At 38.7% G+C, this 144,179-nt stretch overlaps 1 protein-coding gene and 1 pseudogene across 4 annotated transcripts; one reads left to right on the top strand and one right to left on the bottom strand.

Moving 5' to 3' along the window:
* Positions 1 to 63,464: 63,464 nt before the first annotated feature.
* LOC139953899 (battenin-like) lies at positions 63,465 to 137,749 on the bottom strand. Of its 4 annotated transcripts, none has more exons than XM_071953501.1 (16): positions 137,476 to 137,749; positions 126,479 to 126,604; positions 125,013 to 125,092; positions 123,572 to 123,639; positions 120,760 to 120,834; positions 118,551 to 118,603; positions 110,186 to 110,220; positions 107,002 to 107,108; positions 99,851 to 99,902; positions 96,868 to 97,034; positions 93,119 to 93,252; positions 89,044 to 89,160; positions 88,104 to 88,220; positions 86,418 to 86,583; positions 84,965 to 85,068; positions 63,465 to 64,904 (listed from the first exon to the last, which is right to left on the bottom strand). In XM_071953501.1, exons 2-15 carry the CDS (start codon positions 126,569 to 126,571, stop codon positions 84,989 to 84,991), a joined length of 1,344 nt encoding a protein of 447 aa, XP_071809602.1. In that variant the 5' UTR covers positions 126,572 to 126,604; positions 137,476 to 137,749; the 3' UTR covers positions 63,465 to 64,904; positions 84,965 to 84,988. The 4 variants fall into 4 exon arrangements, with proteins under 4 accessions (XP_071809602.1, XP_071809600.1, XP_071809603.1 ...); XM_071953499.1 differs by having other exon boundaries at positions 137,499 to 137,749; XM_071953500.1 differs by lacking the exon at positions 63,465 to 64,904 and adding an exon at positions 78,794 to 79,152 and having other exon boundaries at positions 137,499 to 137,749.
* Positions 81,706 to 84,329, top strand: LOC139954064 (uncharacterized; annotated as a pseudogene).
* Positions 137,750 to 144,179: the final 6,430 nt, after the last annotated feature.

Raw genomic sequence — 144,179 nt, 5'->3', positions numbered from 1 at the left:
TTGGTACAAAACTAATCATAGCTCGATCTGAGCAAATTCAAAATATTTCTTCACAGATCACGCAGCAACTCAACTAGTGTCTTCAGCACACCCATATTTCTTGGTAGAAAACTAATCTAAGGTCGATCTGAGCACGTTTAAACATTTCTTCACAGATCACGCTGCGATTCAACCAGTCGCTTCAGCACACCCATGTTTCTTGGTAGAAAACTAATCTAAGCTTGATCTGAGCAAATTTTAAATATTTCTTCTTAGATCACGCTGAAACTCAACCAGTGTCTTCAGCACATCCATATTTCTGGTAGAAAACTAATCTAAGCACGAACTGAGCAAATTTAAAATATTTTTTCTCAGATTACGCTGTGATTCAACCAGTACCTTCAGGACACCCATATTTCTTGGTACAAAACTAATCATAGCTCGATCTGAGCAAATTAAAAAATTTTCTTCACAGATCACGCTGCAACTCAACAAGTGTCTTCAGCACACCCATATTACTTGGTAGAAAACTAATCTATGGTCGATCTGAGCACGTTTAAACATTTCTTCTCAGATCACGCTGCGATTCAACCAGTCGCTTCAGCACACCCATGTTTCTTGGTAGAAAACTAATCTAAGCTTGATTTTAAATAAACGAACTGAGCAAATTTAAAATATTTTTTCTCAGATTACGCTGTGATTCAACCAGTCCCTTCAGGACACCCATATTTCTTGGTACAAAACTAATCATAGCTCGATCTGAGCAAATTCAAAATATTTCTTCACAGATCACGCTGAAACTCAACTAGTGTCTTCAGCACACCCATATTTCTTGGTAGAAAACTAATCTAAGGTCGATTAGAGCACGTTTAAACATTTCTTCACAGATCACGCTGCGATTCAACCAGTCGCTTCAGCACACCCATATTTCTTGGTAGAAAACTAATCTAAGGTCGATCTAAAAAAGTTTAAAACATTTCTTCTCAGATCACGCTGCGATTCAACCAGTCGCTTCAGCACACCCATGTTTCTTGGTAGAAAACTAATCAAAACTCGATCTGAGCAATTTTAAAATATTTCTTCTCAGATCACGCTGCGATTGAACCATTCGCTTCAGCACACCCATGTTTCTTGGTAGAAAACTAATCAAAGCTTGATCTGAGCAAAATTAAATTATTTCTTCTCAAATCACGCTGCGATTCAACCAGTAGCTTCAGCACACCCATGTTTCTTGGTAGAAAACTAATCTAAGCTTGATCTGAGCAAATTTTAAATATTTCTTCTTAGATCACGCTGCGATTCAACCAGTGTCTTCAGCACATCCATATTTCTGGTAGAAAACTAATCTAAGCACGAACTGAGCAAATTTAAAATATTTTTTCTCAGATTACGCTGTGATTCAACCAGTCCCTTCAGGACACCCATAGTTCTTGGTACAAAACTAATCTAAGGTCGATCTGAGCACGTTTAAACATTTCTTCACAGATCACGCTGCGATTCAACCAGTCGCTTCAGCACACCCATATTTCTTGGTAGAAAACTAATCTAAGGTCGATCTAAAAAAGTTTAAAACATTTCTTCTCAGATCACGCTGCGATTCAACCAGTCGCTTCAGCACACCCATGTTTCTTGGTACAAAACTAATCATAGCTCGATCTGAGCTAATTTAAAATATATTTTCTCAAATCACGCTGCAACTCGACAGTTGTCTTCAGCACACCCATGTTTCTTGGTAAAAAACTAATCTAAGGTCGATCTGAGCACGTTTAAACATTTCTTCACAGATCACGCTGCAACTCAACTAGTGTCTTCAGCACACCCATATTTCTTGGTAGAAAACTAATCTAAGGTCGATCTAAAAAAGTTTAAAACATTTCTTCTCAGATCACGCTGCGATTCAACCATTCGCTTCAGCACACCCATGTTTCTTGGTAGAAAACTAATCAAAACTCGATCTGAGCAATTTTAAAATATTTCTTCTCAGATCACGCTGCGATTGAACCATTCGCTTCAGCACACCCATGTTTCTTGGTAGAAAACTAATCAAAGCTTGATCTGAGCAAAATTAAATTATTTCTTCTCAAATCACGCTGCGATTCAACCATTCGCTTCAGGTCACCCATATTTCTTGGTACAAAACTAATCATAGCTCGATCTGAGCAAATTCAAAATATTTCTTCACAGATCACGCAGCAACTCAACTAGTGTCTTCAGCACACCCATATTTCTTGGTAGAAAACTAATCTAAGGTCGATCTGAGCACGTTTAAACATTTCTTCACAGATCACGCTGCGATTCAACCAGTCGCTTCAGCACACCCATGTTTCTTGGTAGAAAACTAATCTAAGCTTGATCTGAGCAAATTTTAAATATTTCTTCTTAGATCACGCTGAAACTCAACCAGTGTCTTCAGCACATCCATATTTCTGGTAGAAAACTAATCTAAGCACGAACTGAGCAAATTTAAAATATTTTTTCTCAGATTACGCTGTGATTCAACCAGTACCTTCAGGACACCCATATTTCTTGGTACAAAACTAATCATAGCTCGATCTGAGCAAATTAAAAAATTTTCTTCACAGATCACGCTGCAACTCAACAAGTGTCTTCAGCACACCCATATTACTTGGTAGAAAACTAATCTATGGTCGATCTGAGCACGTTTAAACATTTCTTCTCAGATCACGCTGCGATTCAACCAGTCGCTTCAGCACACCCATGTTTCTTGGTAGAAAACTAATCTAAGCTTGATTTTAAATAAACGAACTGAGCAAATTTAAAATATTTTTTCTCAGATTACGCTGTGATTCAACCAGTCCCTTCAGGACACCCATATTTCTTGGTACAAAACTAATCATAGCTCGATCTGAGCAAATTCAAAATATTTCTTCACAGATCACGCTGAAACTCAACTAGTGTCTTCAGCACACCCATATTTCTTGGTAGAAAACTAATCTAAGGTCGATTAGATCACGTTTAAACATTTCTTCACAGATCACGCTGCGATTCAACCAGTCGCTTCAGCACACCCATATTTCTTGGTAGAAAACTAATCTAAGGTCGATCTAAAAAAGTTTAAAACATTTCTTCTCAGATCACGCTGCGATTCAACCAGTCGCTTCAGCACACCCATGTTTCTTGGTACAAAACTTATCTAAGCTCGATCTGAGCCAATTTAAAAAAAAATTTCTCAAATCACGCTGCAACTCAACAAGTGTCTTCAGCACACCCATATTTCTTGATAAAAAACTAATCTAAGGTCGATCTGAGCAAATTGAAAAATTTTCTTCACAGATCACGCTGCAACTCAACTAGTGTCTTCAGCACACCCATATTTCTTGGTAGAAAATAATCTAAGGTCGATCTAAAAAAGTTTAAAACATTTCTTCTCAGATCACGCTGCGATTGAACCAGTCGCTTCAGGACACCCATATTTCTTGGTACAAAACTAATCTAAGCTCGATCTGAGCAAGTTTAAAATTTTTCTTCACAGATCACGCTGCAACTCAACAGTTGTCTTCAGCACACCCATGTTTCTTAGTACGAAACTAATCTAAGCTCGATCTGAGCCAATTTAAAATATTTCTTCTCAAATCACGCTGCAACTCAACAAGTGTCTTCAGCACACCCATATTTCTTGGTAAAAAACTAATCTAAGGTTGATCTGAGCAAATTGAAAAATTTTCTTCACAGATCACGCTGCAACTCAACTAGTGTCTTCAGCACACCCATATTTCTTGGTAGAAAACTAATCTAAGGTCGATCTAAAAAAGTTTAAAACATTTCTTCTCAGATCACGCTGCGATTGAACCAGTCGCTTCAGGACACCCATATTACTTGGTAGAAAACTAATCTAAGGTCGATCTGAGCACGTTTAAACATTTCTTCTCAGATCACGCTGCGATTCAACCAGTCGCTTCAGCACACCCATGTTTCTTGGTAGAAAACTAATCTAAGCTTGATCTGAGCAAATTTTAAATATTTCTTCTTAGATCACGCTGAAACTCAACCAGTGTCTTCAGCACATCCATATTTCTGGTAGAAAACTAGTCTAAGCACGAACTGAGCAAATTTAAAATATTTTTTCTCAGATTACGCTGTGATTCAACCAGTACCTTCAGGACACCCATATTTCTTGGTACAAAACTAATCATAGCTCGATCTGAGCAAATTCAAAATATTTCTTCACAGATCACGCTGCAACTCAACTAGTGTCTTCAGCACACCCATATTTCTTGGTAGAAAACTAATCTAAGCTTGATCTGAGCAAATTTTAAATATTTCTTCTTAGATCACGCTGAAACTCAACCAGTGTCTTCAGCACATCCATATTTCTGGTAGAAAACTAATCTTAGCACGAACTGAGCAAATTTAAAATATTTTTTCGCAGATTACGCTGTGATTCAACCAGTCCCTTCAGGACACCCATATTTCTTGGTACAAAACTAATCATAGCTCGATCTGAGCAAATTCAAAATATTTCTTCACAGATCACGCTGAAACTCAACTAGTGTCTTCAGCACACCCATATTTCTTGGTAGAAAACTAATCTAAGGTCGATCTGAGCACGTTTAAACATTTCTTCACAGATCACGCTGCGATTCAACCAGTCGATTCAGCACACCCATATTTCTTGGTAGAAAACTAATCTAAGGTCGATCTAAAAAAGTTTAAAACATTTCTTCTCAGATCACGCTGCGATTCAACCAGTCGCTTCAGCACACCCATGTTTCTTGGTACAAAACTTATCTAAGCTCGATCTGAGCCAATTTAAAAAATATTTTCTCAAATCACGCTGCAACTCAACAAGTGTCTTAAGCACACCCATATTTCTTGGTAAAAAACTAATCTAAGGTCGATCTGAGCAAATTGAAAAATTTTCTTCACAGATCACGCTGCAACTCAACTAGTGTCTTCAGCACACCCATATTTCTTGGTAGAAAATTAATCTAAGGTCGATCTAAAAAAGTTTAAAACATTTCTTCTCAGATCACGCTGCGATTGAACCAGTCGCTTCAGGACACCCATATTTCTTGGTACAAAACTAATCTAAGCTCCATCTGAGTAAATTTAAAATTTTTCTTCACAGATCACGCTGCAACTCAACAAGTGTCTTCAGCACACCCATAATTACTTGGTAGAAAATTAATCTAAGGTCGATCTGAGCACGTTTAAACATTTCTTCTCAGATCACGCTGCGATTCAACCAGTCGCTTCAGCACACCCATATTTCTTGGTAGAAAACTAATCTAAGCTTGATCTGAGCAAATTTTAAATATTTCTTCTTAGATCACGCTGAAACTCAACCAGTGTCTTCAGCACATCCATATTTCTGGTAGAAAACTAATCTAAGCACGAACTGAGCAAATTTAAAATATTTTTTCTCAGATTACGCTGTGATTCAACCAGTCCCTTCAGGACACCCATATTTCTTGGTACAAAACAAATCATAGCTCGATCTGAGCAAATTTAAACTATTTTTTCACAGATCACGCTGCAACTCAACTAGTGTCTTCAGCACACCCATGTTTCTTGGTACAAAACTAATCATAGCTCGATCTGAGCTAATTTTAAATATATTTTGTCAAATCACGCTGCAACTCAACAGTTGTCTTCAGCACACCCATGTTTCTTAGTACGAAACTAATCTAAGGTCGATCTGAGCCAATTTAAAATATTTCTTCTCAAATCACGCTGCAACTCAACAAGTGTCTTCAGCACACCCATATTTCTTGGTAAAAAATTAATCTAAGGTCGATCTGAGCAAATTGAAAAATTTTCTTCACAGATCACGCTGCAACTCAACTAGTGTCTTCAGCACACCCATATTTCTTGGTAGAAAACTAATCTAAGGTCGATCTAAAAAAGTTTAAAACATTTCTTCTCAGATCACGCTGCGATTGAACCAGTCGCTTCAGGACACCCATGTTTCTTGGTAGAAAACTAATCTAAGGTCGATCTGAGCACGTTTAAACATTTCTTCACAGATCACGCTGCGATTGAACCATTCGCTTCAGCACACCCATGTTTCTTGGTAGAAAACTAATCAAAACTCGATCTGAGCAATTTTAAAATATTTCTTCTCAGATCACGCTGCGATTGAACCATTCGCTTCAGCACACCCATGTTTCTTGGTAGAAAACTAATCAAAGCTTGATCTGAGCAAAATTAAATTATTTCTTCTCAAATCACGCTGCGATTCAACCAGTAGCTTCAGCACACCCATGTTTCTTGGTAGAAAACTAATCTAAGCTTGATCTGAGCAAATTTTAAATATTTCTTCTTAGATCACGCTGCGATTCAACCAGTGTCTTCAGCACATCCATATTTCTGGTAGAAAACTAATCTAAGCACGAACTGAGCAAATTTAAAATATTTTTTCTCAGATTACGCTGTGATTCAACCAGTCCCTTCAGGACACCCATAGTTCTTGGTACAAAACTAATCTAAGGTCGATCTGAGCACGTTTAAACATTTCTTCACAGATCACGCTGCGATTCAACCAGTCGCTTCAGCACACCCATATTTCTTGGTAGAAAACTAATCTAAGGTCGATCTAAAAAAGTTTAAAACATTTCTTCTCAGATCACGCTGCGATTCAACCAGTCGCTTCAGCACACCCATGTTTCTTGGTACAAAACTAATCATAGCTCGATCTGAGCTAATTTAAAATATATTTTCTCAAATCACGCTGCAACTCGACAGTTGTCTTCAGCACACCCATGTTTCTTGGTAAAAAACTAATCTAAGGTCGATCTGAGCACGTTTAAACATTTCTTCACAGATCACGCTGCAACTCAACTAGTGTCTTCAGCACACCCATATTTCTTGGTAGAAAACTAATCTAAGGTCGATCTAAAAAAGTTTAAAACATTTCTTCTCAGATCACGCTGCGATTCAACCATTCGCTTCAGCACACCCATGTTTCTTGGTAGAAAACTAATCAAAACTCGATCTGAGCAATTTTAAAATATTTCTTCTCAGATCACGCTGCGATTGAACCATTCGCTTCAGGTCACCCATATTTCTTGGTACAAAACTAATCATAGCTCGATCTGAGCAAATTCAAAATATTTCTTCACAGATCACGCAGCAACTCAACTAGTGTCTTCAGCACACCCATATTTCTTGGTAGAAAACTAATCTAAGGTCGATCTGAGCACGTTTAAACATTTCTTCACAGATCACGCTGCGATTCAACCAGTCGCTTCAGCACACCCATGTTTCTTGGTAGAAAACTAATCTAAGCTTGATCTGAGCAAATTTTAAATATTTCTTCTTAGATCACGCTGAAACTCAACCAGTGTCTTCAGCACATCCATATTTCTGGTAGAAAACTAATCTAAGCACGAACTGAGCAAATTTAAAATATTTTTTCTCAGATTACGCTGTGATTCAACCAGTACCTTCAGGACACCCATATTTCTTGGTACAAAACTAATCATAGCTCGATCTGAGCAAATTAAAAAATTTTCTTCACAGATCACGCTGCAACTCAACAAGTGTCTTCAGCACACCCATATTACTTGGTAGAAAACTAATCTATGGTCGATCTGAGCACGTTTAAACATTTCTTCTCAGATCACGCTGCGATTCAACCAGTCGCTTCAGCACACCCATGTTTCTTGGTAGAAAACTAATCTAAGCTTGATTTTAAATAAACGAACTGAGCAAATTTAAAATATTTTTTCTCAGATTACGCTGTGATTCAACCAGTCCCTTCAGGACACCCATATTTCTTGGTACAAAACTAATCATAGCTCGATCTGAGCAAATTCAAATTATTTCTTCACAGATCACGCTGAAACTCAACTAGTGTCTTCAGCACACCCATATTTCTTGGTAGAAAACTAATCTAAGGTCGATTAGAGCACGTTTAAACATTTCTTCACAGATCACGCTGCGATTCAACCAGTCGCTTCAGCACACCCATATTTCTTGGTAGAAAACTAATCTAAGGTCGATCTAAAAAAGTTTAAAACATTTCTTCTCAGATCACGCTGCGATTCAACCAGTCGCTTCAGCACACCCATGTTTCTTGGTACAAAACTTATCTAAGCTCGATCTGAGCCAATTTAAAAAAAAATTTCTCAAATCACGCTGCAACTCAACAAGTGTCTTCAGCACACCCATATTTCTTGATAAAAAACTAATCTAAGGTCGATCTGAGCAAATTGTAAAATTTTCTTCACAGATCACGCTGCAACTCAACTAGTGTCTTCAGCACACCCATATTTCTTGGTAGAAAATAATCTAAGGTCGATCTAAAAAAGTTTAAAACATTTCTTCTCAGATCACGCTGCGATTGAACCAGTCGCTTCAGGACACCCATATTTCTTGGTACAAAACTAATCTAAGCTCGATCTGAGCAAGTTTAAAATTTTTCTTCACAGATCACGCTGCAACTCAACAGTTGTCTTCAGCACACCCATGTTTCTTAGTACGAAACTAATCTAAGCTCGATCTGAGCCAATTTAAAATATTTCTTCTCAAATCACGCTGCAACTCAACAAGTGTCTTCAGCACACCCATATTTCTTGGTAAAAAATTAATCTAAGGTCGATCTGAGCAAATTGAAAAATTTTCTTCACAGATCACGCTGCAACTCAACTAGTGTCTTCAGCACACCCATATTTCTTGGTAGAAAACTAATCTAAGGTCGATCTAAAAAAGTTTAAAACATTTCTTCTCAGATCACGCTGCGATTGAACCAGTCGCTTCAGGACACCCATGTTTCTTGGTAGAAAACTAATCTAAGGTCGATCTGAGCACGTTTAAACATTTCTTCACAGATCACGCTGCGATTCAACCAGTCGCTTCAGCACACCCATGTTTCTTGGTAGAAAACTAATCAAAACTCGATCTGAGCAATTTTAAAATATTTCTTCTCAGATCACGCTGCGATTGAACCATTCGCTTCAGCACACCCATGTTTCTTGGTAGAAAACTAATCAAAGCTTGATCTGAGCAAAATTAAATTATTTCTTCTCAAATCACGCTGCGATTCAACCAGTAGCTTCAGCACACCCATGTTTCTTGGTAGAAAACTAATCTAAGCTTGATCTGAGCAAATTTTAAATATTTCTTCTTAGATCACGCTGCGATTCAACCAGTGTCTTCAGCACATCCATATTTCTGGTAGAAAACTAATCTAAGCACGAACTGAGCAAATTTAAAATATTTTTTCTCAGATTACGCTGTGATTCAACCAGTCCCTTCAGGACACCCATAGTTCTTGGTACAAAACTAATCTAAGGTCGATCTGAGCACGTTTAAACATTTCTTCACAGATCACGCTGCGATTCAACCAGTCGCTTCAGCACACCCATATTTCTTGGTAGAAAACTAATCTAAGGTCGATGTAAAAAAGTTTAAAACATTTCTTCTCAGATCACGCTGCGATTCAACCAGTCGCTTCAGCACACCCATGTTTCTTGGTACAAAACTAATCATAGCTCGATCTGAGCTAATTTAAAATATATTTTCTCAAATCACGCTGCAACTCGACAGTTGTCTTCAGCACACCCATGTTTCTTGGTAAAAAACTAATCTAAGGTCGATCTGAGCACGTTTAAACATTTCTTCACAGATCACGCTGCAACTCAACTAGTGTCTTCAGCACACCCATATTTCTTGGTAGAAAACTAATCTAAGGTCGATCTAAAAAAGTTTAAAACATTTCTTCTCAGATCACGCTGCGATTCAACCATTCGCTTCAGCACACCCATGTTTCTTGGTAGAAAACTAATCAAAACTCGATCTGAGCAATTTTAAAATATTTCTTCTCAGATCACGCTGCGATTGAACCATTCGCTTCAGCACACCCATGTTTCTTGGTAGAAAACTAATCAAAGCTTGATCTGAGCAAAATTAAATTATTTCTTCTCAAATCACGCTGCGATTCAACCATTCGCTTCAGGTCACCCATATTTCTTGGTACAAAACTAATCATAGCTCGATCTGAGCAAATTCAAAATATTTCTTCACAGATCACGCAGCAACTCAACTAGTGTCTTCAGCACACCCATATTTCTTGGTAGAAAACTAATCTAAGGTCGATCTGAGCACGTTTAAACATTTCTTCACAGATCACGCTGCGATTCAACCAGTCGCTTCAGCACACCCATGTTTCTTGGTAGAAAACTAATCTAAGCTTGATCTGAGCAAATTTTAAATATTTCTTCTTAGATCACGCTGAAACTCAACCAGTGTCTTCAGCACATCCATATTTCTGGTAGAAAACTAATCTAAGCACGAACTGAGCAAATTTAAAATATTTTTTCTCAGATTACGCTGTGATTCAACCAGTACCTTCAGGACACCCATATTTCTTGGTACAAAACTAATCATAGCTCGATCTGAGCAAATTAAAAAATTTTCTTCACAGATCACGCTGCAACTCAACAAGTGTCTTCAGCACACCCATATTACTTGGTAGAAAACTAATCTATGGTCGATCTGAGCACGTTTAAACATTTCTTCTCAGATCACGCTGCGATTCAACCAGTCGCTTCAGCACACCCATGTTTCTTGGTAGAAAACTAATCTAAGCTTGATTTTAAATAAACGAACTGAGCAAATTTAAAATATTTTTTCTCAGATTACGCTGTGATTCAACCAGTCCCTTCAGGACACCCATATTTCTTGGTACAAAACTAATCATAGCTCGATCTGAGCAAATTCAAAATATTTCTTCACAGATCACGCTGAAACTCAACTAGTGTCTTCAGCACACCCATATTTCTTGGTAGAAAACTAATCTAAGGTCGATTAGATCACGTTTAAACATTTCTTCACAGATCACGCTGCGATTCAACCAGTCGCTTCAGCACACCCATATTTCTTGGTAGAAAACTAATCTAAGGTCGATCTAAAAAAGTTTAAAACATTTCTTCTCAGATCACGCTGCGATTCAACCAGTCGCTTCAGCACACCCATGTTTCTTGGTAGAAAACTAATCAAAACTCGATCTGAGCAATTTTAAAATATTTCTTCTCAGATCACGCTGCGATTGAACCATTCGCTTCAGCACACCCATGTTTCTTGGTAGAAAACTAATCAAAGCTTGATCTGAGCAAAATTAAATTATTTCTTCTCAAATCACGCTGCGATTCAACCAGTAGCTTCAGCACACCCATGTTTCTTGGTAGAAAACTAATCTAAGCTTGATCTGAGCAAATTTTAAATATTTCTTCTTAGATCACGCTGCGATTCAACCAGTGTCTTCAGCACATCCATATTTCTGGTAGAAAACTAATCTAAGCACGAACTGAGCAAATTTAAAATATTTTTTCTCAGATTACGCTGTGATTCAACCAGTCCCTTCAGGACACCCATAGTTCTTGGTACAAAACTAATCTAAGGTCGATCTGAGCACGTTTAAACATTTCTTCACAGATCACGCTGCGATTCAACCAGTCGCTTCAGCACACCCATATTTCTTGGTAGAAAACTAATCTAAGGTCGATCTAAAAAAGTTTAAAACATTTCTTCTCAGATCACGCTGCGATTCAACCAGTCGCTTCAGCACACCCATGTTTCTTGGTACAAAACTAATCATAGCTCGATCTGAGCTAATTTAAAATATATTTTCTCAAATCACGCTGCAACTCGACAGTTGTCTTCAGCACACCCATGTTTCTTGGTAAAAAACTAATCTAAGGTCGATCTGAGCACGTTTAAACATTTCTTCACAGATCACGCTGCAACTCAACTAGTGTCTTCAGCACACCCATATTTCTTGGTAGAAAACTAATCTAAGGTCGATCTAAAAAAGTTTAAAACATTTCTTCTCAGATCACGCTGCGATTCAACCATTCGCTTCAGCACACCCATGTTTCTTGGTAGAAAACTAATCAAAACTCGATCTGAGCAATTTTAAAATATTTCTTCTCAGATCACGCTGCGATTGAACCATTCGCTTCAGCACACCCATGTTTCTTGGTAGAAAACTAATCAAAGCTTGATCTGAGCAAAATTAAATTATTTCTTCTCAAATCACGCTGCGATTCAACCATTCGCTTCAGGTCACCCATATTTCTTGGTACAAAACTAATCATAGCTCGATCTGAGCAAATTCAAAATATTTCTTCACAGATCACGCAGCAACTCAACTAGTGTCTTCAGCACACCCATATTTCTTGGTAGAAAACTAATCTAAGGTCGATCTGAGCACGTTTAAACATTTCTTCACAGATCACGCTGCGATTCAACCAGTCGCTTCAGCACACCCATGTTTCTTGGTAGAAAACTAATCTAAGCTTGATCTGAGCAAATTTTAAATATTTCTTCTTAGATCACGCTGAAACTCAACCAGTGTCTTCAGCACATCCATATTTCTGGTAGAAAACTAATCTAAGCACGAACTGAGCAAATTTAAAATATTTTTTCTCAGATTACGCTGTGATTCAACCAGTACCTTCAGGACACCCATATTTCTTGGTACAAAACTAATCATAGCTCGATCTGAGCAAATTAAAAAATTTTCTTCACAGATCACGCTGCAACTCAACAAGTGTCTTCAGCACACCCATATTACTTGGTAGAAAACTAATCTATGGTCGATCTGAGCACGTTTAAACATTTCTTCTCAGATCACGCTGCGATTCAACCAGTCGCTTCAGCACACCCATGTTTCTTGGTAGAAAACTAATCTAAGCTTGATTTTAAATAAACGAACTGAGCAAATTTAAAATATTTTTTCTCAGATTACGCTGTGATTCAACCAGTCCCTTCAGGACACCCATATTTCTTGGTACAAAACTAATCATAGCTCGATCTGAGCAAATTCAAATTATTTCTTCACAGATCACGCTGAAACTCAACTAGTGTCTTCAGCACACCCATATTTCTTGGTAGAAAACTAATCTAAGGTCGATTAGAGCACGTTTAAACATTTCTTCACAGATCACGCTGCGATTCAACCAGTCGCTTCAGCACACCCATATTTCTTGGTAGAAAACTAATCTAAGGTCGATCTAAAAAAGTTTAAAACATTTCTTCTCAGATCACGCTGCGATTCAACCAGTCGCTTCAGCACACCCATGTTTCTTGGTACAAAACTTATCTAAGCTCGATCTGAGCCAATTTAAAAAAAAATTTCTCAAATCACGCTGCAACTCAACAAGTGTCTTCAGCACACCCATATTTCTTGATAAAAAACTAATCTAAGGTCGATCTGAGCAAATTGTAAAATTTTCTTCACAGATCACGCTGCAACTCAACTAGTGTCTTCAGCACACCCATATTTCTTGGTAGAAAATAATCTAAGGTCGATCTAAAAAAGTTTAAAACATTTCTTCTCAGATCACGCTGCGATTGAACCAGTCGCTTCAGGACACCCATATTTCTTGGTACAAAACTAATCTAAGCTCGATCTGAGCAAGTTTAAAATTTTTCTTCACAGATCACGCTGCAACTCAACAGTTGTCTTCAGCACACCCATGTTTCTTAGTACGAAACTAATCTAAGCTCGATCTGAGCCAATTTAAAATATTTCTTCTCAAATCACGCTGCAACTCAACAAGTGTCTTCAGCACACCCATATTTCTTGGTAAAAAATTAATCTAAGGTCGATCTGAGCAAATTGAAAAATTTTCTTCACAGATCACGCTGCAACTCAACTAGTGTCTTCAGCACACCCATATTTCTTGGTAGAAAACTAATCTAAGGTCGATCTAAAAAAGTTTAAAACATTTCTTCTCAGATCACGCTGCGATTGAACCAGTCGCTTCAGGACACCCATGTTTCTTGGTAGAAAACTAATCAAAACTCGATCTGAGCACGTTTAAACATTTCTTCACAGATCACGCTGCGATTCAACCAGTCGCTTCAGCACACCCATGTTTCTTGGTAGAAAACTAATCAAAACTCGATCTGAGCAATTTTAAAATATTTCTTCTCAGATCACGCTGCGATTGAACCATTCGCTTCAGCACACCCATGTTTCTTGGTAGAAAACTAATCAAAGCTTGATCTGAGCAAAATTAAATTATTTCTTCTCAAATCACGCTGCGATTCAACCAGTAGCTTCAGCACACCCATGTTTCTTGGTAGAAAACTAATCTAAGCTTGATCTGAGCAAATTTTAAATATTTCTTCTTAGATCACGCTGCGATTCAACCAGTGTCTTCAGCACATCCATATTTCTGGTAGAAAACTAATCTAAGCACGAACTGAGCAAATTTAAAATATTTTTTCTCAGATTACGCTGTGATTCAACCAGTCCCTTCAGGACACCCATAGTTCTTGGTACAAAACTAATCTAAGGTCGATCTGAGCACGTTTAAACATTTCTTCACAGATCACGCTGCGATTCAACCAGTCGCTTCAGCACACCCATATTTCTTGGTAGAAAACTAATCTAAGGTCGATGTAAAAAAGTTTAAAACATTTCTTCTCAGATCACGCTGCGATTCAACCAGTCGCTTCAGCACACCCATGTTTCTTGGTACAAAACTAATCATAGCTCGATCTGAGCTAATTTAAAATATATTTTCTCAAATCACGCTGCAACTCGACAGTTGTCTTCAGCACACCCATGTTTCTTGGTAAAAAACTAATCTAAGGTCGATCTGAGCACGTTTAAACATTTCTTCACAGATCACGCTGCAACTCAACTAGTGTCTTCAGCACACCCATATTTCTTGGTAGAAAACTAATCTAAGGTCGATCTAAAAAAGTTTAAAACATTTCTTCTCAGATCACGCTGCGATTCAACCATTCGCTTCAGCACACCCATGTTTCTTGGTAGAAAACTAATCAAAACTCGATCTGAGCAATTTTAAAATATTTCTTCTCAGATCACGCTGCGATTGAACCATTCGCTTCAGCACACCCATGTTTCTTGGTAGAAAACTAATCAAAGCTTGATCTGAGCAAAATTAAATTATTTCTTCTCAAATCACGCTGCGATTCAACCATTCGCTTCAGGTCACCCATATTTCTTGGTACAAAACTAATCATAGCTCGATCTGAGCAAATTCAAAATATTTCTTCACAGATCACGCAGCAACTCAACTAGTGTCTTCAGCACACCCATATTTCTTGGTAGAAAACTAATCTAAGGTCGATCTGAGCACGTTTAAACATTTCTTCACAGATCACGCTGCGATTCAACCAGTCGCTTCAGCACACCCATGTTTCTTGGTAGAAAACTAATCTAAGCTTGATCTGAGCAAATTTTAAATATTTCTTCTTAGATCACGCTGAAACTCAACCAGTGTCTTCAGCACATCCATATTTCTGGTAGAAAACTAATCTAAGCACGAACTGAGCAAATTTAAAATATTTTTTCTCAGATTACGCTGTGATTCAACCAGTACCTTCAGGACACCCATATTTCTTGGTACAAAACTAATCATAGCTCGATCTGAGCAAATTAAAAAATTTTCTTCACAGATCACGCTGCAACTCAACAAGTGTCTTCAGCACACCCATATTACTTGGTAGAAAACTAATCTATGGTCGATCTGAGCACGTTTAAACATTTCTTCTCAGATCACGCTGCGATTCAACCAGTCGCTTCAGCACACCCATGTTTCTTGGTAGAAAACTAATCTAAGCTTGATTTTAAATAAACGAACTGAGCAAATTTAAAATATTTTTTCTCAGATTACGCTGTGATTCAACCAGTCCCTTCAGGACACCCATATTTCTTGGTACAAAACTAATCATAGCTCGATCTGAGCAAATTCAAAATATTTCTTCACAGATCACGCTGAAACTCAACTAGTGTCTTCAGCACACCCATATTTCTTGGTAGAAAACTAATCTAAGGTCGATTAGATCACGTTTAAACATTTCTTCACAGATCACGCTGCGATTCAACCAGTCGCTTCAGCACACCCATATTTCTTGGTAGAAAACTAATCTAAGGTCGATCTAAAAAAGTTTAAAACATTTCTTCTCAGATCACGCTGCGATTCAACCAGTCGCTTCAGCACACCCATGTTTCTTGGTACAAAACTTATCTAAGCTCGATCTGAGCCAATTTAAAAAAAAATTTCTCAAATCACGCTGCAACTCAACAAGTGTCTTCAGCACACCCATATTTCTTGATAAAAAACTAATCTAAGGTCGATCTGAGCAAATTGAAAAATTTTCTTCACAGATCACGCTGCAACTCAACTAGTGTCTTCAGCACACCCATATTTCTTGGTAGAAAATAATCTAAGGTCGATCTAAAAAAGTTTAAAACATTTCTTCTCAGATCACGCTGCGATTGAACCAGTCGCTTCAGGACACCCATATTTCTTGGTACAAAACTAATCTAAGCTCGATCTGAGCAAGTTTAAAATTTTTCTTCACAGATCACGCTGCAACTCAACAGTTGTCTTCAGCACACCCATGTTTCTTAGTACGAAACTAATCTAAGCTCGATCTGAGCCAATTTAAAATATTTCTTCTCAAATCACGCTGCAACTCAACAAGTGTCTTCAGCACACCCATATTTCTTGGTAAAAAACTAATCTAAGGTTGATCTGAGCAAATTGAAAAATTTTCTTCACAGATCACGCTGCAACTCAACTAGTGTCTTCAGCACACCCATATTTCTTGGTAGAAAACTAATCTAAGGTCGATCTAAAAAAGTTTAAAACATTTCTTCTCAGATCACGCTGCGATTGAACCAGTCGCTTCAGGACACCCATATTACTTGGTAGAAAACTAATCTAAGGTCGATCTGAGCACGTTTAAACATTTCTTCTCAGATCACGCTGCGATTCAACCAGTCGCTTCAGCACACCCATGTTTCTTAGTAGAAAACTAATCTAAGCTTGATCTGAGCAAATTTTAAATATTTCTTCTTAGATCACGCTGAAACTCAACCAGTGTCTTCAGCACATCCATATTTCTGGTAGAAAACTAATCTAAGCACGAACTGAGCAAATTTAAAATATTTTTTCTCAGATTACGCTGTGATTCAACCAGTACCTTCAGGACACCCATATTTCTTGGTACAAAACTAATCATAGCTCGATCTGAGCAAATTCAAAATATTTCTTCACAGATCACGCTGCAACTCAACTAGTGTCTTCAGCACACCCATATTTCTTGGTAGAAAACTAATCTAAGCTTGATCTGAGCAAATTTTAAATATTTCTTCTTAGATCACGCTGAAACTCAACCAGTGTCTTCAGCACATCCATATTTCTGGTAGAAAACTAATCTTAGCACGAACTGAGCAAATTTAAAATATTTTTTCGCAGATTACGCTGTGATTCAACCAGTCCCTTCAGGACACCCATATTTCTTGGTACAAAACTAATCATAGCTCGATCTGAGCAAATTCAAAATATTTCTTCACAGATCACGCTGAAACTCAACTAGTGTCTTCAGCACACCCATATTTCTTGGTAGAAAACTAATCTAAGGTCGATCTGAGCACGTTTAAACATTTCTTCACAGATCACGCTGCGATTCAACCAGTCGATTCAGCACACCCATATTTCTTGGTAGAAAACTAATCTAAGGTCGATCTAAAAAAGTTTAAAACATTTCTTCTCAGATCACGCTGCGATTCAACCAGTCGCTTCAGCACACCCATGTTTCTTGGTACAAAACTTATCTAAGCTCGATCTGAGCCAATTTAAAAAATATTTTCTCAAATCACGCTGCAACTCAACAAGTGTCTTAAGCACACCCATATTTCTTGGTAAAAAACTAATCTAAGGTCGATCTGAGCAAATTGAAAAATTTTCTTCACAGATCACGCTGCAACTCAACTAGTGTCTTCAGCACACCCATATTTCTTGGTAGAAAATTAATCTAAGGTCGATCTAAAAAAGTTTAAAACATTTCTTCTCAGATCACGCTGCGATTGAACCAGTCGCTTCAGGACACCCATATTTCTTGGTACAAAACTAATCTAAGCTCGATCTGAGTAAATTTAAAATTTTTCTTCACAGATCACGCTGCAACTCAACAAGTGTCTTCAGCACACCCATAATTACTTGGTAGAAAATTAATCTAAGGTCGATCTGAGCACGTTTAAACATTTCTTCTCAGATCACGCTGCGATTCAACCAGTCGCTTCAGCACACCCATATTTCTTGGTAGAAAACTAATCTAAGCTTGATCTGAGCAAATTTTAAATATTTCTTCTTAGATCACGCTGAAACTCAACCAGTGTCTTCAGCACATCCATATTTCTGGTAGAAAACTAATCTAAGCACGAACTGAGCAAATTTAAAATATTTTTTCTCAGATTACGCTGTGATTCAACCAGTCCCTTCAGGACACCCATATTTCTTGGTACAAAACTAATCATAGCTCGATCTGAGCAAATTTAAACTATTTTTTCACAGATCACGCTGCAACTCAACTAGTGTCTTCAGCACACCCATGTTTCTTGGTACAAAACTAATCATAGCTCGATCTGAGCTAATTTTAAATATATTTTGTCAAATCACGCTGCAACTCAACAGTTGTCTTCAGCACACCCATGTTTCTTAGTACGAAACTAATCTAAGGTCGATCTGAGCCAATTTAAAATATTTCTTCTCAAATCACGCTGCAACTCAACAAGTGTCTTCAGCACACCCATATTTCTTGGTAAAAAATTAATCTAAGGTCGATCTGAGCAAATTGAAAAATTTTCTTCACAGATCACGCTGCAACTCAACTAGTGTCTTCAGCACACCCATATTTCTTGGTAGAAAACTAATCTAAGGTCGATCTAAAAAAGTTTAAAACATTTCTTCTCAGATCACGCTGCGATTGAACCAGTCGCTTCAGGACACCCATGTTTCTTGGTAGAAAACTAATCTAAGGTCGATCTGAGCACGTTTAAACATTTCTTCACAGATCACGCTGCGATTGAACCATTCGCTTCAGCACACCCATGTTTCTTGGTAGAAAACTAATCAAAACTCGATCTGAGCAATTTTAAAATATTTCTTCTCAGATCACGCTGCGATTGAACCATTCGCTTCAGCACACCCATGTTTCTTGGTAGAAAACTAATCAAAGCTTGATCTGAGCAAAATTAAATTATTTCTTCTCAAATCACGCTGCGATTCAACCAGTAGCTTCAGCACACCCATGTTTCTTGGTAGAAAACTAATCTAAGCTTGATCTGAGCAAATTTTAAATATTTCTTCTTAGATCACGCTGCGATTCAACCAGTGTCTTCAGCACATCCATATTTCTGGTAGAAAACTAATCTAAGCACGAACTGAGCAAATTTAAAATATTTTTTCTCAGATTACGCTGTGATTCAACCAGTCCCTTCAGGACACCCATAGTTCTTGGTACAAAACTAATCTAAGGTCGATCTGAGCACGTTTAAACATTTCTTCACAGATCACGCTGCGATTCAACCAGTCGCTTCAGCACACCCATATTTCTTGGTAGAAAACTAATCTAAGGTCGATCTAAAAAAGTTTAAAACATTTCTTCTCAGATCACGCTGCGATTCAACCAGTCGCTTCAGCACACCCATGTTTCTTGGTACAAAACTAATCATAGCTCGATCTGAGCTAATTTAAAATATATTTTCTCAAATCACGCTGCAACTCGACAGTTGTCTTCAGCACACCCATGTTTCTTGGTAAAAAACTAATCTAAGGTCGATCTGAGCACGTTTAAACATTTCTTCACAGATCACGCTGCAACTCAACTAGTGTCTTCAGCACACCCATATTTCTTGGTAGAAAACTAATCTAAGGTCGATCTAAAAAAGTTTAAAACATTTCTTCTCAGATCACGCTGCGATTCAACCATTCGCTTCAGCACACCCATGTTTCTTGGTAGAAAACTAATCAAAACTCGATCTGAGCAATTTTAAAATATTTCTTCTCAGATCACGCTGCGATTGAACCATTCGCTTCAGGTCACCCATATTTCTTGGTACAAAACTAATCATAGCTCGATCTGAGCAAATTCAAAATATTTCTTCACAGATCACGCAGCAACTCAACTAGTGTCTTCAGCACACCCATATTTCTTGGTAGAAAACTAATCTAAGGTCGATCTGAGCACGTTTAAACATTTCTTCACAGATCACGCTGCGATTCAACCAGTCGCTTCAGCACACCCATGTTTCTTGGTAGAAAACTAATCTAAGCTTGATCTGAGCAAATTTTAAATATTTCTTCTTAGATCACGCTGAAACTCAACCAGTGTCTTCAGCACATCCATATTTCTGGTAGAAAACTAATCTAAGCACGAACTGAGCAAATTTAAAATATTTTTTCTCAGATTACGCTGTGATTCAACCAGTACCTTCAGGACACCCATATTTCTTGGTACAAAACTAATCATAGCTCGATCTGAGCAAATTCAAAATATTTCTTCACAGATCACGCTGCAACTCAACAAGTGTCTTCAGCACACCCATATTACTTGGTAGAAAACTAATCTATGGTCGATCTGAGCACGTTTAAACATTTCTTCTCAGATCACGCTGCGATTCAACCAGTCGCTTCAGCACACCCATGTTTCTTGGTAGAAAACTAATCTAAGCTTGATTTTAAATAAACGAACTGAGCAAATTTAAAATATTTTTTCTCAGATTACGCTGTGAGTCAACCAGTCCCTTCAGGACACCCATATTTCTTGGTACAAAACTAATCATAGCTCGATCTGAGCAAATTCAAATTATTTCTTCACAGATCACGCTGAAACTCAACTAGTGTCTTCAGCACACCCATATTTCTTGGTAGAAAACTAATCTAAGGTCGATTAGAGCACGTTTAAACATTTCTTCACAGATCACGCTGCGATTCAACCAGTCGCTTCAGCACACCCATATTTCTTGGTAGAAAACTAATCTAAGGTCGATCTAAAAAAGTTTAAAACATTTCTTCTCAGATCACGCTGCGATTCAACCAGTCGCTTCAGCACACCCATGTTTCTTGGTACAAAACTTATCTAAGCTCGATCTGAGCCAATTTAAAAAAAAATTTCTCAAATCACGCTGCAACTCAACAAGTGTCTTCAGCACACCCATATTTCTTGATAAAAAACTAATCTAAGGTCGATCTGAGCAAATTGTAAAATTTTCTTCACAGATCACGCTGCAACTCAACTAGTGTCTTCAGCACACCCATATTTCTTGGTAGAAAATAATCTAAGGTCGATCTAAAAAAGTTTAAAACATTTCTTCTCAGATCACGCTGCGATTGAACCAGTCGCTTCAGGACACCCATATTTCTTGGTACAAAACTAATCATAGCTCGATCTGAGCAAATTCAAAATATTTCTTCACAGATCACGCTGCAACTCAACAAGTGTCTTCAGCACACCCATATTACTTGGTAGAAAACTAATCTAAGGTCGATCTAAAAAAGTTTAAAACATTTCTTCTCAGATCACGCTGCGATTCAACCAGTCGCTTCAGCACACCCATGTTTCTTGGTACAAAACTTATCTAAGCTCGATCTGAGCCAATTTAAAAAAAAATTTCTCAAATCACGCTGCAACTCAACAAGTGTCTTCAGCACACCCATATTTCTTGATAAAAAACTAATCTAAGGTCGATCTGAGCAAATTGTAAAATTTTCTTCACAGATCACGCTGCAACTCAACTAGTGTCTTCAGCACACCCATATTTCTTGGTAGAAAATAATCTAAGGTCGATCTAAAAAAGTTTAAAACATTTCTTCTCAGATCACGCTGCGATTGAACCAGTCGCTTCAGGACACCCATATTTCTTGGTACAAAACTAATCATAGCTCGATCTGAGCAAGTTTAAAATTTTTCTTCACAGATCACGCTGCAACTCAACAGTTGTCTTCAGCACACCCATGTTTCTTAGTACGAAACTAATCTAAGCTCGATCTGAGCCAATTTAAAATATTTCTTCTCAAATCACGCTGCAACTCAACAAGTGTCTTCAGCACACCCATATTTCTTGGTAAAAAATTAATCTAAGGTCGATCTGAGCAAATTGAAAAATTTTCTTCACAGATCACGCTGCAACTCAACTAGTGTCTTCAGCACACCCATATTTCTTGGTAGAAAACTAATCTAAGGTCGATCTAAAAAAGTTTAAAACATTTCTTCTCAGATCACGCTGCGATTGAACCAGTCGCTTCAGGACACCCATGTTTCTTGGTAGAAAACTAATCTAAGGTCGATCTGAGCACGTTTAAACATTTCTTCACAGATCACGCTGCGATTCAACCAGTCGCTTCAGCACACCCATGTTTCTTGGTAGAAAACTAATCAAAACTCGATCTGAGCAATTTTAAAATATTTCTTCTCAGATCACGCTGCGATTGAACCATTCGCTTCAGCACACCCATGTTTCTTGGTAGAAAACTAATCAAAGCTTGATCTGAGCAAAATTAAATTATTTCTTCTCAAATCACGCTGCGATTCAACCAGTAGCTTCAGCACACCCATGTTTCTTGGTAGAAAACTAATCTAAGCTTGATCTGAGCAAATTTTAAATATTTCTTCTTAGATCACGCTGCGATTCAACCAGTGTCTTCAGCACATCCATATTTCTGGTAGAAAACTAATCTAAGCACGAACTGAGCAAATTTAAAATATTTTTTCTCAGATTACGCTGTGATTCAACCAGTCCCTTCAGGACACCCATAGTTCTTGGTACAAAACTAATCTAAGGTCGATCTGAGCACGTTTAAACATTTCTTCACAGATCACGCTGCGATTCAACCAGTCGCTTCAGCACACCCATATTTCTTGGTAGAAAACTAATCTAAGGTCGATGTAAAAAAGTTTAAAACATTTCTTCTCAGATCACGCTGCGATTCAACCAGTCGCTTCAGCACACCCATGTTTCTTGGTACAAAACTAATCATAGCTCGATCTGAGCTAATTTAAAATATATTTTCTCAAATCACGCTGCAACTCGACAGTTGTCTTCAGCACACCCATGTTTCTTGGTAAAAAACTAATCTAAGGTCGATCTGAGCACGTTTAAACATTTCTTCACAGGTCACGCTGCAACTCAACTAGTGTCTTCAGCACACCCATATTTCTTGGTAGAAAACTAATCTAAGGTCGATCTAAAAAAGTTTAAAACATTTCTTCTCAGATCACGCTGCGATTCAACCATTCGCTTCAGCACACCCATGTTTCTTGGTAGAAAACTAATCAAAACTCGATCTGAGCAATTTTAAAATATTTCTTCTCAGATCACGCTGCGATTGAACCATTCGCTTCAGCACACCCATGTTTCTTGGTAGAAAACTAATCAAAGCTTGATCTGAGCAAAATTAAATTATTTCTTCTCAAATCACGCTGCGATTCAACCATTCGCTTCAGGTCACCCATATTTCTTGGTACAAAACTAATCATAGCTCGATCTGAGCAAATTCAAAATATTTCTTCACAGATCACGCAGCAACTCAACTAGTGTCTTCAGCACACCCATATTTCTTGGTAGAAAACTAATCTAAGGTCGATCTGAGCACGTTTAAACATTTCTTCACAGATCACGCTGCGATTCAACCAGTCGCTTCAGCACACCCATGTTTCTTGGTAGAAAACTAATCTAAGCTTGATCTGAGCAAATTTTAAATATTTCTTCTTAGATCACGCTGAAACTCAACCAGTGTCTTCAGCACATCCATATTTCTGGTAGAAAACTAATCTAAGCACGAACTGAGCAAATTTAAAATATTTTTTCTCAGATTACGCTGTGATTCAACCAGTACCTTCAGGACACCCATATTTCTTGGTACAAAACTAATCATAGCTCGATCTGAGCAAATTAAAAAATTTTCTTCACAGATCACGCTGCAACTCAACAAGTGTCTTCAGCACACCCATATTACTTGGTAGAAAACTAATCTATGGTCGATCTGAGCACGTTTAAACATTTCTTCTCAGATCACGCTGCGATTCAACCAGTCGCTTCAGCACACCCATGTTTCTTGGTAGAAAACTAATCTAAGCTTGATTTTAAATAAACGAACTGAGCAAATTTAAAATATTTTTTCTCAGATTACGCTGTGATTCAACCAGTCCCTTCAGGACACCCATATTTCTTGGTACAAAACTAATCATAGCTCGATCTGAGCAAATTCAAAATATTTCTTCACAGATCACGCTGAAACTCAACTAGTGTCTTCAGCACACCCATATTTCTTGGTAGAAAACTAATCTAAGGTCGATTAGATCACGTTTAAACATTTCTTCACAGATCACGCTGCGATTCAACCAGTCGCTTCAGCACACCCATATTTCTTGGTAGAAAACTAATCTAAGGTCGATCTAAAAAAGTTTAAAACATTTCTTCTCAGATCACGCTGCGATTCAACCAGTCGCTTCAGCACACCCATGTTTCTTGGTACAAAACTTATCTAAGCTCGATCTGAGCCAATTTAAAAAAAAATTTCTCAAATCACGCTGCAACTCAACAAGTGTCTTCAGCACACCCATATTTCTTGATAAAAAACTAATCTAAGGTCGATCTGAGCAAATTGAAAAATTTTCTTCACAGATCACGCTGCAACTCAACTAGTGTCTTCAGCACACCCATATTTCTTGGTAGAAAATAATCTAAGGTCGATCTAAAAAAGTTTAAAACATTTCTTCTCAGATCACGCTGCGATTGAACCAGTCGCTTCAGGACACCCATATTTCTTGGTACAAAACTAATCTAAGCTCGATCTGAGCAAGTTTAAAATTTTTCTTCACAGATCACGCTGCAACTCAACAGTTGTCTTCAGCACACCCATGTTTCTTAGTACGAAACTAATCTAAGCTCGATCTGAGCCAATTTAAAATATTTCTTCTCAAATCACGCTGCAACTCAACAAGTGTCTTCAGCACACCCATATTTCTTGGTAAAAAACTAATCTAAGGTTGATCTAAAAAAGTTTAAAACATTTCTTCTCAGATCACGCTGCGATTCAACCATTCGCTTCAGCACACCCATGTTTCTTGGTAGAAAACTAATCAAAACTCGATCTGAGCAATTTTAAAATATTTCTTCTCAGATCACGCTGCGATTGAACCATTCGCTTCAGGTCACCCATATTTCTTGGTACAAAACTAATCATAGCTCGATCTGAGCAAATTCAAAATATTTCTTCACAGATCACGCAGCAACTCAACTAGTGTCTTCAGCACACCCATATTTCTTGGTAGAAAACTAATCTAAGGTCGATCTGAGCACGTTTAAACATTTCTTCACAGATCACGCTGCGATTCAACCAGTCGCTTCAGCACACCCATGTTTCTTGGTAGAAAACTAATCTAAGCTTGATCTGAGCAAATTTTAAATATTTCTTCTTAGATCACGCTGAAACTCAACCAGTGTCTTCAGCACATCCATATTTCTGGTAGAAAACTAATCTAAGCACGAACTGAGCAAATTTAAAATATTTTTTCTCAGATTACGCTGTGATTCAACCAGTACCTTCAGGACACCCATATTTCTTGGTACAAAACTAATCATAGCTCGATCTGAGCAAATTCAAAATATTTCTTCACAGATCACGCTGCAACTCAACAAGTGTCTTCAGCACACCCATATTACTTGGTAGAAAACTAATCTATGGTCGATCTGAGCACGTTTAAACATTTCTTCTCAGATCACGCTGCGATTCAACCAGTCGCTTCAGCACACCCATGTTTCTTGGTAGAAAACTAATCTAAGCTTGATCTGAGCAAATTTTAAATATTTCTTCTTAGATCACGCTGAAACTCAACCAGTGTCTTCAGCACATCCATATTTCTGGTAGAAAACTAATCTAAGCACGAACTGAGCAAATTTAAAATATTTTTTCTCAGATTACGCTGTGATTCAACCAGTACCTTCAGGACACCCATATTTCTTGGTACAAAACTAATCATAGCTCGATCTGAGCAAATTAAAAAATTTTCTTCACAGATCACGCTGCAACTCAACAAGTGTCTTCAGCACACCCATATTACTTGGTAGAAAACTAATCTATGGTCGATCTGAGCACGTTTAAACATTTCTTCTCAGATCACGCTGCGATTCAACCAGTCGCTTCAGCACACCCATGTTTCTTGGTAGAAAACTAATCTAAGCTTGATTTTAAATAAACGAACTGAGCAAATTTAAAATATTTTTTCTCAGATTACGCTGTGATTCAACCAGTCCCTTCAGGACACCCATATTTCTTGGTACAAAACTAATCATAGCTCGATCTGAGCAAATTCAAAATATTTCTTCACAGATCACGCTGAAACTCAACTAGTGTCTTCAGCACACCCATATTTCTTGGTAGAAAACTAATCTAAGGTCGATTAGATCACGTTTAAACATTTCTTCACAGATCACGCTGCGATTCAACCAGTCGCTTCAGCACACCCATATTTCTTGGTAGAAAACTAATCTAAGGTCGATCTAAAAAAGTTTAAAACATTTCTTCTCAGATCACGCTGCGATTCAACCAGTCGCTTCAGCACACCCATGTTTCTTGGTACAAAACTTATCTAAGCTCGATCTGAGCCAATTTAAAAAAAAATTTCTCAAATCACGCTGCAACTCAACAAGTGTCTTCAGCACACCCATATTTCTTGATAAAAAACTAATCTAAGGTCGATCTGAGCAAATTGAAAAATTTTCTTCACAGATCACGCTGCAACTCAACTAGTGTCTTCAGCACACCCATATTTCTTGGTAGAAAATAATCTAAGGTCGATCTAAAAAAGTTTAAAACATTTCTTCTCAGATCACGCTGCGATTGAACCAGTCGCTTCAGGACACCCATATTTCTTGGTACAAAACTAATCTAAGCTCGATCTGAGCAAGTTTAAAATTTTTCTTCACAGATCACGCTGCAACTCAACAGTTGTCTTCAGCACACCCATGTTTCTTAGTACGAAACTAATCTAAGCTCGATCTGAGCCAATTTAAAATATTTCTTCTCAAATCACGCTGCAACTCAACAAGTGTCTTCAGCACACCCATATTTCTTGGTAAAAAACTAATCTAAGGTTGATCTGAGCAAATTGAAAAATTTTCTTCACAGATCACGCTGCAACTCAACTAGTGTCTTCAGCACACCCATATTTCTTGGTAGAAAACTAATCTAAGGTCGATCTAAAAAAGTTTAAAACATTTCTTCTCAGATCACGCTGCGATTGAACCAGTCGCTTCAGGACACCCATATTACTTGGTAGAAAACTAATCTAAGGTCGATCTGAGCACGTTTAAACATTTCTTCTCAGATCACGCTGCGATTCAACCAGTCGCTTCAGCACACCCATGTTTCTTGGTAGAAAACTAATCTAAGCTTGATCTGAGCAAATTTTAAATATTTCTTCTTAGATCACGCTGAAACTCAACCAGTGTCTTCAGCACATCCATATTTCTGGTAGAAAACTAATCTAAGCACGAACTGAGCAAATTTAAAATATTTTTTCTCAGATTACGCTGTGATTCAACCAGTACCTTCAGGACACCCATATTTCTTGGTACAAAACTAATCATAGCTCGATCTGAGCAAATTCAAAATATTTCTTCACAGATCACGCTGCAACTCAACTAGTGTCTTCAGCACACCCATATTTCTTGGTAGAAAACTAATCTAAGCTTGATCTGAGCAAATTTTAAATATTTCTTCTTAGATCACGCTGAAACTCAACCAGTGTCTTCAGCACATCCATATTTCTGGTAGAAAACTAATCTTAGCACGAACTGAGCAAATTTAAAATATTTTTTCGCAGATTACGCTGTGATTCAACCAGTCCCTTCAGGACACCCATATTTCTTGGTACAAAACTAATCATAGCTCGATCTGAGCAAATTCAAAATATTTCTTCACAGATCACGCTGAAACTCAACTAGTGTCTTCAGCACACCCATATTTCTTGGTAGAAAACTAATCTAAGGTCGATCTGAGCACGTTTAAACATTTCTTCACAGATCACGCTGCGATTCAACCAGTCGATTCAGCACACCCATATTTCTTGGTAGAAAACTAATCTAAGGTCGATCTAAAAAAGTTTAAAACATTTCTTCTCAGATCACGCTGCGATTCAACCAGTCGCTTCAGCACACCCATGTTTCTTGGTACAAAACTTATCTAAGCTCGATCTGAGCCAATTTAAAAAATATTTTCTCAAATCACGCTGCAACTCAACAAGTGTCTTAAGCACACCCATATTTCTTGGTAAAAAACTAATCTAAGGTCGATCTGAGCAAATTGAAAAATTTTCTTCACAGATCACGCTGCAACTCAACTAGTGTCTTCAGCACACCCATATTTCTTGGTAGAAAATTAATCTAAGGTCGATCTAAAAAAGTTTAAAACATTTCTTCTCAGATCACGCTGCGATTGAACCAGTCGCTTCAGGACACCCATATTTCTTGGTACAAAACTAATCTAAGCTCGATCTGAGTAAATTTAAAATTTTTCTTCACAGATCACGCTGCAACTCAACAAGTGTCTTCAGCACACCCATAATTACTTGGTAGAAAATTAATCTAAGGTCGATCTGAGCACGTTTAAACATTTCTTCTCAGATCACGCTGCGATTCAACCAGTCGCTTCAGCACACCCATATTTCTTGGTAGAAAACTAATCTAAGCTTGATCTGAGCAAATTTTAAATATTTCTTCTTAGATCACGCTGAAACTCAACCAGTGTCTTCAGCACATCCATATTTCTGGTAGAAAACTAATCTAAGCACGAACTGAGCAAATTTAAAATATTTTTTCTCAGATTACGCTGTGATTCAACCAGTCCCTTCAGGACACCCATATTTCTTGGTACAAAACTAATCATAGCTCGATCTGAGCAAATTTAAACTATTTTTTCACAGATCACGCTGCAACTCAACTAGTGTCTTCAGCACACCCATGTTTCTTGGTACAAAACTAATCATAGCTCGATCTGAGCTAATTTTAAATATATTTTGTCAAATCACGCTGCAACTCAACAGTTGTCTTCAGCACACCCATGTTTCTTAGTACGAAACTAATCTAAGGTCGATCTGAGCCAATTTAAAATATTTCTTCTCAAATCACGCTGCAACTCAACAAGTGTCTTCAGCACACCCATATTTCTTGGTAAAAAATTAATCTAAGGTCGATCTGAGCAAATTGAAAAATTTTCTTCACAGATCACGCTGCAACTCAACTAGTGTCTTCAGCACACCCATATTTCTTGGTAGAAAACTAATCTAAGGTCGATCTAAAAAAGTTTAAAACATTTCTTCTCAGATCACGCTGCGATTGAACCAGTCGCTTCAGGACACCCATGTTTCTTGGTAGAAAACTAATCTAAGGTCGATCTGAGCACGTTTAAACATTTCTTCACAGATCACGCTGCGATTGAACCATTCGCTTCAGCACACCCATGTTTCTTGGTAGAAAACTAATCAAAACTCGATCTGAGCAATTTTAAAATATTTCTTCTCAGATCACGCTGCGATTGAACCATTCGCTTCAGCACACCCATGTTTCTTGGTAGAAAACTAATCAAAGCTTGATCTGAGCAAAATTAAATTATTTCTTCTCAAATCACGCTGCGATTCAACCAGTAGCTTCAGCACACCCATGTTTCTTGGTAGAAAACTAATCTAAGCTTGATCTGAGCAAATTTTAAATATTTCTTCTTAGATCACGCTGCGATTCAACCAGTGTCTTCAGCACATCCATATTTCTGGTAGAAAACTAATCTAAGCACGAACTGAGCAAATTTAAAATATTTTTTCTCAGATTACGCTGTGATTCAACCAGTCCCTTCAGGACACCCATAGTTCTTGGTACAAAACTAATCTAAGGTCGATCTGAGCACGTTTAAACATTTCTTCACAGATCACGCTGCGATTCAACCAGTCGCTTCAGCACACCCATATTTCTTGGTAGAAAACTAATCTAAGGTCGATGTAAAAAAGTTTAAAACATTTCTTCTCAGATCACGCTGCGATTCAACCAGTCGCTTCAGCACACCCATGTTTCTTGGTACAAAACTAATCATAGCTCGATCTGAGCTAATTTAAAATATATTTTCTCAAATCACGCTGCAACTCGACAGTTGTCTTCAGCACACCCATGTTTCTTGGTAAAAAACTAATCTAAGGTCGATCTGAGCACGTTTAAACATTTCTTCACAGATCACGCTGCAACTCAACTAGTGTCTTCAGCACACCCATATTTCTTGGTAGAAAACTAATCTAAGGTCGATCTAAAAAAGTTTAAAACATTTCTTCTCAGATCACGCTGCGATTCAACCATTCGCTTCAGCACACCCATGTTTCTTGGTAGAAAACTAATCAAAACTCGATCTGAGCAATTTTAAAATATTTCTTCTCAGATCACGCTGCGATTGAACCATTCGCTTCAGCACACCCATGTTTCTTGGTAGAAAACTAATCAAAGCTTGATCTGAGCAAAATTAAATTATTTCTTCTCAAATCACGCTGCGATTCAACCATTCGCTTCAGGTCACCCATATTTCTTGGTACAAAACTAATCATAGCTCGATCTGAGCAAATTCAAAATATTTCTTCACAGATCACGCAGCAACTCAACTAGTGTCTTCAGCACACCCATATTTCTTGGTAGAAAACTAATCTAAGGTCGATCTGAGCACGTTTAAACATTTCTTCACAGATCACGCTGCGATTCAACCAGTCGCTTCAGCACACCCATGTTTCTTGGTAGAAAACTAATCTAAGCTTGATCTGAGCAAATTTTAAATATTTCTTCTTAGATCACGCTGAAACTCAACCAGTGTCTTCAGCACATCCATATTTCTGGTAGAAAACTAATCTAAGCACGAACTGAGCAAATTTAAAATATTTTTTCTCAGATTACGCTGTGATTCAACCAGTACCTTCAGGACACCCATATTTCTTGGTACAAAACTAATCATAGCTCGATCTGAGCAAATTAAAAAATTTTCTTCACAGATCACGCTGCAACTCAACAAGTGTCTTCAGCACACCCATATTACTTGGTAGAAAACTAATCTATGGTCGATCTGAGCACGTTTAAACATTTCTTCTCAGATCACGCTGCGATTCAACCAGTCGCTTCAGCACACCCATGTTTCTTGGTAGAAAACTAATCTAAGCTTGATTTTAAATAAACGAACTGAGCAAATTTAAAATATTTTTTCTCAGATTACGCTGTGATTCAACCAGTCCCTTCAGGACACCCATATTTCTTGGTACAAAACTAATCATAGCTCGATCTGAGCAAATTCAAAATATTTCTTCACAGATCACGCTGAAACTCAACTAGTGTCTTCAGCACACCCATATTTCTTGGTAGAAAACTAATCTAAGGTCGATTAGATCACGTTTAAACATTTCTTCACAGATCACGCTGCGATTCAACCAGTCGCTTCAGCACACCCATATTTCTTGGTAGAAAACTAATCTAAGGTCGATCTAAAAAAGTTTAAAACATTTCTTCTCAGATCACGCTGCGATTCAACCAGTCGCTTCAGCACACCCATGTTTCTTGGTAGAAAACTAATCAAAACTCGATCTGAGCAATTTTAAAATATTTCTTCTCAGATCACGCTGCGATTGAACCATTCGCTTCAGCACACCCATGTTTCTTGGTAGAAAACTAATCAAAGCTTGATCTGAGCAAAATTAAATTATTTCTTCTCAAATCACGCTGCGATTCAACCAGTAGCTTCAGCACACCCATGTTTCTTGGTAGAAAACTAATCTAAGCTTGATCTGAGCAAATTTTAAATATTTCTTCTTAGATCACGCTGCGATTCAACCAGTGTCTTCAGCACATCCATATTTCTGGTAGAAAACTAATCTAAGCACGAACTGAGCAAATTTAAAATATTTTTTCTCAGATTACGCTGTGATTCAACCAGTCCCTTCAGGACACCCATAGTTCTTGGTACAAAACTAATCTAAGGTCGATCTGAGCACGTTTAAACATTTCTTCACAGATCACGCTGCGATTCAACCAGTCGCTTCAGCACACCCATATTTCTTGGTAGAAAACTAATCTAAGGTCGATCTAAAAAAGTTTAAAACATTTCTTCTCAGATCACGCTGCGATTCAACCAGTCGCTTCAGCACACCCATGTTTCTTGGTACAAAACTAATCATAGCTCGATCTGAGCTAATTTAAAATATATTTTCTCAAATCACGCTGCAACTCGACAGTTGTCTTCAGCACACCCATGTTTCTTGGTAAAAAACTAATCTAAGGTCGATCTGAGCACGTTTAAACATTTCTTCACAGATCACGCTGCAACTCAACTAGTGTCTTCAGCACACCCATATTTCTTGGTAGAAAACTAATCTAAGGTCGATCTAAAAAAGTTTAAAACATTTCTTCTCAGATCACGCTGCGATTCAACCATTCGCTTCAGCACACCCATGTTTCTTGGTAGAAAACTAATCAAAACTCGATCTGAGCAATTTTAAAATATTTCTTCTCAGATCACGCTGCGATTGAACCATTCGCTTCAGCACACCCATGTTTCTTGGTAGAAAACTAATCAAAGCTTGATCTGAGCAAAATTAAATTATTTCTTCTCAAATCACGCTGCGATTCAACCATTCGCTTCAGGTCACCCATATTTCTTGGTACAAAACTAATCATAGCTCGATCTGAGCAAATTCAAAATATTTCTTCACAGATCACGCAGCAACTCAACTAGTGTCTTCAGCACACCCATATTTCTTGGTAGAAAACTAATCTAAGGTCGATCTGAGCACGTTTAAACATTTCTTCACAGATCACGCTGCGATTCAACCAGTCGCTTCAGCACACCCATGTTTCTTGGTAGAAAACTAATCTAAGCTTGATCTGAGCAAATTTTAAATATTTCTTCTTAGATCACGCTGAAACTCAACCAGTGTCTTCAGCACATCCATATTTCTGGTAGAAAACTAATCTAAGCACGAACTGAGCAAATTTAAAATATTTTTTCTCAGATTACGCTGTGATTCAACCAGTACCTTCAGGACACCCATATTTCTTGGTACAAAACTAATCATAGCTCGATCTGAGCAAATTAAAAAATTTTCTTCACAGATCACGCTGCAACTCAACAAGTGTCTTCAGCACACCCATATTACTTGGTAGAAAACTAATCTATGGTCGATCTGAGCACGTTTAAACATTTCTTCTCAGATCACGCTGCGATTCAACCAGTCGCTTCAGCACACCCATGTTTCTTGGTAGAAAACTAATCTAAGCTTGATTTTAAATAAACGAACTGAGCAAATTTAAAATATTTTTTCTCAGATTACGCTGTGATTCAACCAGTCCCTTCAGGACACCCATATTTCTTGGTACAAAACTAATCATAGCTCGATCTGAGCAAATTCAAATTATTTCTTCACAGATCACGCTGAAACTCAACTAGTGTCTTCAGCACACCCATATTTCTTGGTAGAAAACTAATCTAAGGTCGATTAGAGCACGTTTAAACATTTCTTCACAGATCACGCTGCGATTCAACCAGTCGCTTCAGCACACCCATATTTCTTGGTAGAAAACTAATCTAAGGTCGATCTAAAAAAGTTTAAAACATTTCTTCTCAGATCACGCTGCGATTCAACCAGTCGCTTCAGCACACCCATGTTTCTTGGTACAAAACTTATCTAAGCTCGATCTGAGCCAATTTAAAAAAAAATTTCTCAAATCACGCTGCAACTCAACAAGTGTCTTCAGCACACCCATATTTCTTGATAAAAAACTAATCTAAGGTCGATCTGAGCAAATTGTAAAATTTTCTTCACAGATCACGCTGCAACTCAACTAGTGTCTTCAGCACACCCATATTTCTTGGTAGAAAATAATCTAAGGTCGATCTAAAAAAGTTTAAAACATTTCTTCTCAGATCACGCTGCGATTGAACCAGTCGCTTCAGGACACCCATATTTCTTGGTACAAAACTAATCTAAGCTCGATCTGAGCAAGTTTAAAATTTTTCTTCACAGATCACGCTGCAACTCAACAGTTGTCTTCAGCACACCCATGTTTCTTAGTACGAAACTAATCTAAGCTCGATCTGAGCCAATTTAAAATATTTCTTCTCAAATCACGCTGCAACTCAACAAGTGTCTTCAGCACACCCATATTTCTTGGTAAAAAATTAATCTAAGGTCGATCTGAGCAAATTGAAAAATTTTCTTCACAGATCACGCTGCAACTCAACTAGTGTCTTCAGCACACCCATATTTCTTGGTAGAAAACTAATCTAAGGTCGATCTAAAAAAGTTTAAAACATTTCTTCTCAGATCACGCTGCGATTGAACCAGTCGCTTCAGGACACCCATGTTTCTTGGTAGAAAACTAATCAAAACTCGATCTGAGCACGTTTAAACATTTCTTCACAGATCACGCTGCGATTCAACCAGTCGCTTCAGCACACCCATGTTTCTTGGTAGAAAACTAATCAAAACTCGATCTGAGCAATTTTAAAATATTTCTTCTCAGATCACGCTGCGATTGAACCATTCGCTTCAGCACACCCATGTTTCTTGGTAGAAAACTAATCAAAGCTTGATCTGAGCAAAATTAAATTATTTCTTCTCAAATCACGCTGCGATTCAACCAGTAGCTTCAGCACACCCATGTTTCTTGGTAGAAAACTAATCTAAGCTTGATCTGAGCAAATTTTAAATATTTCTTCTTAGATCACGCTGCGATTCAACCAGTGTCTTCAGCACATCCATATTTCTGGTAGAAAACTAATCTAAGCACGAACTGAGCAAATTTAAAATATTTTTTCTCAGATTACGCTGTGATTCAACCAGTCCCTTCAGGACACCCATAGTTCTTGGTACAAAACTAATCTAAGGTCGATCTGAGCACGTTTAAACATTTCTTCACAGATCACGCTGCGATTCAACCAGTCGCTTCAGCACACCCATATTTCTTGGTAGAAAACTAATCTAAGGTCGATGTAAAAAAGTTTAAAACATTTCTTCTCAGATCACGCTGCGATTCAACCAGTCGCTTCAGCACACCCATGTTTCTTGGTAGAAAACTAATCAAAACTCGATCTGAGCAATTTTAAAATATTTCTTCTCAGATCACGCTGCGATTGAACCATTCGCTTCAGCACACCCATGTTTCTTGGTAGAAAACTAATCAAAGCTTGATCTGAGCAAAATTAAATTATTTCTTCTCAAATCACGCTGCGATTCAACCAGTAGCTTCAGCACACCCATGTTTCTTGGTAGAAAACTAATCTAAGCTTGATCTGAGCAAATTTTAAATATTTCTTCTTAGATCACGCTGCGATTCAACCAGTGTCTTCAGCACATCCATATTTCTGGTAGAAAACTAATCTAAGCACGAACTGAGCAAATTTAAAATATTTTTTCTCAGATTACGCTGTGATTCAACCAGTCCCTTCAGGACACCCATAGTTCTTGGTACAAAACTAATCTAAGGTCGATCTGAGCACGTTTAAACATTTCTTCACAGATCACGCTGCGATTCAACCAGTCGCTTCAGCACACCCATATTTCTTGGTAGAAAACTAATCTAAGGTCGATCTAAAAAAGTTTAAAACATTTCTTCTCAGATCACGCTGCGATTCAACCAGTCGCTTCAGCACACCCATGTTTCTTGGTACAAAACTAATCATAGCTCGATCTGAGCTAATTTAAAATATATTTTCTCAAATCACGCTGCAACTCGACAGTTGTCTTCAGCACACCCATGTTTCTTGGTAAAAAACTAATCTAAGGTCGATCTGAGCACGTTTAAACATTTCTTCACAGATCACGCTGCAACTCAACTAGTGTCTTCAGCACACCCATATTTCTTGGTAGAAAACTAATCTAAGGTCGATCTAAAAAAGTTTAAAACATTTCTTCTCAGATCACGCTGCGATTCAACCATTCGCTTCAGCACACCCATGTTTCTTGGTAGAAAACTAATCAAAACTCGATCTGAGCAATTTTAAAATATTTCTTCTCAGATCACGCTGCGATTGAACCATTCGCTTCAGCACACCCATGTTTCTTGGTAGAAAACTAATCAAAGCTTGATCTGAGCAAAATTAAATTATTTCTTCTCAAATCACGCTGCGATTCAACCATTCGCTTCAGGTCACCCATATTTCTTGGTACAAAACTAATCATAGCTCGATCTGAGCAAATTCAAAATATTTCTTCACAGATCACGCAGCAACTCAACTAGTGTCTTCAGCACACCCATATTTCTTGGTAGAAAACTAATCTAAGGTCGATCTGAGCACGTTTAAACATTTCTTCACAGATCACGCTGCGATTCAACCAGTCGCTTCAGCACACCCATGTTTCTTGGTAGAAAACTAATCTAAGCTTGATCTGAGCAAATTTTAAATATTTCTTCTTAGATCACGCTGAAACTCAACCAGTGTCTTCAGCACATCCATATTTCTGGTAGAAAACTAATCTAAGCACGAACTGAGCAAATTTAAAATATTTTTTCTCAGATTACGCTGTGATTCAACCAGTACCTTCAGGACACCCATATTTCTTGGTACAAAACTAATCATAGCTCGATCTGAGCAAATTAAAAAATTTTCTTCACAGATCACGCTGCAACTCAACAAGTGTCTTCAGCACACCCATATTACTTGGTAGAAAACTAATCTATGGTCGATCTGAGCACGTTTAAACATTTCTTCTCAGATCACGCTGCGATTCAACCAGTCGCTTCAGCACACCCATGTTTCTTGGTAGAAAACTAATCTAAGCTTGATTTTAAATAAACGAACTGAGCAAATTTAAAATATTTTTTCTCAGATTACGCTGTGATTCAACCAGTCCCTTCAGGACACCCATATTTCTTGGTACAAAACTAATCATAGCTCGATCTGAGCAAATTCAAATTATTTCTTCACAGATCACGCTGAAACTCAACTAGTGTCTTCAGCACACCCATATTTCTTGGTAGAAAACTAATCTAAGGTCGATTAGAGCACGTTTAAACATTTCTTCACAGATCACGCTGCGATTCAACCAGTCGCTTCAGCACACCCATATTTCTTGGTAGAAAACTAATCTAAGGTCGATCTGAGCCAATTTAAAAAAAAATTTCTCAAATCACGCTGCAACTCAACAAGTGTCTTCAGCACACCCATATTTCTTGATAAAAAACTAATCTAAGGTCGATCTGAGCAAATTGTAAAATTTTCTTCACAGATCACGCTGCAACTCAACTAGTGTCTTCAGCACACCCATATTTCTTGGTAGAAAATAATCTAAGGTCGATCTAAAAAAGTTTAAAACATTTCTTCTCAGATCACGCTGCGATTGAACCAGTCGCTTCAGGACACCCATATTTCTTGGTACAAAACTAATCTAAGCTCGATCTGAGCAAGTTTAAAATTTTTCTTCACAGATCACGCTGCAACTCAACAGTTGTCTTCAGCACACCCATGTTTCTTAGTACGAAACTAATCTAAGCTCGATCTGAGCCAATTTAAAATATTTCTTCTCAAATCACGCTGCAACTCAACAAGTGTCTTCAGCACACCCATATTTCTTGGTAAAAAATTAATCTAAGGTCGATCTGAGCAAATTGAAAAATTTTCTTCACAGATCACGCTGCAACTCAACTAGTGTCTTCAGCACACCCATATTTCTTGGTAGAAAACTAATCTAAGGTCGATCTAAAAAAGTTTAAAACATTTCTTCTCAGATCACGCTGCGATTGAACCAGTCGCTTCAGGACACCCATGTTTCTTGGTAGAAAACTAATCAAAACTCGATCTGAGCACGTTTAAACATTTCTTCACAGATCACGCTGCGATTCAACCAGTCGCTTCAGCACACCCATGTTTCTTGGTAGAAAACTAATCAAAACTCGATCTGAGCAATTTTAAAATATTTCTTCTCAGATCACGCTGCGATTGAACCATTCGCTTCAGCACACCCATGTTTCTTGGTAGAAAACTAATCAAAGCTTGATCTGAGCAAAATTAAATTATTTCTTCTCAAATCACGCTGCGATTCAACCAGTAGCTTCAGCACACCCATGTTTCTTGGTAGAAAACTAATCTAAGCTTGATCTGAGCAAATTTTAAATATTTCTTCTTAGATCACGCTGCGATTCAACCAGTGTCTTCAGCACATCCATATTTCTGGTAGAAAACTAATCTAAGCACGAACTGAGCAAATTTAAAATATTTTTTCTCAGATTACGCTGTGATTCAACCAGTCCCTTCAGGACACCCATAGTTCTTGGTACAAAACTAATCTAAGGTCGATCTGAGCACGTTTAAACATTTCTTCACAGATCACGCTGCGATTCAACCAGTCGCTTCAGCACACCCATATTTCTTGGTAGAAAACTAATCTAAGGTCGATGTAAAAAAGTTTAAAACATTTCTTCTCAGATCACGCTGCGATTCAACCAGTCGCTTCAGCACACCCATGTTTCTTGGTACAAAACTAATCATAGCTCGATCTGAGCTAATTTAAAATATATTTTCTCAAATCACGCTGCAACTCGACAGTTGTCTTCAGCACACCCATGTTTCTTGGTAAAAAACTAATCTAAGGTCGATCTGAGCACGTTTAAACATTTCTTCACAGATCACGCTGCAACTCAACTAGTGTCTTCAGCACACCCATATTTCTTGGTAGAAAACTAATCTAAGGTCGATCTAAAAAAGTTTAAAACATTTCTTCTCAGATCACGCTGCGATTCAACCATTCGCTTCAGCACACCCATGTTTCTTGGTAGAAAACTAATCAAAACTCGATCTGAGCAATTTTAAAATATTTCTTCTCAGATCACGCTGCGATTGAACCATTCGCTTCAGCACACCCATGTTTCTTGGTAGAAAACTAATCAAAGCTTGATCTGAGCAAAATTAAATTATTTCTTCTCAAATCACGCTGCGATTCAACCATTCGCTTCAGGTCACCCATATTTCTTGGTACAAAACTAATCATAGCTCGATCTGAGCAAATTCAAAATATTTCTTCACAGATCACGCAGCAACTCAACTAGTGTCTTCAGCACACCCATATTTCTTGGTAGAAAACTAATCTAAGGTCGATCTGAGCACGTTTAAACATTTCTTCACAGATCACGCTGCGATTCAACCAGTCGCTTCAGCACACCCATGTTTCTTGGTAGAAAACTAATCTAAGCTTGATCTGAGCAAATTTTAAATATTTCTTCTTAGATCACGCTGAAACTCAACCAGTGTCTTCAGCACATCCATATTTCTGGTAGAAAACTAATCTAAGCACGAACTGAGCAAATTTAAAATATTTTTTCTCAGATTACGCTGTGATTCAACCAGTACCTTCAGGACACCCATATTTCTTGGTACAAAACTAATCATAGCTCGATCTGAGCAAATTAAAAAATTTTCTTCACAGATCACGCTGCAACTCAACAAGTGTCTTCAGCACACCCATATTACTTGGTAGAAAACTAATCTATGGTCGATCTGAGCACGTTTAAACATTTCTTCTCAGATCACGCTGCGATTCAACCAGTCGCTTCAGCACACCCATGTTTCTTGGTAGAAAACTAATCTAAGCTTGATTTTAAATAAACGAACTGAGCAAATTTAAAATATTTTTTCTCAGATTACGCTGTGATTCAACCAGTCCCTTCAGGACACCCATATTTCTTGGTACAAAACTAATCATAGCTCGATCTGAGCAAATTCAAAATATTTCTTCACAGATCACGCTGAAACTCAACTAGTGTCTTCAGCACACCCATATTTCTTGGTAGAAAACTAATCTAAGGTCGATTAGATCACGTTTAAACATTTCTTCACAGATCACGCTGCGATTCAACCAGTCGCTTCAGCACACCCATATTTCTTGGTAGAAAACTAATCTAAGGTCGATCTAAAAAAGTTTAAAACATTTCTTCTCAGATCACGCTGCGATTCAACCAGTCGCTTCAGCACACCCATGTTTCTTGGTACAAAACTTATCTAAGCTCGATCTGAGCCAATTTAAAAAAAAATTTCTCAAATCACGCTGCAACTCAACAAGTGTCTTCAGCACACCCATATTTCTTGATAAAAAACTAATCTAAGGTCGATCTGAGCAAATTGAAAAATTTTCTTCACAGATCACGCTGCAACTCAACTAGTGTCTTCAGCACACCCATATTTCTTGGTAGAAAATAATCTAAGGTCGATCTAAAAAAGTTTAAAACATTTCTTCTCAGATCACGCTGCGATTGAACCAGTCGCTTCAGGACACCCATATTTCTTGGTACAAAACTAATCTAAGCTCGATCTGAGCAAGTTTAAAATTTTTCTTCACAGATCACGCTGCAACTCAACAGTTGTCTTCAGCACACCCATGTTTCTTAGTACGAAACTAATCTAAGCTCGATCTGAGCCAATTTAAAATATTTCTTCTCAAATCACGCTGCAACTCAACAAGTGTCTTCAGCACACCCATATTTCTTGGTAAAAAACTAATCTAAGGTTGATCTGAGCAAATTGAAAAATTTTCTTCACAGATCACGCTGCAACTCAACTAGTGTCTTCAGCACACCCATATTTCTTGGTAGAAAACTAATCTAAGGTCGATCTAAAAAAGTTTAAAACATTTCTTCTCAGATCACGCTGCGATTGAACCAGTCGCTTCAGGACACCCATATTACTTGGTAGAAAACTAATCTAAGGTCGATCTGAGCACGTTTAAACATTTCTTCTCAGATCACGCTGCGATTCAACCAGTCGCTTCAGCACACCCATGTTTCTTGGTAGAAAACTAATCTAAGCTTGATCTGAGCAAATTTTAAATATTTCTTCTTAGATCACGCTGAAACTCAACCAGTGTCTTCAGCACATCCATATTTCTGGTAGAAAACTAATCTAAGCACGAACTGAGCAAATTTAAAATTTTTTTTCTCAGATTACGCTGTGATTCAACCAGTACCTTCAGGACACCCATATTTCTTGGTACAAAACTAATCATAGCTCGATCTGAGCAAATTCAAAATATTTCTTCACAGATCACGCTGCAACTCAACTAGTGTCTTCAGCACACCCATATTTCTTGGTAGAAAACTAATCTAAGCTTGATCTGAGCAAATTTTAAATATTTCTTCTTAGATCACGCTGAAACTCAACCAGTGTCTTCAGCACATCCATATTTCTGGTAGAAAACTAATCTTAGCACGAACTGAGCAAATTTAAAATATTTTTTCGCAGATTACGCTGTGATTCAACCAGTCCCTTCAGGACACCCATATTTCTTGGTACAAAACTAATCATAGCTCGATCTGAGCAAATTCAAAATATTTCTTCACAGATCACGCTGAAACTCAACTAGTGTCTTCAGCACACCCATATTTCTTGGTAGAAAACTAATCTAAGGTCGATCTGAGCACGTTTAAACATTTCTTCACAGATCACGCTGCGATTCAACCAGTCGATTCAGCACACCCATATTTCTTGGTAGAAAACTAATCTAAGGTCGATCTAAAAAAGTTTAAAACATTTCTTCTCAGATCACGCTGCGATTCAACCAGTCGCTTCAGCACACCCATGTTTCTTGGTACAAAACTTATCTAAGCTCGATCTGAGCCAATTTAAAAAATATTTTCTCAAATCACGCTGCAACTCAACAAGTGTCTTAAGCACACCCATATTTCTTGGTAAAAAACTAATCTAAGGTCGATCTGAGCAAATTGAAAAATTTTCTTCACAGATCACGCTGCAACTCAACTAGTGTCTTCAGCACACCCATATTTCTTGGTAGAAAATTAATCTAAGGTCGATCTAAAAAAGTTTAAAACATTTCTTCTCAGATCACGCTGCGATTGAACCAGTCGCTTCAGGACACCCATATTTCTTGGTACAAAACTAATCTAAGCTCGATCTGAGTAAATTTAAAATTTTTCTTCACAGATCACGCTGCAACTCAACAAGTGTCTTCAGCACACCCATAATTACTTGGTAGAAAATTAATCTAAGGTCGATCTGAGCACGTTTAAACATTTCTTCTCAGATCACGCTGCGATTCAACCAGTCGCTTCAGCACACCCATATTTCTTGGTAGAAAACTAATCTAAGCTTGATCTGAGCAAATTTTAAATATTTCTTCTTAGATCACGCTGAAACTCAACCAGTGTCTTCAGCACATCCATATTTCTGGTAGAAAACTAATCTAAGCACGAACTGAGCAAATTTAAAATATTTTTTCTCAGATTACGCTGTGATTCAACCAGTCCCTTCAGGACACCCATATTTCTTGGTACAAAACTAATCATAGCTCGATCTGAGCAAATTTAAACTATTTTTTCACAGATCACGCTGCAACTCAACTAGTGTCTTCAGCACACCCATGTTTCTTGGTACAAAACTAATCATAGCTCGATCTGAGCTAATTTTAAATATATTTTGTCAAATCACGCTGCAACTCAACAGTTGTCTTCAGCACACCCATGTTTCTTAGTACGAAACTAATCTAAGGTCGATCTGAGCCAATTTAAAATATTTCTTCTCAAATCACGCTGCAACTCAACAAGTGTCTTCAGCACACCCATATTTCTTGGTAAAAAATTAATCTAAGGTCGATCTGAGCAAATTGAAAAATTTTCTTCACAGATCACGCTGCAACTCAACTAGTGTCTTCAGCACACCCATATTTCTTGGTAGAAAACTAATCTAAGGTCGATCTAAAAAAGTTTAAAACATTTCTTCTCAGATCACGCTGCGATTCAACCATTCGCTTCAGCACACCCATGTTTCTTGGTAGAAAACTAATCAAAACTCGATCTGAGCAATTTTAAAATATTTCTTCTCAGATCACGCTGCGATTGAACCATTCGCTTCAGCACACCCATGTTTCTTGGTAGAAAACTAATCAAAGCTTGATCTGAGCAAAATTAAATTATTTCTTCTCAAATCACGCTGCGATTCAACCATTCGCTTCAGGTCACCCATATTTCTTGGTACAAAACTAATCATAGCTCGATCTGAGCAAATTCAAAATATTTCTTCACAGATCACGCAGCAACTCAACTAGTGTCTTCAGCACACCCATATTTCTTGGTAGAAAACTAATCTAAGGTCGATCTGAGCACGTTTAAACATTTCTTCACAGATCACGCTGCGATTCAACCAGTCGCTTCAGCACACCCATGTTTCTTGGTAGAAAACTAATCTAAGCTTGATCTGAGCAAATTTTAAATATTTCTTCTTAGATCACGCTGAAACTCAACCAGTGTCTTCAGCACATCCATATTTCTGGTAGAAAACTAATCTAAGCACGAACTGAGCAAATTTAAAATATTTTTTCTCAGATTACGCTGTGATTCAACCAGTACCTTCAGGACACCCATATTTCTTGGTACAAAACTAATCATAGCTCGATCTGAGCAAATTAAAAAATTTTCTTCACAGATCACGCTGCAACTCAACAAGTGTCTTCAGCACACCCATATTACTTGGTAGAAAACTAATCTATGGTCGATCTGAGCACGTTTAAACATTTCTTCTCAGATCACGCTGCGATTCAACCAGTCGCTTCAGCACACCCATGTTTCTTGGTAGAAAACTAATCTAAGCTTGATTTTAAATAAACGAACTGAGCAAATTTAAAATATTTTTTCTCAGATTACGCTGTGATTCAACCAGTCCCTTCAGGACACCCATATTTCTTGGTACAAAACTAATCATAGCTCGATCTGAGCAAATTCAAATTATTTCTTCACAGATCACGCTGAAACTCAACTAGTGTCTTCAGCACACCCATATTTCTTGGTAGAAAACTAATCTAAGGTCGATTAGAGCACGTTTAAACATTTCTTCACAGATCACGCTGCGATTCAACCAGTCGCTTCAGCACACCCATATTTCTTGGTAGAAAACTAATCTAAGGTCGATCTGAGCCAATTTAAAAAAAAATTTCTCAAATCACGCTGCAACTCAACAAGTGTCTTCAGCACACCCATATTTCTTGATAAAAAACTAATCTAAGGTCGATCTGAGCAAATTGTAAAATTTTCTTCACAGATCACGCTGCAACTCAACTAGTGTCTTCAGCACACCCATATTTCTTGGTAGAAAATAATCTAAGGTCGATCTAAAAAAGTTTAAAACATTTCTTCTCAGATCACGCTGCGATTGAACCAGTCGCTTCAGGACACCCATATTTCTTGGTACAAAACTAATCTAAGCTCGATCTGAGCAAGTTTAAAATTTTTCTTCACAGATCACGCTGCAACTCAACAGTTGTCTTCAGCACACCCATGTTTCTTAGTACGAAACTAATCTAAGCTCGATCTGAGCCAATTTAAAATATTTCTTCTCAAATCACGCTGCAACTCAACAAGTGTCTTCAGCACACCCATATTTCTTGGTAAAAAATTAATCTAAGGTCGATCTGAGCAAATTGAAAAATTTTCTTCACAGATCACGCTGCAACTCAACTAGTGTCTTCAGCACACCCATATTTCTTGGTAGAAAACTAATCTAAGGTCGATCTAAAAAAGTTTAAAACATTTCTTCTCAGATCACGCTGCGATTGAACCAGTCGCTTCAGGACACCCATGTTTCTTGGTAGAAAACTAATCAAAACTCGATCTGAGCACGTTTAAACATTTCTTCACAGATCACGCTGCGATTCAACCAGTCGCTTCAGCACACCCATGTTTCTTGGTAGAAAACTAATCAAAACTCGATCTGAGCAATTTTAAAATATTTCTTCTCAGATCACGCTGCGATTGAACCATTCGCTTCAGCACACCCATGTTTCTTGGTAGAAAACTAATCAAAGCTTGATCTGAGCAAAATTAAATTATTTCTTCTCAAATCACGCTGCGATTCAACCAGTAGCTTCAGCACACCCATGTTTCTTGGTAGAAAACTAATCTAAGCTTGATCTGAGCAAATTTTAAATATTTCTTCTTAGATCACGCTGCGATTCAACCAGTGTCTTCAGCACATCCATATTTCTGGTAGAAAACTAATCTAAGCACGAACTGAGCAAATTTAAAATATTTTTTCTCAGATTACGCTGTGATTCAACCAGTCCCTTCAGGACACCCATAGTTCTTGGTACAAAACTAATCTAAGGTCGATCTGAGCACGTTTAAACATTTCTTCACAGATCACGCTGCGATTCAACCAGTCGCTTCAGCACACCCATATTTCTTGGTAGAAAACTAATCTAAGGTCGATGTAAAAAAGTTTAAAACATTTCTTCTCAGATCACGCTGCGATTCAACCAGTCGCTTCAGCACACCCATGTTTCTTGGTACAAAACTAATCATAGCTCGATCTGAGCTAATTTAAAATATATTTTCTCAAATCACGCTGCAACTCGACAGTTGTCTTCAGCACACCCATGTTTCTTGGTAAAAAACTAATCTAAGGTCGATCTGAGCACGTTTAAACATTTCTTCACAGATCACGCTGCAACTCAACTAGTGTCTTCAGCACACCCATATTTCTTGGTAGAAAACTAATCTAAGGTCGATCTAAAAAAGTTTAAAACATTTCTTCTCAGATCACGCTGCGATTCAACCATTCGCTTCAGCACACCCATGTTTCTTGGTAGAAAACTAATCAAAACTCGATCTGAGCAATTTTAAAATATTTCTTCTCAGATCACGCTGCGATTGAACCATTCGCTTCAGCACACCCATGTTTCTTGGTAGAAAACTAATCAAAGCTTGATCTGAGCAAAATTAAATTATTTCTTCTCAAATCACGCTGCGATTCAACCATTCGCTTCAGGTCACCCATATTTCTTGGTACAAAACTAATCATAGCTCGATCTGAGCAAATTCAAAATATTTCTTCACAGATCACGCAGCAACTCAACTAGTGTCTTCAGCACACCCATATTTCTTGGTAGAAAACTAATCTAAGGTCGATCTGAGCACGTTTAAACATTTCTTCACAGATCACGCTGCGATTCAACCAGTCGCTTCAGCACACCCATGTTTCTTGGTAGAAAACTAATCTAAGCTTGATCTGAGCAAATTTTAAATATTTCTTCTTAGATCACGCTGAAACTCAACCAGTGTCTTCAGCACATCCATATTTCTGGTAGAAAACTAATCTAAGCACGAACTGAGCAAATTTAAAATATTTTTTCTCAGATTACGCTGTGATTCAACCAGTACCTTCAGGACACCCATATTTCTTGGTACAAAACTAATCATAGCTCGATCTGAGCAAATTAAAAAATTTTCTTCACAGATCACGCTGCAACTCAACAAGTGTCTTCAGCACACCCATATTACTTGGTAGAAAACTAATCTATGGTCGATCTGAGCACGTTTAAACATTTCTTCTCAGATCACGCTGCGATTCAACCAGTCGCTTCAGCACACCCATGTTTCTTGGTAGAAAACTAATCTAAGCTTGATTTTAAATAAACGAACTGAGCAAATTTAAAATATTTTTTCTCAGATTACGCTGTGATTCAACCAGTCCCTTCAGGACACCCATATTTCTTGGTACAAAACTAATCATAGCTCGATCTGAGCAAATTCAAAATATTTCTTCACAGATCACGCTGAAACTCAACTAGTGTCTTCAGCACACCCATATTTCTTGGTAGAAAACTAATCTAAGGTCGATTAGATCACGTTTAAACATTTCTTCACAGATCACGCTGCGATTCAACCAGTCGCTTCAGCACACCCATATTTCTTGGTAGAAAACTAATCTAAGGTCGATCTAAAAAAGTTTAAAACATTTCTTCTCAGATCACGCTGCGATTCAACCAGTCGCTTCAGCACACCCATGTTTCTTGGTACAAAACTTATCTAAGCTCGATCTGAGCCAATTTAAAAAAAAATTTCTCAAATCACGCTGCAACTCAACAAGTGTCTTCAGCACACCCATATTTCTTGATAAAAAACTAATCTAAGGTCGATCTGAGCAAATTGAAAAATTTTCTTCACAGATCACGCTGCAACTCAACTAGTGTCTTCAGCACACCCATATTTCTTGGTAGAAAATAATCTAAGGTCGATCTAAAAAAGTTTAAAACATTTCTTCTCAGATCACGCTGCGATTGAACCAGTCGCTTCAGGACACCCATATTTCTTGGTACAAAACTAATCTAAGCTCGATCTGAGCAAGTTTAAAATTTTTCTTCACAGATCACGCTGCAACTCAACAGTTGTCTTCAGCACACCCATGTTTCTTAGTACGAAACTAATCTAAGCTCGATCTGAGCCAATTTAAAATATTTCTTCTCAAATCACGCTGCAACTCAACAAGTGTCTTCAGCACACCCATATTTCTTGGTAAAAAACTAATCTAAGGTTGATCTGAGCAAATTGAAAAATTTTCTTCACAGATCACGCTGCAACTCAACTAGTGTCTTCAGCACACCCATATTTCTTGGTAGAAAACTAATCTAAGGTCGATCTAAAAAAGTTTAAAACATTTCTTCTCAGATCACGCTGCGATTGAACCAGTCGCTTCAGGACACCCATATTACTTGGTAGAAAACTAATCTAAGGTCGATCTGAGCACGTTTAAACATTTCTTCTCAGATCACGCTGCGATTCAACCAGTCGCTTCAGCACACCCATGTTTCTTGGTAGAAAACTAATCTAAGCTTGATCTGAGCAAATTTTAAATATTTCTTCTTAGATCACGCTGAAACTCAACCAGTGTCTTCAGCACATCCATATTTCTGGTAGAAAACTAATCTAAGCACGAACTGAGCAAATTTAAAATTTTTTTTCTCAGATTACGCTGTGATTCAACCAGTACCTTCAGGACACCCATATTTCTTGGTACAAAACTAATCATAGCTCGATCTGAGCAAATTCAAAATATTTCTTCACAGATCACGCTGCAACTCAACTAGTGTCTTCAGCACACCCATATTTCTTGGTAGAAAACTAATCTAAGCTTGATCTGAGCAAATTTTAAATATTTCTTCTTAGATCACGCTGAAACTCAACCAGTGTCTTCAGCACATCCATATTTCTGGTAGAAAACTAATCTTAGCACGAACTGAGCAAATTTAAAATATTTTTTCGCAGATTACGCTGTGATTCAACCAGTCCCTTCAGGACACCCATATTTCTTGGTACAAAACTAATCATAGCTCGATCTGAGCAAATTCAAAATATTTCTTCACAGATCACGCTGAAACTCAACTAGTGTCTTCAGCACACCCATATTTCTTGGTAGAAAACTAATCTAAGGTCGATCTGAGCACGTTTAAACATTTCTTCACAGATCACGCTGCGATTCAACCAGTCGATTCAGCACACCCATATTTCTTGGTAGAAAACTAATCTAAGGTCGATCTAAAAAAGTTTAAAACATTTCTTCTCAGATCACGCTGCGATTCAACCAGTCGCTTCAGCACACCCATGTTTCTTGGTACAAAACTTATCTAAGCTCGATCTGAGCCAATTTAAAAAATATTTTCTCAAATCACGCTGCAACTCAACAAGTGTCTTAAGCACACCCATATTTCTTGGTAAAAAACTAATCTAAGGTCGATCTGAGCAAATTGAAAAATTTTCTTCACAGATCACGCTGCAACTCAACTAGTGTCTTCAGCACACCCATATTTCTTGGTAGAAAATTAATCTAAGGTCGATCTAAAAAAGTTTAAAACATTTCTTCTCAGATCACGCTGCGATTGAACCAGTCGCTTCAGGACACCCATATTTCTTGGTACAAAACTAATCTAAGCTCGATCTGAGTAAATTTAAAATTTTTCTTCACAGATCACGCTGCAACTCAACAAGTGTCTTCAGCACACCCATAATTACTTGGTAGAAAATTAATCTAAGGTCGATCTGAGCACGTTTAAACATTTCTTCTCAGATCACGCTGCGATTCAACCAGTCGCTTCAGCACACCCATATTTCTTGGTAGAAAACTAATCTAAGCTTGATCTGAGCAAATTTTAAATATTTCTTCTTAGATCACGCTGAAACTCAACCAGTGTCTTCAGCACATCCATATTTCTGGTAGAAAACTAATCTAAGCACGAACTGAGCAAATTTAAAATATTTTTTCTCAGATTACGCTGTGATTCAACCAGTCCCTTCAGGACACCCATATTTCTTGGTACAAAACTAATCATAGCTCGATCTGAGCAAATTTAAACTATTTTTTCACAGATCACGCTGCAACTCAACTAGTGTCTTCAGCACACCCATGTTTCTTGGTACAAAACTAATCATAGCTCGATCTGAGCTAATTTTAAATATATTTTGTCAAATCACGCTGCAACTCAACAGTTGTCTTCAGCACACCCATGTTTCTTAGTACGAAACTAATCTAAGGTCGATCTGAGCCAATTTAAAATATTTCTTCTCAAATCACGCTGCAACTCAACAAGTGTCTTCAGCACACCCATATTTCTTGGTAAAAAATTAATCTAAGGTCGATCTGAGCAAATTGAAAAATTTTCTTCACAGATCACGCTGCAACTCAACTAGTGTCTTCAGCACACCCATATTTCTTGGTAGAAAACTAATCTAAGGTCGATCTAAAAAAGTTTAAAACATTTCTTCTCAGATCACGCTGCGATTGAACCAGTCGCTTCAGGACACCCATGTTTCTTGGTAGAAAACTAATCTAAGGTCGATCTGAGCACGTTTAAACATTTCTTCACAGATCACGCTGCGATTGAACCATTCGCTTCAGCACACCCATGTTTCTTGGTAGAAAACTAATCAAAACTCGATCTGAGCAATTTTAAAATATTTCTTCTCAGATCACGCTGCGATTGAACCATTCGCTTCAGCACACCCATGTTTCTTGGTAGAAAACTAATCAAAGCTTGATCTGAGCAAAATTAAATTATTTCTTCTCAAATCACGCTGCGATTCAACCAGTAGCTTCAGCACACCCATGTTTCTTGGTAGAAAACTAATCTAAGCTTGATCTGAGCAAATTTTAAATATTTCTTCTTAGATCACGCTGCGATTCAACCAGTGTCTTCAGCACATCCATATTTCTGGTAGAAAACTAATCTAAGCACGAACTGAGCAAATTTAAAATATTTTTTCTCAGATTACGCTGTGATTCAACCAGTCCCTTCAGGACACCCATAGTTCTTGGTACAAAACTAATCTAAGGTCGATCTGAGCACGTTTAAACATTTCTTCACAGATCACGCTGCGATTCAACCAGTCGCTTCAGCACACCCATATTTCTTGGTAGAAAACTAATCTAAGGTCGATCTAAAAAAGTTTAAAACATTTCTTCTCAGATCACGCTGCGATTCAACCAGTCGCTTCAGCACACCCATGTTTCTTGGTACAAAACTAATCATAGCTCGATCTGAGCTAATTTAAAATATATTTTCTCAAATCACGCTGCAACTCGACAGTTGTCTTCAGCACACCCATGTTTCTTGGTAAAAAACTAATCTAAGGTCGATCTGAGCACGTTTAAACATTTCTTCACAGATCACGCTGCAACTCAACTAGTGTCTTCAGCACACCCATATTTCTTGGTAGAAAACTAATCTAAGGTCGATCTAAAAAAGTTTAAAACATTTCTTCTCAGATCACGCTGCGATTCAACCATTCGCTTCAGCACACCCATGTTTCTTGGTAGAAAACTAATCAAAACTCGATCTGAGCAATTTTAAAATATTTCTTCTCAGATCACGCTGCGATTGAACCATTCGCTTCAGGTCACCCATATTTCTTGGTACAAAACTAATCATAGCTCGATCTGAGCAAATTCAAAATATTTCTTCACAGATCACGCAGCAACTCAACTAGTGTCTTCAGCACACCCATATTTCTTGGTAGAAAACTAATCTAAGGTCGATCTGAGCACGTTTAAACATTTCTTCACAGATCACGCTGCGATTCAACCAGTCGCTTCAGCACACCCATGTTTCTTGGTAGAAAACTAATCTAAGCTTGATCTGAGCAAATTTTAAATATTTCTTCTTAGATCACGCTGAAACTCAACCAGTGTCTTCAGCACATCCATATTTCTGGTAGAAAACTAATCTAAGCACGAACTGAGCAAATTTAAAATATTTTTTCTCAGATTACGCTGTGATTCAACCAGTACCTTCAGGACACCCATATTTCTTGGTACAAAACTAATCATAGCTCGATCTGAGCAAATTAAAAAATTTTCTTCACAGATCACGCTGCAACTCAACAAGTGTCTTCAGCACACCCATATTACTTGGTAGAAAACTAATCTATGGTCGATCTGAGCACGTTTAAACATTTCTTCTCAGATCACGCTGCGATTCAACCAGTCGCTTCAGCACACCCATGTTTCTTGGTAGAAAACTAATCTAAGCTTGATTTTAAATAAACGAACTGAGCAAATTTAAAATATTTTTTCTCAGATTACGCTGTGATTCAACCAGTCCCTTCAGGACACCCATATTTCTTGGTACAAAACTAATCATAGCTCGATCTGAGCAAATTCAAATTATTTCTTCACAGATCACGCTGAAACTCAACTAGTGTCTTCAGCACACCCATATTTCTTGGTAGAAAACTAATCTAAGGTCGATTAGAGCACGTTTAAACATTTCTTCACAGATCACGCTGCGATTCAACCAGTCGCTTCAGCACACCCATGTTTCTTGGTACAAAACTAATCATAGCTCGATCTGAGCTAATTTAAAATATATTTTCTCAAATCACGCTGCAACTCGACAGTTGTCTTCAGCACACCCATGTTTCTTGGTAAAAAACTAATCTAAGGTCGATCTGAGCACGTTTAAACATTTCTTCACAGATCACGCTGCAACTCAACTAGTGTCTTCAGCACACCCATATTTCTTGGTAGAAAACTAATCTAAGGTCGATCTAAAAAAGTTTAAAACATTTCTTCTCAGATCACGCTGCGATTCAACCATTCGCTTCAGCACACCCATGTTTCTTGGTAGAAAACTAATCAAAACTCGATCTGAGCAATTTTAAAATATTTCTTCTCAGATCACGCTGCGATTGAACCATTCGCTTCAGCACACCCATGTTTCTTGGTAGAAAACTAATCAAAGCTTGATCTGAGCAAAATTAAATTATTTCTTCTCAAATCACGCTGCGATTCAACCATTCGCTTCAGGTCACCCATATTTCTTGGTACAAAACTAATCATAGCTCGATCTGAGCAAATTCAAAATATTTCTTCACAGATCACGCAGCAACTCAACTAGTGTCTTCAGCACACCCATATTTCTTGGTAGAAAACTAATCTAAGGTCGATCTGAGCACGTTTAAACATTTCTTCACAGATCACGCTGCAACTCAACTAGTGTCTTCAGCACACCCATATTTCTTGGTAGAAAACTAATCTAAGGTCGATTTAAAAAAGTTTAAAACATTTCTTCTCAGATCACGCTGCAATTGAACCAGTCGCTTCAGGACACCCATATTTCTTGGTACGAAACTAATCTTAGCTCGATCTGAGCAAATTTAAAATTTTTCTTTACAGATCACGCTGCAACTCAACAAGTGTCTTCAGCACACCCATATTTCTTGGTAGAAAACTAATCTAAGGTCGATCTGAGCACGTTTAAACATTTCTTCTCAGATCACGCTGCGATTCAACCAGTCGCTTCAGCACACCCATATTTCTTGGTAGAAAACTAATCATAGCTCGATCTGAGCTAATTTAAAATATATTTTCTCAAATCACGCTGCAACTCAACAGTTGTCTTCAGCACACCCATGTTTCTTAGTACGAAACTAATCTAAGCTCGATCTGAGCCAATTTAAAATATTTCTTCTCAAATCACGCTGCAACTCAACAAGTGTCTTCAGCACACCCATATTTCTTGGTACAAAACTAATCTTAGCTCGATCTGAGCAAATTTAAAATATTTCTCCTCAGATCACGCTGCGATTCAACCAGTCGCTTCAGCACACCTATATTTCTTGGTAGAAACCTAATCTAAGGGCGATCTGAGCAAGTTTAAAACAATTCTTCTCAGATCACGTTGCGATTCAACCAGTCGCTTCAGCGCACCCATGTTTCTTGGTAGAAAACTAATCAAAACTCGATCTGAGCAATTTTAAAATATTTCTTCTCAGATCACGCTGCGATTCAACCAGTCGCTTCAGCACACCCATATTTCTTGGTAGAAAACTAATCTAAGCTTGATCTGAGCAAGTTTAAAACATTTCTTCTCAGATCACGCTGCGATTCAACCAGTCGCTTCAGCACACCCATGTTTCTTGGTAGAAAACTAATCAAAACTCGATCTGAGCAATTTTAAAATATTTCTTCTCAGATTACGCTGTGATTCAACCAGTCGCTTCAGGACACCCATATTTCTTGGTACTAAACTAATCATAGCTCGATCTGAGCAAATTTAAAATATTTTTTCACAGATCACGCTGCAACTCAACTAGTGTCTTCAGCACACCCATATTTCTTGGTAGAAAACTAATCTAAGGTCGATCTAAAAAAGTTTAAAACATTTCTTCTCAGATCACGCTGCGATTCAACCAGTCGCTTCAGCACACCCATGTTTCTTGGTAGAAAACTAATCAAAACTCGATCTGAGAAAGTTTAAAACATTTCTTGTCAGATCACGCTGCGATTCAACCAGTCGCTTCAGCACACCCATGTTTCTTGGTAGAAAACTAATCTAATCTTGATCTGAGCAAATTTAAAATATTTCTTCTCAGATCACGCTGCGATTCAACCAGTCGCTTCAGGACACCCATGTTTCTGGTAGAAAACTAATCAAATCTCGATCTGAGCTAATTTAAAATATATTTACTCAAATCACGCTGCAACTCAACAAGTGTCTTCAGCACACCCATGTTTCTTGGTACGAAGCTAATCTAAGCTTGATATGAGCAAATTTAAAATATTTCTTCTCAGATCACGCTGCGATTCAACCAGTCGCTTCAGGACACCCATGTTTCTTGGTACAAAACTAATCTTAGCTCGATCTGAGCAAATTTAAAATATTTCTTCTCAGATCACGCTGCGATTCAACCAGTCGCTTCAGGACACCCATGTTTCTGGTAGAAAACTAATCAAATCTCGATCTGAGCTAATTTAAAATATATTTACTCAAATCACGCTGCAACTCAACAAGTGTCTTCAGCACACCTATATTTCTTGGTAGAAAACTAATCTAAGGGCGATCTGAGCAAGTTTAAAACATTTCTTCTCAGATCACGCTGCGATTCAACCAGTCGCTTCAGCACACCCATGTTTCTTGGTAGAAAACTAATCAAAACTCGATCTGAGCAATTTTAAAATATTTCTTCTCAGATCACGCTGCGATTCAACCAGTCGCTTCAGCACACCCATGTTTCTTGGTAGAAAACTAATCAAAGCTTGATCTGAGCAAATTTAAAATATTTCTTCTCAGATAACGCTGCGAGTCAACCAGTCGCTTCAGGACACCATGTTTCTTGGTAGAAAACTATTCAAAGCTCGATCTGAGCAAATTTAAAATATTTCTTCTCAGATCACGCTGCGAGTCAACCAGTCGCTTCAGGACACCAAGTCTCTTGGTACAACACTAATCTAAGCTCGATCTGAGCAATTTTAAAACATTTCTTCTCAAACCACGCTGCAACTCAACCATGTGTCTTCAGCACACCCATGTTTCTTTAGGGTTGGCCTTAGGGTTGACACAGAACGCTAGTCATACTATGATATATCATAGTTGCGTTATTTTCAGAGCGGGACTATGCCCTGAGCATAGGTACTATGACGTCATCTTGATAGAAAAAGGGGCATAACTATTTCCATGACCCCATTTTTAAATAATAATAATAATGATAAAAATAATAAAGAATATTTATAGGGCGCCAAAATCCACCAAAATGGGGTGCTCAAGGCGCACAATCAGATTAAGAATTCTATACATGTGGAAATATTGACTGCTACACGGGCACAGTTAAAATTATAGGCCCAAGGTGATCAAAACCATGACGTTGCCCGAAGCGAAGCCGAGGGCATAGCCATGGTTTTGACATCATCTTCAAATTTCTGTTGTCATCTTCAAACATTAATTGCGACGAGTATGCATAGTTTAATAAGGCAGACGAACAGATAAACCAGTCTTTACTGTTCCCTCGAACCCGCAGCCGTTTCGCACTAGCGCTGGAAATCGACCAACAATGGGAACGATCAAGGTGATGTACACCGGTTAAGATCGCTCATGTTACATACCGCCGCGCCATGGTACATGGGTTTTTTTTGTTGCACGTCATGTGATGGTTCTCGACCAATTGAACTTCATAATTAGTTACCGAGGTATACATGTAACAAAGTTAATTGACTTTGCCCCCAGCATATAGTCACTATGGCGTCATCTTGATAGAAAAAGGGGGCATATATAGCTATTTCCTTGACTCCATTTTTAACCACCCAGATTAGAGGATTCTATACATGAGGTATCACGCGCGTTCGTGGGAAAAGTTCAACTGAGGTGAAACTTGGTGTGTTGTTAGTCAAGGACATTAACTTCTTGAACTTGAAATGACGTCATAATGACATCATCATGTTGTTTTGACATATTTGCACTTTTAATCATTTGTTACAAATCAAGGTGTCTTTTTACACCAGGCTTTTACTCCCGGAAACCAAACACAATGTCTAGTTATTATCATTATTATATGTGGATCGTGTGCATTTATGTGTGAAAACGAAATTGTGTGATATTATGGTTGCAAGACTAAACGATTCGGAACCTTATAGAAACACGTTGCCTTGGATCGTAAGTTGGTCTTTGAAAAGCGTTTGTAACCGTTTCTTATAAAATGCATATGGGTAGAAAGATGTTGTACAAGTAGAATACAATGATCCACACAACCATGCCTCGAAATTGCGCGGTTTTCCTTTTACCTCGTCGACTAACATGGTCGGCCATTTATGACAGTCAAATTTTTTGCAAGTTTGTGTGGATTATTGTATTGTAACATTCGTGCCAATTAGCCAGTAGAGGGCGCCAGCACGGCTCCGCGGTGGAGCTAGTTGCTGGTTGCCCCCCCCCCCCCCGCCCCCCTGCGGGAAGATTGGGAAACCCGCTCGCCTGGGGAGATGTTTTTCCTATGTCTAGATCTGTGAATTTATAAAGATTGGACGTCTGGAATAAAACGGTCAGGAATTCAAGCAGAAATACTGTTTTTTAAGTGTGTTTCATTGCTCCGTATTGTTGTGGTTATTGACACAGGATTTTTGTGTTACAGTATTCAACTTTTAAAACATCTTTCCAACCATATGCATTTTATAACAAACGGTTACAAACAAATTTTATAGACCAACTCGTCCGATTAGAGGCAACGTGTTCCTTTAATAACAAGTCACTGAGGGACCAGACTCGCCGCGCCATTTTTTCCAAGCATGCCTTGCTCGATCATAACCCCAGGAGTGGGTTTTGGCGACCCCAACCAAAAACTGTTTCGGTTGTTAGTCGTTGGTTCTGCTGTTCAGACTGAACGATAACTGAGTTGTGAGCTCGGTTACTGTTTTGGTTATGACGTCAGAAACAGTTTTTGGTTGGGGTCACCAAAACGCACTCTTGGAAGTGTAACTCAAAAATATCAAAATATAAGGGATATTACAATTAGTCCTGTGTTTGATCCGTTCTGTGTTGGGCGTTAGTCGCGCACACGCTGGATGCGCTGTGTGTAATAAAAGTCATAAACTTGCCTTGGCGTTCAAGCGTTGCGTGACAAAAAAAAAGTTATTTTTGTAATCTTTCAGCGTATAGAGCTTGTTGCGTGACAAAAAAAAGTTATTTTGTTATCTTTCAGCGTATAGAGCTTTTTGGAGACGCCAGGCGTTTCAAATTTTGCGCGTATATGATAGCCAATGAAAGACAAGGATTGGAGTTTCCCTCCCAGGGGGTTAGAGGCGTACGCAGAGCAAGCAGGTGATACGGTGCGCTGCCCATGGTTGCGAGGTTGCCGGAGCGGTAAACACCACAAACGAAGAACTTATTTTTTATGAAATCAAATCTCTGCTTTAAATTATTCTTTATTCCAAACCATCTGAACAACAACAATTAGTTTTATAGCTTTTTAAACAAATGTACAATTAAAAGGGTTTCAGTTTATGTACAGACAAAAGTAAAACTCTGGCACTAGGACTTTTATTTGATCTTAATTTATGTTAAACCCACGTTGTATATTTGTGCCCGAATATGAAACTACTAAAAGCTGGTTTATACGCGGACACACGATAGGACGTCCTATACTTCCACGAATGAAGACGCAGAAATCTAGCCGTAGCCGTAGTCGTCAATTGGGACATAGAACACCAGACCCCCTTTCGCCTGATGTGTTTTACTCCTGGTTATATGCAAATTGTGATCCCTCCTTTCCCCAAGACGATGTCCGGTCACTGGCGATGTCCATTAGTCTCAGGTTCCAGGCTACAGATAGCCGATTAGTTTGCAGTGAAGTTCCTTGTTTCGTCTGCTTAGGCCTACATGTATGTGTGACATAAGGCTTATGTGATTCAGAACCACAATGCGTTGTGGGTAGACACAGGGGCATTCGACGATCGTGGTGTGTTGTCATGCATGACGTTCGCACGCATGGCCTATATCTCTGAGCGGGGTCAACAGCGTCCTCTCATTATATTTTGCTATTTGCAATAAACCTTATGGTTGATTTCTTTTACTTTTTAATTTCTCCTGTTTAATTTTAAATAGCCTACCTGCCAGGTCATGGGTCCTTCAGTTCCCAAATACTTGTTTCCTAGACCTGGCTGCCATTTGCATGACTGCAACCCCTTTCTCCCCGATTATATGCTCCTTGGTATGGGTGGATTTCACAGAGAGTTAGGACTAGTCTTATCTCGAGTTAGGACCAGTTACTCGTCCTAACTTAGGACTATCCATGCAATTTGTATATCTCCTAGGACTAGTCCCAAGTTAGGACTAGTCCTAACAGTAGGCCAGCCAAAGTGTAAAATTACACTTTGGACGGCATAGTTTGTTAATTGCTGGCATCCATGCTAGATGTATGGATCATGGGCTCAGGAAGACGATTAGGGTGGATGCCCAGCTTGATTTTGAATTTTAAGGTCATTTTGGGGTAAAAAGGTAAAAAAAGGTCAAAAATCAATATTTTCAAAATTTGTGTCAAATTTATTCACATTTGATAGATCTATCCATAAAATGTATTTTTAACTTTATGTTGATACTACAAACCTATGTGATTAACGTATAAACTTTGACCTTGTGCACAAATGTATAGAAAAACGAAGTGTAAAAGTGTGATTATCTTGAAAAGGGTGCATTTTGAGTACACCAATTGTTTTTGCACTCCCCATCCTCATTGGTGCATATATTGGTTTCAAACAACTTTTTTTGAAAGGTAATTATACCCAGGCAGTTTTTGAGGAAAAAAATAATTCAAATACCACCTTCATGTGGGGTCTTAACGACTCATTTTAAGGTCAAAATTTCAAATAAGGCAAAAAGTTAGCATTTTTGAAATTTTCACAAAATTTGACCCCAAGTGATAGATCTATCCATAAAATGTATTTTTAAGTTAATGTTGATATGCCAAACTTACGTAATTAACAAATAAACTTTGACCCTGTACACAAACGTATAGCAAAGCAAAACGTAAAAGTGTGATCATCTTGAAAAGTGTACATTTTTAGTATACCAGCTGTTTTTGCACCCAAGGGTGCATTTATATGTTTCAAACATTTTTTTTTTAAAGATTAATGTACCCAGGCAGTCTTTCGAGAATTTTTTTTTCTCAAATACCACCTTCGTGTAAGGTCATATTGAGGTCAAAAAGTGCCAAAAATGTCAAAATTTAATGTATTTTTATTTTTTCGCCAAATTTTACCCCAGGCGGCAGATCTATCCATAAAAAGTAGTTTCATCATCAAAATGACATGCCAAGTCTGTGAAATTATGAGTTAATCCTTTGACTTGTACACAAACTCATAGGAAAATTAAATCTTAAATTGCAATTTTCTCAAAAAGTGCGTATCTTGAGCATATTACAGTGTTTTTGCACTTTCTATCCCAGCAATGCATATAAACGTTTGAAAACAACTTTTTGGTGAAAGGTCAATATACCAAGGCAATTTTTAGTTTAAAATAAATTCATATTACACCTTCCTCATTGGTAAATTGAAACAAGAAATGCGTATGCTGATTCGTGCAATTAGTTTGATATAGTAGTTGTACAGTTTGACGTGTCCAAAAAATGCATGTTTGTATCAAAGTTATTTGAACACTCCCAATCTTTCCAAGATTTGCGCCATAATAAAACTACCTCAAATGAAGCATCTGAGGTAGGGGTAGTTTTGCAGGTAACCCCACTCTTTCTTTTAAGCTCATGTGTGTCTGTGTCAGTGTGAGAGATGAGACGTCAATGTATTCCTTGTTTATACTGTGTGAAGTTTCAGTGCATCTCTTGTTGGCGGTAACATCTCCAGACACTTCTTCGCCTTATTTACCAAAGAGTTGGAGCCTGACAAGGTTGATAATTTTATACCAAGGTGCACAAGTGTTACCAAACTGCTCAATGAAAACAAGTTCTCCATTACGGCCGATTCCCTTGACACATATTAACTTTGCTTTTCGGAGACTTTCTTTTCCCAATGGTCACGTAGGAGAGGCTGTGTCGCATCATGTGAGAGCATGTAAGCTGCCTTACAGGTTGGCAAGTCTCTCAGTTACTGCAAGTAGTGGGTAATTAATGTGCATTTCTTTCCAAGTTTCTGACGCTTTTGAACACACAAAAGTGACATTTCTCCACCTGAAAAACGTCATCTCTCCTAAAGGACCATGGCTTCCGTAACATAAAGAAACCCCCGCCTGTACTATTCCTCATCTTTCCAGTAGACCCTTGCCCTTTCTACAAAAACGTCTGACAAGAACTTGAGGTGAGGTTTGTTCAATAGCCCATACATGACGTGTAGGAGTGGAACCCCGGTCTATCGATGAACTTTCGCATTGGCTTTTTCTTTCCCAGTCTCTTTGACTGTGTCACTGCCTTGGTGGAGCCCTCTCCAATCTAGCGACCAAGACCAGGTTGTAGGTTCCAGTGGCAGCATTGAGCAATTGTTGCAGTAACTTTCTGTCCGTTTTGATAGGCTTTTGTACCGTACATAATTCGTTTGGTTGAAACATTTGCATTGTACAGATCAGAGAAAGTTTTTGCGTAATGTTTTCTTCAGGGCGTCACTAAAACCATCAGTTTCTTGAAGCAGACGGTGCTTCCAGATGGTTATTATATACTGCGTTCCATGATCTGGAGTTGTTAGAAGATCACTGTACCACATCAACTGGTGCAATGTCTTTTTGTTGTCAAAGATACCAGTGGTATCTCTCTCACAATATCAGAGTCTGTGTCATCGTCTTCGCAAAGGTTTGGTTTAGTCGGAATACATCAAATCTTACGGTTTGTTATGAAAGCTTCTAAATATCATCAACATCTCTGTCTTCATGAGGAGTTTCATATCTGCCAGATGAACACATCCCTATCGATCAAAGTTACTGTGGTCATAGATGATGGGGACGGCAGCATTGCGGAAAAAGCTCCCAGATTGGTGATCAATTATCTGTCTTTCCGAGTCCTGGATCTCAATCTCCACCATCACAATGTAATGACACCACAGTTGGGAGTTTGGATTTCTAGAGTGCTTGTTGAATTTGTTTAAGCAGACGTAGTCCTCCCTTGAAAAAGATTTAAATCTCAAACTTTGGACTTGCCCGTTTAAGTTCGTTTCTTCCTGAAGTGTATAGTGGCCGGGCAACTGTGATGGTGGTATGTTTCTGACCTGTGTTATGTCCACAAACTGATTGATCAAAGTGATGAGATTGTCATTGCTGTCTGCTAGTGCCTGAAGAGTAGTGATAATTCTTTCTTCAAAGAAACTTGGCATAAAAGTATGTCAAGCTGTAGTGGTTTCGGTGTGCCTGGTTACATGTAGCTCTGGAGTTTGCTTTGAATAATGGCACTCCATATAAGAAAGTATACAATGAATCACTGCACGATACCCCCTACCCCCATCGTAGCTACAATGTATAGGCCTACCTAGGAAAAAACCACAATTAACTGCAAAAAGAATGTTCAACTTTGTTAATTTACTAATAAAAGTTGGGTATTTAACTGCGTACATGTACATGTACTTGGAAAGATTGGGAGTGTTAAAATAACTTTGATACAAACACGCATTTTTTGAGCACGTCAAACTATACAACTACAATATCAAACTAATTGCATGAATCAGCATACGCATTTCTTGTTTCAATTTACCAATGAGGAAGGTTTAATATGAATTTAGTTTAAACTAAAAATTGCCTTGGTATATTGACCTTTCACCAAAAAGTTGTTTTCAAACATTTATATTCATTGCTGGGATAGAAAGTGCAAAAACACTGTAATATGCTCAAGATCACTTTTTTGAGAAAATTGCAATTTAAGATTTAATTTTCCTATGAGTTTGTGTACAAGTCAAAGGATTAACTCATAATTTCACAGACTTGGCATGTCATTTTGATGATGAAACTACTTTTTATGGATAGATCTGCCGCCTGGGGTAAAATTTGGCGAAAAAATAAAAATACATTAAATTTTGACATTTTTGGCACTTTTTGACCTCAATATGACCTTACACGAGGGTGGTATTTGAGAATGTTTTTTCTCGAAAGACTGCCTGGGTACATTAACCTTTAAAAAAAATTGTTTGAAACATATAAATGCACCCTTGGGTGCAAAAACAGCTGGTATACTAAAAGTGTACACTTTTCAAGATAATCACACTTTTACGTTTTGCTTTGCTATACGTTTGTGTACAAGGTCAAAGTTTATTTGTTAATTACATACGTTTGGCATATCAACATTAACTTAAAAATACATTTTATGGATAGAACTATCAGTTGGGTTCAAATTTTGTGAAAATTTAAAAAATGCAAATTTTTTGCCTAATTTGAAATTTTGACCTTAAAATGAGTCGTTAAGACCCCACATGAAGGTGGTATTTGAATTATTTTTTTTTCTCAAAAACTGCCCGGGTATATTTACCTTTCAAAAAAAGTTGTTTGAAACCAATATATGCACCAATGGGGATGGGGAGTGCAAAAACAATTGGTGCACTCAAAATGTACCCTTTTCAAGATACACACTTTTACACTTCGTTTTGCTATACATTTGTGCACAAGGTCAAAGTTTATACGTTAATTACATAGATTTGTAGTATAAACATAAAGTTAAAAATACATTTTATGGATAGATCTTTTAAACGTGAACACATTTGACGTAAATTTTGAAAATATTGATTTTTGACCTTTTTTGACCTTTTTACCCCAAAATGACCTTAAAATTCAAAATCAAGCTGGGCATCCACCCTAATCGTCTTCCCGAGCCCATGATCCATACATCTAGCATGGATGCCAGCCATTAACATACTATGCCGTGGTTTTTTTTTCTAGAGCACTTTTTAAAGTTTGGCTGGTCTACTATAACTCTTTGTGAAATCGACCCCTGGTCCTATAGACAGTACTTTTCCAGCTAAGACAATTCAATTACACCAGCAGTATGGAAGTTGGGCCACGTCACACTTTCTTGTTTCTACATCTTTGACATGTTGATCCCTAGACTTGGTCTGTTGTGGATTTGGTATTACAAATAACAAATAGCCTTTGTTCCCCACTCTCAGCTTTCTGTAAGTACCCATGTGTACTTGACTTTTATATGAAAATAGCTTTGATATTGAAAAACATAGTTGAATATTTTTCAAGCAAAACTTTTTATAGCGATTGATGAATTTTGCATATATTAAATTTCTAAATGTTTTGGACAAATTCAGGGGCATAATGAGAGTACAATTTTGCTCCATTTATAATTTGAGTTTAGTTCTGTGTTTTTCTTTTGTTTATCTTAAACATTTGTTCTGATTCAAATACTTTTTCAAAATGTCCACAGATTTACATTAAACTTAATGGTTTGAAGGTAATGATAGTAGAAAGCTTCCCTTCAAATATTACTACTGGGTGAGGTGCTGTAGCTTTTGAGAAATGAGTAAAACAAGTCGCAAAATAATTTTTGTCTCAGTGAGGTGAAAACTATTTTAGCATGTAAACATGTATTAACCAGTTATGATGTTATAAGTTATCACACAAGCGCGAGTGGAATACGGAAAAATATAGCGCTTCTAGTGCTTCTGCGTCCCATATCCAACGAGGCCGAACGCAGACGCGCTATATTTTCCGTATTTCCACGAGCGCGCGTGTGATAACGTATTTATCTTCAAGCAAACTTGACGCCGGTAGTGATATTAGCCGTGCAATATAGGTTTTTATAACCACTCCATTCTGTGAATCTGATTGGAGGATTAGCGTGTACTTGAAGACTGGTTTATACATTTTTACATGCTAAAACTGAGACGAAAATATTTGTCTTGACATTGTTTTAGGTTTGATGTAAATCTGTGGACCTTGTATTTTGTGTTAGAAAAAAAGACATAGACCCTTGAAACAACATTAGTGTTTACATGGATCTGATATGGTTTCAAAATCAAACAGGAATCAGGGGGATCCAGGGGGTAGTGGGGGTGTACACCGCCCTTCCATTCAGAAAAATAAGGAGAGATGGAGGGGGGGGGGGGGAGTGAGGTAGAGATAAAATAAATTACATACCTGTTTTTTAAATTTGTTTTTAAAGGTAATACCCCCATTTCTAGTTTGTGGACCACCATTATTTCACTGACAGCAATGGGCCGTATAAATAAAAACTAGCAATTGCTTTTACTATCCTCTTACAGGTCAGGTTCACATTTAACTGCATTTTTTTTTTTACATTTGGTTATCTTTCAAATTTACAGCTTTAAACTAGAAAAAGAAAAAACCTTGTGGCACAATTGTTTGTGCTTTCAGATGCATGAAAAAGGCTTCAGGCCGGAAGTATTTTTCAGATTCAATTATTTTAGAGAGAAATGACCCCTTTCTCAAAAACCCCATTTCTCCATAGGGAGTGGGTTATCCCAATGTATTTTACGATCAGCAGCTCCCCTTTGCTTGTTACCAAGTACATGTAAGTTTTTTGCTTATATATATTTTGAGTAAGAACCAATACTGTCCAGTGCTCTTAGGCTCTTTTGGCACACCCTTCCCGATAAAGTTTCTAAATTGTCTAGGAATCCTGTGCAATAAAAATGTTACTGCATAATCCTTGGTAGTGTGGTTAGTCACCAAGTGTAGTTTACACAGACAACAGCCCAGCAGCCACTGGGAACATCATTTATGTGTTCTCCCATCACATCCTTTCGTGTTACATGTATACTCCTGAACTTGATGTTCTAACTTTTAGCTGTGTCAACACAGCTAGTGGCCTGCTTTTGAGCCATTTTAATTTTTGAAAAGAGCACAACATTTGTCTCCACCTTGTGCAACTACCAAGTAGTACACAGCAGTGTCAAACTAAAATCAAAAGTTTTTCTTATTATTAGCGCAGGCCTTATATAGAGTAATGTAATTTTTCTTAAGTGAGTTCCCCCAAAGCGTCTAGTTTTATTTAGTTTATTCAAGTTGTCAGGATATTCAAATACACCGCTTCTAATCAGGTGTATTTGTGAATAAACTCCAGCAACTAAATTAAAGGAGCACTCTTTTTAGCTTTAAAACTTCTGATTCTCTACATCAAAATAAGTCTCATAACATTTAAAAAAGAAAGAAAAAGTTTTTACCCATTGCATTAATGTTACGTGGCTACTGTTGCTTTAAGCGCTTAGTATAAAAGTGTTTTATAAATAAGTTTGTTATACTATTATTATTATGGTTTGCCACATTCACTGTTTGGAAGTAAAATTGCATCAGAATTTTATAGTCAGCATGTAAAATGTTCACTACATTGCACAATCATGGAGGAATCCATGGTTTCACATTGACTCCCAAAATGGCACAATGGTGAATGATGATGGATGAATTGGATCAGTATTCATCATGTTTTGTACTGGGTAGAACAAAGAAAATTGACTTTATTTAACCCCAAATTCTTTATTTTACTTAATGCAGGAATAGTTGAGAATATGACATGCTGTGATGTGGGGGAAGATGTGCAGGAAGGCGGCCTAGCAGGGCCTCATGCAATGGCTGCTGAAGAGACTCAAGCCCATAAAGTGCCATTTGATGCCAAGAAGCTTTACTGTAGTTATATCTTTGCTATCATCCTGCAAGACACACAAGACAAGTTGCTGTCAAGTTTGTTGTTATTCTATCTTCAAAATTAGCTTAATACACACTGTTACTATTGGTAATTACTAAGGGAATCAATGTGTGGTGAAGAGGTTTTCAACTAGTGGTTTAATCCCAATGAGGCCTGGTTCTTGATAATTTTACCGAGATGAAGTCAAGGTAAATTATCAAGAACCAGGCCTCGGCGGGTTTAAACCACTAGTTGAAAACCGATTCAACACACTTTGATTCCCATTCATAAATACCTTTTCGGTCAAAAACATCAAAAATAAAATAAATGCAAAAATTATAACTGTTAAATGATTTCTTTCAACACAACACCCCTCCAGCTATGAAATGGTAAAGCCCTCTGCCGCCCTCGGGTAAACAACTCCTTATAAGGGAATGCTGTGCGCATCGCGCGTGATGTGGCACAACTTTTTCAGCCGTTTCTCTCGACCAATAGCAATGAAGAAACTGTCTTATAATTTATATTTTTGTTTATATTTTTATTTGTTTTTAAATTTATTTCCTTTGTCTTTTATTGTTTTTTCTATTTTATAATTTATTGTAGGCTGTTGGTTTTAAAATATATTTTTAATATTTCACAGTCGTTCATGGCGGTCTTTTTCTGTTCCCTATTTTATTTTATTTAATCTTCATGCCAGCATGACTAAGGAACAAACTGCATCTCCCTAGCATTTTTTGTTCCAGAGTTATTCCAGAGCGTAGCTGAAAGTTTTTAATTGTCCGGCCTATTTTTTGAATGACCCTTTTGTTGTTGGTTAAAACCCTGACTGCGCCGTGTCTTTGTATACGCTGTATACACGCACAGTGTAGGTCAATTTCTAATGGGTGCCTGCTCGCGCCGTCGCATCTGGCCCAGCCTTAAAAATCGTCAGAGCATTAAGTTTTGTACGAGAGGAAAGCCCTTGAACATGGCAATCCTGTGGTGGTAAAATTTTGAAGATTGAGCAGGATACTGGCATCGAAATTACCCGTTGTTCATTTTGTTTTTCTCTCCGACAGCTCTGTGCACAAAACTCCCATAGAGGAGGCTGTTGAAAACGTTTCTGAGCAACCCCGCCTACTTGAGCTTTTTTCTATCAAGAAGTGTGCAAGTCGCCCTAAACCTTGAAAAAATGGACGCAGAAATATGCCAGCATGACTAAGGTACAAACTGCATCTCCCTGGCATTTTTTGTTCCAGAGTTATTCCAGAGCGTAGCTGAAAGTTTTGAATTGTCCGGCCTATTTTTTGAATGACCCCCTTATTGTTGGTTGGAACCCTGACTGCACCGTTTCTTTGTATATGCTGTATACACGCACTGTGTACGTCAATTTCTAATGGGTGCCTGCTCGCGCCGTCGCATCTGGCCCAGCCTTAAAAATCGTCAGAGCATTAAGTTTTGTACGAGAGGAAAGCCCTTGAACATGGCAATCCTGTGGTGGTAAAATTTTGAAGATTAAGCATGATACTGGGATCGAAATTACCCGTTGTACAAATGTACATTTTGTTTTTCTCTCCGACAGCTCTGTGCACAAAACTCCCATAGTGGAGGTTGTTGAAATCGTTTCTGAGCAACCCCGCCTACTTGAGCTTGTTTCTATCAAGAAGTGTGCAAGTCGCCCTAAATCTTTAATAAATGGACGCAGGATCATGCCAGCATGACTAAGGTACAAACTGCATCTCCCTAGCATTTTTTGTTCCAGAGTTATTCCAGAGCGTAGCTGAAAGTTTTTAATTGTCCGGCCTATTTTTTGAATGACCCCCTTATTGTTGGTTGGAACCCTGACTGCGCCGTGTCTTTGTATACGCTGTATACACGCACAGTGTACGTCAATTTCTAGTGGGTGCCTGCTCGCGCCGTCGCATCTGGCCCCGCCTTAAATATGCTTTAATTTTCTTTCCCAAAATGATTCTATTTTAATTGTTAACTTTGTCCATATCAGATTGTTTTTATATAGACTATATGAATATTTCTAATTGTTTTTTATCCTTTCCTGTAATTGGCGGCTCGTCTGCTGTTGGCTTGGTCAATAAATATATATACATATATAATAAGAACAGGTGCAAGGTAGCGTGTCAATCCCATGAATTAACATTTTTTACCGGTCATAAACAAAGGTTTATACACACCCACGTGACGAGTTCTCCACCAATAGGAATAGGGAAACTGTCTGAGGTATTTATGAATAAAAAATAATTGTTGGCATAAAAACTTACTTGGTAGTGAGCAATGGGAACTTGTTGATAGTATAACACATTGTGAAACGGCTCACTGTGAAGTTTAGTTGTAACCAAGTTTGTGAGAAAGGGGTAAGTTTACTCTCAAATAATAAAAGTCTTTGGCCCTGAAGCCTTTTATTGGGAATCGGAAAACACATCAATGGCGAGTCCAGATTTTTAATTTTGTTTATATATTATGTTAGGATACATACACAAAGTAAGAATTGACATTTACCAAACATGTTCAGACCAGGGCAACATTTAAAAAAAAAAAAAATTTATGACCTTTACTTCTGGTTTTAATGACAGGTGAAAGTTTACCTTTTGTTTATTGTCATTAAAAAAATCCAACCTTTTGTACTTCAGATTTAAATTTACAACATCATTTTATAAGAACTTTTCAAAATGGGACTTAATTCATATTTCAGCTACATAAACCAATCTTGATTCTTCTATAGTCACCTTGCCAGTTAGTTTGGAATTTTAGCATAGATGGGGTTAGAGGCGTCTGTCTCCTGAAGAAAAAAACATTACCGATGCCAGCAGAGATAGGCCTATGTAAAAAGTAGTTCTCTGTTGGCGGGACAGATGTATCCCCATACTTCTGTTTGGGCACTGGCCTGGTGACCAGTCTTTTTTCTTTGTCTTTTTCTTCCACTCTGTACTTTTTAGTGTTCTGCGCCTTTGATCATTTTGCATGTAAGGGGCGCAATATAAATTTTAAATATTATTATTATTATTATTTATTATCATGTAATCAAGTGTCACTTTGTCACCTTGAAGGTGCACTTTCAAGAAAGAATATGTGAACTAACAAAATTTGTATTTAGTCAAGCCAGTAAGTGTAACATCTAAAATGTTAGGCTGTCTTCCAAAAACATTATCAAGTGTCCCCTGACATCACCTTAAAGGTGCAGTATTTATTTATTTATTTTCCTCAAAACCTCCAAAAATGGATAAGATAAAAAGATGTATACTACATCAAATATACAGTATAAGGTATATTAACAAAAATATTAACAAGGAAAATTACATCATGGGGGATTGCATCAAATGCCACCTCTCCATTGAGAGAGCAACAGAATACAGTAATTCATGGCGTTATTGACTGTGGCTGCGGCCATGGCTGTCCCCCTCCCATTAACAAAACCAAATTGCAGAGGGTCAAACTTCACATTTGAACATGATTCTAAAAGAAAACATCTAATGGGATTTTACATGCTAAAATAATTTTCGTCTTCCTGAGACGAAAATTATTCTGTGTTTTGTTTTACTCATTTCTCAAAACTACACAACCAGTGATATTTGAAGGGAGGCTTTCCACTATCTTCAAACCCTGTAAGTTTAATGTCAATCTGTGGACATTTTGAAAAGGTACCCGAATCCTTTAAAGGTACATGTACACTTTTCAAAGATTGATAGTTTCAGGGAAAAATGCATGATCAGGTTGAAACTGTTCATGTAGTCAAGCCGGAAACCAGAATTTGAGGTCTAATGTTCTAATGACATCATCAAGTGTCACAATGCTACACCTTAATTGTGCAGTATTACAGAGACCAATTCAAGAACTGACTCTGCAATAGTGCAGTTAATTATGATCCTATAAGCTAAAGTAGTAGGCCCAGCCAATTTTCTATACCTTAGTACCCCAGTAGTATTTAAGAAGCAGGACAGTTCTTTTCAGAACTGAGAAGTCTCCCGAACATCCGATAAATCTACTCCGCGGTAGTAGAATATAAAGAAAGACAGTTCTCTAAGAACAAACTCTACCTGGCAAGTAGATACACACATGGGGTTACCACAAATTAAATTCTATTATTACAAGGTTTGTATATAAAAAATAAAGAAAATCTTTCTTTTTCTATTTGCCACAAGTTCCTTAGCTTCTTAGATGTACATGTAGCCTATTGATTGTTAAACATCACATTTTTGTAAAGGTGACACTTTGATCTTGGCATGTGTAGTGATGCTCTCGCTGGATCTTTTAAGAAATAACCGATGTCTCCAATATTTTTTTGCTAAATTGCTGAACTTCTTAAACCTGACTTCTGAAGAGTACCAAGGTCATTAGGGTACCGTCAGATTTGCAAAGTTTGACTTGAATGATGTACTAAAAAGCCTGTATACGCGCCTTTTAAACATGACGCACATGACGCTCGCAGTTTGTTCGCTCATCAGCAGATGGTGCGTTCACATTTGCTGTACTTTTTGGTTCGATGACACATATAAAAGAACAAACGCACTATCATGCAAATAGCCGTACAATTGCCGTACAAAAATTTCAAGCTTTTGTATTGGTTTGTACATAAACATGGATGCGCCCACACGACTTCAAAACCATAGCGCGTGTATAACAGGGTGTTAGCGCTCTAGTCAATATATATAGCTCTACGGAACCAACGCACCAGTTGATACCAACGCATCAGTGGACCACTATCAACACTATTCATCATGGTAAGACGGTGATTACATGTACATGTAGCTACTCTAAAGTTAACTTGTTTAACCTAAACTCAAAGGATGACAATGCTGATGATTGTCCTTTCAATGTATTTACATGTGACAGACTGGCAAATCTTAACCTGCTAAGCAACTCCTGTTCAAAGCACAATTACAACCTAGCTAGCACTCTGGCTAAGAACAGAACAAGATACCAACGTTAACGCATTAGAAAACGTAGTACAGTACCAATTGAAAATAACTAGACGCCGTGCGATAAATTTAGCGCGCAAACGAGCGTGGAGGTCGGCGCGATAACATGTCTTGAAAAAAAGTCAAATAGCCGTCGGTATATTAACGCGTGACTCACGCGTGGAGTGGCACGCGCTAAACTTGCAAAACCCACGCGACATTTTGCGTGATTACTAGAGAATGAATAGTGCTTTGATGTCGCTCAATTCCCATGATTATCCCCATAATGAAGGTTGCTTTGATGTTGTGTAATTCACCGTTATTACTGAGATTGAAGGATGCTTTGATGTTGTGTAATTCACCGGCGCTATACATGTGTAGTTGATTATTTTGGGTGTTTAAATAATGGTCTTTTAAAATGAATTTGGCGGTCTGATTGTGAAAAAAAAATAGACTCAATGTGTATTTTCATTGTTGTGAAATTAAACGCCAGGCGCTGTCGGCATCTTGTGTCTGTAGTTAGTGTCGGCATCTTGTGTCTGTGATTAGGTGTCGACATCTTGTGTCTGTGATTAGGTTTCGGCAACTTGTGTCTGTGATTGGAAGTTTGCATTATTTTGCTTGAGTTGTGATTGGTTAAAGTCCAGGTTCTTAAACCTTTTAGAAGTCTGGGTCCCCATTTTCTTTGGTCCAAGACCACCAACGGCGTGGCCCACGCGTGGAGCGCCACGCGACATTTTTCGTGATTACCCGAGAATGTATGGTGCTTTGATGATGTGTGATTCACCGGTGCTTTGATGATTCACCGGCGTCAATTTTTTTTATTTTGTGTGCTTATATATTATTCTTTTGAAATGGATTGGGATTGTCCTTATATAAAAAAAAACATATACTCCGTAGTATTATTTGTTGTAAATTAAATGCCAGTCGGTGTCGGCAACTAGTTGTGTATGTGATCGGAATTCATTCGATTGAGGTGTGATTACGCCTGGGCAATTTCAGCCACGGTTCAACCGTTAAGAAGTTTGCGTCCGTGTTTTCTGTGAGTATGATTGACACTCTTATCGAGATCCAATCATGTCTTATCTTAACCCCCCCCCCCCCCAGTTTGTTATACATTTTGTTTCCCTCAAAAGACAAGCCGCTGGGTTGCGCGGTGTCTCTGTGGTTTTCTTTGGGTTCGGTGGTTCCCTGGCCAAATGCCAGTTGAAATGACATTGGGAATTTAACAGCCAATTGGAAAATACGACCAGTCTTGATTTGTGTATAGGTATCGCCTCCAGTAATGACTTAGACTACGTTTGTTGATGATAAAACTACTTTAGTGATGGTACCCAACCCTTCCCCTTCGGTACGGTAGATTAGTACGGTAGACTAATACAATATTAATACAATAATTATTATCAATGTTATCAATATTATCAATATTATCAATATTAACAATTTGTTTAAGAGACGGTTTTAAAAGTACCTGTTTTTAATTATCAATCGATGTTTATTTTGAGCATAACAAAGTGTACTTTTCACAAAGGAAATTATTTGACGCTTGAAATGTTGTTTGTCTTTTGTTACTGAAATCATAGACTAAAACTATCCAAAGATCGTTGCCAATTTGCTTCTGAAATTACTCTGGCGATCATACTAACTCTCCCTCTTTGGTACCATAGATAAACACATTAACACTTGACAAATTCATTTTGTTTTCTTCAAAGTAACGCCTATAAAAAGTTACTTGTGTTCTAATAATCACGGGCAGTTATATATTTATAACAGATTTATTCGACATAATTGATTTTTTCTCCCAAAAATCTGATTTGTGTCCAACTTGTTATTTTTGAGTAATAATATTAATGCCAAAAAAAGCGGAACGCCATCACAAGTTATTACCCAACTATTAAACTGTTAAAATATTAACATTTAGTTCGGCACAGGCAAGCGTATACATATTTAAATGGGCAACTGTAAGTGACTTTGCGGTGACGTTTTTCAAGCATCAGGACATTTTTATTAGTTGGTTAATTTTATTGCGGATCGCGTGTTTTTTTTCTTGGAAAAAAACAAAACAAAAAAACAATCGAAATCCACACAAATTGTAGTTGTGTTCGCCCGGTGGCGAACATACAACATTTTTAGTTTACAATAATCCATAATTTAATTCAATTTTGTTTCATCACACGCCCGCCCCCCCCCCCCCCCCCCCCCCCCCCCCGGCAACGTAAACAATTTTAAGGTATGGATATACGTTGACCTCATTTTTATTTAGGTGAAGGCAAACGGATTACTGGTCGTACCCAACCCTTCCTGTTCGGTACGGCAGATTAATACACGTGACAATCATATTAACAATTTGTTTTTGAGTCGGTTTTAAAGATGTTTTTTAATAACCATCGCCGTTTATTGATAAAAATGTACGTATCACAAAGGAATTATTTTGCGCTTATGTCTTTGGTTAATGAAGGACTAGAACACTATCCAAAGATCGTTGTCAATTTATACTCTAGCGACCGTATGTCGAGCGCTTCCTAGCAACAGTGTTGTCATAGAGCACCAAACTGAGTTTCAACATTGTGCCCGGATTAAAATTAATAATCGACATTCAAGTATTTCATGCCCAAAAATACAAATGTACTGGCTTTTAAGAAAAGTTTCTTTAAAGGTGATACAAATTATACAGCAACATTTTTTTTTTTTTGGGGGGGGGGAATTTACTTGGGTGTTTTTTACTGTTTCCTTATTTGGTTTTGGGTGATTTTTTATACATATTTTTGTTTAAAGGGATTAAGGGGTTACCCCACCCCACTGCACCCAACCCCAACACAAGGCTTAGCGGGGGGGGGGGGGGGGGGGGGGGGGGGGGGGGAGACTAGCTTCCATTATTGGATTATAGTTGCACATTTAAAACATTTAAAAACCAAACCATACCGAGCCATTAGCCACACATCGCTGAAATTGAATGCACGTCATGAAAGCGCGAGGGATTGGCAACAGAAACATAAAATACCTATAAGTTTTGAACGTGAAATGGTAATACAAACATCCTATTATGTATATAAAATGTTGAACATGATTAAGGACGATTTTATTTTCTTACTCGGATGGGACGTAAAGTGAGGGTCCCTCACCTATACGTCTCAAACAAACCCCTTACCACATACTTTTGACGAGTTTGCTTCCTTTTCCAGAGTGTATTAACAAGTTGAAATTTTTGACAATTCATGCAAACCGTTGCTGTTCAATGTTAATAATTTATATGAAAATAGTTACTTCAAATTTCAATAAAATATTTGAAAATGTATAGAATGGAAGTGGTTGTCCATTGATGTCCGTCCCTCACGCATAAGAATGACCCAGCTCTCAAAGTCTGATTTCCACTCATACGAGATTGTGTTTTGAGAATCTACATGTACGTCTAGATTGTACAACAGTGTGCACGTACAACCACACGTACGTAGCGCCTATGTACAATGTATGCTGTAGTGAAAACTGATCTAACGTAACAAAATGGATGTTTTCCTACACACAATGTATAGGGTTATTTTCATCTAAAAAAATCGATAACGAAATCTAGTTGTGTGTGGATAATACGTGTGCACATTGTATGTATGCAGTCTGTGCAGTAAAGGTCTGTGCAGTAAATAATGACGGCGTATTTGAATCTGCCAGCTAGTGTTGAATCAAAACGCCAGCGAGTACATTTTTCATCAAGAAACTAATGCTTGACACATTCTTTGCTGAGCAAGAATTTAGTGGGCACCAGTCACAACAATTTAAACTTTATGATGTAAAAGTTTGGCTGGTTACCTGTTTATGTAATACCTTTCTGTGCTTATAGCAGGCGACATGATAGACGTGCTAACATGCTTAAATTATGGCAGGGCCCAATTCCATAATGTTGTTAAACAGAAAAATATTGCTTAGCAAATGTCTATACTAAGCTTAGTAGGCAACCAGTTGCAAAAATACAACCTTTACGGAACTTTGGCTGATTATAAGTTTCTTTTAAGCCAGATTTGTCTGTGCATGCTTGGCGGTCAGTTTTTATACTTACAGGCCTGATGAGTTCATTTCATAGCAGATTCAAGTTCAGCTTTATGAAAATCAGAATTTCGGATTTCCCCCCAGTTTTTCAGGAAGGGTTGTCCATTTTAACGCGGATTACACAACACGCAAAACATAGACGTAAGCACCGTAAGCGCAGTTTTTTTTGCCTAAGGTAACAGAGACATGAAACTATGAAACTGGACCGGGTCATGTATCATCAGCATGCACTGTGTGTCGTTGCGTTTATTACAAGTCAAACTCAAAGGCCTGATTTTTCCCATGAATGGACAGAATACATTACACATCCAAAGTTGCTATAATTGTGCAGCTGATACAATTAATATTAGGCTGTGCTTAAAAAAATAATAATAATAGAATGGTTTTATAGTGTCGGACCTTCCATAAAATATTATGTAATCCGACTGGAGACACGTGCATCGGTAATGGAAAGATCCTCGCGCTTCCTAGCAACAGTGTTGCTATGGAGCGTTGCCGCTAACATTGTGATAATGTGATGCCTGTGGTTGTATTACTACATTGTTGTTGATTAACTAACTTGATTTTTTACAAGAATAGTGCAGACTTCAAAATGTGACGAAATTTGTTTCGTCTTAGCAGCTTTAAACTTAACTTTCTAACTGAAACAAACCCATAAAACTTATTTCGTAAAGAATAAATTATTCCGACAATCAGTTTTTGAGAATTACCCCAAATTATCCATGCCAAAAAGTAAAAGCTGACTTTGTGGTGTATTTTTTTTGTTGTTCCTCCGAGCTTTTGTATCCTTAACTAGGAGAAATGACAGCTTCACGTGATGTTTGTTTAGTCCGAGTGTCTGTGCTAAGCAAAGTCCAACCAGCTTTACATGAGAAAAATTTGTATTCATTTGCCGCCAAACAGTGGATGTTCCTCATGAAACATTGGTTGTGTATATAGTATATAGGCCTACATGTAGTTGATAAACTAACCTTAAATGATACTCTATCTAAAGAATATTAACTTTATAAGTTAAAATATAGTCTCCAAGTAGGGCCAGTGAAAAATAGAAACAATAATTTACAGTCCACAAATAATAAGAAACGTTGAGAGATAAATAGTCTGGACGTTTCGAACAACATAATAACCATTTTTCTTTTAAATGCTGCCTGAGATTATTGTTAATATTTGATAGGGCCTTTAAGGAAACCATTCTCGGTTACCTTGTCTGTTTTCCCCCAAATTAACCCCACAAGTATATTTGAACCTCTTAAAAATGTCCCCGCCAATAAAAGTCCCCGCTAAATTTCCCTACCATGATTGACACTTGTGATGTTAACCGCGTTCAAACGGCAGGGGGGGGGGGTACGATTCCTCTGTGGTGCCGCTGTGGTTTGGAGTTTTTTTACTTTATAAGCCTTCACATAAAACAGCAGATTCCTTCAACATAAATACGTGTTTCTTTTGATTATTTTGATGTTATAAAAGTTTTGTATTGGTTCGACTACCTTGACTAGATTATATGAGTCCAATCTTACTAAACATGAATTTAATTTGAACAGCATCTGGAAAATGACATTCTACTTCAAGGAGTTTTTTATCCCGACATAATTGATCTCATGATGTTGTCATCTTACGTATACGTTTTGCAGCATCAGAGCAAGAAAATAAAACGTATCAAGGAGGCGATATCCTTCTCTCAGGCTGTCGACTTTGTAATCATAAATTATTTCTGTAAGACGACATCCTATTTTTGAAGAACTATGTTAAAGCAAGTTTATGTTTCCTTTTTATAGCACATAATTGAAAAAACTCACAGGGCCGAACCCCCCACTAAAAATTTATCCCGACCAAAAAAATGCACACCCTTCAGTAAGATGAGTGACAGCTCCATTGTTCAACGGTTCCTTTGAGATGCCGCTGGTAAAACATTTAAGAAGCTTTGCTTAAAAAGTGTGGTTTTTGGGGGATCCGACTTTCCCATTGATGGGAATTTAATCCACTGGGGACAGTGGCAAAAGAGGACACCAACACTTCCTATGTGATGCCGCTAGCTTTTTATACTTGTTTCTGAAACTAGCTCGTCCAATAAAACGGGCTGTCTCCTTCCAAATAAAGACGTAGTCGTTGCCTATTGGGTTAGTTTTAGGCGGTAGGTTTATACAAAAGTGACTGTATAGAACTTTCGTGCATTGGTTCATTTGGAATGGGTTGTCTATACGCAACAATTCCTTTGTGATGCCGCAGGAGTTTCAAACTTCTTTTCAGTAAATAGTTCTTTAAATCAAACCGGCTTTTTCCTTCCAAATAAAGCTGTAATAGGCTGTAAACTGTGGTTGCTTTCAGCTGGTAACAACAATGAATCACATCTCAAGCATTCACGCAACCATACAAGGAGAATGGTCCAGCATTTTTCGCGTGGAGATTGTCGCGTGGAGATTGTCGCGAAAGAGTACCGCCTACGCGCGACTAATTGCCGACGGCTGTTTACGCATTTTGTTGTCTGGCGCGATAAGACCCACGCGTTAGGCGGCGCAACAGTCTATCGCGCCAAGGCATTTCTATCGCGCTAAATTTATCGCACAGCGTCTAGTTATTTTCAATCGGTACTGTACTAGTGGTTTCAAAGGATCTGCAAGACCCATTGAAGTACATGTATGTGTTGCCAATTGGACTACATGTACATCACAAGTTTCACAACCTTGCTTGTTTAACTTGTCTGCTCTACGCCAAATTCAACCTCACACGACCCAAACAAGTTAAACATTCACATTTGGAACGCCAGGTCTATATGCAACAAGACAACAAACGGTAGCATATGATTACACCCTTGAGAAGACGTCAATATTCTTGTCTTAACCGAAACTTGGTTAAAAAGTGATGATCATATGATAATAGGTGAGATCCTGCTGGATATGATTTCATGTCCTGAGAGGTACTGGAAGAAGAGGTGGAGGTATTGGTGTTCTATACAAGTCTTCCCTTTAGTTGAGTGTCTTGCCATCTGATACAACCCCAACATGTTCACTAGTTGGGAAACTAAAGGATATTGTTGACTGCTATAAAACAGTGACCTCCTTAAAGGAACACGTTGCCTTGGATCGGACGAGTTGGTCAAAACAAAAGCGTTTGTAACCGTTTTTTATAAAATGCATATGGTTGGAAAGATGTTTTAAAAGTAGAATACAATGATCCACACAAGTTTGCCGCGAAATTGCGTGGTTTTCCTTCTACTGTGCGAACTAACATGGTCGGCCATTTATGGGAGTCAAAATTTTGACCCCCATAAATGGCCGACGTGTTAGTCGACAAGGTAAAAGGAAAACCACGCAATTTCGAGGCATGTTTGTGTGGATCATTGTATTCTACTTTTACAACATCTTTCTACCCATATGCATTTTATAAAAAACGGTTACAAACGCTTTTCAAAAACCAACTCGACCGATCCAAGGCAACGTGTTCCTTTAAAGGGACACACCAGCTGAATTGGGCTACAAAATGGACTAAGATGTGACTTCAAAGGTCTTCCAGGAATGGAGAAGAGCAGTCCCTAAAAAAATCATAACATTTAGCAGTTTTTAAGCATTATTAAAAAAAAACATAGTTGCGTGATAGATAGAGCCACAAAGTGGTTTTAATAGTCACGTGATCTTCCCAGTTAGTTTTACTTCCAGCCGTAGAAAAGCTAATTCGCTGAACCAAATTTAAATATTTTTGTTTACAATTATTCATAAGTATATGAAAAAAAACCCTACAATTCAGATTATGGATACAAATCTTATATACACGTAATGGTCATAAATTGAACTAAGATTAGTATTCAGAGTCTGTGTATACGGAAGCTTGTTCTATGGCCCACGGCATGGAGAAGTCGGAATGTAAGCCTCGGTGCATATCACCTACCGCCCATGCCGTGTCTCATGGGGGATGGAGGTGTAATCCCGAGCGCTATGACATCCCAGCTTGCGGGTCTCGCAGTGAGCTTAGGAGGGGTTGGGAGCCAGACATCAAAGTACATGTTTGTCATCGTGGGTTTGTCAGTCGGTACACCTCGCTTGTCGAGTCCAGTATTTTTATATGATCGCAACGTTCTAATGCTCTGTTTTGTTTCCTTCCCCGCATTTATTTTGTTAGGAGTTTTCAGGTAATTAAAAAAAGATTGATGTTGTCGAGTCAAGTATTTTTATATGATCGCAACATTCTAATGCTCTGTTTTGTTTCCTTCCCCTCATTTATTTTGTTAGGAGTTTTCAGGTAATTGAAAAAAGATTGATGTTGTCAAAACATATGAATACAGCATTATGTTATTGACGGTGCTTTTGTGTGAATATTTTATGAAGAAGAAAAAAGTAAAAAGTACAGGTAAATAAGAATTTTTTACAAATGGTAAAACAATGATAAAAGAAAATTCCCTCAAGTATAATTTTGTCAAACAAAATATTATTTTTGAATTCGGTAAATGAAATGTTATTTTGAGATTTTGGGGTTTATGATTTGGGCAACTAGTATACACATATTGACTGGCAATGAGGTGACTAGTGTACGTCTATTCCCCTGAGGGACTTTGAGTGACCAGAAGAGGGACCTATTTCCCGACGCCACTATAGGAGTAGTAGTTGGATGTCTAAACATACACGATCAAAATAGAACTCGTTTTCATAAGAAACTACGGCTTTTAATTCTGCCAACAGGTCAGGAATAATCGGTAACTAATACAGACAAGTCATAACATGAAGTGAACTAAGAGTGACCTCAAGAGGGCGCTAGACTGAACTGGCGTGACTCCTTCTATTTACCATTTGTCCATTGTTCAAAAGAGGAGAGCCATCTATCGAACGAAATGTACGAGTAAGTAAAGACCGCGTAGCAGTTAAACAGTCAAATCGGGAGATCTCATTAGTGAGCAATCACAAAATGGCACTTGTGCCTTTCTGCTCAGACCAATAACAGACATAAAACCCATACAAAAGAATGGAACACAGTAACACCAGATTAGAAATAATAAAGAAACTACAATTTAATAGAAGTACCCCACAATAATTTAGCTTTTACGATCTTCCAGTTTTGCACCTTTACATTCTCCACAGCTTAGAGCAATCCGTACAATATGAATTTCATGCATAAGTAAATAAGTTTACACTCAGACTTTTACACAATGAAAGTTCCCTAAATGAATAAACAAACAGCAGAAAGGTGACATAGACTTTGTAGTATGGCTGCTTGAGTCTTGAGAATAGGTTCAGTTCAGAGGAGTGGACCCCGTCCCCTATGTCACCATCGGTAGCCCCGCGTGAGTCGTCCCGCTGAAGGTTGATCACGCCCCAGAGGACCGTTTAGACCAAGTTTGGTTTAGCATCACGGGAACTCCTGTAAATGTTACATTAGGAAGCCCTTTACTACAAACAATTCTATTTAAACTCGGTAAAGTTACGCCTTCACAAATTTCACAATGGCCCATACCCAAAAATCAAGTAAACAACAACATGCTTTTACAACAAAAGTTTATCGATGAATCTTTTAGGCAAACAATAATCAACTCTTTAGGCAAACAATAGTCAATGGCTGCATGCATTTTAGAACAAGGGACATTTAGTGAATAACCCATGGCTTGACTAAATCCCAGTAAAATTAGTTTAAAGTTACTCACAATGCCTTTGGCTTCAACACCGCTTATCCTTGGGTCCGAGATTCCCGGGAGGATTTGCGTTGCTGATGGGCCTTAAAACACCCGCCGGACCCCTACCCGTGCTAGACGGGTTGACACGACACAACCTCAACGCTGGCCTAGCTGTCCGCTGGTGTTCACACCCAAACAGTACCCAAACAGTACCCTTCTCAGCACCCGCAACGCAAATCTCAACCACAATATAAAATTCCTTTGGTTTTAAAGTTCCCTCTAACGGAACCCAAAACAAAAGCTTAAATAGCCCAAATGCCTGATGGGACATTCAAACAATTATTGCCCCTCCCATGTTATGCCTATAACAATGCACATTAACTATCAGCCATTTAAAGAAGTAATTTTCCCACATACATTGTACTGTTACAGTTGGGGCGTGTTGAGTAGAGATGCGCAAAGGTGACAGCTGGAACTAACTTCGTTAACAGACTTGTCTAAATCGAGAGCAAAGAAGTAGCGACGAGTCACAGAATTGAGTTGGTGGCGTGTTGGGTGGTCGAGTTGGATGTGGAGCGAAGAAAGGAGGCCATGGAGTACTTGGCGGGGAACGATGATGCATTATCGTGTAGGGAACAGTGGCACTTCTCTGCGAACTACGTGTATCAGTAGGCCGTCCTTAGCAACCGATGCGACTTGTATGTATCGTTCGACATCCTTGATGGTTGTGGCTTTTTTGGGAGGACGGGTGCCCTGCACCAAGTGAGCATGAGTGCGGCGCAAATCTGGACATTTCGACTGAACCGCTAACCATGCTGCTCTGCTTGTGAATGGGAGCTTAGCATCAACGGAGAGATCTCCTGGGCAGACACTCGCATGACCGTGGACTCTTCAATGTGTCTGACAAAGGTGCATACTTGGCAAGTGGGGTCATAACAATCCGGGCATTGCGGCTAGCAAAATCAGAGGGGACGTTAGCAGAACCAGCAAGATGACAAATAGAGGCTTGGTAGAAAGGTCGTAATCCACGGGCTGGCTGAAAATTCCCCACGGCACAACTTTTCTCAGGCCTGGACACACGGTTTACTGTCGGTCAGGGTGCGTGCGTGATTCTTAGATTGGACGATGAATGGTCCAAAATGCTTGGTGGAGGCTGCGATGGAGAGAGCTTCTACTTCACAGGGTGTCCAGGTCAGCTGTCGCCCACATAATTTGGCGCTGAAAAAGCCTGCGAGACGGGTAACATAAAGGGTTGCGTCAATGCTGTGCTTCTTGACGGAACCATCGGTCACGATCCACAACTGGTCATTGGGACGAGGGAGCGTGATGGTTCGGGTCGATGAGAGGGCAGCTTGTGCCGTCTGGAATGTGCTGTGAACATCTTCGGACCAATTCAACTTTTTATGAGACTGACGACCGGCTATTGCTTCCTCTAAGGGGGACAGTAGGGATGAGCAGTTGGGGATAACACGAGCAAGGACTTCGAAGGCTTCGATGAAGAATCGCAGACCTCGAACCTTTGCTGGTGTACCACAAGTGGAGAGTGTCGCTAAACGATGGCTGGAGCCATTGGACCAAATCCACCCTAAAATAGTGGTGCTCTTCGGACAGATGATGGTCTCGCGGAATGAAAGGCGGAGGGCATTGGTGTACAGGGCATGTAACATGTTCAATCCTGTATCAAGCTACGCACATTTTCCAAGATACGCAGCTTCGCTTACGTTTCAAGTACGCTTTAATTTCATCAAAAAGTGCGCTTTCAATCCTGAGTCAAGCTGCTCTTATGTTTCAAGATACGCAGCTATGCTTACGTTTTATGTTGGCTGTCCCCCTATTTTGTTAAAGTCACCTGGAAATGTAGTATTTTTTTCTTCAAACATTAAAGTATATGTATATGAACAACAAAATCATTTTTTGAGATATTGTTGTGTTACTATTTATTTGTTTAAAAAATAGATAAAGTAGTTTTTGGGGGTGACTCCGCCTTCCCCTTTTGTGACGTCATTTGCGGCAGACTTTGCCTCGATCGAACATCAAACACACGTACGTGCAAGTACATGCAGGTCCTAGTCATGAGTTTGTATGTTTCGAGAAAAGGTTTATTTCCTGCATTTTTCCGGCAATGTCGCCTACGTGTATTGCTGCTGGATGCAGCAAAACAACTAAAGATGGGGTCAGTTTGCAAAGTGGTCCTGTCCAACTTCTTTTCCAGCACTGTGCAGCAAACACTTCGAGCTGTCGTGCTTCGAGAATCCGGAATACAGCATTAATTTGACATGAAGAGAAAAGTTCTTTCCTAAAACATGACACTATTCCAACAAGTTTTCCAGCTAGTAGGAAGTCGAAGAAGGTACCTGAAGGACGTGACGAACCTAAAGGAGCATTTGCCTGACGTGAACACATCTGGGTACTGCTTCTCGTGTTGGCACTGCATGCGATTCACCAAGCTGGGTAATCCGAGTGGACCATCCGCACAGCAGATATACAGTGCGTGCAGTCTGCTCATGACCGTAGTTCTGAAAGTCAGCATCACACTGATCAGGTACCCAGACATAGTGTACAGGGCTAGACTACAGATTTTCTCTTCAAATATCGCGCCTCGATTGACGTCACAAACAGCGCCTTCTTGGGTCGGGCCTACTTTTAAATTTGTAAATAAAATGGAAACTAATTTTTTAGAACCTTAGTGAACTGTTTATTCATATTCCAATCATCAAAACACATATTTTAGTGACAAAAGATTTATTTTGACAAAATACCAGTTCCAGGTGACTTTAATATCTTCAAAGGGGTGCTTGTAAAAAGCCACACAACAGTTAACTGATGTGTGGCCAGGGGTAAAACAAGTTAACGATACAACCTTGGAAGCTGCAGCAGAGGGGTCAACGAGAACAAGCCCAATTTACAACTAGACGTGATTGCATTTGTGCACAAATGCGTCCCAAACACAGCCATTATCGGTACTTTGGATGTGTCTCTATAAACCAACATTCCTCAAGATGAAGGGATTGCTGCCTGCTCTTCAGCTCTGGCTAAGAGTGGTCACACATCACCACCCATTTCAGACATTGTATCCCTCATGCAACATGTTCTAACCAAAAACAACTTTTCTTTCATGGGTAAGAATTTTCTACAGGTACAGGGCACTGCAATGGGCACACGTATGGCACCATCAATGGCGTGCATTTTCATGAGCCATCTTGAACAGCGCATGTTGGCGTCAGCCCCTTGCCGTCCCTGGGTCTGGTGGCGCTATATTGATGACATCTTTTTCATCTGGACAAGTGATGAAGCAGCCTCACAGCTTTCGTTAATCACATAAATTCCTTCAAAGGACCATCAAACTCACGAGCCAATACTCAACCAATGATACACACTTTCTGGATGTCAAGGTTCTCAAGACGGATGATGGCTTAATCATATATCTCTTTGTGAAACCCACAGATAAACACCAATACCTACATTCCACTAGCTGTCACCCCTGACACTGCAACCCCAGCATAGCCTACAGTCAGGCCCTCGGACTTCGTTGAATCTGTTCTAATGATTCTGATTTTATCCACCACTCACAGGAACTTAAGAAACACCTTGTTTCCAGGGGTCATAGCTCTTTAGCAGTCCATCGAGCTATCCAGAAAGTCAAGGCTCGTTTTCAAATGTTGCCCAAGGCTTTATCTATCCGATGCCCAGGTATGAACATCACAGCATTAATATTTGTTGAGATACAGCAACAAGCAAATGGTCATTATTTAACATTAAAAAACTTGTCATGACGTCATCAATGACGTCATCATTCCAAAAAAGTGATGGTTTTATCTGATCACTATTGCCTATGTAAAAGCTCAAAAGCTGTTTTTGGATGAAAAAACACAAATGCGAACTTTGACCCATGGTAATGACCCGGAAGTTAAGGTCGTACGATTTCGGCGGTAACTTTTCAAATGTTGCCCAAGGCTTTATCTATCCGATGCCCAGGTATGAACGTAATAGCTTTTACATTCGTTGAGATAATGTACAGCAACAAGCAAATGGTCATTTTTAAATTTTAAAAACCATGTCATGACATCATTGTGACCTCATCATTCCAAAAAAGTGGCGGTTTCATCTACTCACTATTGCCTATATGTACATAGTAAGTTTTAAGTTTGTACAAGCTTTACATGTACCTTAGTTTTAAAGCTCAAAAGTTGTTTTTTGATGAAAAAAACACAAAGGCGAACTTTGACCCAGGGTAACGACCCGGAAGTTCAGGTCATACGATTTTGGCGTTAACTTTTCAAATGTTGCCCAAGTCTGTAGCTTTCATATTTCTTGAGATACAGCAACAAGCAAATGGTAATTTTTCAACATTAAAAAACTTGTCATGACGTCATCAATGGCGTCATCATTCCAAAAAAGTGGCGGCTTCATCCACTCACTTTTGCCTATGTTCATAGTAAGTTTGTACAAGCTTTACTTTTGTTTAAAAGCTCAAAAGTTGTTTTTGATTGAAAACAAATGCGAACTTTGACCCAGGGTAATGACCCGGAAGTTAAGGTCGTACGATTTTGGAATTAACTTTTCAAATATTGCCCAAGGCTTTATCTATCCGATGCCCAAGTATGAACATCATGTAGCTTTTATATTCGTTGAGATACAGCAACAAGCAAATTGTCATTTTTCAACATTAAAAACCTTATGATGATGTCATCAATGATGTCATCATTCCAAAAAAGTGGCGGTTTCATCTACTCACTAATGCCTATGGACATAGTAAGTTTCAAGATTGTACAAGCTTTACTTTTGTTTTAAAGCTCAAAAGTTGTTTTTTGATGAAAAAATGCAAAGGCGAACTTTGACCCATGGTAACGACCGGAAAGTAAGGTCATACGATTTTGGCGTTAACTTTTCAAATGTTGTCAATGTTTTAATCTATCCGATGCTGAAGTATGAACATCATAGCATTAATATTCGTTGAGATACAGCGAAAAAGCAAATGTCGTTTTTCAACTTTAAAAACCTTGCCATGACGTCATCAATGTTGTCATCATTCCCAAAAGTGGCGGTTTATCTACTCACTGATCCCTATGTACATGGTAAGTTTTAAGTTTGTACAAGCTTTACTTTTGTTTAAAATTGCTAGAGAAGGTTTGCAGGGAAAAAACATAAAAATAACAATAGTTGTTCGGCTAATTGGTGTTTGAAGCTTTGCATGGTGTGGAGAATAAGATCAACTATAAATATAAATATTAATAGTAAACTTGCAGGTACAACCATGGGTAAAAACTCTTTTGAAGGAGTGGTGGCTCTGAAAAGAGCCGGTTTGGTCTCGACGTTTCGAACAGAATACTCTGCTCGTCTTCAGGAGAATCTCCTGAAGACGAGCAGAGTATACTGTTCGAAACGTCGAGACCAAACCGGCTCTTTTCAGAGCCACCACTCCTTCAAAAGAGTTTTTACCCATAGTTGTTCGGCTGTTAGCCGAACACCTAATAATAGTTGTTCGGCTGTTAGCCGAACACCTAGTTAAAATAGTACATAATGTATGCCTCACTATTTTAGATCTCTAGCTTTTGTACTTACTGTTAACATGTTGCGTAAGTTTGCTCAATGTGGTGGTTTTTCATATTGGAGTAGTGGAACAGTATTGAAGAGAACTGTTTGCAGAATGCAACTCAAGGATAAGCCTGCAAAGTATAGAACAGTAAAGGACTGATTAATTTTCAAGTACAACAAAGAACACTGATTTGTTACGTTGCAAGCTACATGTATACTACTTCAGTTCCAAAGAATCATGAGCAGGCCATGCTTGAAAACAGCGTCTGGATTATCGTGAATAAGGGAATCAATGTGTGGTGAAGAGGTTTTCAACTAGTGGTTTAATCAACTAGTGGTTCTTGATAATTTACCGATATGAAGTCTAGGTAAATTATCAAGAACCAGGCCTCGGCGGGTTTAAACCACTAGTTGAAACCGATTCAACACACTTTGATTCCCATTCATAAATACCTTTTCGGTCAAAGAACATCAACACTTTTGGTCAAAAAGTAAAATAAATGCAAAAATACTAATTGTTCAATGATTTCTTTTAACACAACACCCCTCCAGCTATGAAATGGTACTTGGCCCTCTGCCGCCCTCGGGTAAACAACTCCTTATAAGGGAATGCTGTGCGCGTCTCGCGTATCGCGTGATGTGGCACAACTGTTTCAGCCGTTGCTCTCGACCAATAGGAATGAAGAAATTGTCTTGTAAGCACAGGTGCAAGCTCGCCTGCCACACCCATGTTTCAACACTTTTTACTGGTCATAAACAAAGGTTTATACACACCCACGTGACGCGCTCTCCACCAATAGGAATAGCGAAACTGTCCGAGGTATTTATGAATGCATTATTAAGTGATTTTAGGACAAGGTAGTCCATGGCATTTGAAGTCACTTACTATTGGGAACCTTTGTCATAGTACTATGAATCATAATAACCAGTTTTTAGCTTCCAACATTAGTACCCCTGGTCACTGGGCCTTAATTAATTCCTTAAACCTTCTCAGCTCCCTCGTGGAGAGTATGCAGCCTGTGCAACATTAATATGCGCTACTCGGCTAAATCAATCACAAGAACCATCTCTGCCCTCACAAGTACCCATTTACCCCTGGGTGGAGAGAAGCAATTATAGGTACATGTAAGTGTCTTGCTCAGGGACTCGAGTGTCACGACCGGGACTCAAACTCACACTCTGCTGAACAGAAGCACCAGAGCTCGAGTTCGGTGCTCTTATCCGCTCGGCCACGATGTCATGAGCCTAATAACCTTGGTTTTCAGGGGGAATTGTAGGAGCAGTCTGAAAGAATGAGCTGCTTTCATATCACATAATTCTCTGCAGAGTGTGGTTTTAGTTCTTCTTTTTCTGAGCAAAACACAAATAAACACACCCCTTTGACTTTTTATTGCTCTCTTTAAATCTTGTGACAACGTGAATGTTATATGTGTTTATATGCGTGTACCAATTAAAAGTTCAATGTCAAATGCTGACTCACCAACGGTAAGAAATATAGAGGCCACATTTGCACACATCTCTCTGTCTCCTTCAGGATATTTACTGTCCGTCCTTATCATGTAAAATATGTTGACATATACAGCACCTCTCAATATACCAGCAATGATCATCAATAGTGGAAGAATTGCAACTGGCAAAAACCGGAACTAGAAATGAAAATACAACAAATAAATAAGAAGAGGAGGGAGTCTAGTGTAATGGCACTATGGGTGTGTTGAGTCTCTTAGGACCATCTTGCTGCTGTAAAACACCATGCAAATTTCGCAGACTAAAAGTCCAGGTGTGAATCACGATAGAATTACACCAAAGCCAGTCACGGTAACTCTCCACCTGGCTGCAGAAGAAACAGTCTATTGGGAAGCTGGCTTTAGTGTTGGGATAAGCATCCATACAAGAGACAAAGTAGGTAATAAAACACAACAGCATAGTACAAATGAGGTTGTGGATGGTGCATTTGATACTAAGGCAAGTTCTCCTTTTTGGCCACCACCAGTCCTGCTTACCACCATGCTGCTTGCAGTCTGTATGATTCCAGTGGGCTAGTTTGGTAAAGGGTCAATCAACAAATCCAAAGAGCATAAACTATAATACATGAAAGAGTGTGACCTTATGGACCTCTTCAATAAATAAACTGACATAGCATACAGTGCAAAATGCTAGATATCAAAAAATACATGTCGCACAGATTGTATACAGTGAAGGGGAAATTATCCATTGAGTCTTGAACTTTTATCCCATGCTCAATTTGATATGGGGAGTCTCAGGGCCCGGCCATTTATTAAAAACACCCCTACACCGGTGTATTTTTCCCAACATCCCCCCCCCCCGGCACATTTTTTTTATTGGGTTCTCAAATCTGTTTAATTACAAATATTTTGAGGGTCTACAAAATGTTAATGACACCAATTGCTGTTTTTTGTCCCTATATAGTTGGGTGCACCAATAACAATGAATCTGGTTCACCTTGGTCTTGTAATACGTAACAGGTGCAAACTGTGTCAACTCAAACTGATTAAAGGTGACCGACAGATAATTAAGAACTTAAAGGGACAAACTAATACATTTTTTTAAAACAAAGTATGTAATGATTTACACTGTACAATTTCAATCAATGAACCAATCAGACACTTCAAACATGTTACAATGTATAGCAGCCCTTTGCTCATGTGTGTGCTTGAAATTGTAAACACACATCACTCTTTACAAAGGGTCTGTACATGTTTGGTACATGTAATTTCTCTGAAAATTACTGGTAATAATAACTTACGTGGTACGAAAAACAGCAGCTTTGGAAAGTAGAATGCATTAAGAGAAACATTTCACTTCAAAGTACTGTATGATATGGGAAAAGATTTCAACTTTATCTGCCAAAATTTGATTAAAAGAAGCATTAACCATGGTAACGCTTCTCAGATTGTCTATTCTTCCTGCATGTACAAAGTCGCTCCAAAGTTTCAGCGATATCTCACGATATCTCACAATATATCTCACGATAGCTAACACAAAAACTCAAAATGAAATTTAAATGAAACTTTTATATTTTAATTTGACTTTAAAACAATCAAACGGTTCTCAGAACCAATAGTTTATACTGTCTTTACAGTCAGGGTTAATACAAGATGAACTAAGGAAATATTTAATGGAAAGAATATGATAAACTACATACTGTTTTGTTTTCATTGAAGATCCATACTAGCATATTTATGGTCTGAAATAAAGTCAGTAGACCAACTTGTCTGATCTTGCCGATTGGTAACGATGACTGCGAGACAAAGACACCCACCTAAAAAATACAAAAAAGCATGATCATTGTCACTCAATAAACCTTGATGTTTTAAAATCACAGAGAAATAACATCAGCTTAGAGCCCGCATTCTATTCATTTCAATGTATAGTTTGACATAAACTTTATGTTGTAACTTTTCTATCAAAAAAATAGTAGGGTTGAATTGACCTGATTGGGATTTGAAGCAGCAAAGTATGATTAAACATACCGACACTCTACCAACTGACCTATTATTAGCACTAGTTGGCGCTCTCCCTAAACTGTCAATATCTTTGTTTTGGGCGTCAGTCAGAAGCCATGCAACTGTTAACTGATGTCAGCAGATAACCGGCTGAACATGAATGTCGAAACCCAAACTGGCAGTCAGTTAGAAGGTCATTGTCCTCCAGGTGACCAAGGAGCTTACTTATTATGGGATAAATTGCTTCTAATCAAAAGTGTATGTTTTTTATTGGTCTCAATAAAAATGAGGTCTGAGACCAAGACAGAAAGGTTCAAGATCAAGATCAGGAAGCCCGAGACCATGTGTGCTCGAGACCAAGTCAAAGACCACCAAAAATTGGTTTCCAGACTGGTCTCGAGACCAAGGCCATTCACATCGGCTACAACACTGTTATTCCTTTAATAATAACTGTAGGGAGAGGAGAAACATTCTTTAGTAATTGTTCTATTGTAATTGTAATACATTGAATTTGGGACAAGAGATGACTTCTGTGGCCTAAATAATAGGAAATTTGAATGCAAAAAATGCTTTTGTGACACCCCCCTGCATAACTGATCACATAATGCCCTTTTTCATGAAATGAAAGGTTAATTGTACCTGATAGCAAAGTTGTAATGATGCATAAAACTCAGGACATTTTGTGACATCAGGTTGGTCTTTTGCCTTGGCTGCAGCAACTCTTATTGTGTAACTTGTGAATTGTATCACTGCCAACTGTCAATACACAAAATAATCATAGGTTACATGGATAACACATCAAGTGGCTTTAGAAAAGTATACAGTCAAGCCCTGTTATTACGAGGTTGCGGTTAATAGGAGAGTGTTGCTGGTTCCACACTGCCTCATGCCTGTTTCAATGCATTTAAGTACAGATTATACCAGCACATTAGTAGCGAGAACCGATAACGACAAGGTATATTAGCAAAACTTCAGAATTGTTCCACAAGCATCTGAAAACATTCCTCATGAAGGAATCCAGCGATTACCTGTCATTTCCATACTTGTCATTATTTCGCTTATTACTGTTTCTAGTGTTTTTTTCTTGTGCTCCTTGGGTGCCATTTTAGGCAGATATGTGCACTTTATAAACATCTAATTATTATTATTTTTATTAATTTTGTCAACCTGATGCATCCAATCCTTTTTGAAGGAGAATAATACACAAACAAAAACAGCAAAGAAAATATCTTTTCTTGAAAGTCGTTACTATGGCTTGAAAAACAACTGAAAAGCTAAAATATGTTCGCTATCAATACTTAATGCAACAGGATGATTTCACTGGTATCCTCGTTTAGCATTAAACTAAGGAAAAAAATCGTAGTTCTTATAAAACGGTTGTTTAAAACCGGCAGGGTTTTAGCTGTGTGTTCGGCTCGGGCCTTTATCGCACGGCCACGACCCTGCAAGGTTTTAAACAGCCGTTTAAGAACGAGTCACTACTCTTTAATTCCCATTCATAAATGCCCTTATGTTAAAAAGCAAAATAATCTCACAATTATAAACAATGTGACACTGTTTCTTTTGCAATTTTTTTCAAAGTTCACAAATTTTTTCAAAAACTTTTGTAAAAATGTTTTGTGCGTGTCGGTCACAAATTACCCGCTGTTACTAATAACTATGAATTGAGTTCCGTGTAATATAACTTGCCGTACATTAGCTTGCGCGCCCAACACGCGAAGCCAGTCGGTCTTAAACAGCTTTAGCTGTGTCTTTATCAACCCTTTAAACACCCCCACGTGACGCGCTCTCCACTGAAAGGATTAGCGGAACTGTGCAGGGTATTTATGAATGGTGGTTATTAATATTGCAGAGAAACTCAAGATTGTGAGTTTGTAAGCACCTCACTACTCAAATTGACTTTTATTGGTTACTGCACTCTAGGAACGCGTTTACACTAAATCCCAGGTGGATGGAGATTCTGCATTTTTTTACGACCGCAGATCAAAATTAAGTGTCGCGTTTAAGGCCGAGTTATAGTCGGTCGCGCGATGGTCAGGTGTCGGAAATCTTGATGCGCGATCATAAAAAGACATGGTTTTTAGGCCTCAGTCTTAGGATTGCGCGCAAGAATTCCGTCGCGTGACCATCGCGCAACCGACTATAAACCGGCCTTTATACCAGTCCTTAATCCATCTCCGATTCTGCTTTCAAACATGATGTTTATTGGCAGTGACGTCACCGCTCCCCGGAAAGAGCTCAAGGATCACGATTTCAGCGCGCCATATTTTTCCTGGAGCGATCTGTAATTATTGCCGAAAAGGAAAAGTAATGTGAAGATTCGACTTGTACTCGCTCGGCACGGAGCATCGAGTAAATCAGTCTAGTATCAATTCAGTTGACCGTACGCGTAATCATAATGTTGTTGAGGGAACCCAACAAAAACTAGTTTTCGAACCCAAACGTTTGTACAGGTGCTCGATCCCATGATAGTAACGTGGCAAATCATTTGTTTTAGGGCCCTGAAAAATACAAAACGTTTCACACACACACAGTCCACACACACTGTGCATCAGACATCAGTGACAATAAAGAAGACGCTCACAAATATAATGTTCAGCGAAGAGAAAAGCGCGCCATTCGTAACAGCACCGGAAATGCAACGTTTAATTGCCATGTATAATCCACCTTTGTGTTTACACTTGTATTTAAATCCACATTGCCGGACCTTAATCCACCAATTGCCGGATTCAACCCTCGAAAGGTGGATTGAAAATGCCGGATACAGACCCGGGTCTGACCCAGCATTTTTGCGTTTACACTTGCCGTTAATCCACATTGCCGAATTCGATCCGCGTCTGATCCGGCTTTCGGGATCTAGTGTAAACAGGGCCTAGGTGTTTGTGTGCATTAATAGCCAAACCATGATGGCATTCTCAAAACGTTCCTGTTCCACGGTTGATTTCTAAGGACAAACTGTTTTCCCATTATTAGTGCCATTAGTTATGTATTTGTTTAATATACCGTAATTTTCGTATTATAAACTGCCCGGTGTATAAACCACCCTTCCCCAAAATATAGAAATAAATATTTAAGTGTCGGCGCATAAACCGCCCGGCAAATAAACCACAGCCACGAGCGCACAAAGAGAGGGGCCGTGTGAAAGTGGGGTCCTACCCGCCTTTAACTCACTTGGTGCCGTCAACTCGCCATCAACTCCTCCAATAATACATTTACAATCCACAAAAGAGGAAAAGAAATGAAAAGTATTAGCTAAAGGAAAACTTTCATAACTTTTATGTTACATTTCAGTTTAAAATTTGAGTTTTTTCTCATTAAAAATTACCTCGAAGCTCCAAAACCGTCGGCTGCCATTTTGCTTTTTTTTACGTCTTGGGTGAAGACTAATTCATACCTGCCATCTGCGTAGTGGTCAAGTTGACGGCGAATAGACGGCACAAGCGAGTTGACAGTGATTTGACGGCGAGTAGCAGGACCAAAAATAACAAACTCCGACCGGCAGAAATTTATTTATAATTGTTAACATTTTCATTGAAATAATGTGAAAAATGAAGAAAGAACTTTGTTGCAAACTCCTTAATGTGTGTTTTTTGTTTCTGTTAAAACAATCAAACAAGTTTATTCTCCAGTTCCCGCGATTATTTGCTTACATCCATGGGCCGCTTGATGAGGGGTGAGTTGGCAGACGAGTGCGACCATCCGACGATCGTTTCAAAGTCTGCTCTTAATAAAAAAGAATCTCCCAAAAAAACAAGCACCCATTTCTACATGGCAGCCGGTACCCAGAAGTAAGCAATTCAGCAATGACACTTAGCATGTGTTTTTTCTCTGTGTGGAAAGGCAACCCGACTATATTTCTTTTGAAGCTATCCTCGTACTCACGATCTTGCCTTGCGCTCAACCCCACTATATCGTAACACATCATGGATTATTTTATGGGTCCGAGGATGACAATTATTCCCAATTCGCTATATGCAGAGTCGCTGGACTAACATCATTTTGGCGTTCAAAGTGTTCATAAATATGAAAGAAAAAAAACGGTCTTGTTGGACAGATGGATTTATTATGGAGTAGAAATAGGACTTTTTGAGACCCATTGATCTAGGAATAAAATCGAGGCACGGCCTTGTAACGGCAGACAAGGTTGGTGGAGTCGTCCATGTAGCAATAATTTCTCGTCAAATGTTTTTCAGAGTGAGTTTGACACGCCGGTGTATGATTTTTTCTGTCTGTTTTGTATTTGTTTTAATAAGGAGTTTTTTTAAACAATGTTTCTTTAAAAAAAAATTATGTTGTTATTTTCTTTTTCAATATTAATATGTCGGCATACAAGCCGCCCGGCGAATAAACCGCAGGAGTTCAAAAAAAAAATCAAAATCAACATAAACCGCGGTTTATAATCCGTAAATTACGGTACTGTTTCTTGTTAAGAGCTGTGGTACCCTGTACAAAAATGCTCTATATGTACATGTACAATAAATGCTTGTTATTATTACTATTATTATTATCATTCTCTGATTTGTGTGCATATTCTGAACTACACACACAATATAAAACTACACAAAATGCCATCTTCCTTTTACATGTAGTGTCTCATAGGCTCCATCAGAATCTTTACTGTGGATTTAATGCAAGTGAAATTGAGTTGTGTGTACACTGTACATGTACTTAAATTCCTGAAATATGCACCTCTTGCATTAATTGTAATACTTACACAAAATGATAACCATGCAACAAGTTTGATGCATCTTTTTACTTGATGGAAAAAAGCTTTGAGCTTGATGGTAAAAGAATGTATTTCAGTCGTTTCTGAAGCATCACCTGCTCCTTGTTGAACTCTTAAGATACCTGTCAATAAAAACACAATTGATATTCTATTATATACATGTACATATTGCCTAAATGCTTAATGTTAAGGGCACCAATAAGATGCTTAATGCTAAGGGCACCAATAAGATGCTTAATGCTAAGGGCACCAATAAGATGCTTAATGTTAAGGGCAACATCAAGATGCTTAATGCTAAGGGCAACATCAAGATGCTTAATGTTAAGGGCACCAATAAGATGCTTAATGTTAAGGGCACCAATAAGATGCTTAATGTTAAGGGCAACACCAAGATGCTTAATGCTAAGGGCAACATCAAGATGCTTAATGCCAAGGGCACCAATAAAATGCTTAATGTTAAGGGCACCAATAAGATGCTTAATGTTAAGGGCAACATCAAGATGCTTAATGCTAAGGGCAACATCAAGATGCTTAATGCTAAGGGCACCAATAAGACGCTTAACGTTAAGGGCACCAATAAGATGCTTAATTTTAAGGGCAACATCAAGATGCTTAATGCTAAGGGCAACATCAATATGCTCAATGCTAAGGGCACCAATAAGACGCTTAACGTTAAGGGCAACATCAAGATGCTTAATGCTAAGGGCAACATCAAGATGCTTAATGCTCAGGGCACCAATAAGATGCTTAATGTTAAGGGCACCAATAAGATGCTTAATGCTAAGGGCACCAATAAGATGCCTAATTTTAAGGGCAACATCAAGATGCTTAATGCTAAGGGCAACATCAAGATGCTCAATGCTAAGGGCACCATCAAGATGCTTAATGCTAAGGGCACCAATAAGATGCTTAATGTTAAGGGCACCAATAAGATGCTTAATGTTAAGGGCAACACCAAGATGCTTAATGCTAAGGGCAACATCAAGATGCTTAATGCCAAGGGCACCAATAAAATGCTTAATGTTAAGGGCACCAATAAGATGCTTAATGTTAAGAACAACATCAAGATGCTTAATGCTAAGGGCAACATCAAGATGCTCAATGCTAAGGGCACCAATAAGACGCTTAACGTTAAGGGCACCAATAAGATGCTTAATTTTAAGGGCAACATCAAGATGCTTAATGCTAAGGGCAACATCAAGATGCTCAATGCTAAGAGCACCAATAAGACGCTTAACGTTAAGGGCAACATCAAGATGCTTAATGCTAAGGGCAACATTAAGATGCTTAATGCTCAGGGCACCATCAAGATGCTTAATGTTAAGGGCACCAATAAGATGCTTAATGTTAAGGGCACCTATAAGACGCTTAATGTTAAGGGCACCAATAAGATGCTTAATGCTAAGGGCACCAATAAGATGCTTAATTTTAAGGGCAACATCAAGATGCTTAATGCTAAGGGCAACATCAAGATGCTCAATGCTAAGGGCACCATCAAGATGCTTAATGCTAAGGGCACCAATAAGATGCTTAATGCTAAGGGCACCAATAAGATGCTTAATGTTAAGGGCACCAATAAGATGCTTAATGTTAAGGGCACCAATAAGATGCTTAATGTTAAGGGCAACATCAAGATGCTTAATGCTAAGGGCAACATCAAGATGCTTAATGCTAAGGGCACCAATAAGACGCTTAGCGTTAAGGGCACCAATAAGATGCTTAATTTTAAGGGCAACATCAGATGCTTAATGCTAAGGGCAACATCAAGATGCTCAATGCTAAGGGCACCAATAAGACGCTTAATGTTAAGGGCACCAATAAGATGCTTAATGCTAAGGGCACCAATAAGATGCTTAATGTTAAGGGCACCAATAAGATGCTTAATGCTAAGGGCACCAATAAGATGCTTAATGTTAAGGGCACCAATAAGATGCTTAATGCTAAGGGCACCAATAAGATGCTTAATGTTAAGGGCACCAATAAGACGCTTAATGTTAAGGGCACCAATAGGATGCTTAATGCTAAGGGCACCAATAAGATGCTTAATGTTAAGGGCACCAATAAGACGCTTAATGTTAAGGGCACCAATAAGACGCTTAATGTGAAGGGCACCAATAAGATGCTTAATGTTAACGACAACATCAAGATGCTTAATGCTAAGGGCACCAATAAGACGCTTAACGTTAAGGGCACCAATAAGATGCTTAATGTTAAGGGCACCAATAAGATGCTTAATGTTAAGGGCACCAATAATTTTAAGGGCACCAATAAGACGCTTAATGCTTAGGGCACCAATAAGATGCTTAATGCTAAGGGCACCAATAAGATGCTTAATGTTAAGGGCACCTATAAGATGCTTAATGTTAAGGGCACCAATAAGACGCTTAATGTTAAGGGCACCTATAAGACGCTTAATGTTAAGGGCACCAATAAGATGCTTAATTTTAAGGGCACCAATTAGATGCTTAATGTTAAGGGCACCAATAAGATGCTTAATGTTAAGGGCACCAATAAGATGCTTAATGTTAAGGGCACCAATAAGATGCTTAATGCTAAGGGCACCAATAAGATGCTCAATGCTAAGGGCACCAATAAGATGCTTAATGTTAAGGGCACCAATAAGATGCTTAATGTTAAGGGCACCAATAAGATGCTTAATGTTAAAGGAACACGTTGCCTTGGATCGGACGAGTTGGTCTATAAAAAACATTTGAAACCGTTTGTTATGAAATGCATATGGTTAGAAAGATGTTTTAAAAGTAGAATATAATGATCCACATAAGTACCACTCAAAATTGCACAGTTTTACTTTTAACTCGTTGACTAACACGGTCGGCCATTTATGGGAGTCAAATGTTTGACTCCAATAAAGGCAACACTGAGATGCTTAATGCTAAAGGCAACATCAAGATGCTTAATGCTAAAGGCAACACTGAGATGCTTAATGCTAAAGGCAACACTGAGATGCTTAATGCTAAAGGCAACACTGAGATGCTTAATGCTAAAGGCAACACTGAGATGCTTAATGCTAAAGGCAACACTGAGATGCTTAATGCTAAAGGCAACACTGAGATGCTTAATGCTAAAGGCAACACTGAGATGCTTAATGCTAAAGGCAACACTGAGATGCTTAATGCTAAAGGCAACACTGAGATGCTTAATGCTAAAGGCAACACTGAGATGCTTAATGCTAAAGGCAACACTGAGATGCTTAATGCTAAAGGCAACACTGAGATGCTTAATGCTAAAGGCAACACTGAGATGCTTAATGCTAAAGGCAACACTGAGATGCTTAATGCTAAAGGCAACACTGAGATGCTTAATGCTAAAGGCAACACTGAGATGCTTAATGCTAAAGGCAACACTGAGATGCTTAATGCTAAAGGCAACACTGAGATGCTTAATGCTAAAGGCAACACTGAGATGCTTAATGCTAAAGGCAACACTGAGATGCTTAATGCTAAAGGCAACACTGAGATGCTTAATGCTAAAGGCAACACTGAGATGCTTAATGCTAAAGGCAACACTGAGATGCTTAATGCTAAAGGCAACACTGAGATGCTTAATGCTAAAGGCAACACTGAGATGCTTAATGCTAAAGGCATGCCAAACATTCTCTTCACATTGGTACATGTGTATACATTGATGAAGGGGTACATGTCTGTGTTTATCAGCAATAAATCATACACTTTTCTGCAAAACTTTTAAGTTTTTAAAAAGAGTTAGAGAATATGGACCTGCTGTGTTAACCAATAGAGGAGTTGTCTCCTGAGATGAGTTATTGCTCTCTTCACTCTGGTGTCTCTCCACTATGCCTTGCTCACTTTCGTTCGGTGCCTTGATTAATTTTAACGATGCCGTCAAATATATAATGACTAATGGTGCAACACTAATGAATGCCCACCTGTGTAATAATCAGAAATAATCAGAAATCAATATTTTTTAAACACAAATATTTTACAAAAACAAGACACAATGTGTCAAATATCTTGCTACACTTGGTATGATTCTGCAATTGGGCGTCATACAAATGTGATTACTTTAGCTAGAATCTTGATTAAGTTTGTTTTTGTTTAAAGGCAGTGGACACTATTGGTACATGTAACTACTCAAAATAATTATTAGCATAAAACGTTTCTTGGTGACGAGTAATGGGGAGAGGTTGATGGTATAAAACATTGTGAGAAAAGGCTCCCTCTGAAGTGCCATAGTTTTCGAGAAAGAAGTAATTTTCCACGAATTTGATTTCGAGACCTCAGATTTAGAACTTGAGGTCTCGAAATCAACCATCTAAACGCACACAACTTCGTGTGACAGGTTTTTTTTTCTTTCATTATTATCTCGCAACTTCGATGACCGATTGAGCTCAAATTTTCACAGGTTAGTTATTTTATGCATATGTTGAGATACATGTACACCAACTGTGAAGGCTAGTCTTTGACAATTATCAATAGTGTCCACTGCCTTTAAATCGTTTGGATAACATTTGTTTATGTCTGAAACAGCATTAGAAGAACCCCCAACCCATTGTCTTTTTTGCAGGATTTGAAACAAGAATGTTGTAAACATGCACAAGATTCCCAACAAATGTTCACTAAAATACGGTGTGTTAATTGGAAATTGGAGAATGCAGTGAAATAGCTAAGTGTTTTATCACTACTTGATTTTATTGGTTCTTAATATACATTTGCGGAGCCTCTTTCATTGTCACATTTGCTCTCATTTCCCTGGAAGATGCTATGTCAGATTTTTGGCCGAGTTGACCCCAACATTTTGATTTAAAATTCAAGAGGTATTTTGATGGGGGTCGAGAAAGTTGCAAGCAGTGAAATAGTAGCAGTGAAATAAAGTGCTCAAAATTATATCACGTGACCAATTCTTATGTGTTTTATAAGAAACGTTTTAAATCTTTGTTATGGTTCCTGACCATTTAAAGTAAAAGTTAAACTTGTTTTCGTTAGAGCTGGTGACACTAAAAAAAATCTATTTTTTAATGTTTGGGGCTAAAAAAATCTGACATAGCATCTTTGACTCTCACCTACATGTACATGTCTCATTGATAATTCCTTAACGGGTTCAAGTACTTTGTATAGGACACAATACACAATGTCCACATACTTACATTAAACTTACACAGTTTGAAGATAATGATGGTAGAAAGCTTCCCTTAAAAATTACTTGCCGAGGTGCTGTTGGTTTTGAGAAATTAGTAAAACAAGCCACAAAAATATTTCTTGAAAAAAAATAAGGATTTTAGCATGTACATGTACATACATTTGTACATGTACATGTAGTAATACAAAGTTGCCAGTTATGGTAAATCGATTTTACATGCTAAAACTCAGAAGAAGTTTGTGACATCTGTTTACTAATTTCTCAAGAACTACAGCACCTCAGCAAGTAATAAATTAATGTTAGCTCTCCACTACCTTCAAACGGTGTAAGTTTAACCATGCTCTGCAGTATGCCAATTTTCCCTACGCCTTCCATGGTTGTACAGTCAGCAACTGTGGTAAATGCATGTAAAACTGATTTTGGCTGCTCATTAACTTTTCTAACACAGTATAACTAGACCCAGAAAGGTTCACTGAATCCCCAGAAAAAAAGCAAACAAAAATTTCAACGGGGACTAACTCTACAGGGGTTAAGTCTGTAAAGAAGAAATAAATGTCAACCAAAGTCACAACTTTTAATTTTTGTTTACACTCTTACTGTTTGCAGGATTATAATTTACTTGGCCTGCCCTGTGGTGCCTCGCAGGACCCTTTTAGGGTTAAGGGGCTATATAAAAGCCGTTAATTATTATTATTGAGCTTATCTGCTGGTATTAGTGCTAATCAGCTATGTTCTTTTAGGGAACTTAATTCTGTGATTTGCTACCATACCATTTAAAAAAAAGTATAAACAAAATTTGTTTTCAATGGTACAAACACAATTGTTTTCAATGGTACAGTCACTGACTATGCGATGCCTCTGCAAAGGTTTAATGTAAATCTGTGGACATTGTGTTTTGTGTTACAAAAAGCACCCACATCCTTAAATGTGAGAGGTCAAACAAATGGATACTACAAATGTACATGTATATCAAAACATGTATCTATGGTTTGGACAAGGAAATAGGTTTATTTTATTGAGAAACTCCCTTGAATACCAGTTCATTCGTATTAAAGACAGTGGACACTATTGGTAATTGTCAAAGACTAGTCTTCACAGTTGGTGTATCTCAACATATGCGTAAAATAACAAACCTGTGAAAATTTGAGCTTAATCAATCATCGAATTTGCGAGATAATAATGAAAGAAAAAACACACTTCACACGAAGTTGTGTGCTTTCTGATGCTTGATTTTGAGACCTCAAATTCTAAACTTGAGGTCTTGATATCAAATTCGTGGAAAATTACTTCTTTCTCGAAAACTACGCCACTTCAGAGGGAACTGTTTCTCACAATGTTTTATACCATCAACCTCTCCCCGTTACTCGTAATCAAGAAAGGTTTCATGATATTTTGAGTAATTACCAATAGTGTCCACTGCCTTTAAGAATATAATAAATGATTATCAGTTAAAGATTATTAGCAATAACAGTTATACATGTACATTGTACTACTTATAGTGACTCTCTTGTGGTGGCACAATGTGCCTAATTCCAGCCTCTAGCATACATATTGACAACACAACATTCATGAGGTGCACATTCAATACATTAACTGGAGACTTACTTATCCAGATTTCTCATGTCTTGAGGGTCCCCTTCTTTATCAATAAAACAACCTGTGAACAAACAAAAATTAAGAAAGTTTATGACTACAAATATTCAGGCCAAACAAAAGAACAACAGAAATCTCTCCTTTGAAAGTTTTAACACATCAGCCAGCCACTTCAACTTGTGACCAGTTTTAATGCAATCATTTTGTAACCAACGTTAAACTGTTGGCTCTGATGTAGAAGATGTAAACATTCTAAATCAGAGTTTGAAGATGTAGGTGTACGATCCTTGAGTACATTTATCTAGCAGGGATGACATCACCTCACACAAAGTTTTGTATACTTCCTTAATTTATTGTTAAATTTAACTGATTTTTAATATTTAATATTAATATTTTTATCAGTCCTGTAATTGGCGCTTGCGCTGTGAGATGTTGCATAAAATGCTGATAGTTAATGTGCATTGTTATAGGCATACATAACATGGGAGGGGAAATAATTGTTTGAATCGCTATGGTTGGAATGTCCCGTCATGCATTTGGGCTGCTTTTGTAATGGGTTTCGTAGAGTACACTATAAAACCAAAGGAATTTTATATTGTGGTTGAGATTTGCGTTGCGGGTGCTGAGAAGGGTACTGTTTGGGTGTGAACCAGCGGACAGCGAGGCCAGCGTTGAGGCTGTGTCGTGTCGACCCGTCTAGCACGGGTAGGGGTCCGGCGGGTGTTTTATGAGGCCCATCAGCAACGCAAATCCTCCCGGGAATCTCGGACCCAAGGATAAGCGGTGTCGAAGCCAAAGGCATTGTGAGTAACTTTAAACTAATTCTACTGGGATTTAATCAAGCCATGGGTTATTCACTAAATGTCCCTTGTTCTAAAATGCATGCAGCCATTGACTATTGTTTTGCCTAAAGAGTTGATTGTTTGCCTAAAAGATTCTATTGTTGTTGTTTAATTGATCTTTTGGGTATGGCCATTGTGAAATTTGTGAAGGCGTAGCTTTACCGGGTTTAAATAGAATTGTTTGTAGTAAAGGGCTTCCTATAATGTAACATTTACAGGAGTTCCCGTGACACTAAACCACACTTGGTCTGAACGGTCCTCTGGGGCGTGGTCCACCTTCAGCGGGAAGACTTACGTGGGGCTACCGATGGTGACAAGGGGACGGGGGTCCACTCTTCTGAGCAAACTTATTTTCGAGACTTAATCAGCCGTACTACAAACTCTATGTCGCTGCTCTGCTGTTTGTTTATTTATTTAGGGAACTTTCATTGTATTAAAGTCTGAATGTAAACTTATTTACTTATGTATGAAATTCATATTGTACGGATTGCCCTAAGCTGTGGAGAATGTAAAGGTGCAAAACTGGAAGATTGTTAAAGCTAAATTATTGTGGGGTACTTCTATTAATTGTAGTTTCTTTATTATTTCTAATCTGGTGTCACTGTGTTCTGGGTTTTATGTATGATACATGTATTGGTCTGAGTAGAGTGGCGCAAGGGTCCACTCTGCGACACCAGCCAATTTTCTATACTTTCCGCTCGGCAGTGTTCTTCACACAAGTAATTTGGGAGGGCGGGTCGCCCTACTAAAGTTTAAGCCGCCCTGCCAAAGAATTGGCACACGACCACATGCTGAATGAATCAACGGCGTGCACAAGGTTCTGTTGCCCATTGTAGACTTCAACATAATACGCACATTCACGAAACGAGAAAGAATTGCCACACAGTGTGCCGCAAGCCTGAAGAATGGTACAATGTACAGCCTTGAAGCATATTCAAACATGTATACCTTTCGCCGATTGAGGGCAAGCGCATGCGGGGCAAAGTTCATTGATCAAATTGCTCAAAGTTCCTACGTTGAATCTCAATGATTTTATTGCAAACGAAGTTCTTATCAATGAAACTGCTAATCATTAATTCATGAAAATAGTTTTCGATGGAAAAAGTATTATTTAGGGCCAACATTTGGGGATAAGATCGTCAAAATAAAAAAGGTTTTTCTCAAGCATTTGTTGCTTTCACATCCAATGACATCATATAAAAATGGGCCCCATTTTGATTATGTCATTTTGAAGGGGGCCATTTTAATTTTGTCATGCCGCCCTCCTAAAAAAAAAATACTGCCCCGCGTAGTAGTTAAAAAGCAGAACAGTTCTCTTCAGAACTTTGAAGTATCCCGAACATACGCTAAATTTACTCTAAAATAAAGAAAGACAGTTCTCTAAGAACACACTCTACCTGGCCAGTAGATACACACATGGTGTTACCGCAAATGGGATGACATTCAGAAAAAATGAAAAGACTAAAATTTGTCACCTCGGACTTTTAAACATAAACTACATTTCCCCAACTATTTTCACTAGCTGGCTGGACGAGCCAAACAAATATTGGGCTGCCTGCAATTTTTTCACTAGCATGTTACAAGCTAGTCTTGGCCCAAGACTATGGTGCTTGATATTGGAGTGTACTACGCGCAGTTGTAAATTGCCAAAGCGCGCCCGCCACGGTATGATTTAGTTTACTGGACGGCTTGAAATCTAGACTATACTGGCAAGCTTGAAATCTAGACTATACTGGCAAGCTACCATAGTCTTGGACTTCTTGCAGTGCTGTGTTAACTTTTTCATTATTTTCTGCTTCAGCTTTCCAACGGAACCGGTCGAACCAATCAGCGTGCGATCCTAGTAATATATAAGCATAGAGTGTTCTGTGACCCAGGGTCATTCATAATATGATTACACGGCATAGGCAGCTCCGTGTTTGTCATTAAGAAAGACTCGTAAGAAATATAGGAATAATGTTCACGATTATGAATGCTAAAGATGAAAAAGTGAAGCCGAAGCTTTATTGATATGCTACTTCGATGGCAATGAATTAACGACATGTCAAAATATACCAGCTAGTGCCCTCTCTGCGGACGGTCTGTGTTGCGATAAACTCCGTCAGTTCTTTGTGTGCCTCTGCATGCAGGCAGTTTGACTGTGTGTCCGGGTGTGAATAAACTAGGGGAAACTAGAGCATGATACAACCAAAGTTTGCAACTGTGCAAGTCATGGATCCCAAGTCATTATGTAACTGTCAGTGTCACAAAGTGGTGAGTGGAGAGAATCTTGTTTATATTGATCGAATAATAATAATAATAATAATAATAAGACTTGCAATGCGCACGTATCCACCCTGCTGGGTGTTCAAGTATAGAAAACCTGTAAAGTCATAAGAAGTTATTGTTTGTGATCACCTAATTTGCTCTGAACAAACCTTACTTCAAAACTTGTTGCTGGTAGGCCTCCTTCTTCCTGCTATTTCATCATGCGAAGCAACATTTTTGTGTGTCACACTTATGGAAGGGCAGTTTGTAAAAGTATTGCCTCACCAAAACCCACTCCGCATTCGCATTCGAAGGAAGTATGAGTTCATCATAGGAGTAGTATGAGCCCAGCTTTACGTGAGGTTGGATTTGTCTGACTTGAGTCACCAACACTTCAATGCACACAGATGCATATCCCTTGGATCTGTGCGCATACTCTTAGCAACCGATGCTTTTGGACTGGGGTTGATGTTTGTCATTATTTTGAACACCAAGTGAAATTTATGAAAATGTACAACTAAATGGAAGAGTTGGGCGAGATGAGCAACATGGTCTTTCAACTGCCATAAACTATCTGAGACACAGAGAATCAGAGGAAAACTGCATTGCACCTCACAATGTAGAAGAGTGGTCGTACATGTAGGCTCAGCCGTGCACACAAGTACATATAATGTATATAGTACAAACAGTATTGTGTATAACTGTGCACTTTAAATGCTGCTGTGGGAAAACGTGTGATGGGCGACTAGTGGTACGCACTACGATTGATGTCGAAATCGCAACTAGTTGTTGCTTAGTCGAGTTGCGACTGCCATTATTCACCTACTCGGTAAATCGAGCCACCACACCAATTGAGTCGCTCACAAACAGTCACGACTATACACAACAACATAATTTACCTACGAAACACAACCAGACATCAGTAAGCCTGGGCCACTAGTGAAATTTACTTCTCGACTAGTCACACCTCAGAAAGTCATGACTACGACACTAGTCGCGACTTGTTTGCCGCAGGGGCAATATGGTAAAGTCGTGTCACTGGTGTCACTGATTGTGCTTCGTAAGTAAATTATGTTGCCATGAATAGTCGTAAGCGATACAATCGGTTCACCAAACAGGAAGTCGTGACTTTTTTTGTACTTTACTTGGCAGCACGATTATTCAATAGGAATAAAAAAAGCAGTCGCAGCGCGACTAATGATTTTAGTAGTCTCGACTGTGCGACTACATAAAGTGTGACAATGTGTCGCACTAGTCACCCAGGCCTAGATATGTACAGTGACACAATCCTTAAATCCTTTCAGCGTGAATTTGACTATACTGCACCTACAGCAAACAATACGCCGCAATGCATTTTGGGGCATTAAAAATTTGTGACTAGTTTGTTGAAGTCGCAACTATTTGAGATATGAATAGTTGAGTAGCAAATTTCACTAGTCGCCCGGGGATATTATACAAATATTGACTGCTTCGAGTGCTATGGTTAAAACTATGACTCCCGAGGTGATCCCTGTAGCGTTCTATTTTCCCGAGGCGAAGCCGAGGGAAAATAGAACGCTCCGGGGATCACCGAGGGAGTCATAGTTTTTAACCATTGCACGAGTAAAAGCAGTCAATATTTGTTTTATAACACCCCAAATATTTCTAAATACTGTACTATTATTATTAAGTTACAGACCTAAATGCTACAATCCACGGACGACGCGAATACAGATTGCAAACACTTTTACTAAATGTGTTGCATGTAGTGTCGTGCAATCCGAAATGGTTACAGACTATTAATTTGTCATACTCGTACACGCAACGGACGTCTGGGTACTGCACGCCGTGTGCTAGTCTGTCGGACTAGCGCACGGCGCCATGTGCTAGTCTTCGGACTAGCGCATGGCAAACCGACGGCCGTCGTCTAGCAAAACTAAGACATGTCATGTGACGCGCTCTAAACCAATGAGCAGGCAGAATACTTGCAAGGGGTGTTATAATATACAAATATTGACTGCTTCGAGTGCTATGGTTAAAACTATGACTCCCGAGGTGATCCCCGGAGCGTTCTATTTTCCCTCGGCTTCGCCTCGGGAAAATAGAACGCTCCGGGGATCACCGAGGGAGTCATAGTTTTTAACTATTGCACGAGTAAAAGCAGTCAATATTTGTTTTATAACACCCCAAACATTTCTAAATACTGTACTATTATTATTAAGTTACAGACCTGAATGCTACAATCCACGGGCGACGCGAATACAGATTGCAAACACTTTTACTTACTGTGTTGCATGTATGTGTCGTGCAATCCGAAATGGTTACAGACTATTAATTTAGCATCCTCGTACACGCAACGGACGTCCGGGTACTGCACGCCGTGTGCTAGTCTGTCGGACTAGCGCACGGCGCCGTGTGCTAGTCTTCGGACTAGCGCATGGCAAACAGACGCACTATCACACGGCCGTCGTCTAGCAAAACTAAGACATGTCATGTGACGCGCTCTAAACCAATGAGCAGGCAGAATACTTGCAAGGGGTGTTATAATTCTTGTTATAGCCTGTTCTCAAACGTGATCATTTTAATACCTACCGTTCTATGAAAAATTTGTGTTTGGCAATACAGAAATCAATTTTAAGAACAAGTAATTTATTTAGAAATAATTTTAATTAAACTGTATCAATTGTTTTTATACACAATACATTAACATTAATTATAACATACTGACTATATTATGTACATGTATTCATGTATTCATGTGATTGTGTCAAAATTAGTAGCCCTCAAGTTATACATGTGCAAAGACGGTGCATGAACAACAATTTGTACATGTACAGTGAATAGTGTTTGCTGTAGTAAAACTACGGTAGTATCATGGAGGTTTCTACCTCCATGGTAGTATGCACTGCGGGTAGTTTGCCTGTGGTTCCTGTGATCTGCCCACAACATCATTTGGGAAGTATGAAACCATTAAACAAACACAATTGATGTGACGAAGATGCAAGCACTTCTGTTTTTTTAGTTTTCTGTAGTCAGCTCTATTTTTTCAGAATAACGACAATAATTATTTGGCTGTTTACTGGGAAAAGGAGATGTCAAATTTAAATCCCTGCATTTCGTTCCCTTTGGCCATTACACATAGCCTTAGGGTTAGGCAAACCAGGCAAACTATCACGCGTTCACACGTCCGACCGAGGATCGACTTCATACTGTTGGGCGCTGCCATGTTGTTCACATATTGAATACGCATTACACAACCTGTAATGCCCAAGACTATGTCTATACCAGGGGCTGAATGAGCTGATTCCTCATTCAGCCCATGGTATAGACGGGCGCTTTTGTTATTGACTAACTTAGGCTTGGTGGTCGGGTACCATGCCAACGAAAAACAGCATGCTGCCCTATCAGTTGATGATGTCATTGTCAGCCAATCACCCGTGCAAGAAAACCATTCTGTCTAATAGTTGACTTGTTCGTAATGTGAGATTTGGATTAACGGTGGAAATCGCTGTATCCTGACTGGACTAGGAACGATCCGGTCTCGCTTTAAACATTTCCTGGTAGAATATGAAATAATCTATCCATACATACTAAATGGGGACTGTTGCCGACATTCAAACATGAATATTTTCTGTGTTTTTGTGACTTGTTTTCTCTGTTTTTGAAGCCATTTTTTACGTACAAATTTCTCTTTTTAAAATTTGAGTTGCACCGATTGTTTTTATACATAACGACAGATATGCTCTTCGTTTCAATTTACTGGTACATTATTTTGGTTGAGACTTTTCAGCAAAGGCTGAAACTGACCGAATTCCAGAAGCCCTTTTGACTAATTAGTTTTCAAACCGAGGTCACGCATGAAAAAACGCTGCATATCCCTGCAGATAAATAACAATGGGCATTAGTGTACTGCATGTAGACTGCCCATCATTCTACCTGAATGTGGAGTATACAGCTGCTTCACTTTTGTTTTCGCCTGTGCTAAACAAGTATTTACAAGCACCTCATTTTTTTATTAGGTTTACTTAAAGGACTGTGTTTAAACTTTGAATGAAAAACCACAAAATCATGCTCCCTGTACTTTATAAAACTTACCAAATAACACATACAGAAGAGCCCCAAGTAGTCCTGCTAGCCCATATCCACTGCCCCAAGCTGTTACATGACTACTGTCAAACTTAGATAGATATCCTAAAGCAAGACTAGGAGAAAGATGCAAATAATAACTCAATTGGGAAAAGTGATATTGTTGTCTCGCATACAAAGAGGAATTATTTGTTCTTCAATCTAATTCAATTCATTTCTAATCAATTCATTCAACTCAGGTCATATTTACTTTAAACTACTCAACCTACTTCGCAACATATAAGTACATTGGTACATGTAACACATATAAAATTGATAGAATACAGCAGAGATATGCTACAAAATAAGCACAGAAGATGGAGGGCAAGTATTAATACATGTGGACCAAAATAAGAGAGAAATAGGCTTTCAGATTAAACCATGGATTTTAGAAGTTAGCCTAGACAGACATTAAAAAAATGCAGTGAAAGAAAAATGTATGTTACTAACGAGTATTTGTTAAAGTCACCTGGAAATAGAATTTGTTTTCTTCAAACATTAGAGTATATGTTTCTGCACAATAAAATAATTATTTGAGTATATGTTTTTAACGATTTATATGTAAAACAAAAACAAAACAATTGTGTGGGGGTGACTCCGCCTACCCCGTTTTGTGACGTCAATTGAGGCAGACTTTGCCTAGATCGAACATCGGACACATGTACGTGCAAGTACATTCAAGTCCTAGTTGTGAGTTTTATGCTTTTAAAAAGTTTTTTTCTTGCATTTTTCCGGCAATGTCGACCAGGTGTATTGCTGCTGGATGCAGCAAAACAACCAAAGATGGGGTCAGTATGCAAAGTGGTCCGGTCCGATATCTTTTCCAGCGCTGTGCAGCAAACACTTCGAGCTGTCGTGCTTCTACACTACACATTTTGACATGAAGAGAAAAGTTATTTTCTAAAACATGACGCCATCCCAACAATTTTTCCAGCTAGTGGGGAAGTCCAAGAAGGTACCTGAGAGACGTAACGAACCTTAAGGAGCATTTGCCTCACCTGAAAAAAATCAGTCATTGATTCAACTTTGAGGGCATGTTTTTAGCTTGCTCTAAGCGTCACTATATTGTATTGGCACTGCATGCGATTCATCGCCCCTCTATTGACATCACGAACAGCGCCCTCTCGGGTCGGGCTTATTTTCAAATTTGTAAATAACATGGAAACTAAAACACATATTTTAATGACAAAAGCTTTATTTTGACAAAATCCCACTTCCAGGTGACTTTAATGTTTAAGGGAGACAGTGCCTTAGATCGGTTGATTTTGTCTATAAAAGCATTTGAAACTGTTTGGTATTAAATCGATATGGTTAGAATTTTTTTTTTAAAGTAGAATATGCCTCACAAAATGGCATGTCGTGTTAGTACGCGACGTATAAGGGGAACCATACCATTTCGAGGCATATTTGCGTGGATCGTTATATATTCAATTTATACAACATATTTCTAACCATATGCATTTTATACCAAAGGGTTGCAAACTCTTTTCCAAGACCAACTCACACGATCCAAGACAACGTGTTCCTTTAATGGCTGATGATGGGAGCTGGACTGGCTAGCAAAGAGCAATGCCACATACATGTACATGTAGTTGGAGAAGAGAAGACAAATCTTTTTTAACAATACTAGATCATTTTCTAATATTGTTATGAAAAGAGTTACACAAGCGAGGATAGAAACAAAGAGGGTTGCTGGAGTACAGGGCAGGAGTGGAAGGAATGTACAGATTACAACAAGACCTAGTAGGATACAGGAGTGGAAGGAATGTACAGATTACAACAAGACCTAGTAGGATACAGGAGTGGAAGGAATGTACAGATTACAACAAGACCTAGTAGGATACAGGAGTGGAAGGAATGTACAGATTACAACAAGACCTAGTAGGATACAGGAGTGGAAGGAATGTACAGATTACAACAAGACCTAGTAGGATACAGGAGTGGAAGGAATGTACAGATTACAACAAGACCTAGTAGGATACAGGAGTGGAAGGAATGTACAGATTACAACAAGACCTAGTAGGATACAGGAGTGGAAGGAATGTACAGATTACAACAAGACCTAGTAGGATACAGGAGTGGAAGGAATGTACAGATTACAACAAGACCTAGTAGGATACAGGAGTGGAAGGAATGTACAGATTACAACAAGACCTAGTAGGATACAGGAGTGGAAGGAATGTACAGATTACAACAAGACCTAGTAGGATACAGGAGTGGAAGGAATGTACAGATTACAACAAGACCTAGTAGGATACAGGAGTGGAAGGAATGTACAGATTACAACAAGACCTAGTAGGATACAGGAGTGGAAGGAATGTACAGATTACAACAAGACCTAGTAGGATACAGGAGTGGAAGGAATGTACAGATTACAACAAGACCTAGTAGGATACAGGAGTGGAAGGAATGTACAGATTACAACAAGACCTAGTAGGATACAGGAGTGGAAGGAATGTACAGATTACAACAAGACCTAGTAGGATACAGGAGTGGAAGGAATGTACAGATTACAACAAGACCTAGTAGGATACAGGAGTGGAAGGAATGTACAGATTACAACAAGACCTAGTAGGATACAGGAGTGGAAGGAATGTACAGATTACAACAAGACCTAGTAGGATACAGGAGTGGAAGGAATGTACAGATTACAACAAGACCTAGTAGGATAAATATGTAGATAAGATATGCCAAGTATGAAGAAAATGTGGTTGGAGGCAGATGAGTGAGTTTCTACATGAACTTGAAGATCCCGATATGAAGCTTATTGATGTCATTAAGAGTATTGAGTTGTCTAAAGAGAGGGGCAGAGGGCTCTCAAGGATGAGAGACAGAATAAACACGAAGACATGTAGCTCTCTTTTGAATAGTAGACAAGGACTGAAGTTTGCTATTGTTGGTGTGTGCCCACACAATGTTGCAGTAGTTTAATAGGCAAGTATAAGATAAGGGAGGTAGGAGGTAGAAAGGAACAAAGTTTGGAAATTACACTGACATTGGGAAACGTTCTCTTTTCATGACAAAAGCATTTTTTTCGCTGCTAAGATTTAGACTGTGGAAGACGATTTGTAAAACAATATTACAAACAAATTACTTATTCTTCTCCGTAACACTAAAAAACTTAAACATATAAAATAAAAAAAGGTTCACTTACTTTTCTCCAAAAGCGTTTGATGCACCAACAAGTACCTGAGGGTTATTAAAACATAGTTCATGAATACCCCATACAGTTTCTCTACTCCTATTGGTGGAGAGCGCGTCACGTTGGTGTGTTTAAACGGTTGATAATGACCAGTGTTTATAACCGGCTGGCTTCCGCGTTATATATCCACTTTTCAACTGTCAAAGTGTCTGTAATTGTATTTTTTAACGTTTTTTAAGAAAAGGGCATTTATAAATGGGAATAAAAGAGTAATGACTCGTTCTTAAACGTCCGTTTGAAACCTTGCAGGGTCATTGCCATGCGCTAAAGGCAATCACACGGCAATTCAACCCTGCCTGCCGGCTTTAAATGGCCATGTAAAAACTCGTCGCTACCCTTTTATTCCCCTAGTTTAAGTGCTATTAAACAAATGGTTTGGAATTATTGGAGTCATTTAAATTGATATCTTTTATCCAAACAAAAAATGCACTCCTACATGTACATGTACATGTATAGTGGCCACCATACCTCAAAAAGGCTTTACCAGTTACCAAGTAACTGTTTATGCTAAAAACTATTTTGAGTAATTACAGATAGTGTCCAGTGCTTTTAAACGCAGTGGACACATTGGAAATTACTCAAAATAGTTATCATAAAACCTCACTCGGTAACCAGTAATGGGGAGCTGTTGATAGTATAAAATATTGTGAGAAACGGCTCCATCTGAAGTGACGTAGTTTTCGAGAAAGAAGTAATTTTCAAAGAAATTTACTTTGAGACCTCAGATTTAGAATTTGAGGTCTCAAAATCAAGCATCTGAAAGCACACAACTTCGTCTGACAAGGTTTTTGTTTTTTCATCTTTAGTTATCTCCCAACTTCGAGCTCAAATGTTCACAGGTTTTGTTATCTTATGCATATGTTGAGATACAGCAAGTGAGACGACTGGTCTTTTGACAATTACCAATAGTGTCCAGTGTCTTTACGCCTTTTCCACATTCTCTTATCTCTTCCTCAAAAACTACATTACTTCAGAGGGAGTTGTTTCTCACAATGTTTCATACTATCAACAGCTCTACATTGCTCAAAACCAAGTAAATGTCTTATGCTATTTATACAAAATTTGAGTAATTACCAAAAGTGTCCAAGGCCTTAAAAGCCCTCTTGAGTTGAAAGTCTCAGTTCATATTTAATTCAATTTAAGTTTTGAACACTGCTCATGTTCCAGTACAGTGGACTGTTAACAAGGTTTTATGCTGACAGTTGCATTAAAGATTAATTAAGCGTGGTCCAAAATCAGGCTGTGCTTATACCCTATATAGTCACTGAGCCATGTGCTCACCGCACAGTACATGTAGGCCTACAGCACAGTGAACGCACAAACAACCATTGTCAGCAAAGAACTATTCCCTACATGTACATGTAGAAGTAAACTCTGTAACTAGCCATATTTTCTAAAGATTTTTGACTTTGGGTATAAATGTCCACATTTCTCCAATGAAGTGGCGTTATTTACCAAACATGTGCACGCAGTAACAGTGCCCTTTCTTGGCTTGAAACGTGAACAACAACTACAAAATTCCTTTTTATGTTCTTATTTGACATTTGTGACCCGCTATGTGAAAATGAGTCAGATGTTGACAATTTCAAGGATTGAGTTATGTATGCATGGCTGGAAAGAACACACCAACAGCAGTAATTTGGTATATGTCTAAGCTTTGGTATCGCGTTGCTGAGTTACTTCTGTTTGAAATTAGCCAATACATCATTTTTTTCTGAAAAACGAATTACAAGTAAAGTGATGTTTTAAACTACCATTTCACGCAAAAGGATACAAATTAGACATAAGTATTATCACAAAATTGTTGTATTCATAGCTTTATTGCCTAAAAGTAAGTGTTCTAAAGGTTAACCATGCAAATATAGATCTTAAAAAGTAACAAACAAAAAAAGAAAACATTCTTTTTTTCTCCCCCCCCCCACATTAAACTGTCCATTACTTAATAATGCATTGGGCGACATCTGACTCATTTTCACGTAGCGGGTCACATTTAAGACCGAGCTGTGTTATAAAACACATATTATTGACTGGCATAATTCGGTAACTAGTGTACGGGCCTGTGAGTGACCAGAAGAAGGGCGTTTTTCCCTCGGCCTCGGGAAATAGGTTGCTCTTCTTGTCACTCAAAGTCCCTGGTGGGAACAGACGTATTATTAGTTACCATGTGGCCAGTCAATATCTGAATAGAAATTGTGATAAAATGTCAGCTTTTAATTACCCAAGATTTTTATTGTAATTTATGTTCTCACTGTTAGAAGAAGTTCTGGTCACATGATTGAGATAATAAAAACTGCATTTGCATTTATTTGGGATTGGCAATTCATACATGTAGCAAAAAGACAAAAAGTTTTAGGTAGAAATGTTTTTTGATACATGCCCCCCAAAAAACTAGACATGATTGCAGTGCACAAATGCATAGCTGTTTCGTTAATAAAACTTTCAAATTACTCAACTGAATTTGAATTTTGTTTTGTATTCAAAGCAGTTATAACCTATTTAGCCCTATTGTATACACTTACAGAACAGAAACAAAATAAAAGTTCACATATTTACAAATAACTTAAAGGGTTTACAGAAGGTAATGGTGAAAGACTTCTCTTGAAATACTATTTCATGAAATGCTTCACTTTTTGAGAAAACATTAAAACAATGATCAATTCTCGATACCGAGAATTACGGATTTATTTTAAACACATGTCATGACACGGCAAAACGTGCGGAAACAAGGGTTAGTACTCCCGTTAATTTCTCCCGACTCTGATGACTGATTGAGCCTAAATTTTCATAGGTTTGTTATTTTATATGTAAGTTGTGACACACGAAGTGTGGGCCTTTGGACAAAACTGTTTACCGAAAGTGTCCATTGGCTTTAAAAAAAATATTTAGATTATACCAAGTCCAGTTGCAATTTATGACTTAAAGTTACAAAATTAAAAAAATCATTAAAAATCATGTGATGACGTCATCATGCTGCATTTCACAAGAACTTGCCAATATCTAACAACCTTCAAAGTTTCAGCTTGATCTCATCATTATTGTACTTCGGGAGTTATACGACTTTAAAAAATGCACCTTTAATTCCACGTCCCATGACCCCCAATGACGTGACATTTATTTTCGCTATCGAACAAACACTGCGCCATAAGCGCTTACGCATATCCCTTTGTTAATGCTTACTCAGCAGGGTATATATAAACCCTGTTCCAAGCACAATTCCTCATTCTCGATTGAGTAATTTCCACCTTGCTCGTTGTATTTTTTGCTGAACGTTAAACATCTTACACTCTCAACCATGAGCCTTGAAAGCCAGGCCCAAGTCTCTAATCAAGAGATACTGAGTGCTATTCAGCATCTACAACATAGAGTGGATACCACTTCTAAAAAGCAAAAGCTTTCAGAAACTGCAGTTCCTTTTAAAAGCGAGGGGAACAAAAAGCAGTTTAACCACTATGAAGGCCTAGTCCACTCTGGGTTTTCTCGAGCTTGGTGACTTCACCAACACAAAATCAACCCTCCAAGAGGCCTTGGATGCAGTAAAACAGCGACAGAAGCTTATCAAACTGGCCGACCGCTCATCCCTAGGTTGGGCTACAGTCAAAGAGTATTTGGCAGACAACCTGGCAGACAACTTGGACGACGAGAAGAGACTAAAAAAATCTGATGCATCCAAGAAAACTAGAAATCAGTCTAGATTTCGCGAGAACTGCGGGATCAGCTTTCCAACTCCTGCGACTTATCAGCCTAATAACTACTTTTTCGTTGCCCATACTTCACCAGCCCCAACTTTAACATCGACCGCATAATGTGCTTCCAGTGCGGCCTCACGGGCCATGTCCGTCCCAATTGCCCATCCCTCAGAGCACTACAAACAAGCCACCAGCAGCCCGGACCTGCAACAACCAGACCTCCTTCTACCTAGAGACTGGGAAGCTTCGGAGATCAACCCAGGCTTTACAGCCCTAGCGACAGTTAAAGGTAAATTAAAAGCTTGCTTGCCTTTTTGGATCAAAGTTACTGAAACAATTGCATCGGGATATAAAGTCGCTTTAAACTATTAATAACCTCTACCATTTTTCACGAAAAATAACAAATGAAGTTTGAACTGTTCCCAATTTGCGACTACCGCAATTGCACAACTGTTATACAATAACCAGTATATTTCATTAACTAAATTCAAATACGAAGGCTTAAAGCACATCTCCCAGGTCCACGGACCTCATCAGTTTTACTTATCTTTTGACTTTGAGTCGGGCTATCATCACATTGATATATTTCCCCCTCACCAACAATACCTGGGTTTTTCTTGGACCCATGCAATTGCGTAAAGTATTAGGTTTTCACAGATCTCTCACTTGGGCTCAGCAGTGCATGCTATATATTTACAAAGGTAGTCAGGCCATTAGTACATCATTGGCGCGCACAAGGAATACTTTCATTCGTGTACATTGACGATGGTATCATAATCTCTCCAACCAATCATGCTGCTTCGAAAAACTCAGTTATCGTACAGGAGACAATAGCCTGCAGTGGCTTTGTTCTAAGCAAAAAGAAGTGCGTTTGGAACCCCTCCACAAGCATTAACTTTTTGGGTTTCATCATAGACTCATGTTTCATCTTTGCTTTACATTCCAAATGCTAAGCGTGACAAATTAACGTCATCTATTCATAATCTTTTGTCCCTGCATGCGTCACACTCATGAACCTCAGTAAGGGATCTAGCCTCCATTGCAGGCCAACTCATTTCCATGACCCCCGCTATAAGCCCAATAGCCAGACTCATGACCTGCGAATGCTATAGCACAATCAACGAGCGCCAATCTTGGGCAAGCTCAATACTTCTCACAAGTGGCGTCATTACCGAGCTTGACTTCTGGATACGAAACATCCATTCACTAAATGGCTTCCCATTCAAATTCTTGTTGGTACCACAGATTCAAATTTCCTCAGATGCCAGAGCTAGGGGCTATGTGCGCATACATCCACAACTCAGCCAAAATGCAATTTTATGGCCTTTGGACCACAGCCGAAAAACTCAACAGCTCAACATGGCGCGAACTAGCCGCTGTACTCAGAGTTCTCAAAGAATCTAAATCTTTTCTGGCAAACCACAAAGTGAAATGCTTAACAGACAACGCAAACGTCCCACACATTGTAAGTTGCGGGACGCTAAGCCCGATCTACAAGAATTAGTAATCGGTATTTACACCATCTGCCATTCACACGACATTGTCATTGTTCCCAAATGGTTACCCAGGGTCGAGAACAAGATATCAGATAAAATAAGCAAATTCGTAGACTACGATGATTGGTCCATTGATGACTATGCCTTTGCAACAATCGATTTAGCATGGGGCACACAATAAATTGATTTGCATCCCCTCAGAACAGAAAACTCAAAGCATTCAACACCAGGTTTTGGTGCAGGGGTGTTACCAGGGTGGACACATTTTGTCAATACTGGTCCGGGCATAACAATTACCTTTGCCCACCTGTTTCCCTTATATTCACAGTCATCAGACTCATGAAACCATCCAAAGCAGCCGGTACATTAGTCGTTCTAAAATGGCCCTCCTCACACTCCTGGCCACTGATTTGCCCAGACGGCTTGCATTTGAACGAACATGTTCTAGATTGGAAATTGGTGAATATTTCCTTTCACCCATACTCTTTGGGTAACAATTCGCCTTTTTTGCACAGAACCAACATTCCTTACATTGGCATTGAGATTAAACTATACAAAGAATCCCGAATTATTCAATTCAATGAACATTGGCCCTATAATGGTAGTCCAGACTACAAAGCCTATATAACTGTCTATTTGACAAATGAGAGGATTTACATAATCCGTTACTCAGTGCAAATGCACTAGGTCGATTTGTGCGCCAGATGTTTGTGAATATATTTTGCTTATATGCTATCTATCCAAGATATTTTAGACTTTCTCTTTTGAGACGTTGGTATATTTATTGAATTGTACCGCCCTACTATAACAAAACAGTCAGAAAAAGAGAAACCCTTCTTTGGCGACTCTCATGCCCAAACGTATCCAACTTGTTAACCAAACAATGCCTCTCCGTGCTATTTATTTATTTGCTTGTTTATTTATTTACCGTAAGGTAGATTTAGAAAAGAAATACATTTTCTGATGTAGGAAGAAAATGACATTACGCATATCCCTTTGTTAATGCTCTCTCAACAAGGTATAAACCCTGTTCCGAGCACAATTCCTCATTCTCGATTGAGTAATTACACCTTGTTCCCCTTCTAGCCCTCCCTCCCGAGATTTATTGCAAGGAAAAGGGACTGCACCCCCACTTGGTGTCCTTGGATGCAACCACGTTCCCTCCTAGAAACTAGGGGGTTTTACGTGGCCTCCGAGCGCCAGCAACCGCTGGACTGATACCGAGTACCTTGTTGTTGTTGTTGTTGTTGTTGTTGTTGTTGTTGTTGTTGTTACCATTGTTGTTGTTGTTTATAATCCGAATTGTTTTTGACAAGTAGTTCATTAGGCAAAGTTTTATGTTATGAAGGTAGCAAAATGTATACTTTTGGTTTTCCTGTATGCTTGTTTTTTATCGACAGAGATATGAAAATCTTTCAGCAACTCGATCCAGGATCACACCCTGCAATCACTCGCGAAGTCCCTACCTAACCTGCTGATGGACTAAATGGGAGAACTGGGCAAACTCAAAAAACAGAATCCAGACCATACCAGCTGCCCCATTCCATCTTACCCTCAACATCACACACCTCTCTGCGACATCTGAAGAGAAAACTGCTGCAGACGCTTTCGCTGCAAGTATCAAGTGGGTCTATAGCCCCATGTTCAAACTAGCACTACAGGGTTACAAACGTCTCCACGCCACACCAGTCAAGAGAAAAGAGCCCATTTCACCCGACATTTTAGAAAAACTACTTGTTTCACATGGCCATCCAACCGCGACACTGGCTGACCTTCTAACTCTTTTCATTTGTTTCATCACTTATGCCGTATTTTTGAGATTTGACGACATCAGTCAGATCAGACGACGGGACTATACATTTACACCAGACCGTCTCGTGTTACATCTACAAAAATCTAAAACTGACCAACTCCATCAGGCGACAAAGTCATAATAGCCAGGACATACAAACCAAAATGTCCAGTCATTATTGTCGAGTGGTATTTAAACACCCTGTCAGATCCACCCAACTCGGATTTGCCCGTACTACGCAGGCTTACACCTTAAAAAAAAAGGACTTGTACCCACTAAGTACAGCCGGAGTTACACAAGGGCACGTGAAACCGTCCTACAAGCCTTGCAGCCATTGGTTCCCAACATTGGACGATATGGACTCCACAGTCTCCGATCAGGTGGAGCAACGGCTGCGAGCAATGCTCATCTCCCTCCCACTCTGATATCTCGTCACGGTAGATGGAAAACAGAAAAAGCTTGAAATGCATACATCAAACCTAGCCCCGATTTCACGCTAATAGTACCAAAGAACCTAGGAATTTAAAACCAATTTGATTGAATTTGAGAAGAATTTGAATGATTATGCCTGAGTTAGGCAATTTGTAACCAACTTGTATTGAATTGAAGTCGTATGAGTTTGATTGAATTTGAGAAGAATTTAATGGTTTAGATTGAGTTATGCAATTTGTAACCAACTTGTATTGTATTGAATTTGTATGAATTTTGAACGAGTTACGAATAAAGCAGGTCTTTTTGCCCAAGCGAATCCAACTTGTTAACCAAACAATGCATCTTCGTCCTATTTATTTGTTTGCTTGTTTATTTATTTACTGTCAGGTAGATTTAGAAACAAAATACGTTTTCTGACGTAGCAATGTAGGAAGAAAGTTATTGATCTAAAACTTCACACACATGATGGCTGCCTGACGATCAACATGTGTGTAAATTTTGAAGTGAATACATAAAACTTCACCAAACACATCTTCAAAAAGTCCATTTAGAAGAGTTTTCAACCTGCCACTAGAGGGTGCTCTTGCATATTGTGACTCCATCAGTATTTTTTCTTTAATTGCCCACCCTTGCCAGACACTAACATCGTTGAAATCAGCTTCATAACTGTTGTCACTTTTGAATTACAAACACCGTTTTTGACCCGTTTCGGCCAGAAGCAGAGGTCATGTGAGGTCACACACACAAAATAAAATGAAGACCTGAATTAACTCTACCCCATCCAGCAAACAGAATCCGTAGATTAGATTCCGAAGAGGTGAAAGGCATGGCAAGATAAACACTAAGCCAACTGGATTCTCAAGTGAACATGTCACTCAGTTATTACAAAAAATTATGTGTAAAATACTTACGATTGAAACAATTGCAAGTGGAAATGATTGAGAAAATGCTAGTCCAATTATCCCTGCAGTGGTAAAAACAGACAAACAAAAAAATTAAAAAGGACAGTTTATCAAAGCATTCTTTGTATTGGACCATAAAGAAATGTTGTAGGAAAACGGTGTCCTTTTAAAAGCCATGGGAATATTGGCCCATTGTTCAAAAACTGTATGGTAATTTATGTTACATATAGCTAGGTGTGTTTTATCAGGCGTTTAATACCTTAATGTTCAAATGTTTATTCCCGATGCAAATTAACATCTGTTACATATGTGTGCAAGTGCATAAATGCCAGTTCTGGGGCCGATTTCACTAACGTCTGTTTGCGAAAATAAGCCCGACCCGAGAGGGCGCTGTAGTGATGCGTGGCACAAGCTAAAAACATGCCCTCAAAGTTGAAACAATACCTGATTTTTTTCACGTTAGGCAAATGCTCCTTTAGATTCGTTACATCTTTTAGGTACCATCTTTGACTTTCCCACTAGCTGGGAAAAATTGTTGGGATGGCATCATGTTTTAGAACAGAACTTTTCTCTTCATGTCAAAATGTGTAGTGTATTCCGGATTCTCGAAGCCGACGGGTTTTAGTTGTTTTGCTGCATCCAGCAGCAATACACTTTGTCGACATTGCCGGAAAAATGCAGGAAAAAAACTTTTTTGAAGCGCAAAACTGACGACAAGGACTTAAATGTACTTGTACGTACGTGTGTTTGATGTTTGACCAAGGCACAGTCTGCCTCAATTGACGTCACAAAAGGGGTAGGCGGAGTCACCCCCACACAACTTTATTTTTTTTTTTTTAAAGGCAGTGGACACTATTGGTAATAATTGTCACAGACTAGCCTACACAGTTGGTGTATCTCAACATACGCATAAAATAACAAACCTGTGAAAATTTGAGCTCAATCGGTCATCGAACTTGCGAGATAATAATGAAGGAAAAAACACCCTTGTCACACTAAGTTGTGTGCATTTAGATGGTTGATTTCGAGACCTCAAGTTCTAAATCTGAGGTCTCGAAATCAAACTCGTGGAAAATTACTTCTTTCTCGAAAACTATGGCACTTCAGAGGGAGCCGTTTCTCACAATGTTTTATACCATCAACCTCTCCCCATTCCTCGTCACCAAGAAAGGTTTTATGCTAATAATTATTTTGAGTAATTACCAATAGTGTCCATTGCCTTTAAACATATAAATCGTTAAAAACAATTACTCAACAAATTATTTTATTGTTCAGAAACATATTCTCTACTGTTTCAAAAAGAAAAAAAAATCTATTTCCAGGTGACTTTAATATTGTCAAAAGTGTTGTCACCGAAAAGTGGTGCATGATATTAAATCAGAAAGGAAGATTTTTGGCTGCAACGTCAATTTGTAAAGGTCCACATTACTGTAGTCACAAATTATGGTTAAAATAATCAAACCTGAGATAGTGTCTCCTCTTTACCAATTTTAACCTCTCTTGGCATCAGATGCATCGCTGATAATTGGCTATCTGATGAGTCTCCCAGTAAAATACCGTAAAGACTAAATGTAGCGCCATTTTACTCTAAATCACGCAAAAACTAAACGTCATAACGTACAGTATTGTACACCTCTAACAACTAAGCACAAAAGTGGCGCAATGTATCCTTAGTTTGCGATTAACTTTTACTTTGCGACCACTTACGAGTCATCACAAGATTGTCATCGCTAAATCAATCTTTGCGATGAGTATACTCATCGCGAATTTTTTAGTGAAATCGTTGCGATGGATTTTGGGTTTAGAGATCGACTTTCAGCTTTTGCAATGATCAAACCGCGTTCGTGAAATCAGCCCCTGGTCCATGGTGGTTATCGTTCTCAAGGTTGTATAACTTTGCTGCAAAATCAGGAATTCACCCGAGTTAAAGACTGTCATCCTGACATGAAACCACATTGGAACTGATTTTCAAGTTGAACAATTTACAAGCAGCAATATTCTACAACAAATTCATGAATATAACAAGGTGGTTAAAACTTGTAATAACAAGAGTTGACTGTATTACATGTATTGCTGTGATCTTTAACTACATGTAGCAAGCTGTGCAGGGAACATGTTTCAGCATACATGTAGTTAAAATGATGTTTGGAGAGATTATATGAACTGATTGTCTGTATGAGATTCGCTTTTGGGTTGCACTTCATCTGTATGTACATACCTGAGAGCATAAGGATACTGTTTGATAGAAACCGACTTCCGTAGGAAACACGAAACAGGAGAAATGCATTGACATCTGAAGAAAAGAAAAAAATACACAAATACTTGGTACATGCATGGAGGAAGGAAGACAAGGAACTCGAACGACCCGCAAAATCGCAGAGTAAAAGAATACTCTGACAATGCCCCTGTCTGGCCAGTGGAAAAAGATAGGAGACCTTCAGCTGGACGGCCGATTAATGAGTAGGATTAAATCTCTTTGTACAGAACGTGTGGTACCGCCAGTCTGCGCTCTTGCCTGCGTGTAAAGTTGAATCATTGGAGACAAGAATTGTGAATATACACGTTTTCATTTACCGTTTGTGGTGTTTCGCTGAAACATCATGGCATATTTTTACATTTTTTGTGACTTTCCGGTCAATAGCGGTGGATCAAAATTTGGATTTAGGCATACGAGGGTGGTTGGTATTCAATTGTGTTTTTCGATTTGGTGAGCACAAGTGTACACAATTTTTATCAGGTCTCAAAAAAGTTGTTTTTCTGTATTATATCCATACGACATACGACACCATAGTTGAGTGAAGAACCAAGTGCGCACGCACAAACTCACATATGCCAGGTCGCCCATTGTCTGTGTAAGGTATGTGGGTGATTATGAGGTGTCGTTAAACGGTTGCGGTACCACGGGTTCGACTTTTGAAGTCCCTTCGTTCGAGCTCCTTCTCTTCCTTCCTCCATGGTATGTACATGTGACATGATTGAAATTCATGTGTAGCATAAACAAACATGTTTTTTTAGAGTTCAAATAAAACTATACAAAAATATTGCTGCATCAATATTATATTGATGTCAGCTTCAATTCCTTATCTGAGCACTGAGATCCTAATGTACCATTGTTATGACTGAACAATGACCACTTGTCCAAAATGGTTGTTGGGTCCAGTTAGACTAATCGAACCATACCTGCACACAGCAAGGTGTCAAACTTGTTTTACAAACCTTTCTTTTTGGTACAATTTCACAGTTGTGGTCTTCCACAAATTAAATTTTAATTCGCGTTCTCAAAATTCTGCATCAAAAAACATTTCATAGTTGACAATGCTTTCTTATAACAAGGGCCTAGTTTTATAGAGCTGCTTAACACCCGATTTTGTGCTTACTGTGCACTTCATCTCCGGGCTCCATTTAATGTTGAAAACACTCTGCAAATTGTCATCACTGCACTAAAAATAATGACGGAGCCCAAGCCAAGAATTGGAAAAAGGGCACTAGAATAGAAGCAATTTGTTGTAGTTTGTGATCTCATGCTGTTCCGTCATGCCCATATGCAAGAATATATAATTTATATTTTCTGCTCCTTTGACATGGGTTACTTTGCAAACCAGTCACACAATATATCCAGTTTGGGTATAACATCATGTCCTTATGGTTACCCAAAAAACTAATAGTGAAACTTTTGTGACTGGTTGGCAGAAATTGTATTTGTGTATTCAGCAAGATCACTTTCTCATTTTATGTAGAACAGTGTCTACACACATGTAAACACAAACAAGCTACATTGGGGTATAAAGATTACTTTTGAATGTTTTGCTTTTGCATGTAAAAGTGGTTCCTTCACAAATCTTCAAACAACTTCAGTCTTCTTGGAAATTTCCTTCACATTTTAAAGAATGTGCATAATTGGAAGACACAATGTTACAACTTACATATCGATACATGTACAAACATGTACAGAAGAACCATTGACTCACTTTAACTGCGATATATCTTTTATTTTGAGATGTCTTTGTCCATGGCCTATTTGTTAGGTTTCTATGGACTGTACCAAAATCTATTGAAATACATTGGTAACAAACTGTGAAGTTTGATTGGTCGAGAACCAATCATGTGACGTGCAACAAACATTCATGTTACATGGCTCGACGGGCCGGGTAACCTGAAAAGTGATGTACACCGGTGTACATCACCTTGATCGTTCCCAGCGTTGGTCGATTTCACGCTGTGTACCAAACAACCGCTGGTTCGAGGGAATTGTTTCTTGTTCGTGCGCTTATAAAACAATGAATAGTCCGTCGTAATAATGTTTGAATATGACAACAGAACTTCGAGAAGAGGAATAACAACTTTACAAAAGTGAAACAAAACAATTGTTGCACGATGTGACTGGGGTCCATGGGTTTTGTACACCCTCGAGGGTAAATGGAACCCGAGGCGGGTTCCATTTTCCTCCTCGAGTGTACAAAACGCCATGGACCCCGTCACAGCGTGCATCAATTGTATTTTGTCCACTCAGGGTCTGGTTTGTAACACAAATGTGTAAACGGTATCATATCCCTGCACACATCGTAAAGAGAAAAATGATCACTTCATGAAAACTGTATTGGTGCATTCAAATTAATATGTTTTATTAAAGCAATTGGACCCTTTCGGTACAGAAAAAAAAGAAAAAAGTTCACAGATTTACAAATAACTTACAGGGTTTACAGAAGGTAGTGGTGAAAGACTTCCCTTGAAATATTATTCCATGAAATACTTTACTTTTTGAGAAAACAGTAAAACAATATCGATTCTCGTTAGCGAGAATTACGGATTTATTTTAAACACATGTCATGACACGGCGAAACGCGCGGATACACGGGTAGGTTTTCCCGCTATTTTCTCCAGACTCCGATGACCGATTGAGCCTAAATTTTCACAGGTTTGTTATTTGATATAGAAGTTGTGATACACGAAGTGTGGGCTTTGAACAATAGTGTTTACCGAAAGGGTCCAATGGCTTTAAAGTTGTTACCCCTAGAATACACTTAACTTACTTTTCACAACTGTTGTAGCTCCATTGCCTGCACCGTATACAGTAGCCACAAAGTTACCTGCGTTGTTACTGTGAACATTAATCAAAACAAACACCTGTATTTATCAAGTATTTATCAAGTATTTTAAAATGAACTCAGATCCTTAAGAGAAAATCTACATGACATGAAATTTTTAACGAAGAACATATTTCTTTTCTGCAAACAAATCTCTGATTAAAATTACATCTATGAAGAAATCTGTACTATAAAATACTCAACTTTTTTTATAAAATGAATTTTAGCTTAATAAAATACACAAACAATTTTTTAATTTATATTGAAACAAAATTAAAAGTCTTAGATACTAAAAGGAGATTTATTATTTGATCTTTTACTATTTATAAACTCCTTTCAAAAGTCTATGCCTGTTGCAGTTTAAGAGGACGCTGATGCCTCAACAACCAACAGTCTGACGACCAATGAAAGGCTTTCCATCACGTGCAACAAAACAACATACATTATTATACGTTTACATACATTATTTATTAAAGGTAGTTATCCCCTCAAAATGCGAGCAAAATGTGCGAGAATGATTTTCAACGAGGGAGAACAAGGTACGTGTAATCACCCTCTCTCACCCAGTCCTGCACGCAACCTCTCGACATTGCTCAATAATGAAATGCCAAACAAGCGAGCACTTTTGAGGGGTCACTGACTCATGAACGATGGTCGTCTTTTCCAAAGTGAAGCTCTTTGACTCATGTAACAATTCAAAGGGAGGGTCGCAAGTGATGGATGATGATTCACACCCATAACGATCAAAAGAAAAAACAATGTGCTGGAGGTTTTATAGATCTGATTATATTTTGTATGCTATTGTATAAGCTTTGGAGTTCAGTGTCCGTTATCTCAAGTGACTGGTTGTCAATGTATTGTTGGTGTTGATGTTCCAGCAACTTGATCAATTTGACAGATGGAAAGACGTGTTAGTGAGTGTCTTGTCCCATTTCTTCAAAATGGATGGGTCAAGATTCCCTGAAGGAAGGGAATGTGATATGTAGCCCGTTGGGAATAATTTGGGCAAGCGATAAAAACGGTAGTTATCAAAATGTGACAAGTAATGGGAGTTCTTTTCTTTAAGCTTATAGTATAAAAATAATTAGTATATTTTTTTTACTAAAAATGTTTCACTAAAAATAGTAAATATATCAACCCAAAATTAAATTTCTGTGGAGAATAAATGTCTGAAAATAATTTTAGCCTTAAAATATTTTCAGATTAAAAAAAGTAAAACAAAAATCGTGCCATAAGTTTCTTACATGTAGGTGGGAGAATGAGATCATTGGAATGAGTTCAATTTATAAGGCAGATAAATGTAGTTAGTATGCCTGTGTCTGTAAATCTGAGGTCGACCAAACTGACACAGAAAGGTATGTTATTGAATGTCCTGTTTAATACTAACCTTAGGACTATTGTATTTGCAGCAGTATTCATTATGGCACAAGGAAGGTGTGTACAGAGTCCAAGAAGAAAGAATCCAGCCTGTGTGAAAGATGTACATGTACAGTTCCTTATAACAATCAAGCACTCAAGTCAATTTAGTCTTACATGTATTAGAGACACGCACGACTGAATAAAAGTAATAAAACACATTACCATGTTTACTGACAAAAATCTGTTGCTCAATGCACATTTTCCCCAGTTCTGGGTCCTCCTACAAAAAGGGTGTGGGAATTTGATATATATGGTGAATTAGGGAAGTAAGAGCTTGGAGGTTGATCATTGAGTGAGGTTATTGTAAAGTGTTGACATTTGCTGAAGGGTTCAGTGTTTAAAAGCTATCCTTGTTTTCACAGTCGCCATTTTCAAATGTTTTCAACACTTCCTGGCTGGATAATAACAGTGAATAATCAATATAACAAACAAAATAAAAGTTTGACTTAAAACAAAGGGTGATAAATTAATGACTTTATCATTCATATCTTGAAAGCAGGCCACAGATGCACAACCCTTATACATGTATTTCACGATGGCAACATCAGCAATCGCCATTGATGCCCCTTACTATTGCCTCAATGCCCTAAGTTGCAACTGTTTATGCTTGCCTTGATGCCCTTTGAAAATCCTACACCACAGCAGTGTGTTTGGGCTCTACAAGCAAATACTTACATGTAGAATGAATTACTAAATTTTCATGCCTAGGCTGGCAGGCATTAATGCTAAGAGTTTTACCACACAGCGCCGTCTGGCTCCCCACAATGCCCTGCTCATAGAGTTATATATAAGAACTAGAGGGCGCACGAGTGACGCGCGATATTCTATTCTATATCTATGTATCAGGGCTGTATGCAAACATTCTATTGGAACATTTAGTATAAGGGCTGTATGCAAATATCATATTGTTTTGACTAGAAAATAAAAACCCTAACTATTATACACATATTGACTATTCCCACGAGGAACTTTGAGTGACCAGAAGAGCAACCTATTTCCTGAGGCCGAAGGGAAACTATTTTTTCAAAGGTTGTGGTCCTTGGGATTATTTTAAAGCAAAATTTGCTGAAGAAACTAAATTATTCACAATGATTAATAAGTTTTGAGGTTTAAAGCTCTAGACATTATTTTTTTAGTTTATAATCAATGTTCATTAATGTAATTTGACACCTCAAGCGTTTTGTGCAATGTATTTAAAATCTCTACACAGGTTTTATTGTTCTGTTCCCTATGGACTTGACAGCAGGTTTGCAAAAACTACAGCACCTCAGCAAGTAATAAACATGTAGTAAGGGAAGCTTTCTATCATCAATATCTTCAAACCGTTTAATGTAAATCTGTGGACATTGTGTTTTGTGTCAGCTACAAAAAGTAAACCAACCCCTACCCTTTTAAAGATGTGTACAACCAACATTGACATGAATGATTACTTACCCAATTGCGATAAAACACTTGTGATTCTTCATGTCTTGCATTATTAAATGGTTGCTGTGCTGTTTGATTACTGCTCTCACTAGTACCTGACATGATGGTTAAACCAATGGTTTCCAAATGTAAGTTCTGTGGATTGATCAAACAGTAGACAATGGTAGAAAGCAATGCAGATTCACATTCAAAATAAAGGAAAATACATATTTATAAGTGACTTAAACTTGTACATTTCATCTATTATGTTTGTTGCAGCACAAATTCTAAAGAAGAATGACCTCACAGTGGCAGGTGAAACAGTGAGGTGTTGACTGACCACCAGATAAAGGACTGCAACAAGCAACCATGTAATGTCTGTGGTTGAGAGAGAGAGTTTGGTTCAGGATAGGTTAAGGCTCCCCGGGAATAGAAACCAGAAGAGAAGGAATAATCAATGAGAAGATTATATCACTGGACTCTACTTAGGGAATAACAGTGCGAGGACCCCTGTCTTCACTGCAAGGTAATGACCGGGTTGGTGGCTGGCGATGTTAACAGACCTAGCCGGAGGTGAGGTCTGTTAATAGCGCCAGCCACCAACCAAGGTCATTACCACGCAGTGAAGACTGGGTCCTCATACTGTTAACCCCATTAATAAATACCTTTTAAATGACATAAACGGCTAAAATTTTCCAAATTTTGTGACTTTTCTCTCGGCGATACTTCCAGACATATTCAGGGGCCATATTTTAGCTTTTGATGGTTCCCGTCTCTTTCGTGCGTTAATCACATTACTGATACTTTGAGACCAGTGACTCTTTTAAATAATGGTCTGTTCAGCGTCCTCACTGGTGTCAAAGCAGGCAAATGATTGGCTGATAGATGTTCTTTGTGCATTAAAACGCACTCATGAGCTCAGTGTTCATTTAGCAAGTCGCTGTAAACAAGACCATTATGGACAAATGAGTCTATACGCGTGCACCTGTTACCTCAAAATTGATACATTTTCAGCGCAAAGCGCGCAAAGTTGCAATGAAACTAACATGAATATAAATAAGCATGCGTTACAGTGCATGCAACGCGCCAACTAGTTTTACACAGTGTATGCTGATTACGGCGCCACTTAATCGCTATTTTCCAAAGCCGGTCTTTATACTGTACGCGTTAATACACCCCCACGTGACTGGGTTTTGACCAATCAGAGACTTGAAACCGTCCAAGGTATTCATTAATTGACACTTAAACAATTTTCATTCTCGTGCTGGAACATTTACACATCATGTTAACAGGCCTAAATGAAAGGGCATTCCCCTAAACCAACTTGGAACCATTTACAGTACGGAAAACAATAATCCTGGTTCATACTTCATGCGGAAGTAAATGTGAAGCAAGTTATGTGAACCAAATAGTTACTAACCCACTATTTACATCTGTGATGCAAGGAAATTCCTTTCGCGTTTTGCGATTCACAAAAGGGCATCCCCCTAAACCCACGTGACCGGGTTTTGACCAATCAGAGACTTGAAACCGTCCAAGGTATTTATTAATTGACACTTAAACAATTTTCATTCTCGTGCTGGAACTTTTACACATCATGTTAACAGGCCTAAATGAAAGGGCATTCCCCTAAACCAACTTGGAACCATTTACAGTACGGAAAACAATAATCCTGGTTCATACTTCATGCGGAAGTAAATGTGAAGCAAGTTATGTGAACCAAATAGTTACTAACCCACTATTTACATCTGTGATGCAAGGAAATTCCTTTCGCGTTTTGCGATTCACATGAAGTTTGAACCAGTTTTCATGTACATTATTAAGCCTTCAACTAGCCCTGGTAGGACAATAGTGAAAGATTCTCGGATTCGTAAGTTCGGGAGACTGGAATGATGTTCTTGATGCTGAGTTAACACAGCTATGCATTATACCAGTCTGTAGGCAATGCACTTGATTTATTCTTTCCATTGACAACACATAAATATAGATGCAAAAATATTTACAAACCATGGATTAATCTAAAAAATTTGATCTTTGATTAGGTCACGCCATAGTGCATTTTCGAAAGGTGAAATAGGTTAAGTCAGATTATTATGTTATCAAGTGAACTCTGAAATACCCAAGTGTTATGTCAATTATTATGCTAATATAATAGGGTTTGTGAGTTGCTGGCCACTGACCCCCAAAAATGGCATCATCAAATACACTCGATAACCAGGAATGACAAAGCTGAACTGTGCATTTCCATCCCAGGTATCGGTGAGCATTAAGACCATACCAAGATTGCTGATCCCATCAAGAGTTATAAAAGTGTCCTCTGGAATTCCACCTCTGAATCTTGGTACTCTGGAACCTTTTCTTCCTGCTCCCAGTCTTCCTCCTTAACTTCATCCGTGGGATGTCTTATGCACAGCAGAGCCGAGTCAAACCTGGTAAATAGAGCGGACCTGATGGTATTTCTCCTAATCCCAGCTGCAACATTTTTAATTCTTCTGAGTTTTTTTTTAAAATTCTCCGCAGCAGTGAAAGAAAGCCATTGTTGTGCCCATACCAAAATCCAATCCTCTGCGTGCCGACAAATTACGTCCCATTTCATTTACTGGATGTTTTACTGGATGTTCTTAAAAATGACAGACGCCAGGTTGCCCAGTGACTGTAAGGTATCTGGGTGATTACATGTGATTACTAAACCAGAACTTGGTAAGTAAGCTTGGGCAATATTGCTTTTATTTTCCCACGATATATCGTCAAGAAAGTATTGCGATATTCGATTATATCGCGATTTATATTTTAGACAAACAAATTATAACATCTTGCGATGCCCTATTTCAATACTTTTTGAAGTTTAGAATTCTGACATCTTACGATGCCTGTTCTTACATGTGAGCATATTTAGCTAGATCCCGCCCATTTCATTCTAGCTAACCAGTAAGCATCCATAGTGCACATGGGGTGACCTCTCATTAATAAAACGGGTTGTGGATGGGTTGTGGTTTGTGTAATATGATCCCATTGTGGTCTGCAGTTCGCAGCAAGGCGGGCCCACAAGGCTCCCACACAGGGGAGGTAAATGACACATTGTGTTACTTCTGCAGTGTTTGTGGGAGACCACCTGGGGGCTAGAGTCTTTTAATGTTTATTTTTTCAAAGAAACCCTGGTATTTCCAGATCAATTGTGGAATCTTGCAGTTGTTTCTGGGACTTTTTTAAACAGCCCTTGTGGTTGCAAGACGTCTCAATTAGGGAACATCAAGATACTTCATCAAAACTACGACTTGCCGATAATTCGATTAACAAGACATCAAGACGATACGATATTGTCTAAGAAATGGTATCGCGATTTTTGATTATATCGAGATATCGCCAAAGCTTAGTATAAAGGGCGTATTCTTCCATTGCTTGATTATACTGAATGTAGTATGGCATTCCTCAATCACATGTTAACAATCCTCTCAAATCGGTAGTCGCATCAATCATATACATGTAGCGACTCCGCACAACGGATAATAGGAACCTGGTTAATGGAACTCAGCATGTATGTATTGGCACCGTGATATCCGACCCTGTTGTTTTGAACTACTCTGTGCCACAGGGGTCGGTACTCGGCCCGCAGTGGTTTACGCTATACACTTTACCGATTCGTGACATCATCCTGAAATTTAATCTGAATTACCATGTGTACGCAGACGACACTCAGCTATACATCACGTTTAAATCTTCTCAAGAAAACGCCAATGCATCTATTGCAAGACTTGAGAAATGCATCCAAGAGATTCGACGTTGGACACAACAAAACTTCCTGAAGTTAAATGATGATAAGACAGAGTTCCTTCTATTTGGGTCACGTCAACAGTTAACTAAGGTTTCAGTGCCATACATCTCCATCGGTGATGCTCGGATAGCTCCCTCGCTGAAAGCTCGGAACTTAGGGGTTATTTTTGATTCATCGATGACACTTCAGCCACACATCAACAACATTGTTCGTTTATCATCATATCACATCAGGAATATAGGTAAGATTCGCAAGTACTTGGACAAAAGTGCCACTGAAAAGGTCATTCACGCATTTGTTACTTCTCGTCTTGACAACGGCAATGCTCTTCTCTACAGTCTTCCTAACAACCAGATTTCCCGACTTCAACGGCTCCAAAATACTGTCTAGAAAATCCTGTTCTATCACCCCCATTCTGAAACAACTACACTGGCTGCCTATCTCTCAACGAATCATCTTCAAGCTGATGCTCATTGTCTACAAAGCTCTTAATGGCAAAGCTCCCCACTATATTTCTGAACTGCTTCACGTTTACACTCCATCAAGGAATCTTCGATCAAGTTCTATGCTTCTCCTCATTGAACCCAAGTCTCGACACTCATGGGGTGACAGGTCTTTTTCTTCAGCTGCGCCACGCATCTGGAACTCTCTACCACTTAATCTTCGATCTTGTGTTTGTACTGCAAAATTCAAGTCTCTTCTCAAAACTTATCTTATGTCACAGGTTTTCAATGACTAATTTTGTTGTGTCTGTTTTTCTTTGTGTTGTGTTTTGTTTTTGTTTTGTTTTTGGTTTTACTGCGCCTTGAACACCCAGCAGGGTGGATATGTGCGCATTACAAGTCTTATTATTATTATAATTAGAGGACTATCCAGTTTATACCAGGTACATGTATCTGCACCCCTTACGAATATCCTGTTAGGTCAAAAAAAGTTTTCACGGTTACCGTCAGGAAAAGCTATTCGCCATTAACTGGATAGTTGAATTATATGCCCAGGCCTATTGAACATTACTTGCACTAGAGCAGTCTCTACACTGTGATGTCGTAGGTTGGCTGACTGCCTTGAGGGAAAAAGAGAGTTGCTTGTCATGAGTTGCATGCATACAACACATTCCATTATCTTTCCTATGAATGGAAGGTTGGATATTGGTTGAAAGTTCTTCAGCTCCTCTGGATCTAGACTAGGCTTTTTCAGTGTTGTTATTACCATAGCTGATTTAAGTGAGGTGGGGAACACACCAATCTCTAGAGATTGATTCACCATGTCAGTAATGGCAGGTAGAAGGGTGTCGAGGCATTTGGTGAAGACACAGGCAGACATTATGATTGTGTGAATATCGGCGTCTGACATTTGATTGATTTCCTGAAGGCAACGCACATGACTATTACCTTGTACCTTTGCAACCAGCTTGTGGGCCGGGTCTATACAAATGAGGTCAGCATGTGGTCTTCGTTCCGTAGTATTCCTACATGATATCTTGTCTTGGAACAATGAAGCTAACTTTTGGGAAATCTCCGTCTTTGAGTTGTGAGATGGCAACACTTGTGACTTGGTCAGGCTGTTCTACTGTCATCTTTTGAACAACATCGAATAACTTCTTGTTGTCTGCTTCAGCAATTTTCTCTTGGTGCTAAGCTACTTTGGCTCTTTTCAGGGCACAGTGATACCTATGTATACATTCAAATCGGAACTACATGTATCAGCCTTGATGAACAAACATACAGTATCCCACCAAAGATGTCTAGGTCCAACCCAACAAAACCTTGGATCACCAGAGATGTAAGATGTACATGGCCCTGACTCGCAACCCACTTGTGTTTTGAGAGAATTTGCAATCGAGATTGCACCAATTCTGACCCATATCTTTCAAAAATCCTTGGTCACAGGCACTTTACCAACTGACTGGCGTGTTGCAAACATCTCACCCATCTTCAAGAAGTGGAGTATACCATCCAACTATCGTCCTGTGTGGATCACTTCCATCTGTTGTAAGCTCCTAGAGCACATCATCTTTAGCAACATCATGGCCCACTTCAACAATCACAACATCCTTGTCCATGCTTAGGCGCCTTGTCAAAACCTCCCGAGCGTTCCTCCGCGGACTGGACAGCAAATACCACCGTTGCTAAGGACCTCAGACAGTCTGCGGAAGAACGGCCATGTGCGTTGAAGCGCGGCGAAGTTAATGAGCTATCCATGCCGGGCGCTATTGTTGGTATAACAATAAGTCTCATGAATAAACAAGTTGTATTTTCAGGTCATAAACTATATATCAGCGGCTTGGACGCGGAACGGCCGTGCTATCCCAGAATAGTACATTTTCAACTCATGAATACCATCGTTCTGGAAGCGGACAGGCCGCACAGACAAGACAATTACACCATAATTGTTGGGTGTGCCAGCCGACCCTCCAGCGCATAAGATAATCGCGCACTTCATAAATCAGGGAACGCGTTGTCACAGATGGCCAGTCTTCATACTGGGCCCCAGTACTATCTGGGCGTCAACAGGGAACAACTCTTCTTCCTCATATTTATAAATGATTTGCAAACTGGGATCACCTCTAAACTACGTCTGTTTGCAGATGACTGCCTAATTTATAGATCCATCTCAATCATCAATTAAGGCCCAGCTAATAAACAGTGAGGCACTTTGGGACGCCCTCCAGGTGTGAAATGACAGTGAAATCTTACAGCAAGATCTCAACCGTCTTCATCAATGGTCAATTGACTGGCAACTGCAGTTCAACATTATACAATTGTTGCACGCTGTGACGGGGTCCATGGCGTTTTGTACACCCAAGGGGGAAAATGGAACCCGAGGTGAAGCCGAGGGTGCCATTTCCCCTCGAGGGTGTACAAAACCCATGGACCCAGTCACAGCGTGCAACAATTGTTTTGTTATACCTTTGCATAATTGTTTTTTCTCTTCTCGAAGTTCTGTTGTTCTTCAGGCATTATAGCACGGATTATATAACACCCAAGCAGACCCTTGCCATTTGATTGGAGGATTGTCCGTCACATGATAGCAAATGAAAGTACCATTGCACGCTGAGTCACACAATGTGCTTTTTCGTTCCATCCGAAAAGTACCATTGCACGCTGCCAGTGTGCAATGGTACTTTTTCGGATGGAACGAATAAGCTGAGTAAAAACATCACTGCGTGCGGGCGTCTTTGGTAAGGCGGCAGTGTTACTGCAAGGCATTATTAAATAAAATTACTAGCATTCGGCTTCTGCGTGTCTCAAAATAGCTGTAGAACGCGCATCGTGACTGTTGAATCCAACAGGCCGACCCAAAGAGAAACAGGTGTAATTTCACAATAAAAATTGTAGGCCTACGCCTTGTTTACGTTGTTTTGAAAGTTGTATCTTCCAATCAAAATGACAAAGATCTACTTGGATGTTATATAAAACAAATAATGAATGTTTTTCATTCGAGCAATGGTGCGAATATGTTCATTCGTTGAAAGCTGGAATGTTCCATTCAACTCGGCTCCGCCTCGCTGAATAGAACATTCCATCTTTCAACTCATGAACATATTCGCACCATTGCACTCATAAACATTCATTATGTGTATACTATTCATTGTTTAATAAGCAGACGAACAAGAAACAATTCCCTTAAACCCGCGGTTGTTTCGTACACAGCTCTGGAAATCATCGACCAACGCTGGGAACGATCAAGGTGATGTACACCGGTGTACATCACTTTTCATGTTACCCGGCCCGTCAAGCCATGTAACATGTGTTTTTGTTGCGCGTCACATGATTGGCTCTCGACCAATCAAACTTCACAATTTGTACCGAGGTATAACAATAAAAAATGCCACATCATGAGGTTCACCTGCCAACGCAAGATTACAAATACCCAATACCAACTGGGAGGCGACTGTCTATCTTCTTTCACGGAAAACCCTTATCTCGGCCTAACACTCTCGAGCGACATGTCTTGGCAGAAACATATTGACAAGGTTACATGTACATGCAAAGCCAATAAAATTCTAGGCCTGCTTCGTCGCAACTTGAGGAGATGCTCAGCAAAGATCGGAGAAAGATTATACACTAGCCTCGTTAGACCTCATTTTAAAATGTGGAGTACTGTAACACTGTCTGCAACCCTCACACTTAGAAAGACATTAGAAGGAATAATATAACGCCGTGCAGCCATGTTTGTCCGGAAAATGTATCTAAACAGCACAAGATCTACAATGGTAAACCCTAGAATGGATACGACAAACTGCAAGCCTTAACCCTACTCTACAAAATCCACTAACATAGTCGCCATTGATACTGCAGTCTACCTCACACAAATGCCTCCCAGCAGCAAGATCTTACCACCCAAACAAGTTCCAACTCATTACAAGCCGCTACCAGCTTTATGGATTCTCCTTCTACCTCTGGACTACTGTCTCAATGTGGAACACCCTCCCTGAGATTGTCCTCACTGCTCCATCTGTAATGGCTTTCCAAGAAGGAGTAGCTGCTATTCTGTGAGCAGTGGAAGCTGTTTTTACTTGCACCACTCTGTCCTGCACAGTTGTAATGCCAGGGTGGCGTTCATTTCACGTATTAGCATTTTATTTCTTCAAGCCCTAGTATGTTGGCCTAGAGGCACCTGTACAACATGTATAATTTTTCTTTCAAGAGCACCAATCAACCACCGTTAGCTTTACGTCCAAACTATAGATCCTGCTGAGTAAACCAACGTAAACAAAAACATTGGTTTCATCATGCCTTGCTAGGAATGGAGTGTCTTGGTCTTTTTTGACTTTTTCCATTTTCTTTCTGTAGCAGGTAGTCTCTGCTTATGGGTCCTCAGTGATTCACTGTACCAAGAATGTGGATTGTGGGCATAATTGAACACTCCTGACTGATACTGGGGTATGCTTATCTAGGGTGGCAGTTATTATTAGGGTAGTGTTGTATAGTAGGTCTAACTTCTTAGATTTCCCCTTTTGACAGTTTTTAATTCAATGTCACAATTAAATTGCTCAAAGTTTAGATGTCTTTGAGCATGCGAAAGTGACGTTGATTCTTGGTTGGCAGGTTGTGTGAGTTCAGCAGTGAAAGTCAGCTCTATGGACAATTATCAAGTTGGGACGGAACTGTAGTTGGGACGCCCCAACTTCGGTCCTACTACTTGCTGTCAACTCGCTTGTGCCGTCAACTCGCCATCAACTCAACCACTGCTTTTTTTAAATTTTGGACGATCTTACCCGCTAATTTCTGCCCTTAATAACACTTTTTTTCGTCAACAGCCATTTTCATGGGTTTATGATTTTGAAGATCAGTTGTATAAAAAACAACTTACTTTGCAATATAAATGTTCGGTCAGCAACGCACACTTGGAAATAGCGCAGAGGTAGAAATACATGTACAGATATTATGTAGGCTGGTAGGGTCCTACCTAGCCCTGGCGGCCTTACACTTTCGTTTTGTACTACAGTGACGTCCTGGACATCAGGGTAAATTTCTGGGGCGGAAAATTTTCACAGCTTCATAACTCAAATCTTACCTGCAAGAAAGCACCAATTTCAACAGATTCACATTGACATTTCATGGCAGCATATGTTTTTCTGCGGTGGGTTTTGATCGTCATATATTCTTCACAAATCCGTCATTTTCATGAAACAATGCAGCTCCCAACGTTAAGGAATTCCCATCTTTGTCCGTACTCTCACAGTCTGCCGTGTGTACGCAAGACGCGCGACGCGCACATTTTGAATTGTGTTGGTAACGCTGTGCAGTCAAGATACGGTGACCAAGAATTCATGCGTCTAAGCTTGCATCATGCGTCTTGCACGCGAATGTATACGCGTACGCACGACAACAGACAACACTGTGAGAAAACGATCGAAACGGGATTTTTTTGACGTTGGAAGCTGCATTATTTCACGAAAACGCAACCCTTCATGTTTACCTTGGTGTTTTTCCTGTTAAAGTGTTCCCAAAAGAAAATTTCATGGTAAGAATTCATTTAATTCATTCATTTGCGTTATGTTCTGATTATCGTTTTCCGATTCAAACAAGTACATTTTAACAAATATACTGTTCCACTTTTTCCAACCAAAACACTTTGCGTAAATTCTTATTATCTTTTTCCGAATAAAAAAACCCAAACAATTCATTCTAACAAGCCTATATTAAAAAAAATGTTCTCTGATTAATTTTCCCCACCGATAGGGCCTCAGTAAAAAAAAACTGCAACATGAAAAAAAACAAGAAAACGAAATCATTGCAACAATGAATAGCTAAATGTATGATTAACAATATAAATAAATAAATTAAACTACAATATTTATCAGGACGAGTAAAAAAAAATTGTAAACATTTATTTGGGTGCGAGTTGACTTGGGTACGAGTTGACTCAGGTACGAGTTGACTCGAGTACAAGTTGACTTAGGTACGAGTTGACTTGGGTACGAGTTGACTTGGGTACGAGTTGACTTGGGTACGAGTTGACTTGGGTACGAGATGACCCGAATTCTGTTTGTACACGAAGCACGGATTGGGTATCTTTTCTTCCCAGGCAAACGTGTGCAGATGGTTCCACACGTTTGTCCTGGGAAAAAAATCTGCGCACGGTCGGGGGACAACCGGCATATCGGTATTAGCGGTAAAAGAGCGTTAGTTGAGAAAATTCACACGCAAAATTCACTTGATTTTTACTCAAAATCTGTGATACCTATGTGAACGATTCCAAGTGTAGTGCTATCTGCAACTTCTGAAGCATTAGATCGGTAAGTTTCATGATGCAGATCGTTTTTTTCAAGGAACCGAATGATTTTGATATCAGTGGTGCTGGGGCCAAGGATACGGAGTGGATTGGACCAGTTTATGGGGCTAGGTTTACCTTAGCCCACCTTTTTCATGTTTTTGAGCTGTAAATATAAATGGCCCCGTTTTTAACATCGGTCTCATTAATGGCGACAGTGACGAGACCGATGTTAAAAGCGGAGCCATTTAGTTTACAGCTCAACAAGGTGGGCTAGGTAGGTTTACCTCATTGCTCATCTCTTTTTGTATAAATAAATGAAAAAGTGGTGGCGCCATACGGAAAGTTATCTATAGCTCCGTATAGACCCAGTAACTGGGGCGCTGAACTCCTTTTCAACAATTTTTGACTTTATCTGTCGTACGACAGATAATGTACTCCTTTTTACAGCGCCCCAGTTACTGGGTCTAAGCTCCGTACATATCAATATCATGGTTAGACTTGAAAATTATTCCTGAATGGTGGGGAAACTTACTCAGTTAAAAAAGTCAACCTTACCAACTTTCAGAGCGTTGACCAGACCAGTTGACACAGTCGAGACGCACTGCTGAATAGTACAAATAAAAGGCTCTGCTCATGCCCATCCATGGGGCCGCTCAAAATAAATTGTGAGTTTGAAAACTGTGCTAAATAGTGTGCTAAGCCCTGGTAGTAGGTGGTAGGAGTCCAACCTGAGTCATGATTGAACAACAAGGGAACAAGAACTAAACACGGAATTTCCCCATCCCGAAATTGACTCTCCAAGTTTGCTCATCCTCCAACCCACACAGGGCATCCACGTATTGTTGTCATACAGGGGGGCGAGCGACAAACGAGATTCGGCCAAGGGAACGAACTCGGAGTGGACCCTGAACGTTTGCAAGGCAATCAGAAAATAGAACACATACAGTACAGGGAGGTGAAGCTGCGTTCGATTTGCTTCCATGGCCCAATTTCATAGCGCTGCTAAGCACAAAAACTTGCTAATCATGAAATTTCTTGCCAGATAAAAACAGGATAACCAGCCAAATTTCCATTTGTTGCATAAGTGCTTGCTACTGGTATTCAGCTTATCCTGAAAATCACATGGAAATTTGGTTGTTAAACCTGTTTTTATCAAGAAAGACATTTCATGATAAGCGACATTTTGTGCTTAGCTCAGCTCCATAGAGCTGCTTAAGCAAAAAATTGCTTCAGCACGAAAACAGCTCGCTTATTTTACACGTGTTACTGGCCAAAATTTCATGCCATATACATTGCTTATGACTAGTATTTAGCTGTTGTTTGCTTAGCATAACAAATGAGTGGAGTCATGACCGGTAATCTGATTTTACTAAGCAATGAAAAATTTGCTTAAGCAAACTTTTGTGCTTAAGCAGCTCTTTGAAATTGGTACTCATTCGATCGGAAGAGCTAATCGAACCTTCTTACCCTCACCCTCTCGTCGTGGTGGTGACGTCATGCACCTCGGGCCGATCCATTATGCTGGACGATGGACGGGAAGCTCGGGATCCAACAAGGTGTTCGTCATATAGCATCAATAATTCAAACTTTAAGGTTCGGGAAAGCGACAAGTATGCGAATTATGAAGCATTTAAGACGGTACAAACATTAGAAGTTCGTTGAGAGGATCAGTCGTCTCAAAAATAGCCGGCTTCGTTATTTGTGACCGAAATAAAAGTATTTATTTCTGGCGAAACAGTAAAAAGGTTATGGAAGTTTTGCTGTTGGGATTGTTTTTCAATGAATAGAAGCTTAACAATAAAAAGTTTAAATTCGTTAATGGAGGCAACTCTCAATTATCACATTGTATTTTGTTTTTATCTTTCTTGTCCTTTTCCCTCGATATTAGCGAGTAGTTCTCACTCTAGTCTTTGTTTGCATTGGCCTACTCGATTTTTAAATTATAGGAGCGACTCTTGTTTTGTCTTTAAGTTTATATGGTTTATTGTCAGTTTTTCAATGAACTGAAAGAATTTTAAAAAAAACATGTACCTGAATCCCAATACAGTTTCTCGTCCGAGTTTTTGTTTAGAAATAATGTCATTATCATAATATTAATAGGGCACTTGATAGACAAAAATGTAAAGTATTATTAGTTTGCTTAATTTGCATTTCAATCAGAAACTTTTTCATACTTTTATCAAACTAACGATCGTCATGTTTTCCCCTCATTTGTATTCTCAATTTACAACTTCAACTGACAGACTTAAACCCGACCCAGTGCACATTAATTTACCCGCTTGAAGGCATTGCGCCGCCATTGCTTAGTTTTGTGCACAAAGACATGAGGAAATCATGTTTCTTTTCACTCTTTATGGACATGACATGTTTTCCTCAACGACTATCACATTGTCCTTAACAGGACATCATGATATACTAATGAAGATCACTGACTAATTTGCAACTAAATAGAAACCGAATCATCTTGAAAACGGTGCTTATCTTAGGTGAATTAGGGGGGAAAGACGCGGAAACTGCATAAAATAGTCACTAAAATGAGATTTTGTAAGAATTTCAGTATTTTCCTTTGTGCTTAATTTAAAACAAAATACCAAGAATGTAGTAAATCGTCATATCATGCAGCCATGTCAGAGAAATCGCATCGATTGTCGAGAAAGACATTAAATTTCCATAAAAAGAGAAAAGAAACATGATTTCCTGATGTCTCTGTGCACAAAACTCAGCAATGGCCGCGGTGCTCAATACTTGCACGCCCGGTGCGCGCCTGAATTGGTGTATTGCATAGATATAGAATATATATCTATGGTGTATTGAGGTCCGACATGCGTGACGCAGAGTTGTGCAGAAAGACATTGGAGAACCCCACGTGTTCTTGCTCCACGTGCGTCGTGGGCGGAGCCTACTGGATCGGTCTATTTGATAAAACCGTTTAATACGATTAGAAATGTATTTTAAAAGTAGAATATAAGTATCACTCGAAATTGCGTGGTTTTCCTTTCACTTCGTCGACTAACACGGTCGGAGTCCCATAAATGGCCGACCGTGTTAGTTCGTAAAGTAGAATTTTAAAAACACGCAATTTCGAGGCAAGTTTGTGTGGATCATTGTATTCTACTTGTAAAACATCTTTTTAACCATATGCATTTTTATAACAAACGGTTACGAACGCCTTTTAAAGACCAACTCGACCGACCCTAGGCAGCGTGTTCCTTTAATCACTTTTCGGGATAAATTGTTTGAGCCATTGAAAATGTAGTACGTTACTTCTTGACCCAAGTTAACTTATTGTATCATATCGATAACAATAATATTACACATTTTAGGTCCAAAATTGGGTGTTGTTACCTCGCACAACGAACACATTATAGGTTTTTCGTGAGTTGTCACGTTACAATTTCACCTTTCACCTTTTTCACCTTTCATGTAATTCATACAATAGTCAGCAGGATCATAATAAATATAAACGTTAATACTTCATGTTGGGTTTCATTGTGTTGTGACTCCATTAATTATCCCAACAACACACGTACATGCCTGTAAGATTTAAGAACTTTTTAACATTTTATGTCTAAACTTGTTTTGATTAATGAGAATTAGTTAAGATTTATAAAAGGCTTCAGAGCGTTGATATGGTGCATTTACCTGGTAGTAATATTATGATTCTCTAGATATTAACATTTAAACCAATAAACGTTTAATTAAAGTTTGACGTCATCAATGATATCATCATCAAACACCGGTTGCGGATTCAAGTCTGATTCCTTTTTGGTTCATGAGATACAACTGTTTTCATTTAATTATGAAATGTAACTCTCAGTTAGATTATAACACTGAACATCGTTTAGCTAATATGTATGATAGTATCAAAATAATTCGAAATCCGCCACACAGAAGAAGCTCACACTGTTTTTTTTGTGCGCTTTAAATAGATGGAAAGTGGCGTATGTAATTACCCCCAACTATATTACTGGACCAAATTAGTTAGCTCCAAAATATGATACACCTAGTAAATACATAATCAAGGTTCTGGAATAAAAAAATGATTTCTTTTCTCAACACGGAGGGAACAAACATTTTTCAAATTGTATTTTAGTCAACCGCCTCTAGCTCTGTGCTCGTTTTAGATGGAAAATTGCGTTTGTTTAACTTTGGTGAACATCCACTAATTAATGGACTAAATTAGCCAGCTCCAAAATTGTATACGCACATTATGCATACGTAGGCCTACGACAGTTTTCAAAGCTCTGGGAATTATTAAAAGCGAATATTATTCTAAAGGTACACATTCTTTTCAAATTCTTTTCAAAATTGTATTTAATCCAACCGCATATGCAATTGTACGCGTATTTATGGGGTGAAATGGAAAATGACGTCTATTTTATATAATTGAGGTTTGTGGTAGGCCTATACCACTAACTAGTGGACACAATTAGTCACCATAAAGTGGGCGTCAATCTGTCTTGAAAGATGGGGAGGCGAGGGGGGGGGGGCATCGTTAATCATACCGGGCGTAGGATCCGGGGCCCGCTTTATGGCCCTGGGAAAATTTTAGGCTGTAGGTGCTCTCTGGTGCAATTAGGGAGTCTGAGGGGTGATTTGCCCCCCTCTCAGATCTCAGATGTTGGATTAGTGCCATTTCAATTAAGATGCACCATTTTTGCTATCACGGTTATTGTACCTAAAAAGCAACTCAATTATAGCCTCGTATCCATATTAATTCTGCATAAATTATAATGCTCAGACGGCGTTTCTTCCCTATATCATCACCAGCATCGTCAAGGGTACTCCTAGAACTATTTCGGTTTCGTCCGGCTATCGTCTCCCGTTACGGGAGACGATAGCCGGACGAAACCGAAATAGTTCTAGGAGTACGTCAAGGGTAGTCTTGGCCCAAGACAATAGTGCTCGAAATTGGAAAGTGTACTTACGGTATCATTTAATTTACTGGCGAGCTTGAAATGCAGACTATCTTGGCAAGTAGACTGGGCCCCTGTCTTTCTACCCTGAACGACTGACGTTACACTTCGATGCAAGTGAATAACGCCAGAGACCGGCATAAAAACGGCGTGTGTTTTAACCTTTGACCTCATTAATTTCACATAGTGATACGCAGTCAAATTATATTGCGGACTTGACAGCAGAGTATTGGGTGCGTTCGTTTAGCTTCCCCGGGTCGACCCCGGTGTGTTGCGTTTTGTATTTCCAGGATGAACGTGTGCAGATAATTACCCACGTTGTTCCTGGGGGGGGGGGGGGGGGGGAAACGCCAGACTCCGGGGTCGACCCAGGGAAGCTTAACGAACGCACCCACTGTTTGGGCATGGGTGCAGGGTGCACGTTTATCTAATATCATTGCATCCAACGAAATCGCAGGAACCTCTCTTTATCCTTGCGGAATAAAGACAGGGGCCCGCCGCGGCCAGGCTAGTTGCTCGTTGCTCGGCAGTATAGTCTAGATTTCAAGCTCGACGGTAGCCTGAACGTCTGACGTCATTCTTCGAGGTTTATCCTCGCCGATAAAGACAGGGGCCCAGTCTTCGCTCGTCCCCAGCGCCTTGCTTTAACCAAAGGCGCTGGGATGGGCAAACGTATCAGGCACTGTCATTGGATTAATAATGCGCAGTCCCATCATGCATCACACTTACACTGCGCCATATTTCTATGCACTGCATACGTGACGTACTTCCTGAACAAGAATCTGTGCAAGCGATTAGCCCATCCCAGCGGTCCTGGATAGACTGGCCGCTGGGGCCGAGCGAAGGGCCCAGTCTAGCTCGCCGGTAAATTAAATCATACCGTAAGAGAGCGCGCTCTTGAGCGATTTACAACTGCGAGTAGTACACTATCCAATACCGAGCACTATCGTCTTGGGCCAAGACTACGTCAAGGGTGGATCCGGATCACGACAAGAAATTTCAGGGGGGTGTTCGTGGGGCAAATCAATGAAGCGAAACGCGAAGACTTTTTTTACGGCCTGGGGTCCAGGCCCGCCGAAGGGCCCGGGAAAATGTTGCATTTTAGATGCTCTGGTGCAATTTTAGAGGAAAAAAGAATGGAACAGAACTTAAATGCTTTTTAAATGCGAGCAGGTAGAACGTTTTGAGTTAACAGCATCTTCAGGTGTGGATCTATGACACAAGTTTTAGAGGGCAAATCTGTCAAAGAGTGAGCACGTGCAAAGTACCTGTACGTCCAAGTCGTGAGTTGGTACATTTCAAAAAGTTTTTTTCTGCATTCAGCAGCAATACACCTGGTCGGCATTGCCAGAAAAAAACAATTTTTGTTCTTGTTGAAACTTACAAACTCACGACTTGGTCCGTACATGTACTTTGCAATTGTGTTTACTCTACGCATTACGTCACGAACAGCGCCCTCTCGGGTCGGGGTCTACTCTTAAATTTGTAAATAACATAAGAACTGATTTTTTAAAACCTTAGTTAACTGTTTATTTACATTCCACTCATCAAAACACATATATTAGTGACAAAAGCTTTATTTTGAAAAAATACCACTTCCAGGTGACTTTAAGTGCGGAGTTACCTCAGTTTGGTAACTTATGGACCAATATACATTATCGCTCGAACCTTCCTCTATGCTCGAACTAGACATAGAGGCCGCAGAACGGCAATGGCAAACAGAGCAGCGCGTCACCGCAAGTAAACACCTACAAGAAAACTAAAAAGTATGAAGATGACACGCACGTACGTGCCCTTGATCAGACACACGAGTTAACAAAAACTGGGGGCAATGACGAGACACAGACAGGGTTTGGTCTAACTACACAGTGCAATACTTGAGTTTCATGATAAAGGTGGTCAAAGACACGGTGGGACATTTGATATTGTGTCCACACCCTTCAAAATTGGGGTGGGGATGGGGATGGGTTGGGATGGGGTGGGTGGGATTGGAGACACATCCCTTCCAGTTTTTCAAGAGGGGAGGTGCACATTTGTCAACGATATCAGTGATAATTGTTTTAATGTTTTCTAAAAAAGTAAAGCATTTCATGGATTAATATTTCAAGTGAAGCCTTTCACCATTACTTTCTGTAAACCCTTTGTTTAAGTTATTTGTAAATCTGTGAACTTTTTTTTTCTCGTCCGAAAGTGTATAATGGCTTTAACCACTAATTAGTGGACCAATTTAGCCAGCTCCAAAATTTGATATGTCCAGTAATACAGTCTTCAAGGTTCTGAAATAAAAAGAAATGTTTGTTCTCATTTAACGAAGGGAACA

This window comes from Asterias amurensis, chromosome 22 (assembly GCF_032118995.1).
Source record: "Asterias amurensis chromosome 22, ASM3211899v1".
NCBI classification, from domain to species: domain Eukaryota; kingdom Metazoa; phylum Echinodermata; class Asteroidea; order Forcipulatida; family Asteriidae; genus Asterias; species Asterias amurensis.
This window is presented reverse-complemented; position numbering and strand designations above follow the sequence as displayed.

Coding starts and splice junctions, on each gene's coding strand:
- LOC139953899 (XM_071953501.1), bottom strand. CDS start 126,571: ATGTCAGGTACTAGTGAGAGCAGTAATCAAACAGCACAGCAACCATTT. Junction 123,640..125,012: donor GCAAATACAATAGTCCTAAG/GTTAGTATTAAA, acceptor TAATGTTCACAG/TAACAACGCAGGTAACTTTG. Junction 89,161..93,118: donor TTGCATGGTTATCATTTTGT/GTAAGTATTACA, acceptor GTGTATTGACAG/TTGGCAGTGATACAATTCAC.